Genomic DNA, 144,179 nt, shown 5'->3' with positions numbered 1-144,179 from the left:
ATAAATTCTTTCTGGGATTCTGCACGATTTTTTCAGGAAGTTTATCAGAAGCTCTTCCAGGAAAATTTTCAGGTATTCTTACTGGAATTTTTCAATAAATTTCTTCGAAAATTCTTTCGAGATATCTTCAGGAATTTTCCCATAATTGCCATTGATAAACGTCCCCAGGACATTTTTCAGAAATTTCCTCAGAAATTATTCCTAAAATTTTGCCAGAGAGTCTCAAGAATGTCTTTAGAGAATTTTCTCAGGATTCATAATTGAAGATGTACCCGAGGATTCTGTCAGAATTTTCCTCAAGAATTCCACCAGAAAATTTCCCATGGATTCTGTGAAGAATTTCTCCAAGATGTTTTTTCGACATTTTTTCAGTAATTCTGCTGGAAATTTCCATGAAAGTTTCTCCTGGATTTCTGTTAAGAATTCGAAAAAGACTTTTTTCAGAAATTTATCTAGGAATTTTCACAAAAGAAACCTCCATTAATTTTCCCAAGTATTATTCTGGGATTTTTTCTAGGATTTTTCCAGGAATTTCTTCGTATTTTTTTTTCAGGATTTTTTCGGATTTTTTATTATAAATTCTTTAAGGATATTTTTTAGGAATTCCTCCATGAATTTCCTCAAAAAATTCTGAAAAAATCTTCAGTGATTCCTTCAGGATCTTCTCAATACATAATTTGCATTGAGAAATGTTTTCTTTTATAAATTTTCCCAGAAATTCCCTCAGATATGTTTTGAGAAAATTCTTCAGAATATTCTCCAGGATTTCCATTTGAAAATGTCTCCAAAATTGTTTCAAGGAGTTACCCTAGGAACTCTTCCAGAGATTTACCTAAGATTTTTAATCCTTAATTTTTCATGGAAATTCTTCAAAAAAATCTGCTGTCAGGATTTCCATCAGGAATTTAAAAAAATCTTTTACAAATTTTGCAATTTCTTCCGAAATTTCCCCAGGAATTCCTCAAGAATTTCAATAGGATTTTTTATAGACATTTAGTCATAAATATCCCAGTAATTCCTTAAAGAATTTCATTAGAAATTTCAAAAGAAATTCTTTAAATATTTCCTGAGGAGTTTGTTTTCCGTTGAAAAGATTTTCCCAGAAATTCTTCTAGAAATTTCCTCTGCAATTGCTTTAGAAATTTCCCCAGGTAATTTTTGCAGCAATTTATCCAAGAACTTTCAGGAATTTTCCCAGGAATTCCTCTAGGAATTTCCCAAACAGCTCTCCATCGAATTGTTTCAGGAATTCCTCAAGAAAATACTTCAAAAATTTCCGCACGAATTCCACCAAGATTTCCATTAGAAGATGTCCCCAAAAGTTCTTTCGGAAAATTCCCTAGGAATTTCTCCGATAATTTCCCCGGAAACTGTTGCAGAACTTTCCCCAGAAATTGCTACAAGAATTTCCACATGAATTCCTCCAGGAATTTCCCCGAAACTGCTACAAAAATGTTCCAGTCATTCCTGTATAAATTTACCCATGGATCCGGGACTTCCCACAGTACAAAGGAAATTCTTTAATTTTCCTCTTAATTCCCCAATCCAAGGAATCTCAGAATCAATTGCTGGAGGGATTCCAAAAATAATTCGGTAGAAACCTTAAAAGGGATTTCTGGAGCATTTGTAAGGATTCTCAGAAGGAATTTGTGGGAAAATTTTGGAGATATTTTTAAAGGAAGTTCTGGATGAAACCATGTGAAAGTTTACGAAAGAATTTGAAAAAGATTTCGTGGTGGTATCTAAATGAAATCCTTGAAGAATCACGAAAGGAATTTTTAAAAAAGGATCCTGAGAAAGGAATCCCACAATTAATAATTGAAAGAATCAATCCAGAGAAAATCCTAGAAGTAAATCAGAAAAATCCTAGAAGTAAATCAGAAATGATTCCTGATGAAATTTAAGGAGGAATTCCTTGATGAATCCGTAAAACAAAGCAATTTAAGGGTTATCGCGGAAGGATATCCTAGAGGAATACCAGAGGGAATTTTTGGAGAAATCCCGGAAAGTATCCTCAAGAAGTCCCATAAAAACTGGAGAATTCGCAGCTGGATTTCCTAGACGAGTCCTACAAAAGTTACTGAAGGAATCCAGTAAGTAGTTCTTTGAGCAATTCTTAAAAGAATTTCAGAAGGATCCCAAAAGAAATTCGTGGAAAGATCTTGAAGAAATTTTGAAGATACTCCATAATAAATTCCAGAAGAATATCCTGGTAAAATTCAAGAAGAATTTCCTGCAGGAATCCCATAAGTAATTCCTGCATGAAGCATAGAAGAAGATGAACTCATAGAGGAGTACCGAACCAAATCTGCGAGGAGTTCCGGAAATAATTTGAGAAGGAATTCCTGGTAGAATCCCAGAGGAGAAATCACTGGAAGAATACTCGGAGAAAAATTCCTGGAAGAAGACCAGAGAATTCCTGCAGAAATGCCCGGAGAATTTGCTGGTGGAATTCTTGTAGTAATTCCTGGAGAGATCCCCGATGGAATTTCTGGAGCGATCCCCAATGGAATTCCTGAGAAATCCCTAGAGGAATTCCTGGAGAATTGCCTAAAGCAATCCCCTGAGGAATTCCTGGTGGATTCTCCGAAGGAAGTCATGGAGAAATCTCAGGAGGAAGTCCTGAAGGAATTCCCGGATGAATTCCTGTTGGAATTTCTAAACAAAAACCCAAAAAATTCCTGGAGAAACTCCTGGAAGAATGCTGGGGGAAATCCTCGATTTTCAGAGGAACCCCCGATAGGATTGGGATTGCAAAAAAACGTTGCGACTTTTCGAATACACAACAACGCTCAAATCATAATGTTTGACCATCCTACGTACCATAGTGTCACGTAGAAAGGTATGACGGAAATTGAATTGATACTGCGACCGAAATAGACATGGAGTAGACGGAAACAGAATTCAAGGGACAATTACATATTTAATCTTGTTATTTCAAGAAAATACTAATTCTTCAACAACAATTCTTTTCATAATATGAGAGGACATTTATGAATTAGGCGAGGTACTAGAATAAACTCATTCTGTATCAAACAGTGATGGGTATGACGGGAATTAGATAAAAACTTTAACACAATCTTTTACTCTAATTTGTATTGTTCTGAAGTCGGGGTATTCACAGATAGAAAATGGAAGATGCGAAATCAAAACAAAACATGCCAAGAACGGCATCAACACGGGGCTTGAGCAATTTATTCTCCGATAGTTTAATCTCGTTGTCGTCAATCTGTGGTACTCGAGCGACACATCCGTAACAGACTAACTAACGAACGAATGAGCGAACCATCGGACGAACGAGGGCGTCAACTAGCTCTCTGTTATACATAATTGCGGGAAAATGTGTCGGCCGTTGGTGGACGACCCGAGAATATTCCGGCTTTTGTTTGTTTCTCTCCCTCACCGCTGCACATGTCCGTCATTCTTCGGTATCGGAAAGCAATGCGAACAATTGTTTTTGCCTTTCTCGTACACTAAGTGTACTGGAAAGGCTATATGTTCACTCCAAAAATAACTTTTTGATAGAAGGCCCGGAGGGTCGAGTCATATATACCAATCGACTCAGCTCGACGAATTGAGGTGATGTCTGTGTGTATGTATGTGTGTATGTGTGTGTGTGTGTATGTGTGTATGTGTGTGGACAAAAAAACTCACATCACTTTTTGGCAGTAAACCTCAACCGATTTTAATGACCGACGGTTCATTCGACGCGTAATCTGGTCCTATTGTTTCCTATTGAAAATGGTTCGGATCGGTCCAGCCGTTCCGGAGTTTTGGCCATATAGGTGTTCCAGACCGGTACCCCTGGAAGGGGCCAGACATGAAAATGCAACAAACCCATGCATGCGACCCATCAAACCACGGCATTTTCGATAATCTGATGAACGGTAAGCAGAAAAAATAGTCTTAAACCATATCTGAACCAGTAGTGTTCCAGAACCGGTTCCGGAAGTCCCGCCGGAAGTGGCCAAATATAAAAGTAAACCAAACCCATTCATGCGACACATCAAACAGCGGCATTTTCGGTAACCTGATGAACGATTAGCAGGAAAATAGTATCAGACAATATCTGAACCGGTAGTGTTCCGGAACTGGTTCCGGATGTCCTGCCGGAAGTGGCCAAATATTATAGTGAATCAAACTCATGCATGCGACATATCAAACAGCGGCATTTTCGTTAACCTGATGAACGGTTAGCAGGAAAACAGTTTTAGACCATATCTGAACCGGTAGTGTTCCGTAACCGTTTCCGGATGTCCTGACGGAAGTGGCCAAATATAAAAGTGAGCCAAACCCATGCATATAACACATCAGAGTGCGGCTTTTTTGATAACATAATGAAAGGTTGTCAAGAAACTAGTATTTGATTATAGCTGAACCGGTTCCGGATGTTCCACCGGAAGTGGCCAAATATAAGAGTGAATCAAACTCATGCATGCGACACATCAAACGGCATCATTAAAGTGTGACAAGCACGGGTTTTAAAGTGTGACAAGCAATGTATTGAGTACGAAGGGGGTCCAAAATTCCCAATTTCAGCGTGACATACTTAATGGATGCACCCCATGCACATCAATTCGTGGCTTTTTAGGCAGTCTGATGAACAGTTGACAAAAAAAAGCCATAGACAATATCTGAGGGGCCCATATAGCCGAGGCGGTAAACGCACGGGTATTCAGCATGACCATGCTGAGGGTGACGGGTTCGATTCCCGGTTGGTCCAGGATCTTTTCGTAAAGGAAATTTCCTTGACTTCCTTGGGCATAGAGTATCTTTGTGCCTGCCACACGATATACACATGCAAAATGGTCATTGGCAGAGGAAGCTCTCAGTTAAAAACTGTGGAAGTGCTCATTGAACACTAAGCTGAGAAGCAGGCTTTGCCCCAGTGAGGACGTTACGCCAAGAAGAGGAGAGAAGAGGAGGAGGACAATATCTGAGACAACCAGTAGTATCATGGAATCGGTTCCAGGTGTCCACCGGAAGTGGTCAAACGTTAAATTGAACCAAACCCATGCGACACATCAAATAGCGGAATTATGAAAGTGAATAAAACCAATGTGAGTGATAAATCAAATCGCTTTTTCGATAACCTGGTAAATGTTGGGTACCGCCAGTCGGGGTGACATTCGCTCAAAATACTAACATTTATTAAAGTGATTATCAAAAAGTTGATAGTATTTGGTAAATTTAACTTGCGTTGACCATCCGCTGTAGAAAAAGTCACATTTTGTTGATTTTCCTTTAAGAAAACGTGATGTGAATATCATGGTTAAGCGTACTGTACAAAATCGTTTCTAGGTAGACGATAAGGAAATATTACTTTCGTGTTTTGAGAATGCTTGTTGGAGTTATATCTAAGGTATAGCGGATGTATTGAATTGGATCATTGATCGTTTCCAGTGAAGGTGGTCAAACTTTCACGTTTATTTGTCTGTGATGTTACTTTAAAGTGACTAGACACTAATAGCACAGAGAAACAGACGTCACACTCACATTGCTTCCCATCGATTACCTTTTTAACGGTTGTTTCAAATATTCAGTAGTAGGTCGATATACCACTCGCGGCGTTGGTAACGTTTTTGCTCCTGTTTGACGTTTGCTCACTACCGCCATCTAGTGGCGGCCCGGCTAAACACAGTATGATTAGCATTGGGCGATTTCGTTTTTGTGACGATCTTTTTTAATGAAATTTGTTCTAGGTGTTACGTCTGTTTCTCTGTGCTAATAGGTTGCGCGCAAGCATGTATATATTCAATAGTTCTGATTTGCAAGCGATATTTTCTCACATTGAACTATTTTGTTTGACTTTCATTATTTTTCAATTTCTTCGAACGAAGTCCGAACAAAATAACTGTTTTTCATACAATTTTACTATATACAAATCACCATGGTGCTAATATTTTGGCAGCTCTTCGTACTCGTTTATGTTCATTATCAAAAATGCAATATTTTTCCATCAGCAGCTGCTCAGTATCGTAACAAGATACAAAATCAATATTTTCAAATTCTTTAAAAGCTATTCAATGGTCATGACATTATTGATGAGTGCTCGATATACCCATTATATACATGTTCAAAAATTGAGTTTTTGAGATGTTAATATAAAGTAGGATAGATCAACTTATTATGGGAAAATTATAATTTGTCGCATCAATACTGAATAAAGTTTTTCCAATCTCCTTTTGCGTCTAAAATTACTGTGCACAATTTGGGTGCGGCTGGTTGAGCCCTCGCTCTTCTCATTGCGCTTTAATATTGAATGGAAAATTTCCCTTTTCTGCATTTTTTTTTCATAAGGTCAAATTTTACATGAATCGTATTAAGCGTATAAGTATTCTCAGGATCGGCAAACGTCGACGGAAAGATCATGAGTACATATTCGACGAGAAAGGCACTACCACCACTAGGTGGATTAATCTGGGTTTTTTTTTGTTGTTTTCTGTTTTGAAATCGATTGCGGCAGGTGAACAAGGGAATAAAGGTGCTATTAATTGGGCGCTATTTTTCCTCTCTGTTTTCGGCGAACGGAAGAAAGCAATTCGATCAAATTAGCGTCAGTTTGGGGATCTGATCGTGGCTGCGTTTTTGTATGAGATCATGGATTGGTATGTAGGAAGTGCCGAAGAAGACAGACAAAGTAACGACGCGTAACGAAATGTGTGCGCAGTCGCATAATTGCAGATGCTCTGGTTGTAGTCAGTACTGTTATGTAATGCATATAACAAAAAAAAAGGTAATTACCCCAGGTGGGACTCGAACCCACAATCCCCGGCTTAGGAGGCCGGTGCCTTCTCCATTAGGCCACTGGGGCGTTGAAGTCAAATGGTGAATAAAGGATGATTACACTTGTATTCTGGCTTATGACACGTGGACAGTGAAGAGCAATTTTCAGTTTTCGTTATTGTTGCGAGTTGATTAGAAATTATTTCAGTGGTTAAAAGTATATGGAATTTAAATAAAGCAGCAACATTATACTCCATGCTGAGAAGCAAAATTGCGAACTCCGTGCGGAAATTGAATTTCCGCGAGCACATTGTCCATAAATCAAACGACTCCGCTTCCGACAGTTCCAAGATCGACCGACCGGAGCGAAGTCAACGACACAATCAACAACCCGCGCTAGGTACCTACATTAATCTAATATGTAAGAAGCAAATTGCTTTATTCGCTGCATCCATGCAGCCGTGCTACACCCGGAGGCGGTTCGCGATAAAAATAAGATCACCATTATGGTCCAGACCGGCCCCCGATCCAGTTTCAGAGTGAGGTCCAGACTTTCGTATGTTCCCTTTATCACTACATTGCATTGGTGGGGTGGATACTGTTGCCTTCTGACAGGAAACCACAGCCCAAGACTTTTCCTTGGCGAGCGAACGTCTCCGCCGTGCAGCAGCAACCGGCAGAACCAGTCTCGAAGGAAATGAGAACATTGAGGTTAATGATACCGCTGCTGCTGGACTGCGTCCAGCGAGTACATCTACTGCCACCGCACTGTTGCTGCAACTGACAAGAGAGTAACGTTAATTATAACCCTATCGCCATATCGCCTTGGCCTGAGTAAGTGCACGTTCGGTAAGGCTCACTGGAACTGTCACATTCCCATCCTAGATCTCGACAACCGTCTATTTGCTTTTCTTGTGAGCATACAGAACAACAGAACTATGCGAGGAACATTCTTCAGTTTGTTGAGAACTATGGATTGGGTGGTTTCTCACAGTAACGTATGTTTGGTGATTAAACACATTCTTGGAAAAGCTAAAGAAATAATTTCAACCCAACATACATAGATCATTCCATCATGATTTGTCCACCAGATTTGATGATCGTTAATCAGTTGCTTTTGCCGTGCAAACAGATAAATTTGAAATAAAGTTTGTTTATAAGTAGAAATGACTTCGTCATAAGCGCTAATTCCCGTCACATCATATGGGAAATAGTCAATTATTTCAAATATTCCGACTTACCTTTGCCAATGCCTCAACAGATGGAAGCAAAAAGGCTATCAATAACCAGCTTCTTTAGCACTGGAAATCAAATAATTACGCAAAATTTCACGTTTCAATTTCACTGCACTTACGACTTCACAGTTTATTCATTTTGCATTTATTGAAGCAACAACTAGAGGAATTGTTCTTCATCTCCGTTCAATTTTCATTTCGTCGGTATTTCACAACCACAGAGAAATATTTCTTCGTTGTACTGTGATGCCATATGATCTGGTGGGCAAAAATATTTATTGAAATATTTTGGTCTATATTCTAAAGCTACATCCATCTCAATTTGAAAGTTTCTGCTCAATCATTAATTAGAACACAACATTTAATTTGGATTGTGACGAATATGAACGACTTTTTGAATAAACGCCTATGGTCAAAAGATAATTTTTAATTATCCTATGTACCATAGTGTCATGTAGGAGGTGTGCCGAGAATTGACGTAGACTAGACGGAAACAGAAATCGAGGGAAAATGATTCAATCTAATAATTTCAAGGAAATTAAAGTTCTTTCACAACATGTTTTTACATAGTGAGGAAGTAAATAAAAATGAATTTGTATCGGTCTGTCTGTCTAACCCTTATGCATTCGGAAACTGCTGAACCGATCGATGTGAAATTTTGTGTGTGAGTATTTTTGGGGCCGGAGAAGGTTTTTAGCTTGGTGCGAAATCTCTCCGGTCTCTGAAACAGAGGGCTCCCATACAAATGAAACAGAAATGAGCTGAGAGAAAAGCTCAAAACTCAAAAGTAACAAAACCAATCTAGCGTGCGGTGCTCCAGTGACCTCAACAATGGTCAAATTTGAATTGCCAATTGAATATTTGCCAGACATTTCTTTGGGGATTTGTCCTTAAGAAGGGATTAAAATATCTTAAGAGGTTCCTCCAGTGAGTGTTTTATTCAAGAATTGCACCGGAGATCCTTTAAGGTATTTCTGCAGGTATTCCTCCAGAGATGTCTTCCAGAATTTCACTAGAGATTGCTCCAATTATTCCATCTGGAATTCGCAGTATTTCTACAGGAATGTCTAGCAGAAATTCTTTCAGAAAGTTTTACTAGCGATTATTCAAAAATAATTCCAGAAATTCCTTAACCTTCCGTAACTCGCGCGGTTGACTACCTGCGTCAGCACCACGCTAATGTTGAGTACAAAAAGCGAGATTTTTTCATCGTGGTGTACAAAATACAACAGCGCGATCGCTTGAGGGTTAAACATTTTATTCAAAAAAAATCCTTTAGGAGTCCATCCAATTGTTCATCTAGAAATTATTACAGACATGGATTTCTTCAGATTTTTTTATCCAGCGATTCCTACAGGATTTCTTCCAGGAATTCGCTAAGAAATCTGTCCTGTGATTCCTTAAGGAATTCCTCATGGGGTTTTTTTTCAGAAATTCACCAGGGAATTCCTTCTGTGTTTTTTTCAGGAACATCTTTCGGGATTATTTAAAAAATGAAGCCAAGCACTCTTCTTGGGATTCTTCCAGAAATTCCTTCAGAAGTTGTTCCAGGATTCCTTTGTGAATTCCTTCAGGGAATCGTCTAAAAACTCCTACAGGGATTCGTCCAGGAATTCCTTTATAAAGTCCGTTAGAGATTCCTCTAGAAATTCTTCCAGGTATTCCTCTAGATATACCTCAAGCAATTCCTCTAGAGATTCCACCAGGGGTTCATCCAGGAACTCTTCCAGGAATTTCTTCAGGGATTTTTCCTGAAAGTTCTCCAGAAATCCTCCAGAAATTCCTCTAGGGATTTCTCTAGAGATTCCTCCAGAAGTACTCTCAGGTATGTCTACTGGAATTCCTTCAAGGCTCCTCCAGGCATTCCTCCACGAATTCTTTTAAGAATTCTGTAGGAAATTGATAATGTTATTTCAGAATAATGAGTAGATGATTTCCTTCGGTGTCCCGAGACATATGCTTGTTGTTAGGAGCAACGAGAAGAAACGGTCATAGTAGTTGGTCGTGCAAGGGATAGCTAGGAAGAGAATGAGTTACCCAAACGTGTTCCACATTCGGCGCACTTCTGGTTATCTCTTTCTGCCACACGTTGTCTCTTGGTCCGTTTCAGTTTGAGCTACGATCGGCCAGTATGTACCTACGGTTGCGATCGCTTCTCGATCGCCGGTCAGCTGGTTTGTTTATAATAGGTACATAAGAGCAAAAGCAGATCCAAATATACCGTCGCGAAGACAACACGTAGTTGTCCGTTCATTTACTCTGTTCGCGTAATAAATTAGTGTCGTTTTCCCAAATCCGTCGCGAGTTTCTGTTAGTGTCCGAAAACCATTTAGTGATACGCGCGAACATTTGGTCCTTCGAGCCGGATTCCGTACCCGGCGAAGGTTTTCGGACAGCGGCGCGAGTGATTTGGACATTTTGTGCCACGGACAGTGCCCTCGAATTGCACCATTGTGCAGTAACAGTGACAAAGCGGACAAAAGTGAATAGTGTCACCATTATCGGTGAAAGATTGCGCCATCGCGGAAGTAATTGCGCGCCACCGGTAGTACAGAAAGTGCAAAATCCAAGTGGAGACCACAGGAGCTGATAGTGGCCATCTCCTGCGAAGGCGAGATCCCCAGAGGCGGAATCGGGACACCGGATCGGACAGCGGACATTCCCCGGCGAGGAATTGCATCAACGAGGACGGTTGCAGGCCGGAAGGCAAAACAGGGAGTAGAGTGCATGACATTGTGGTGGCAAATTGCATGAATTGCCGAAAATTTCTGTGGCTGTGCAACAAATAAATGAATGATTGCATGTGATGTGAGTCCATCTTTATTTCAAGAGCAGTAGCCCTGGTGTCCGCCCCAAAAAGGTCTTGTTTGGTCTCGGTTTCGCTGGATTTTGTTGGCCTGTCGATTCTTCCATGGTTGATTCCCCTGCTGCTGTCGTTTTTGGGTTGTAAGTCTGTCAATCCGGGTCGCGTTGGGTGGTTCGTCGAGTCGATCAAAGTGCTAGGTGATTGTGCAAGTGCAGTGCAGTGCAGTGGTGTGAATTTTCGACTGTGCAGTGGAGTGACTTGGTACTTTATTTGATTGAGCTGCCCACCTCGATCGTTAGTGCGAGTGTTAGTGTAATTAGTGTCCAATAATGCCTGACCTTCGCACGCTTAACAAGCAGGAGCACCAGCTTCGGAAATCGCTGGAAGGAGTTCAGCAGTTCGTCAGTGGTTTCCAATCGAAGCGAGATGCGGGACAAGTGAGCGTTAGACTGGAAGCATTGGACAAGCTGTTTAGTCAGTTCCTCGAAACCCGATTGCAAATCGAGCTGCTTTTGGAGGATGCGGTTGAGGATGGCGACGAAGAAGCGCTCGTTGAGCAGAACGACAAGGTACGGCAGGACTTCGAAAACGTATACTACGCGCTGAAGTCCGAACTGCAGGCCTTCCAGTCGATTGGATGCAGTACGTTGAAGAACTCCACGTCGCAAGCACCGGATGCGCAACCAGGAACCCAGTTTGCGAAGGTAAAACTCCCCGAGATAAAGCTGCCGTCGTTCTCTGGAAAGATCCAAGAATGGGTGCCGTACCGTGACAGCTTCCGGAGTCTTATACATGATAGTACTCTCCTCACGGAAGTGGACAAGTTCACCTATTTGAGGTCTTCGTTGTCCGGTGATGCGCTGCAGGAAATAAACTGCATTGATTTGTCTGCAGCCAACTACGCGGTGGCCTGGAAGGCGTTGGAGAACCGATACGAAAACAAGAAGTTGATCGTCAAGGCGCACCTCGATGCACTTTTCGCCGTGGAGGCACTCAAGAAGGAAAGCTACGAGGAGCTCAACCGGTTGATCAGCGCGTTCGAGAAGAACCTGCAGATGCTGGAGAAGATCGGCGAAAAACCTTCGGACTGGAGCACGATTCTCGCCTATATGGTTTGTTCCCGATTGGACATGGCTACCCTACGCCACTGGGAAACCCACCACAACAGCAAGGAAGTTGCACAGTATCCCGCTGTGTTGGACTTTCTGAAGAGTCACTGCTCCGTTCTGCAGTCGATCGCTCCATCAAGGCCTACGGTTCCCATGCAGCAACGACAATCTCGCCCAGCGGTGTGCAACACATCTTTCAAGTCCGCTCTGAAGTGTCATTTCTGCAGCGAGCCACGACACTCTGTATTCCAGTGCGCAAGATTCCAGCGGATGAGCGTGCCGGAGAGGATTGAAGCTGCAAACAGGAACAAGCTCTGCCGGAATTGTTTGTATCCTGGACATTACGCCAGAACCTGCGAGAAGGGAACGTGTCATCAGTGCCATCAGAAGCATCACACACTACTGCACTCTGACGCACCCAGATCCTCCGTTCCACCCACGCAGTCAAGACCGTCGACAGTTAATCCACAACCTAGACAGCCACAATCCAAGCCGCCTACACCGAACCAACAAACACGGACTGCTAACACTGCAAACACACCAGACTCACACACTCAGCCAGCCACAGAACACGCCACCACAAGCCAAACACATGTAGCTCTCCCAATTACACCGACACAAACCATCATTCTCTCGACCGCACTAGTCAGCATTCAAGACCGCTACGGCAACCCCGTGGTAGCACGAGCTCTGCTCGACTCGTGTTCGCAGCATTGTCTCATGACAAGAGGTTTCGCTAGCAAGCTGAAGCTAGACGAAACGCCGGTCTATCTGTCGATTCAAGGCATTGGATCGTCGCAAGCAGTGTCGACAAAGCTGATTACCGCTGTAGTAGGTCCAAGGTCGCCGAACATATCGTCGTTCGTCGAAGAAATGTCATTTCACGTCTTGCCGAAGTTGACTGTGTCACTGCCGACAGCAAGCTTCTGCATCGCAACGTGGAATCTTCCGAATCCCTCGCTGCTAGCGGATCCCAAGTTCTTTGAGATGGGACCGATAGACATCATCATCGGAGCAGAATACTATATGGAGCTGCTCAAAAACGAACGGCGGAGGGCAACAGACGACGGCCCGACTCTACAAGACACCGTGTTCGGATGGATTGTTTCCGGTCCTGTTCCCGAGGGTCCGACTGCTGCAACGTACTCCCTAACCCACGTTTGTTCGACGGCGGAGATCCAGGATCAACTTTCCCGGTTCTGGGAAGTAGAGACTTGCCAGTCAACCAGCACGCTGTCGGTCGAAGAATCGGCCTGCGAGGAGTTTTTCGACAAAACGACATTTCGGGACGAAGAAGGGAGGTACGTAGTCACTCTGCCGAAGAAGGAGCGGATGATCCAGCAGCTAGGCGACTCCAGATCTACAGCAATCAAGCGCTTTTTGGGAGTAGAACGGCGGCTCGCGATGAATCCAGAACTGAAGACGCAGTACGCGGAGTTCATGCGCGAATATCTGGACATGGGCCACATGAGGGAGCTTTCCGACGATGATGCGAGCGCGTTGTCGTATTACTTGCCTCACCACGCTATTATGAAGCCAGACAGCACGACTACGAAGCTGCGTGTCGTTGTCGATGCCTCCTGCAAGACTTCCAGTGGGATTTCGCTGAACGATGCTCTAATGGTGGGACCCGTTGTGCAGGACATGATCGTGGACATCACACTCCGGTTCCGTACGCACCGATTCGCCCTCGTAGGAGACGTCGCTAAAATGTACCGCATGGTACTGATGAATGCAGCCGATCAGCAGCTGCAAAGGATCGTTTGGAGAGATAGCGCTTCAGAGACGATCCGTACTTTCGCTCTCACGACAGTCACCTACGGTACAGCGTCCGCTCCATACCTCGCAACGAAGTGTCTGCAGCGCCTGGCAGATGAAGGGGAAAAGTCGCATCCTGCAGCGGCAAAGGTTCTCAGAAAGGACTTCTACGTCGATGATATGCTGTCCGGCGTAGACGACATCGAAGAAGGGAAGACACTAGTTGGTCAGATGGTAGAACTCCTGCAGTCTGCCGGATTCTCCTTGCGAAAGTGGAATTCTAACAGCAAAGAGTTGCTGTCAGCGGTGCCGGAGGGTTTGAGAGATGAGCGCTCGATTCTGGAGCTTGATTCGTCTACCGCCGCCGTGAAAACGTTAGGCTTGACATGGGAGCCTAGAACGGACTGCTTCCGATTCAGTTCGCCAGCTTGGAATGAGGCCGCAGAGATTACGAAGCGTTGCGTCTTGTCTGATGCGTCTCGACTATTCGACCCGTTAGGATTGGTGGGTCCGGTAATCATCCAGGCAAAGATCTTCCTTCAAGATCTCTGGAAGCACGACTGCGAGTGGGATGAACCGCTTAGCTCGCAGCTTCAAGAGCAGTGGCGTGAGTACAGGCGAAATCTAGCAGGCCTAGACGGGATTGCAGTTCCCCGATGGGTTGGAACGCGCCGTAGCACCGAAACGGTTGAGCTGCACGGATTCTGCGACGCGTCGAACAAGGCATACGGCGCATGCGTGTACGTGCGTACCGTGACAGCAGATGGGAACGTGTCAGTTCACCTGCTGACCTCCAAATCTCGAATGGCTCCGCTCGAGAATTTGAAGAAAAATAAGAAGACGCTGTCAACACCCCGCCTAGAGTTGTCCTCGGCACTTCTCCTTGCCCACCTATACGAGAAAGTCGCCAAAAACATCAACGTTGTCACCAAGTGCCACTTCTGGACAGACTCGACTATCGTCGTCTGCTGGCTTTCGTCGTCACCTGCGAGATGGAAGCAGTTTGTGGCAAATCGTGTCTCCGAAATCCAGCACATTACGAAGGGAAGTGTTTGGAAGCACGTCGCCGGTGAGGATAACCCGGCGGACATTATTTCTCGAGGAATGAGTCCAGCGCAGCTTCAGTACGAGTCTCGATGGTTTCACGGACCGAAATGGTTGATGTTGGACAATCAGTACTGGCCCAATTCGGCACAGATCGACGAGGGCAGTCTCGACCAGGCAGACTTAGAGGAGAAAGCGATTGTCGCGGCCCTCCCCGCCGTTTCCCCTAGTGAGATCTTCGGACTTCGTTCGTCGCTGGTGGATCTAGTTCGGCTGACTGTTCACATTCGACGGTTCAAGTGGAATTCATCGCCGGCGAATCGGTCCTGTCGGATGGTAGGCTGCATTACTTCCCAGGAGTACGACGACGCAATCAAGGAGCTGGTGAAGCTATCGCAGCGGGAAAGCTTTCCACAGGAATTTGCAGACATCGCTGGACACGGGCAGGTGCAGGATTCCTCTAGAATATCGAACCTCAATCCCCAATTACTTGAAGGCGTATTGTGCGTTGGCGGCCGGCTGAAGAACGCGGATGTTCCGGATAGCAGGAAGCATCCGTACATACTCGACCATCGGCATCCCTTCACGAAAATCATCGTAGTGTATTACCACCGTAAACACTTCCACGCTGGTCAACAGCAAATAGTCACGGCAGTTCGAGAGCGATTCTGGCCAACGAGCGCCAGGAATCTCGCAAGGCAGGTTATCCACGAATGCGTGCAGTGCTTTCGTGCGAAACCGAAAATCCAGGAGCAGCTGATGGCCGATCTACCCCCCGAGCGAGTCAGGCCATGTTTCCCGTTCCAGAAAGTCGGCGTCGATTACTGCGGTCCGTTCCACGTGGTGTACCCGCAGCGTCGAGCCCGACCGATCAAATGCTTCGTAGCAGTGTACGTGTGCCTAGTTACCAAAGCGGTACATTTGGAGCTAGCGGCTGATCTGTCGACGCAGGCATTCATCGCAACGTTGCATCGGTTCACTGCGCGTCGTGGCAAACCATCGCTAATAATGTGTGACAACGGGACGAACTTCGTCGGCGCTCGACGGAAGCTGGATGAGCTAGCCCAGCTGTTTGCGAGTCAGCAGTTCACGGATGCAGTGCTACGACAGACGATAGAGGACAGGATCGAGTTCCGGTTCATTCCAGCCCGCTCACCGAACTTCGGAGGACTGTGGGAATCAGCGGTGAAGTCGTTCAAAACCCTGTTCAAGCGAACGATTGGCACCCGCAGCCTGGAATACGACAGGATGCAAACGGTGCTAGCGCAGACAGAGGCAATCCTGAATTCAAGACCGCTGACCCCGATCAGCAACGATCCGGACGACTTTGAGGCCCTCACCCCTGGACATTTTTTGATCCAGCGGCCGCTGACGGCCATTCCGGGACCCGATCTTGGTGGAGTTCCGGAGAACAGACTTTCGGCTTGGGAAAGAATGACGGAGTTCACCCAGAGGTTGTGGAAGAAATGGTCGGAGCAGTATTTGTCCAAGCTCCACAATCGGACGAAATGGACGAGGCAGAGAGACAACATAGCTGTTGGCACTATGGTTGTTTTGAAGAAGGAGAATTTGCCACCCTTGAAATGGCAGTTGGCACGGGTGACCGAGGTCCACCCTGGGTTTGACGGGAACATTAGAGTTGTGACCGTGCGGACCAAAGACGGCAGTTATCAGCGAGCGATCTCCAAGATCTGCGTGCTGCCAATCCGAGACAATTTTCCATCTGGCGAAGGGGAGAACTAGGACTCCTCCAACGGCGGAGGTCGAAAAGACCTCCGCAACCCCAGTTAAGTTATGTATTTGTTAAACTTTCGAAAAAGTAACCTCCTCATTTTTCTTCAGACATACCTCCCTGCCGTTTGGTGCAGCCAAACTTACGGCACTCAAGTCAAATTTGAGTTGTCTTCCGTCCATTGTCGTCAAATTTGAGGTAATATTTGTCGTGTACGTTGGTGGTTGTTGCATGTGCATCGTTGCATCCCGTCCAGTTTGTTTCGTCAGTCTAGCAAATGGCTAGAAGTGGTAGTATTCGTCATGTCCTGAAACTAAAATCCAAAAAACGTTTGATGTTCCGAGGTTCGAGTCTACCGTTGCAATTGGAGGAAGAAGTGCGCAATTCAACCTCCCGGGTTCCCGCCATGATTTCCCACGGGTATGGCCATCCGGTGAAGATCATTTGGCATCGAGGATCCGTCGCAACCGCCACTGATAGCAGCGAAACCGACAAACATCATCGTCATCGAGAACAGGACCTTTCGTAACTACCATCGTTCGTCAGAGGGACCGTCGGCGCCACACGGGCGTCCAACGGAGGCCTGAGGGCCTCCGTCCAGGCAAGTCATTCTTGTTTTCAGCATTACATGTGAAAAAGCACCCTTTCATATTATTCAGAGTCCACCAACGTCACCCGCGGCATAGATTGCCTCAACATCCGTCCAAGCCATCCACCAAGTCATCGCGTCAAGTATCTACGTCAACGGGTTTAAGGAAGCAATAGTCCGTCATCGTCGACACCGCTCGGGTGTCCACCGGAGGCCAAAGGGCCTCCATCCAGGGAAGTCTTTTTCGTATTCATAATTTCGTTTATAAAAGCACCCTCTCATCTCATTCAGAGTCACCATCGACCCAGTCGGCACGGAATGCCTCAGTCGCAGTAAACCAACTCCGAGATCAAGTCGCCAGCATCGAATCAAAACTCCAAGTTTTTCCCAGAAGTCGTCAAGTTGAAGTCCGTCAAGCCAAGCACGTCCTATCGTCATCGTTGAAGTAGCCAGATTCATCGTCACGCCACCAGTCGTCAAGGTCATGTCATCAGTCGTCCAAGGTCGAAGTCGCTGCAATGTACCGAAGCCTGTAACATCAATCAAAATCACGGTCAAGAAATATACAGTCCACGCATCTCCGTCCACCCACCTGAAGAACATCGGTAGTCAACAAGTCCTGGCAGACAGCTAATCACCGTAAGGAACGAATTCCAGTGCAGAAACTTGTCTGCCAGGTAAGTTGTTCCGATTTTACATGAAATTTCTACACGATACTACAGCATCACTTTCCCATCCAACCGAGGCACATCGATAACAACAACATCGTCGAGTATTCAATCCTATGAAGAGCAATTGGCAGCCGACAGCCCGTCGGTGCCAGGTATATAGGCCAAGGTCATCCCATTGCATTGGCTCATCATCGTCGTCGTCAGTAGCAGCAGCAGTATATAGTATATAAGGAAGAATTTTGTATCATTACCAATTTTGAAGTTTGTAAACATACGGTAGTTAGAGCAGGATATTGCAATCAAGTGATTTCAAGGCGGCCGGCTTATGGTCGTGCAAGGGATAGCTAGGAAGAGAATGAGTTACCCAAACGTGTTCCACATTCGGCGCACTTCTGGTTATCTCTTTCTGCCACACGTTGTCTCTTGGTCCGTTTCAGTTTGAGCTACGATCGGCCAGTATGTACCTACGGTTGCGATCGCTTCTCGATCGCCGGTCAGCTGGTTTGTTTATAATAGGTACATAAGAGCAAAAGCAGATCCAAATATACCGTCGCGAAGACAACACGTAGTTGTCCGTTCATTTACTCTGTTCGCGTAATAAATTAGTGTCGTTTTCCCAAATCCGTCGCGAGTTTCTGTTAGTGTCCGAAAACCATTTAGTGATACGCGCGAACAGTAGTCGAGAACCATCTTGGAAGGCAGAATTGACTGAGACTTGGTGATATAAAGACGCTGTTTCAGAGCGCAAGTAATTGAAGAATTAGATTTCCTGTTCATCATCTGATCGTGGTTTATTGAATCCAAGATTGAATCTTACTTTGGATTCGAGCAAGACCCTACAAATTCCTCCAGGAATTCTTTTAGCATACCTTCAGGAATTCCTCAAGGCATTTCTATAGTGATTCATCCAGGGATTAATACAGGAATTCCTTCAGGATTTCATTCTGGGACTCCTCCAGAAATACCTTTAAGAATTCCACCAGGAATTCCTGCAGAATTTACCTCAGGAATTCTTGATTTCATCCAGGATTGCTACTAAGAATACCTCTAGGAGTTACCGGGGATTCCTCCGGAAATTATTCCAGGGTTTCCTTGAGGAATTTTTCCAAAAATTTCTCCTCCAGGTATTCCTCCATGGATTCCTCTAGAGATTTCTCCAGGAATTGGTTCAAGGGATCCCTCCAGGAATCCCACCAGCATTTCCTCCAGGAATTCCTTCAGGAATTGATCCAGGTATTAACCAGAAATTCCTCCAGGCATTCCTCTGATGATTCCTCCAATAATTCATCCAGCTCCAAAAATTTTTTTTTCTTGAATTCCTCCAGCAATTCCTCTGGAAATTCCTAATGGAATTTCAGCAGGGAGTCCTCCAGGTTTTTCTCTAGAGATACCTCATGACATTCCTGTAAAAATGCCACTAGCAATTCTTCGAGGAGTTTCTTCAGAAATTCTTTAAAGGATTACTCCAGGGATTCTACCTGAAAGTTTTCTAGCGATTCTTCAGGAAAATACTCAACGAGTTCCTCTGAAGATTTCTCAAGGAATTTCTCTAAATATTCCTCCAGGAATTCGCACAGGCATGTATCCAGACATTCCTTCAGGAGATTCTCTAGGTAATCCTCTAGGGATCGCTCCAGGAATTCTTTTAGGAATACCTCCCGGCATTCCTCCAGGGATTTTCATAGGGATTCATCCAGGCATTTCTTCAGGATTTGATTCTGGGACTCCTCCAGGAATACCTTTAAGAATTCCACCAGGAATTACCCCAGGAACTCCTGCGGAAACTACCTCAGGAATTCTTGCAGAAATTAATCCAGTAAATCGTTCAGAAATTACAACGGCAATTTATCCAGGAATTTCTCCAGCAAAACATCCTCCCGGTGTTTATACACGCATTATACCAAGAATCCAGGAATTCCTCCAAGGATTCCTCCAGAGATTTCTCCATGTATTGCACACTGTTATGGAAGAGTGGAACTCCCTTAACAAAAAGTTGGTAAAATCAACTACATAATTTATTTAAAAAACTGTGACAACAACAACACAATAAAATTAATAATCAATGCGGTAGATCATTGTAAAAAAAAACTACACCGACACATTTAAAATGGGCAAAACAAGGTCTGCCGGGTCAGCCAGTAATTTATAAATAAGTTATAGGTATCAAATTGGCCACGAGTCATTAGGCGAAGTGCAAGAATGAACTCTATCATTATTGATTATGCAAGGCGGGTGGCCGAAAATTATTGTAACTTAATCATTGCTTCTTCCCCAATACCAATTCAAACTGTTTTATAGCATCACCGGAACAACCAGATGAAAATTCGAGGATTGTCAGAAAAAAAATTGGGAAAGAAAAAGTAAAAAAGAATTCTTTAAAAAAAACTCTAGAATACGCCAAGAAAAACAGTGTTGTTATGGTGAAATGGTGAAATCAAAGCTTCAAATTTTCAGTACGCCCTTGAAAGAATATATAGTTGTGCACCTTATTGGAGAAATCCTGGAGGATTTTTCTAAGGAATTTCAAAAAGTGTTCTTGCAGGAAATGTTAGAGAAAATACTTAGAGGAACACCCGGAGATAATCCTAAAGTAATCTCTACGCAAAATCTTGCACTATTTTCTGCTGGTATTACAGAAAGAAATAATGAGAGAAAAAAGGAGAAATTCCTGTAGGTATTTCTGGAGAAATTACTGAAGAATTTGTAAAACTATTGCTTTATCCTTTTGAAATTTTGGTGAATTTTCTCGAGAAATCTTTTAAGAATTCCTAAAGAATTCCTTGGATATGTCTCGGAAGAAATTTTAACAGAAATATCTATAGGACTCCTGGAAGAACTTCCAGGATGAACCGCTGTTATAATTCCTGGTGAAATCCAGGTAATATTTTGCGAAACAACATTTCGAAACAAGAGAATTTTCTGGATGAAACACTGAAGGAATTCAGATATTAAAACACATTTCTAAAGAAATTCATGAAGGAATTTCTGAAAAAAAACTAGAGATATAAAAAAAAAATATTTGGAAAAATTTCAGGAGGAATTCTGAATTTCTGATTTTCTGATGGAGTCGCTGCAGGCATTTTTGAAGGAATCCTGGGAAATTTTTTCCATTGATTCCCGGAGTTTTTTAACAGAAATTCTGCACGAGTTTATGAAGATAGTCGTAGAGAAATTTCTAAAGCAATCATGTGGAAATTTTTACAAAAAAAAGAACCTAGAGAAACTGATGTTAAAATCCATGAAAGATTTCCATGGTGTTGTGCCAAGGGTAGCTATAGAGCAAATTCGGAAGTGATTCATAGGAGATTTGCCAAAATAGTTGTAGGAAAGTTGTGGAGAAACCCATAGGGGAATTTCTTAAAGAGTCCCTACAAAATTTTCTAAAAGAGAGATTTTCGAGTTTTCTGAAACTATCCTGCAGGAGCTTTTAGAGTAATCGCTGGATAAGAATCCTGATTAGTTCCTGGAAGAGTTTCTGATGGAAGTTTGGAGATTTTATTCTTAGGAGAATTTCTTAACAAATCCCTGTAATAAAACTAGTTTACAAAATAAAACGAAAGTCGTGAGCTTCTGTCAGCGACCAACATTTTTTAAGCACATTTTTGCGCTGATTTCGAAACCATGCTTCAAAAATTTTGAAGTAGAACAGTTTTTGAGTTCTGGCTCATTATCGAGTTTTACAATTTTCTAAAATATGGAGTTTACTAAAACTCAAATATCTTGCATTTTGTTCTACTAATTTTAAAACTTTTTCCATAAATTTCTGAATTTATGTTAATACTTTCGATCTTTTGAAGTTTTGCGTCAGGTTGATGAAATACCTTATAAGAGATCTGATTCGCTGTGCCAGCCTTTATCGTGCCAATACCTTGATTATGCTTCTGATGAAATTCTAACAGAAATATCTATAGGACTTCCTGGAGGAATTTCCTGTAAGTGCTTGGAAGAATTTCTGATGAATCGCTGGATAATTCCTAGAGAAATCTGGGCAGTATTCTTAGAAACAATTCATGGAGCATTTTCTGAAGGAAACACTAGAAGACTTCAGGTACTTAAACATTTCTGAAGAACTTGCTGCAGTAATTTTTAAAGAAATTCTTGGAAATTTTTACAATAAATCCCTGGACATAATTCTGAAAGAATCCATGGTAGAATTGTATGTATGGTAGAATTAAATGTATGAATGGTTTGTTAAGAAAATAATAAGAGAAGTTTGAGTAGACATCTCTAGAAAAATTCTGAAGGTCACTATGGGATTTTTTTTTACCGGAATTCTACACAAGTTTATTGAGATAATCAAAGAGAAATTTCCGAAGTAATCAATGGATGACTTTTGGAAAAAACCCATAGACAAATTGTTAAAGGAATCTATGAAAGATTTTCTTAAATAAATCCCTAGCGGTGTGCTAAAGGCAGCTATGAAGAAATTTCGGAAGCGATTTATTAAAGATTTTCCGAAAGAGTTTTCGGAACATTGGGGAGAAATATATAGAGACAATTCTAAAAGAACCTTCATGAACTTTTTTAAAGGAGAGCTACTCGTGTTTCCTGAAAGAATTCCTGGAGGAAATTATTTTGAAACCCCTGGATGATTTTCTTGAGGAGCTCCTAAAAGAGTTTTTGAAGAAAACTTTGGGTTATTCATTCCCAGGGAAAATTTCTTAAAGAATACTCTTTAGAGATTTCAGAAAGAATCGATGAAGGGATCTGTGGAGGAAAAGTAAAGAAATCTTTGTAAGGTTTTCAAAGGAATCGTTGGAAAATGTATGTACAAATCCCTGAAGACATTTTTGAAAGAAGCAAATTTCCGAATGAATCGCTGAAGTTTTTAAAAGAGTTCCTGGTGAAATTAACGAAGGAATCTCGGAAGGAATCTCGGAAGTGAAGCGTTCAAAAAAATCCCTGGAAACTTTCATGACAGCAACTCTGCGGAAATTTATGGAGCAATCTTTGGAGGTTTTTTAAACGAAATGTTCAAGAACTTTCTGAAACAATTTCTAGAAAGAATCTGTCGAATATTTTGGAATGAATCCCTGGAGAAATTACTAAATCTCTGGTGGGTTTTCTATCGAAATCCCCAGGAGATTTTTTGAAGGATTCCCTGTAGGCATTCGTGGAGGACTTTTTTAATGAATCATTGGAACAAATTTCTGTAGAAACTTTTAGATAAAAATCCGAAAGACTCCCTGGAGAAGTTTCTTGAAGAATCTCTGGAAAAAGTTCTTGAGGAATCTTTGAAAGAGTTTATGAAGTTATTTCTAAAAAAATCCAGAGAAAACTTGCGAAATCCCTGAAGGAATCTATAAAACACCATTGGAAAAAATTCCGAAGAAAACTTTTAAGGAATTGTTTGTGCATGCCTGAAGAACTTTCTTGAGCCATTCTTGAGAAAACTTCTTGAAGAAACTGGAAGAATGTCATGGAAGTTTTCTAGAAATACCCTTGGATAAATTGTGGGAAAGAAACTCTGAAAGAGTTTCAATAGAAAACGAAGGAATGTCTGGCACAGTTTTGGTGACCAATTTCTAAAATAATCCCTAGTGAATGTCTCAGACCTACCACCGGTATTTATGAGAGACTTCGGAGAGAAATTTCTAAGAGCATACATGGAAGATTTCTTAATGGATTCCATGGCAAAATTTCCGGAGAAATCTTAGACTAATTTCTAAAAAAGTTCCTGAAAATTTTCCTAGTTTTCAGTTATGAAGAAATTCATTAAATATATTTTGAAGGAATTGTTCTGGAGGAATTTCTTAAAGAATTTATCAAGGAACCCGGGAAGAATGTCTAAAACATTCTGTGGAAGATTTTTTTAAAGAATTCTTTGAGAAATTTCTAATTGAGTCCCAAGTGTAACTTTAGGAAGACTTTCTGTAGGATGCAAAGTTCCAAATGAATCCTTGAAATAGTTTTATGGGAGAACCCGGGTAATAATTGCAGCAGTCATTTCTTGTGGAATCTTTGGAGAAATTTTTCGAATGCCCTGGAGGAATTTCTGAGCACCGAAGACATGTTTACTGTTGTGGGTACAAGTTGCATTTTCAAAGAGCATTAGGGTGGTGATAAGTGATTTGTGCCTCAAAGATCTGAAATAATCACATTTCAGGGTGATGCAATACTTTTTAGCGTGCTTCAATATTCAGTGTGAGTGTTGCATTATACGATTCCATATTTATGGCGGGTAGTATATACCACTGAATACACTGAATCTGGATTTTCTAAAAAAATCTAGATAATTTTAGATTACTATCTTGGAAGAAGCTTTTATATTAATATCCGAAGGAATCCCTTGAGAAGTTTCTTGGAGAATCTATGGAAAAATCGAAAAATCTTTGAAAGAATTTACCCGAACAGGAACGAATAACTGACACATAACTGCAACATAGCAAAGTCAGGTATGATACCAAGACAAGGTATTGGTCGGTTATCCTGGTATTGGAAACCGCTTATTTTGATATTGCATAGGTACAGGGGATAGACAAAATGATCGAAACAGGCAAAATTTTCTATACAGGGGAAAGACAAAATGATTATTGGGACATGCAAAGTTTTCACTTTTCAAAAAAACGGTTAACTAGCTATAACTTTTTATCAAAAATTCTCAGATTTTTACTGTAAGTTGGACAACTAGTTGTCTATCAATGGTCAAAATTTGAGAATAATTATCTGATTGCCAACTTTGAACTGGTATATCTTCGGATTCAATGAATCGAATGCAATGAAATTTTAATCATTCATGACTTATATAAAGAGATTTGAAAAACATTTGACACAACTTTAAATTATTTATGAGAAAAAACTTATAGCGATTTAAGAGCGAGGAAATATCCGGCATTGCTCTTTTGCTACTAAGACGGTAATCTCAGATTCTACTTCATACTACTTCATACATACTATACAACTTGTTTCAATTTATCATCGGATATTTACTTCCTTTCATAACATATTTATATTTAAGTTAATTTGATGGAATATAACTGAACTATAATGACCATCTTGAATTTTGAAGCGATGTTAAAGTTGTGGCTAATATGGCGTTTTATTAAAAACTAATCTTATCGTTATTATTTTCTCCCGTGTTAACAACTTTAAGTTAAGTCAAAAGTTTTTTAAGTCCATTTTATGAATCATAATCGCAAAAAAAATCATCATCTATTCTCTCCTGCTCGGGTGTGAAGGGATTTCTCGGGTTTATATTTTTGAAGAAATCCAGCGAAAATTGTCTAAATTCTTGAGAAAATTTCTTGTGGAAACTTTTCAGAAATTTTTAAGGAATCTTTGGAAGATTTTTTATACAAGTACTATGAGAATGATTACTAAATTTTTGATTTTTTGAAGTAATCGCTGGAGGAAATCTTGAAGTAACATGTTGATAATTTTCCTAAATAATTCCCGAATAGTTTTCTAAAGGATGAAGGTTTTTTTTTATGAATTTGTCATGGATTTTTTTGAGAAATCCTTGAAGAAATTTTGGGGAAGAAACTCTAAAAGAATGGCTATGGGAAAATCTAAAGCAATTTACGATGGAATTTGTGGAACTCAGAGACGAATGCCCCAGAGGTAAAGTCTCTCTAAACAAAAAAAAAATTGTGGAACAACTTTGTAAATCAATTCATTGAATATTTTCTGAAATATTCTCTGGATAATATCTCACGCCGATTTCTGAAAGAATACATGGAGAAAATTCTTTAGGCATCCATGGAAGATTTTCAAGTGGAGTCCATGGAGGAATATCTGGAGAAATGCTCCTCTATCCAGAGGAATCAATTGAAAAATCCGTAGACGGATTTCACGAGAAATCACCAGAGGTATTGCTAAAGGAATACCTGAATGAACTTCAGAAAATTCGGAACAAAAGTGCTGGGGTGGGGAGATTTCGAAATAAAAATCTTAAGAAAATATGGAGGAATCCCTGCATAAAACACGTTAGGTATGTATGATGGAATAACAGTAATAATTACTGTTACAATCCCGGGATACCCCATTTGGGTTTCTTGCTGTAATTCTGGTAGGAAGGGTACCAGGGCGGTACCAGGGCGACCAAAAAAAAAAGTTTCCTAGGAAAATTTTCAAAAAAAAATTGGAAGAATACAAAAAAAATGAAGATTCGGTTGCTGGAGAAATCCATTAAAAGTTTCCTGAAACAATCCCTGGATAAAATCTATGGAGAAATTTATGAAGGAATTCTTAGTGAAGTTCATTGGAATCACTGTAGGAACTTTTGGAGCGGTTCTCGAGATCTCTTAAGAAAATCTTAGATTGAAGTCCGAAGATATTCCTAGAATAATCCATAGAATCTTCGGAATGAACTCGATGATTAATTTTCGGCTTGAAATCTCAAGAGGAAATCCTAATGAACGCCTTGGAGAAATCAAAGAAGAAATTTTATTAGAAGTTTTGGAAATAAGATGTAATTAAATCAATATTGTTTTAAAAAGCAAAATAACTAAACTAGATTAATCTTGTCACTTACGAATCTACAAAGTACACAACAACATCACTAACGCTGAAAATGAGTTACTAAAAACGAGAAAAATTACAAAGACGCTCCATAGGAAAATAAATTTAGTAACAACAAAATTCTCAAAAATTTGAGAGTTTAATCTAAGCACAATCTTTAACTTTGTGGTAGAATTTAATATTCTTTTAGAAATTCCGGATCCCTTCGTGAATCTGTCAATAGATACTTTGGAGTAACTTTTGAATTTATTTACGTTTAATTAGATTTTTATAAGAGTTTCAGAATGTTGCTTACAATTTCAGTCCTTGAGTGTACTTTGAAAGGATTTACTATATTTTTTTCCTACTAAATGTGTAGTGGCAAACCTGGATGAATATCCAATGACTACTTAAAAAAAAATCCAAATAGGTGTGGGTTCTAGTTTTATACGAACAGTGTTACTAACGAAAAATTATGGATTTCCTAACAACAATCGTTGATAAGTTCATGGTATGACATGTACAAAGCACGATTTCAATTTATCTGCAAGCTAGAATTTTTAGCAATTGATTTATGATTGATTTGAGATTTTACTAACACTGTTTGTGATATATTTTACAATCTCTTTTACTGGTGGCAGAAGATTCTCAAACGCTTTGATTCTAAACTATTATTTTTATAATCATATAGAATAAATTAAAATTTTAATCGAACCTTAAAATGGTAGTCGAAGGTGAATGTCAAATAACGATTTTGCACATACATACCTTGTTCCGCTCAATAAATCCGTTCAGCTAATCCGATTGGCCTCGCACAACATCCTGTCCCCTTTCGAAACTCAGACAGTCACCAGTTCTGGTCACTTAACTCGATTTTCTTACTTGAACCGATGTTTCCGTTTCTTCGAAAAGCCACCACAGAAGCTCACTTGATTAACTTGTTCAGTTGATCGTTCTCCGATCGACACACACTTCATTCTCAGAATTTTTCTTCATCAAGGAGAAAATCATGAATGAAAGCCATCCGTTCTGCCTGTGTCGCCACCGCCCACTCACTTTTGACCCACAAACTTGGGACTCAAACTCCGTCAAAGCACAATCCCTCTCTTGCAGCCACGATTACAACAACAATCGAGAATGCACTTGACTCGATGATCCTTTCCTCGCTCACTACCCCACCACCACTCACGAACTCGAATTCTTGACCCAATCCAAACAAATTGTTTACAACGGCCCACGACCACCATTCGCCAGTTCAAAAACTCCGAAACTCCACTAGCGATCGAACACACCAAACCGAAGCCACCCGCGAACGACCGAGGTCGTCACACATCTGAGCTCAGAGCAGCGGGGCGCACCTTTCGAAGCCCAGTCAACCCAGGCTGCACTGCGCACCACTGAGCCTGTCGTCGGTCGCTTGGTCGGTCGAAGAGAAACCGCACAACCCCGTCACTACTCTTTGCCCACCGACCGTCGAGCGTTCGTTGATCGTTGTCGTCGTTGTTGCTGCGTGTGAGGGTATGCGATAAGAAGCATTCCAAACTCTATATAGGGTATCGGGATGCTTCGTTGGCATAGTCCCCTCATTCGGCCTATCTTAACGTTAACCAAAAACTCAAACAAACACGCATAACTGGAGATCGAAAAAGCTATGCGCCACACAACTGTAACATTTCGTTTCAATTTTAGCATTTTGGAGCATTAAAATTGAATGAAAATGCCACTTTGTTTAGCTTTTGTAGACGCCATGATTCTTCGGCTTAGTGGGTAGTCTATATACATGATCTTAAATGGCCTGATTCTGGAACATTTCGAATTGACTTTTCGATAACTGAACATTTTATGCGACGGTCAAAGACGCTATTATGATCTTGTATATTTGTTTTCAAAGAAAAATAACTATTTTACAAATTAAATGTGGGCCGAATATTGAGGACATTTTTTTCACTATGTACCCAAATCTTGGCCCATCAGTAAAGTGACGTCAACAACACCGAAAAAATGACGTCAACCACATTGCTTGCGATTGAACCAGAAAGAAGGAACGGGAAGAGAGGTTTTTTGTGCGGTGACTGTTAAAATATAACACAAAAATGGAGTTGCATTGTTTTCGTTACTAAATTAAGAAAGAAATTTAGTTTAAGTTATTTCTTTATAGTTATATGAAAATTTGGCTCCGAAAATGTAATTTGAAAGCAAGATTGGTGAACAAACAGTGATAATACTTCAGCAGAAATATTAAAAATATATAGAATAAGTGGTTCTAGCGTTTGGAAAGCAATAGGCCAACGTTGTATCCACTAATAGGCCAATTTTTGTACCGTAGACCAACGTTGCATACCATCGCATCGAATCTTTTCAACGTAATTAACTAAGTTCTTGAATATTTATGCTAGTTTACTTCCAATTGCAGAAACATGCACTGCCTAGAGTGCGTGATAGAGTGAAGACATCATTTATACTGCTATTAATTCACGAGTTATGGTCAAAATTGTCAAGGCGGCTGGCATATTAGGCCAAGGAACGGTACACATACCCTACATGAGCATGAGCATAGATGATCGTGCATTTCGTAGTTATGCTGACTGCACCCCAAATTGGGCTGACACAATAGTGTGCACACACTTTCAAAGTGTGATTACAGTGCAGGGCCACGTCGGATCGAGTTGAGGTCTTCGGAGCACTTATTCCTTGTAAACGTAGGAATAAGTGCACCGAAGAAGTCGAGACGATCCGAGGCAAATGTGCACTTTTATCACACTTTCTAGGCGTACCAAAAAAAAGTGTGATAGTCCAATTTTGGATGTAGTCTGCAATACTACTCCGTGATTGACCAGAATAATTGAAGTTGCATAAGGAACAAACTGCCGAGATTCTTCGAATGATTCCACACATTATTCCAGAGATTCTTCCATGGATTCTCTTGGGATGCTTGCACTGATTTCTCCCGGAATACCTTCAGGTATATTCTTCAGCAATCCCGGATTCTTTCAAGTATTCTTCCAGGATTTTTCCGGGATATTTCTCCCAGAATTCCCATGGGGTTTTCTTCCGGGACTCTTTTTGGCAATCTTTCAGAAGTTTCTTTCGGGATTCATTGAAATATTCCATTAGGGATACCTCTCTGGAATCCATCAGAGATTGCTCCCGGAATTTCTTGATTTATTCCTCTCCAAATTATTTTATGGATTTCTTATTGCATTTTTTTGGGATTCCTACAGTGATTTCCATCGGGATTCTCCTTTACATTATTTCCAGAATTCCTTGATTGATATTTCTTGAGTTTTCTACTGATATTTATTGTTGAATTCTTATCGGAATGAGTATTCTCTCGGGATTCCTTCATTGATTCCTCTCGAGATCCTTTTGTGAATTGCTCTAGGGATTTCTACCGGGATTCATTCACGGATAATTCCCAATATTACATCAGGGATTCTTCCAAGATTATTCCTAAGTTCCTTCAAGGACTCATTCTTCTTCGGATTTGTTGTTTATGATATCGAGAAAGCATTCGCTCAATAGCAAACTTGTTTGGGTGTTTTCTTAGATATCGAAGGTGTCTTTAACAACGTGCCTTTCGATGCCGTATTGGAAGCCACACGGAGTCATGGTATATCTCCAATGATTTCCGATTGGATGCACCAAATGCTCAAAACCGGTATCTCATTTCGGCATTCATCTAGCAGAGAGTAGGAAATTGAGTTTATGTAGTCTTATCCCCGCTTTTGGAATCTCGTAGCAGATACGCTATTGAGGCTGCCCAATATTAGCGGGTTTCTTACTTATGGTTTTGCCAACGACTATCTAACATTGTTAGTTGGTTTGAAGGAATTTCTGAACGAACCCCAAATGGAATAGTGTTAGAATCCTGTGACAAATTGCTGGAGGAATTCCCAAAAAAAAAATCTCAGAAAGATTTCTCGCAGAAATCTCAGGAGAGGTTTCTGATGGAATGCCTGGAAGAATCGGAAGGAGTCTCTGAAGAACTGCCTGGAGAAATCCCAGAGGGATTTTTTAAAGGGGCCTTGAAGTCATCATGGAAAAATCTCTAAAAGAAATCCTTAAGATATACCGGGTTAATTCCTTGAAAAAGCGTGAAGAGACAGTTACTGAAGGAATCCAGGAGAAACCTCCAATGAAAACCCTGAAGGAATCTCTGGATAAATCAATGAAGGAATCTCAGAAAGAATCCTGGGAAAAATCCACAAAGGAACCTGAAGAATCCGTGAAATAATCACTAAGAAAACCTAGGAAAAATCAATAAATCAATCCCGGAAGGAATCCTGAAAATCCAGATATAATCCTTAAGAAATAGCTGATGCAATCTCGGGAATAATCCGTGAAAAAATCTCGGAAGTAAACATGGGATGAATCATTTAAGAAATCCCGGAAGGAGTCGAAAAGCATCGATTGATGAATTCTGGAAAATATTCATAAACTAAAATTAAAATTTTCCTGCAAAATGAATTCCGGAAGGAACTCATAATGTTATTCCAGAACGAATTCCAGGACGAATATTTGACAGAATCCTGGAGAAATCCATGAAGGAATATCAAAAAACACTCAGATAGATCCATGAAGGAGTCTCGGAAAAAAAATCTCGAAAGAATTTCTGAGGGACCCGGAAAAATGAAACATAGATACGCGATGATGAATGCGTTGTTTCCAAACGAACTGTCAAAATGTGTATCCAAACGAGCATGACGTCACGATTCCAACAACAACAATGGAGCGCGTGACGTCATATTCAACAGTCACACTCTTGAAAAATATTATTCACACGCTCGAAACATGGTATGGCACGGTAAAGACTGGGTATGCTGCGCAATTTAGATCCCATTGTGAACCACTAGCCTCTGCCCAGCAACTCCTATCCCTACCTCCACGCGGTACCGGTCGGAAACTATGAGCAACCTTAGGGAAGATCGGGTAGCCAACCCCGGTGGGAACTCGGTGGGAAGGGTCGTAGGCTGACAGGGAAGGGGGGATTTGCTTCGGTAAATCTGAGTGTCTGTTCTCCAGGAGGAGCGGCTCACAATAGCGTCTGATCCCCATGTTAGGGGCGGCTGATCTACGTCCGAGTGCCAGGGAATGACTCTAAGCTCAACTGCGCACTATGGTCCTCCGGAAAGTGGGGGGTTAGTGTCAGGCCCTAAGAGGCAGCCGTAAAAAAACATTGTAGCAGAAAATCAGCAACAGAATAATACGAACCGAGACCAACGGCAACGACCCCAGCGAACAAAACGGACTTGCGATTGGAAACTCGGTATGTGGAACTGCCGATCTCTCAACTTCATTGGGAGCACCCGCATACTCGCCGATCTACTGAAGGACCGCGGGTTCGGCATCGTAGCGCTGCAGAAGGTGTGTTGGACAGGATCCATGGTGCGAACGTTTAGAGGTAATCATACCATCTACCAGAGCTGCGGCAACACACGCGAGCTGGGAACAGCTTTCATAGTGATGGGTGATATGCAGAGGCGCGTGACCGGTTGGTGGCCGATCGACGAAAGAATGTGCAGGTTGAGGATCAAGGGCCGATTCTTCACCTTCAGCATATTAAACGTGCACAGCCCACACTCCGGAAGTACTGATGATGACAAGGACGCATTTTACGCGCAGCTCGAACGTGAGTACGATCGCTGCCCAAGCCACGACGCCATCATAGGAGATTTGAACGCTCAGGTGGGCCAGGAGGAGGAATTCAGACCGACGATTGGTAAGTTCAGCGCCCACCAGTTGACGAACGAAAACGACCTACGACTCATTGATTTCGCCGCCTCTAAAAATATGGCCATACGTAGCACTTTTTTCCAACACAGCCTCCCTTATCATTACACCTAGAGATCACCACAGCAGACGGAATCTCAAATCGACCACGTTCTGATTGACGGACGGCACTTCTCCGACATTATCGACGTCAGGACCTATCGTGGCGCCAACATCGACTCCGACCACTATCTGGTGATGGTCAAACTGCGCCCAAAACTCTCCGTCATCAACATTGTACGGTACCGGCGACCGCCACGGTACAACCTACAGTGACTGAAGCAATCGGTTGTCGCCTCAGCATACGCGCAGAATCTCGAAGCCGCGTTGCCAGACGAGGGCGAGCTCGATGAGGCCCCTCTAGAGGACTGCTGGAGTAAAAGTGAAGTGAAAGCAGTAATCAACGTCGCAGCCGAGAGCACCATCGGGTACGTGGAACGGAATCGACGGAACGAATGGTTCGACGAAGAGTGCAGAACGGTTTTGGAGGAGAAGAATGCAGCGAGGGCGGTAATGTTGCAGAAAGGGACTCGACAGAACGTGGAACGTTATAAACAGAAGCGGAAACAGCAGACCCGCCTCTTTCAGGAGAAAAAGTGCCGCCTGGAAGAAGCGGAGTGTGAAGAAATGGAACTGCTGTGCCGTTCCCAAGAAACACGGAAGTTCTATCAGAAGCTCAACGCATCCCGCAACAGCTTCGTGCCGCGAGCCGATCTATGCAGGAATAAAGACGGCGGCCTCTTGACGGACGGACGTGAGGTGATCCAAAGGTGGAAGCAGCACTTCGATCAGCACCTGAACGGCACCGGAACGTAGGCACAGGAGCCCACGGCAACGGAGGAAACGATGACGCCAGTGCAGCGGAGGACGGAAATGAACCAACTCCCACGCTGAGGGAAGTTAAGGATGCCATTCACCAGCTCAAAACCAACAAAGCAGCTCGTAAGGATGGTATCGCAGCTGAACTCATCAAGATTGCCCCAGAGAAGTTGGCCACCTGTCTGCATCGGCTGATAGTCAAAATCTGGGAAACCGAACAGCTACCGGAGGAGTGGAAGGAAGGGGTAATCTGCCCCATTCACAAGAAAGGCGATCATTTGGAATGTGAGAACTTCAGGGCGATCACTATTTTGAATGCTGCCTACAAAATGCTATCCCAGATCATCTTCCGTCGTCTGTCACCTAAAACGAATGAGTTCGTGGGAAGTTATCAAGCCGGCTTCATCGACGGCCGGTCGACAACGGACCAGATCTTTACCGTACGGCAAATCCTCCAGAAATGCCGTGAATACCAGGTCCCAACGTATCACCTGTTCATTAACTTCAAAGCGGCATACGACAGTATCGACCGCGTAGAGCTATGGAGAATCATGGACGAAAACGGTTTTCCTGGGAAGCTGACTAGACTGATTAAAGCAACTATGGACGGTGTGCAAAACTGCGTAAGGGTTTCGGGTGAACTATCCAGTTCATTCGAATCTCGCCGGGGACTGCGACAAGGTGACGGACTCTCATGCATACTCTTCAACATCGCTCTGGAAGGTGTGATGCGACGAGCCGGACTCAACAGCCGGGAAACGATTTTCACAAAATCCGGTCAATTTGTGTGGTTTGCGGACGACATGGACATTATCGCTAGGACATTTGGAACGGTGGCAGAGCTGTACACCCGCCTGAAACGCGAAGCAGCAAAGGTCGGACTGGTGGTGAATGCCTCAAAAACAAAGTACATGCTGGTCGGCGGAACCGAAAACGACCGGATCCGTCTGGGTAGTAATGTTACGATAGACGGGGATACTTTCGAGGTGGTGGAGGAATTCGTCTACTTTGATAACGATTGCTGGCGTATTTTCGGTCCTCGGGTTGCTTATAAAACAACTGTTTTAATTAAAGCCGACGTTTCGAGCGTTTATTCACTCATCTTCAGGGCAAACTACAATTTACATACAAAGTTTGAGTAGTCAAGTCATTTGTTATACCAAAAATACTCACAATTCGTCTACCTCGGAATCTTACTGACGGCTGACAACAACGTGAGCCGTGAAATTCGGAGGCGCATCATCAGCGGAAGTCGGGCCTACTACGGGCTCCAGAAGAAACTGCGGTTGAAAAAGATTCACCCACGCACCAAATGCACCATGTACAAAACGCTAATAAGACCGGTGGTCCTCTACGGGCACGAGACATGGACCATGCTCGAGGAGGACCTACAAGCACTCGGAGTTTTCGAGCGACGCGTGCTAAGAACGATCTTCGGTGGGAGATGATTACCCATGGAAGTGCATTTGGAAAATATGCGGCAAGTGATATTTTGACTTGTTTTGCTGTGAGGTGCCGGGAATTGACGCGGGTGCCCAAGTAGTTCGAAACCCTATATTTGAACGATTTACTTTAATGTTATCAGTTAAGAAATAATCAAACTTCATTTCATTTTCCCAACAAAGAAAATCGAATGCCGCATACCCTCACTATGCTGCTATGCTACCTAGAGAGCAAGACCAAGCCACCACCGGGCCAGGCCAAGCGTCGACGACGACGAAGCCAAACGAACCACCGCGCACCGAAAAGAGAGATGCAGTCAAACCACTTCTGGCTGGCTGGCGCGTTCGTCATTTGTCGGCGGTCGATCGCGCATCGGTTAGATTTCTCCTGATGCCCTGCGCCTATTGCTCCCTGCCTGCATGCAGCCTGGAGCAATAACTTGCGCACTGTCTCCACAGGTTCTCGTCTATCCCCATTGGAAGGTAGATTATGTTGGAAGCGTTGGAAGAGACCTGCGCACGGGGCGGGTGCGGGTCCTCCGCGATCGTGCCTACGAAGCGCGAACCAGCAGTCGAGGGGAGAGAAAGATTGCAACTCTCACCTCGCACTTACCTCGATACGTCTGCGTGGTCTGCGTCTACTACAACTGGAGAGATTGAAGTGCGGTGCCGCGACCGCCGCCTCAGCATCGCGATCGCGCGGTGAACTGATGCTGGAGGAGGTTGAACTAGGATCTGAGAGGCGAGCGAGCATAAGTCTCTCTTGGAATTTGCCAAAGTGGCGCACTTTGAGGAACGGTTTATGGGTAGGTACCGACCGACGACCGGACTTGGACCTCTCCTATACAGATGTTGAGCGCTTGGGAGGATTGGTATATTGTTTTGCAATTTGTTCGGGACACGTGTCAAATTGGTTGGATTGAATGTTGGTGGCGTCAGGTTCCCACCTTTTGGGACCGTGTCGTCGTCGTCAGCGGTTAGTAAGAACGGAGCTGAAGAAGAATTGAAGCAGAACTTCTGCGCTATATGCCAGGTGCTTTGGCTTAATTGCCGTCGCGTAGCCGTCGGTTGTCGTGAATTGAACGATGTAGGCAGGGGTTGCAATGGACATGCATGCAATAATGGTGCTTGGTGGTTCGCTTATTGTAGGTTATGCTGTGGCACCAATCAAGCGAAGGAATGAATGAAGAAAACATATGTCTCGATGGAATTCGCTATGTAGCATGTAGCGCCAAATTGAATTGTGTTAGTTGAGCATAATTTATGGTAGGTAGAAGTGAAGTACCGCTGCAGAAAAAAGGTGCAATTTTTATCGCTTCACAGCGTTTCATCGAAACATAATAATAATTCTTACTCTGTCGACGCTCTTCCAGACAGATTCATAACACTTTTAACTAATAAAATTAACTTATATGTATATTACATATGTATGAGAAAATTCAATTTATTAGATACAGAGATTAGATACCTTTCGTTTAATTTTGTGAAATAAGTTTTACTGAAATAACTACAGTCAAAGCTCTATATTTCTCATGATAAGTCGATAGCTTGGAAATTGCATCTCATATTTTAATCCCGGCAATTCCTAGGTCAGTCTAAGACTATAGTGTTTAACTGATAGAGTGTATCTTGTACCGAATTTTTCGAACCCTCTAAGCAGAATACCCTCTTCGAATGAGTGTAATCGAAAAAGGTACGAAACTGATTACACTCATTCGATGATTGAGTGTAGCCAGGGCTTCCTTCGACTCCCGCTGGATTGTGGAGGTTCGAGCCGTTCACAACTAATATGCTTCGCTGTAGCTTTTTGGATAACCATTAGTAGTACTAACCATGCATGTAAAGAATTCGAAAGCATACAAGTGACCGCGGGATGGCTGGTACTTCTAGAACGTCATTGATGTGAGGACCCTCATATAGCCAAACATCGAGTTCTGATCGCTATTTCGATGTTATAAGGTTTCGATCATGATTATCAAACGTAGCGACATCCAGGATTTGGCGACCGATGTGATTCAATATTCAATGCATTCAGAGGAAGGATTGTCGGATGAGCCGAATGCTTTCTGATGATTGGATAAGAGGAATAATTTAGTTTGTGAGGCTCCCTTGAAACTCATGAATCCCCACCTGTAACGCACCTGACACCCTCCGAATCCTCCCGAAAACTCCCCTGAAGCCACCTGTTGTGCATCCAAACTCCCTCTTCCTCCAGAGACTCCATAGATAGCCTTTGCATCTTCTAGCTGGTGGCCTTTCTTAAAATTATTGGCAACCTTCATGGGCGAAACTACCGGGGTTGCCGAGGGTGCCAGACACCCCCTAGAATTTGAATGCTTTGCTGTGAGATATAGGAGGATATATGATGAATCGATGAACTAATGAATATTTGTATGTAGTGCACCCCCTGGACAACATCCGTAGTTTCGCTCATGGCAACCTTTGAATCCATTTAGGTTAAAATGGTATATTCTTAATAAATCGATTGGTCCTCACAAGTTCCTACCTCATGCTTCCACGGGTCAAGCGATGACAAAGACCGCCAGCTAAGAGCTGTGTGCTTAGCTGGTAGTGCAGCCTGGACACTGTTGTCCTTTTGACTTCAGCTAGATTGAGGAGGTAAGACCCGAGGGTCTGTTCGCCAAGGAGGTGCGGCTCAAGCAGCATCTGTTCTGGCTTCCAACGGATGAGTACGAAACGCTGCATCACGCCCAGCTAGATTCAAGGTGGTAGCCCCATCAGCGTGGTCGTCCCAGTGTTGGTTGAGACGTTCAACAGAACTGGCACGATGGCCCTCCGGCGAGACAGGAGTGTTGGCATAGGCCACCCGTAAAAATCCCCATTGCGAATAACATAGGAGAAAATACGACTCGATACAATCGGCAAAGATCCACGCGACGAAATAAGGACCACGATTGGAAACTTGGAACATGGAATTGCAAGTCACTTTGTTTCGCAGGATGTGACAGGATAATCTATGACGAATTACATCCCCACAACTTCGACATCGTCGCGTTGCAGAAACTTTGTTGGGCTGGACAGAAAGCGGGCATCGAGCGGCTACCTTCTACCGAAGCTGTGACACGACCAATGAACTAGGAAACGGAATTAATGTGTTGGGCAAGATGCTACAACGTGTGATCAGGTGGCAGCCGATCAACGCAAGGATGTGCATGTTGAGAGTTAAGGGCCGTTTCTTCAACTACAGCATCATCGACGTCCACTGCCCACACGAATGGAGACCTAATGACGAGAAAGAAGCGTTCTACGCACAGTTAGAGCAAACATACGATGGTTACTCGCCGCTCAGATAGGAAGGGCGAAACAGCCTGCACGCTGTATCGAAAGATAACGGCCGTAAACTTTGCAGCCTCCCGTGGTATGGTAGTCCGAAGCACCTTCTTCCCCCGCAAAGATATCCACAAAGCCACCTGGAGATCACCCAACCATCAAACAGAAAACCAAATCGACCACGTTCTAATCGACGGTAAATTCTTCTCGGATATAACCAATGTCCGCACATACCGCAGTGCGAATATAGATTCGGATCACTACTTAGTCGCTGAAATCTTTCGACGGTTATTACCACGCGTCGAAGTCGAACGCCGCGGCTCAACATTGGGCAGCTGCGTAACGTAGAAGTGGCTCAAGACTACGCGCAGCAGTTAGCAGTGGCCCTACCAACGGCAGAGCATCTCGGCGCAAATACGCTTGAAGATGGCTGGAGGGACATCCGAACATCCGATCCGCCATAGGTAGTACCTCGGCTACAGCACTAGGCTTCGCGACTCCGAATCACAGAAACGACTGGTACGACGGCGAATGTAAGCAGTTGAAAAACCAGAAGAATGCGGCATGGGCGAGAGTGCTGCAACACCGTACGAGAGCGAATGAGGACGTAAAGACAGGTGCGAAACAGGCAGAACTCAGTCTTCCGGACGAAGAAGCGCCAGCAGAAAGAACGAGATCGCGAAGCGATGGAAGAGCTGTACCGCGCTAAGGACACACGAAAGTTCTACGAGAAGCTGAACCGCTCGCGCAGAGGCTTTGTGCCACAAGCCGACATGTGCCGAGATAATCACGGGAATATTCTCACGAGCGAGCGTGAGGTGGTCGAGAGGTGGCGGCATCATTACGATGAGCATCTCAATGGAGACGTTGAAAGTTCCGAGGGTGGCGTGGTAACAGGTCTAGGAGTATATGCACAGGACGAAAGACTTCTGGCCCCGAACCTCCAAGAGATTGAGGAGGAGGTTAGCCGGTTGAAAAACAACAAAGCCGCTGGAGCAGATCTACTACCAAGTGAGCTTCAGAAATACGGTGGAGAAGCACTGACGAGAGCACTACACTGGGTCATTACCAAGACTTAAAAGGAGGAGGAATTATTACCTGAGGGATGGATGGAAGGTATCGTGTGTCCCATCTGCAACAAGGGCGACAAGTTGGATTGTGGGAACTATCGCGCGATCACACTACTGAGCGCTGCCTACAAGATACTCTCTCAAATTTAGTGCCGTCGTCTATCACCGATTGCAAGAGAGTTCGTGGGGCAATATCAGGCTGAATTCATAGGTGAACGCGCTACAACGAATCAGATGTTCACCATCTGCCAGGTGTTGCCGAAATGCCGCGAATACAACGTGCCCACGTATCACTTTTTCATCGATTTCATATCGGCGTATGATACAATCGATCGAGAATAGCTATGTCAGATTCTGGGATAATGGCGGATTCCCGGATAAACTGATACGATTAATCAAGGCGACGATGGATCGAGTAATGTGCGTAGTTCGAGTATCAGGGACACACTCGAGTCCCTTCGAATCTCACAGAGGGTTACGGCAAGAGGACGAAAGACCTTTCGTGCTTGCTGTTCAACATTGCGTTAGAGGGTGTAATTAGGAGAACAGGGATAAACACGAATGGGATGATTTTCACGAAGTCCTTTCAGCTGCTTGGTTTCGCTGATGATATTGATATTATAGCTCGTAAATTTTAAACGATGGCGGAAACGTACATCCGACTAAAGAGTGAAGCCAGGCGAATTGGATTAGTCATTATTGTTTTGAAGACATAGCACATGATGAAATCACCGCGCCCGCCACCTCAAATTTCTATCGACGGTGATGAAATCGAGGCGGTTGAAGAATTCGTGTACTTGGGCTCACTGGTGACCGCCGACAACAACACCAGCAGAGAAATTCAGAGATGCATTGTGGCAGGAAATCGTGCTTACTTTGGACTCCGCAGAACTCTACGATCGAATGAAGTTCGCCGTAACACGAAGTTAACCATCTACAAAACGCTGATTAGACCGGTCGTCCTCTATGGGCACGAAACATGGACCCTACGTGCAGAGGACCTACGCGCCCTTGGAGTTTTCGAACGGAAGGTGTTGCGTACCATCTACGGCGGAGTGCAGATGGAAGACGGGACTTGGAGAAGGCGAATGAACCACGAGCTGCATCAGCTGCTGAGAAAACCAACCATCGTCCATACCGCGAAAATCGGAAGGCTACGGTGGGCGGGTCACGTCATCAGGATGTCGGATAGCAACCCGACTAAAATGGTTCTCGAGAGTCATCCGACCGGTACAAGAAGACGTGGTGCGCAGCGAGCGAGGAGGGTCGACAAAGTGGAGGACGATCTGCGGACCCTACGCAGAGTGCGGAACTGGAGACAAACAGCCATGGACCGAGTGGAATGGAGACGGCTACTATGTACCGCAGAGGCCACCCCGGCCTTAGCCTGGTCGGTAAGGTAAGTATTTGAACTGAGTTGATTTGTACACATGACGCAACCCTCCGAATAACATAATTATTATAGCACTTTAGTGCACAAGAAGGATAGGCGCTTGACCCCATAAATGGATTCCTTGTGCAGTTTAGATCATTACTGTCAATCATGAATTGCACTAACACCTTATTTCTCATGGTTACTGCTACTTTTCATTGGATGCGTTTCCGAATCAGGGAAATGTGAAGTGCTGTCATAGTAACATCACAGCTGGTTACTCAAGATTACAACATTTCAGCGTCACTTGTACGGACTTCAACGGATTATTATTTCACGATTTATTTCTGTAATTTCCGCAGAAGGGTCATTCTTTTAGAATGAATTCCTTCCCATGTACTTTCAGCAATGATTCCTCCATGGATTCCCCAGGTATTCATTAAGAATGTATTGCGAAAGTTTCTTCAGAGATCCCTCCAGAGATTCTTTCAGAAAGTCCTTCACGAATTTTCCCTGAGTATTCTTCAGGTGTTTCTCAAGAATTATCAAGAATTATCTCAAATAGTTAAATAAACCTTCTTCAAGTTTGGTAAAAGCCTTCACAAGTTTTCTTCGTCACGCAATAAAGTTTGTTTTTTGAATTTTAGATTGATTCTTACTTAGTTATAAGCGGCTCATTTCCCCAATTTGATTGGTTATCGGGAGTAAGTATTTTATTTTTAGTTTTGTTTGATGAAAGTTGGTTGGTGAGTACTAATCTGGTTGATTGGCTAAAGACGTTTGCGGGTGTTGAAGTGCGACTTCGGTTCTGATCGAAAATTGACCTGCCCTGAGTCTGGCGGTCTCATCCGGGTAATTCTAGCAGAGCTAACGGTCCTCCTTTGACGGAGGTGGCGCTTAAGCCGTTAGTTTAAGGATCAGGATGGAACGTTACAATTCCGTGGATGATTTTCTGAAGGGATCGCTGGAGAAATTTCTGAAGTTATCAATAAAAGATTTATAATGAACACTTCGATAAATTTCTGGATAAATCTCTCAACTAATTGCCAAATAACTTAAGGGTTTCGGAAGAAATTTATAGAGAATATCTGATTTAATCGCTGTAAGAAACTGAAGAAATCTTCGGAGACAACATTTGAATGGATTCTTTAAAGAGTCTGTAGAGGACTTTGTGAAATCCTTGAACAAATTCCTGAAGAAACTCCGAAACGAATTCCTGAAAGAATCTGAAACGTCAGGTGTTTACGTAAAGGTGTTTTTTCAACTTTACATGTACGGAAGCGCTAAGAGTGGAAAAAAATACATAGAATATTTTTGTATATTTGCAAGGGCGCTCAAGGGCGCCGCTCATTGGCGTATCCAGGATTTTTTTTCTAGGGGGTGCCAGTTTCAGTGGTTTCTAGGTTATTTTGCTTTTTTTGTAAAAGGAAATACCGATCCACCCTCAATTTCTAAGTATAATGATATACTGCGTCCCGGGGGAAAAAATAGAACGAATATTAACACGCGCTATATTTTAAAGAACACCTTTTTTTGGAAAATCCAAACCGTTGTACTGATTTACAAATTTCTCCACCATGTGAGGCTTGGAAGCTTGATAACTTGATTGCGTATAATACATGGAATTTGTATTTTGGAAATTGTTTTGCAATTTATTTCAATTAGGAGTTCTTTTGCAAATCTCTCAGTAATTCCTTTGGATGTGGAAAATTTCTGCGGAAATATCTTTGGATCCCCTTCGGCAATTTCTTTAAGAATTTATTTGATTTAGACTTTGATACTAAACAAACACCTTTCACACATTTATCGGCAAATACTTTGAAAATTTCTTCGGCAATTCCATTACGAGTTTAGTTGGCTTTTATTTCATTGGCAAATTCTTTGGAATGTTTTCTCGGGAGTATTTTCGCCAATTTTTAAGTAGTCTTTCAAGCATTGCTTTGTTAATGTCAGCAATTCTATTGATATTTGCTTTTCAAAATTCTCCAATTACTCTTCAGGTTATTCTTTTGAGAATTCTTTTAGTACAGCCTTTGGTAATTCATTCAACAATGACTCTGGGAACTTCCTCACAATTTATTTTGGAAATGTCTTCGGCAAATCATTCTACTTTTTATCGTCGATTTTTTGGACTTTCATTATCTATGCTATTCGGTATTCCTTCGCCAATTCCTTCGAAAACTTCTTCAGATATTCTTTTATAAATCGCTTCTATAATTTTAATGTAAATTCTTCAGACAATTTCATCCAGATTTCTTCAGTAATTATGTAAGGAATTTCTGCAGCAGATAATATTGGAATACTTTCGGTTACTCCGATGTTACTTGCATTGAAAATTTCCAAGGGAATTTTATCAGCAATTCCCTTGGAAATTTTAGAAACTTCGGAAATTTGGCGATAGTATACGGCAATTACTTTTGAATTCTTTCAAAATTTTATTCAGGAATTCCTTTGATGGTTTCAGAAAATTCTTTGAGAATTTCTTCGAATTTTTTTCTGTAAACATTTTTATACAATACATTTCAGCAATTTATTTTGAGAATAGATTTGACCAATCTAAAAAAAGCCCTAATATTTTCTTCAGGAATTCCACTGGAAATTCTTTGTTTTCCTTCGCAACTAAGTCGAAAGTTCTTAGGTAATTTTGATGGAATTTTTACTGTATTTTATTGGGAATTTATCAAAAAGTTTTTCGTGAATTTCATAGGATTTTCGTAAAGCAAGTCCAGTGCAGAATTACTGAATTCCCAATTCACCAATTTCGTAAGCAACAGATATAAATACCATTAAAACATAAAGAGTGGCAAAAGTAATCACGATAAAATTGCCTGAGAAATTTGCAAAACAACTGAAAAAATAATTGCTTAAATCATTTCAGAAGAATAGTCATTGAAATTATAAAAAAAATCCGAAGAAATTATATTAATTAAATTCAAATGAAACTACCGCAGATATTAAAACAAAAAAAAACATGCTGAAGGAACTCGCAAAGAAATGGCCATACCACGGTCTAGCAAATACGGAGTCGTGGGTTCGAATCCCACCCATCTCACATTTTGTCAATTAGCAATATTATCTTCTTCTTCTTCTTCTTCTATATGGCTCTATGTTCTCACTGGAACTTGGCCTGCCTCTCTCCAACTTAGTGTTCTTTGAGCACTTCCATAGTTATTATTTGGAGGGCTTTCTTTGCCTGCCATTACATGAATTTGTACCTTGTGAGGCAAGCACAATGATACGCTATGCCCATGGAGTCGAGAAAATTTTCCCAACCGGAACGGGAATCGAACCCGCCGTCTCCGGATTGGCGATCCATAGCCTTAACTACTTCTTAACCACTAGGCTAACTGGAGACCCTTAGCAATAAACTGTGCCTTCTAATTAATTACAAGTTTTTCCCGTACATTCCTATAGAATTTCACTAGTGATTTCTCTAGTAATACCTCCTAAGATTTCTCTGAAAATTACAACTATTCCCGAAATTCGTTTAGGGATTCCTCTAGAGATTTCTATTGGGACTCTTTCAGCTGAAAATCCTTGAGGAAGGCCAAGAGAACCAGCAGTAATATCATGATTGATTTCTAGAGTAATCCATGAATAAAAACTGTAGAGGATCTCCTGGATGAGTCTTAACAAAAATCCCTGGCATTTCTGAAAGCACCCTAGGAAAATTGCCTAGAAGAATCCCAGCAAGAATGCCAGAAGAAATCCCTAGAGAGATTCCTGCAGGTATCTCAGTAAGAATTTCTGTAGGAGACCTAGTAGGCATTGCTGAAACATTAGAGGCAGAGGAATCTCTGGAGAAATTCTTAGAAGAATCCCTAGAGGAGTTCTGGGAGGTATTTCAGTAAGAATTTCGGAGGAGTCCTAGGAGCAAGTTCTGGAATAACTACAGCAGGAATAGCTTGAGAAATCCAGCTGAAATTCCTGGAGGAAGACCATGAGAAGCTTACGAGAGTATCCTTGGATAAAATATCTAGGATAAAAATTCCTGGAGGAATCACCGGAGAGCTTCTGAAGAAATCACACGAAGAACCAGGAGGGTTCTGGGATGTATCATTGTAGAAATCTCAGCATAAAGCCTAGGAGGAATTGCTGGAGGAAACTATACAGGAAATGCCTGGGAGAATCCAAAGAATTTTTTTTGAATACCTAGTCCCTGTAAGAACCGGTAAAGGTATTTTGGAAGAATTTATAGCGAAGGCCCTGAATGAATTGTAGGAGGAATTTCTGAAGGAATCTCAGGAAGAATTTCCGGAAGAATTCCATCCACAATGCTAGGATAAATTCGTATAGGAATCACTAGAAGAATTTCTGGACGTACCATAGTAAGAATTTTTGGAGGAATTGCTGGAAGAACCGCAGGAAAAGTTGTTTGAGGTATCCTTGGAGGAAGGCCAAAAGGAGTTTATGCAGGAATTTCTGGAGGAATCTTTAGACAAAATCTCTGCAGAAATTTCTGGATGAGTCTTTGGAGAAATCCGTGGGGGACCATTAAAAAAATTGCAAGAATTCCAGAAAATTTGCCTGGAAAGATCCCAGCAAAAAAGCCAGGAGATAGCTATAGAAGAATCCGTAGCATAATTTCTTCAGTTCCATATTTAGAATTTCTGGAGGAAGAATAGCTGGAATAACCGCAGGAATTGCTTGAGGAATCCCGGCTGGAATATCTGAAGGAATTTTTTGAATTCCAGGAGGTTTCATAGAAGAAATATCTAGAGATATCCTAGAATCAGGAACGCCGGGGGTATCCTCTAACATACGCCTGGAGGAATACCTACAGTTCTCCTTGAAAGTATACTGGAGTTATCCCTGATAGAATCGCAGGAGGAATGTCAGGAGGATTTCCCGAAAGTATTACAGCAAGTAGGTATGTCATGAGAATTTCCTTAGAAGTATTTCTGAAGGAGTCCTAATATGAATTGCATGAAGAATTCCAGCTGGAGTTCACGGAGGAAGATCAATAAAAGTTCTTGGAGAAATCCCCTGGAAATCCTCTGGAAGAATCACCGAAGGGATTTTTAGAAAAAAAACCCAGGGAGATTTTCCGGAAGAATTTCTGGAACTTCCCTAGTAGAATACCTAAAGGGACCCCAGTCGCAGTAGAAGTTGCTTGAGGAATCCTAGTCCCAATTACCGGAGGAAGGCCAAAATAAGCTCCTGGAGGAATTCCATGAGAAATTTCTGGAAGAATCTATGAATAAAATCTCTGAAGGAATTCCTGAAAGAATCATTGGAGAAACTTCTGAAAGGATCCTTGGAAGATTGTCTTGAATAATCCCGCCAGGAATTCCTGAAGTATTCCTAATAGAAATTTTTAAAGGAATCTCCAGAATAATTCCGAGAAGTATTAACATAAGAATTTCCAAATAAATCCTAGGAGAAATTGCTAGACCAATCTCTGCAGAAATATCTAGTATGTAAAACCCCATCTTGCCGGGGCCCGTGGCGCAGTGGCTACACGTTCGCTTCATAAGCGGATGGGCATGGGTACGATCACAGCCCCGGCACTTCGTCAGTTGATCTTCCCCCGAAAGCGGTTGGCACTTGACCCTCTTCTGAGCTCTTAGGCAGAGGTATTTCTGAAGAAATCAATAGGGAAGTCTGTTGATTGTTTTCTTACCAATATCCAAAACGCCAAAACGTACAATAAGTATACAAGTAATTCCGGGTGTGCTTAAGGACAAAAAAATCTAGGGGGTGCCAAATTTGTTCTAGGGGGTGCCAGGCACCCCTGGAACCCCCTCCTAGCAACGCCAATGGCGCCGCTCATACTGAGAGTTATTTTTTATCTCAAGAGCTGGTTACACAGTGCGTAGCTTGGAATAACCTAGATGACACTACTGAAATGTATTTCAAAATGCAGTTTATTAAAATATTCAATATTTAAAATAATAAACGCAATTATTCAAACATAATTTGAAGCATCAACACTGTCAACAGCTACTAAATCATACCCTGGTAAAACATTTTAACCCTAGTCGTGCAATGGATAATGACCCCACGTGTACTAGGTCAGCGGGGTGAGCGTCAGCTAATAGAACTTCACTGTTTTAGGCGTTTCTGAAAGTTGCTTCTAACAAAAACAAAACAAATGGGTATGCTAAGAACCTAACAAGCAAGCATCAACAACCAAGCGTCTCCATTTCCCACTCATACAAAATCTCTATCAAACATTTCAGGCGAGTAATAATACGGAAAATTATCTCCCAATGTGATGACACCATTCGCCAGTGACCATGATTAGGATACTTTTGTATGTATGTGTAGTGTATGTTTGTTTATATGTATGTATGTAAGTATGTATGACAACAATGAATATTTATACATGCTAACTCTGCGAATATTTATGCTTTACGAAGATCTTGACTACCCTAAATGTTCAAATAAAAAAAATCCTAATCCTACATTATTCGCAACTACTCCGCCTACCAACAAAGCAAAAAAGATCTTTGGCAGCGGTGGGATTCGAACCCACGCCACCGAAGTGACTGGTGCCTTAAACCAGCGCCTTAGACCGCTCGGCCACGCTACCGTTGTGTTTTACCAGCGCTCTCCTAACTCGCCAAATGCCCCACACTGGTCGGCGTGAAATAAAGCGATTATCAGTATTCCCTGTATTCCTTTGCTTATCCCCAACCCAGTGAAATGCGGCCTGTCCGTTCGTCTATCGTTGTTGGAGCGAGCGCCTCACATTGCGAGAGAGTGTGAAGCAGCAGGTTGTATAGCTGGCTAGCAGCTAAACATTCAAAGTGGTTGTTCGTAGCACGCATGCGTGGATCTATCAACAACTGATTTCGTGTTTTTCGGTATTCTGAGGTAGCGCTTGTCGGTTGGACGAGAAGGCGCGAAATTTGAAATTAACAGCTGTGTGATGAATGCGATTATCAGGTTGTGATCGACTTATGGTAATTGATTTGAACGAAATTACAAGAAGACAAACTGTAATCAACCGTTGACGGATTGCATCCGGCCACACGCGTGGCGCAGGCTCCGCTCGCCGGTAACTCACTCTCGATCGGGTTTCCCATATGGTGCACCTGCGCAGCATCCTCCGCGTCCATAGCGGGTGGACCAAGTGAGCACCAACAGCGCCGCCTGACCCGAACCGAAGCTCAGTTCTCGACCGGTCGCGACTCTGCTCGGACATCCGAAAGCGGTGAAACCTCGAAAAGAACCACTTGAACCCGCGAAAACGCACGCGTCTCGCGTTCCGAACCCCGTCGCGGCAGCCCTTCTCATCTAGGAACGTGACCGACGACGGTTCCTCGAAAAATTCCTCTGTGTATAGTGTAGTGACACGAGCGAGCAGCAATTGCAGAAAGCGAAAAATGGCGCCCCTAGAGAAGTGCTAGCTATAGTGATTAGCGCGGGTTGATCGATTTAACGCGACTTCGATCTGATTGTTTTGACCGGGGTACCAGGTGATCAGTGCTGCGTGTGGGATGGGTAATCAACCGACCAAACAGTCCGGGAAGCCGAAGAAGGCCGTCCACTGGAAGTCAGCAGGTGAGGATTTTCATCTTACTTGGGCGAATGGGAAATTTTCCGTCCCGAAATATGGACGGCGAAGATGACGACGACGTAAGGCGCGAGAGAACCGAGCAGCCAGGCTTATTTTTAGACCCGAGTCGAATATTTACAGTTGAAATACAATTTCACTGGTGACTGGTTTTCTCGTCGGAAAATAATCACGATTGGGGTCGGGAATGGCAGCGCAAGATTGATTATATTGGACAGTAGTTATTGAGTGATTGATTTCTCGTTTCGTTCCAGAGCCGCCGTCGCCTCCGGGCAAGCCGATGTTGGTTCCTGGATCACCGAGCAATTCAGCACCGGATGTCGTGACGCTTCGTTGGAAACGACCGACGAGCGATGGCGGGTCGCCAATTCTTGGATACATCATAGAACACCGGCGGACGGGTTCACCGCACTGGGTTCGTGCCTCAGCTGTGTTGATCCAGGCCACAGAACTGTCCTTTAGTGGACTCGAGCCTGGATGGCGCTACCAGTTCCGGGTAACGGCACAGAACATTGTCGGGCAGTCCGACTGTAGTGAACTGTCTGACCCGTTGACAGTGACTCTACAGCGAGCGGCCATCGCACCGCCACGGTTTGTTCAAGAACTTTACGATACCACTGCCATCGAGAACGAGAAAATTGAATTCCGAGTGTCCGTCGCGGGAAGTCCTGCACCACAGATCAGCTGGTTCAAGGATGGGTTCGAGATATTCAGCAGTCGTCGAACGAAGATCATTACCGAAGCAGACTTGAGCATACTTGTCATCCACCAAGCGGCGTTAACGGACGAAGGAGAGTTCAAATGCACGGCTACCAATCGGGCAGGTCATGCCACAACCATCTGCAGTTTGTCCATCGATGCTTATCCCAAGATACGTCTCCCTAGACAGTACGAAGAAGGCCTGATCGTTGAAGCTGACGAAGTGATACGTCTTAAAGTAGGTGTTGCCGGACAACCAACGCCAATAGTCGAGTGGAGCCACAACGGTGAACTCATAACGAACGGTGGCCGTTACGAAATCGAAACAAACGACAAGAACTCATCTCTCCGAATCGCCAATGCTCAGAGAAGTGATCGTGGCGAGTATAACCTGCGCGCGATCAATAAACTAGGCGAAGACTACGCGTTCTTCTTGGTTACTGTTACAGCCAAACCAGAACCTCCAGGCAAAGTTCAGATCAGTGTAGGTCTCGGGAAAGCTATCACCCTCAGCTGGTCCGCTCCTGAAGACGACGGTGGTTGCAAAATCGGCAACTACATAGTAGAATACTATCGTGTCGGTTGGGATGTCTGGCTCAAGGCAACCACCTGTCGACAACTCACTACGACCCTCAGCGGACTCTTCGAAGGCTCCCAATACCGTTTCCGAGTAAAGGCAGAGAACCCGTACGGCCTCAGCGACCCCTCCGAAGAATCAGACACACTATTCATCCCGGATCCCAAGCGCGGAATCAACAGTGCCACCCAAATCCCAGAACCAGAGCCCGAAGAACCCGAACCCATCCCGCAAGCAGTTCCTCGCAAACGTCGGGACCCCTCACCACCCCGGGAACCCGAGCAGATCAAAAAAGTCAAAGCCTTCACCCCGGAAACCTACAGCCGGGACGAAATCGTCCGCGAAATGTCCTACGGAGCTCGGGACGAAGACTTCTTCCAACCGAAGCAATCCACCGAACCACCCAAACCCCCCGCCGTCGTCATCACCGAGCCGAAGAAAGAACCCACCCCTCCTCCATCCCCGAAACCCCAACGCCCGCAATCCTTCACCTCGCCCCTCAAAGCGATGGAGAAATTCTCCAAGGAACCCAGCCCGCTTTTCAACCGCCCATCTCCATCCCCATCCCCATCCCCCTCGGACAACCAGCTGTCCGCCCAGTCGCAGATGCAGCAGCAGCCAACGTCCCCCACCGACGCCCAGTCGCCGACCATGCACAACAGCAGCGAGTTCATGCTGGTCCTGTACAACGAACCGGAAGCGAAAAATAATACACGTAAGTAGGACGGAATTTGACGCGTCCCGGCGGCGTCGTCGTCGCAACGTTACTCAGCTCTCTTTTCCTGATTCAATGACGTCGCGGATTGTGTCCCGAATGCGAATGACGACGTCGTCGTTTGCTCCGTTGCGTTGTCTGTCGGTCGCGTAAAAATAGAACGCACGCTAATCACACTGCTACTGCTCCCGAGTTACATTGCGTTTTCTCATGCGCGTTCTGTTTATGTTGCCGTCTCGTTTTGGTCTGAGCGGCTTTTTTTTTTTTTTTGCGCGGGTGCAGTTTTCGCAGGTTTCCATTCCATCCGGGCCTGGTAATGGCGAGATTGGTGAACTGTTTGAGAAAAGACATCTGTTCGTGTGATGCTGGGTAGATTGAGGAATTTGAATTTTAGCAGGGGAGCAACTTGTACATGAAAAGCACTTACTTCAGTATCAGTGTGTTTTAAACCGTGAAATTTAGAAAATTTGGAGTCGAAAACAAATGTTTGTATTCAAATGATCCCCCAAACCAAACCTATTTTTTTCGAACCGTAGAACTCGAATCATTTCTTCAGCCTTTTCTGTGGATAGAATAGAGATCTAAAATATGTATGCATAGGAGCCTAGCAAGTGAACCGATTAAATATCATTTGATTTCTCCACTAGCTTCTACTTTCAATCCAGAGTACCCATGGTGGTGCAGAGGACAAATTGAAAGATCCCCATCCTGGGATCCTCGTGATTAACCGCCCTCGCCTTTATATCTGGCCGGGCCAGGTCAAATTTATATCCACTTACTTTATTTCCTTGTAGAGGCTGCATCGCCATGAACCTCTGGGTAGCCTCTGCTGCAATGTCCTACGGGTTCCAATCTAACCTTGCTAGCAGATTTCGTTTCCGCCACCTCTGCATAGAGTGTGGCCAACCCACCTCCACTTTCGCTCCCGAATTTCTGTCGCTATTGGCTCTTGATGACATCGACAATGGAGCTCTACGTTGGAGATGTAATTGTGAGGCCACAAAGCACGAATTATATACCGCAGGCATCTATTGATGGAGACCTGCAGCCGTTGAGTGTTCTCCACTGATACACACCAGGTATCACTGGCATAGATTTCACGTTCGAGTTGATAATTCGAATTTTGGTGCGTCGACGTCGACTAATGTGATTGTTTTTCCATACTTACCTTACCGATCAGGCTAAGGCCGGGGTGGCCTCTGCTGTACATAGTAGCCGCCTCCATTCCACTCGGTCCATGGCTGTTTGTCTCCAGTTCCGCACTCTGCGTAGGGTCCGCAGATCGTCCTCCACTTGGTCGACCCACCTAGCTCGCTGCGCTCCACGTCTTCTTGTATCGGTCGGATGACTCTCGAGAACCATTTTAGTCGGGTTGCTATCCGACATCCTGATGACGTGACCCGCCCACCGTAGCCTCCCGATTTTTGTAGTGTGGACGATGGTTGGTTCTCTCAGCAGCTGATGCAGCTCGTGGTTCATTCGCCTTCTCCAAGTCCCGTCTTCCAACTGCACTCCGCCGTAGATGGTACGCAACACCTTCCGTTCGAAAACTCCAAGGGCGTGTTGGTCCTCTGCACGTAGGGTCCATGTTTCGTTCCCATAGAGGACGGACCGGTCTAATCAGCGTTTTGTAGATGGTTAACTTCGTGTTACGGCGAATTTTATTCGATCGTAGAGTTCTGCGGAGTCCAAAGTAAGAACGATTTCCTGCCACAATGCGCCTCTGAATTTCTCTGCTGGTGTCGTTGTCGTCGGTCACCAGTGAGCCCAAGTACACGAATTCTTCAACCGCCTCGATTTCATCACCGTCGATATGAATTCGGGGTGGCGGGCGCGGTGATTCCTCCCTGGAGCCCTGTACTTTGTCTTCGACGCATTAATGACTAATCCGATTCGCCTGGCTTCACTCTTTAGTCGGATGTACGTTTCCGTCATCGTCTCAAATTTACGAGCAATAATATCAATATCATCGGTGAAACCAAGCAGCTGAACGGACTTCGTGACAATCGTCCCACTCGTGTTTATCCCCGCTCTCCTTATTACACCCTCTAAAGCAATGTTGAACAGCAAGCACGAAAAACCATCGCCTTGCCGTAGCCCTCTGCGAGATTCGAAGGGACTCGAGAGTGTCCCTGATACTCGAACTACGCATATCACTCGATCCATCGTCGCCTTGATCAACCGTGTCAGTTTATCCGGGAATCCGTATTCGTGCATAATCTGCCATAGCTGTTCTCGATCGATTGTATCATACGCCGATTTGAAATCGATGAACAAGTGATGTGTGGGCACGTTATATTCGCGGCATTTCTGCAACACCTGGCGGATGGCGAACTTCTGGCCCGTTGTAGCGCGTTCACCCATAAATCCAGCCTGATATTGCCCCACGAACTCTCTCAATCGGTGATAGACGGCGGAATAAAATTTGAGAGAGTATCTTGTAGGCAGCGCTCAGTAGTGTGATCACGCGGTAGTTCCCGCAATCCGACTTGTCGCCCTTTTTGTAGATGGGACACACGATACCTTCCATCCACTCCTTCGGTAATACTTCCTCCTCCCAAATCTTGGTAAGTGCTCTCACCAGTGTTTCTCCACCGTATTTTAGAAGCTCGCTTGGTAGTTGATCTGCTCCAGCGGCTTTGTTGTTTTTCAATCGGCCAACCTCCTCCTCAATCTCTTGGAGGTCAGGGACCGGAAGTCTTTCGTCCTGTGCACATTCTCCAAGATCTGTTACCACGCCACCTTCGGTACTTGCAACGTCGCCATTGAGGTGCTCATCGTAATGCTGCCGCCATCTCTCGACCACCTCACGCTCGCTCGTGAGAATATTCCTGTGATTATCTCGGCACATGTCGGCTTGTGGCACAAAGCCTCTGCGCGAGCGGTTCAGCTTCTCGTAGAACTTTCGTGTGTCCTTAGCGCGGTACAGCTGTTCCATCGCTTCGCGATCTCGTTCTTCCTGCTGGCGCTTCTTCATCCGGAAGACTGAGTTCTGCCTGATCCGCGCCTGTTTGTAACGTGCCTCATTCGCTCTCGTACGGTGTTGCAGCATTCTCGCCCATGCTGCATTCTTCTCGTTTTTCAACTGTTCACATTCGCCGTCGTACCAGTCGTTTCTGTGATTCGGAGTCGCGAAACCTAGTGCTGTAGCCGAGGTACTACCTATGGCCAAGCTGCTCTTCCGTTGGTAGGGCCACTGCTAACTGCTGCGCGTAGTCTTGAGCCACTTCTACGTTACGCAGCTGCTCGATGTTGACTCGCGGCGATCGACTTCGACGAGTGGTGATAACTGTCGAAAGTTTTGAGCGCATGCATACAGCGACTAAGTAGTGATCCGAATCTATATTCGCACTGCGGTATGTGCGGACATTGGTTGTATCCGAGAAGAATTTACCGTCGATTAGAACGTGGTCGATTTGATTTTCTGCTTGTTGGTCGGGTGATCTCCAGGTGGCTTTGTGGATATCTTTGCGGGGGAAGAAGGTGCTTCGGACTACCATACCACGGGAGGCTGCAAAGTTTACGCATCGCTGGCCGTTATCATTCGATACGGCGTGCAGGCTGTTTCTCCCGATTACCGGTCTGTACATTTCCTCCCTTCCTACCTGCGCGTTCATGTCGCCGACAACGATTTTCACGTCACGTGGGAGCAACCATCGTATATTTGCTCTAACTGCGCGTAGAACGCTTCTTTCTCGTCATCAGGTCTCCCTTCGTGTGGGCAGTGGACGTTAATGATGCTGTAGTTGAAGAAACGGCCCTTAACTTTTAGCATGCACATCCTTGCGTTGATCGGCTGCCACCCGACCACACGTTGTCGCATCTTGCCCAACACTATAACTCCTGTTCCCAGTTCATTGGTGGTGCCACAGCTTTGGTAGAAGGTAGCCGCTCGATGCCCGCTTTTCCACACTTTCTGTCCAGTCCAACAAAGTTCCTGCAACGCCACGATGTCGAAGTTGCGGGGATGTAGTTCGTCGTAGATTATCCTGTCACATCCTGCGAAACCTAGTGACTTGCAATTCCATGTTCCAAGTTTCCAATCGTAGTCCTTATTTCGTCGCGTGGGTCTTTGCCGATTGTATCGAGTCGTATTTTCTCCTATGTTATTCGCAATGGGGATTTTTACGGGTGGCTTATTGGGCCTACGCCAACACTCCTGTCTCGCCGGAGGGCCATCGTGCCAGTTCTGTTTAACGTCCCAACCAACACTGGGACGACCACGCTGATGGGGCTACCACCTTGGATCTAGCTGGGCGTGGTGCAGCGTTTCTTACTCAGCCGCTGGATGCCAGAACAGACGCTGTTTGAGCCGCACCTCCTTGGTGAACAGACACTCGGATCGTACCTCCTCAATCTAGCTGAAGTCAGAAGGACAACAGTGCCCAGGCTGCACTACCAGCTAAGCACACAACTCTTAGCTGGCGGTCTTTGTCATCGCTTGACCCGTGGAAGCATGAGGTAGGAACTTGTGAGGACCAGAGCTATATTGGATGCTCTCCTTATCGACTCACCGTTTTGCTGCCCTATTGTTCTTCCATACATTTCTTAAACTCGTAAAGGCAGCTTTCGCCTTCTTGATCCGTGCACCTATGTCGATGTTGGTGCCGCTATCGGCCGACATTTGGTTACCAAGATATTGGAAGCTTTCAACATTCTCCACTGCTTGCCCAGCTACCGTAAAGCTGGAAGGGTTGAACGTGTTTACATCGAACGATTTGGTCTTGTTGAAGTTGATGGTAAGACATGCCGCCGAGGAGCGATCGGTAAGATCATCGAGCTTACCCTGCATATCAGAGAGCTGTTGAGCGTCATCATCCAGTTCAAAGTCATTCAGGTGTCCCATGGTAATGGGCGGCCACAGCAACCCACGATTTGGTTCAGGATCAATCTAACTTACCAGGATCTCGATGGTTACGATGAGTAACAGTAGCAGTGATAGGATACATCCTCGCCTCACTCCAGAACGACCCGTTTGGGATCGGACAAGAAATCGATGTGCAGTACTCTGCACGAAAATGCCCTGTACTGTGCTTCAATAAAGACGATGATTTTCTCAGGGATACCCTTGCGCCTGAGGGCTCCCCACATGTTTTAGTGATTGAGGCGGTCGAAAGCTTCATCGTAATCAATGAGCACCAGGTAGACAAATTCTTGGAATCAATTGATTTGCTCCAGAATGCTACTGAGCGTAATAATTTGATCCACACAGGATGGTTCGGCGCAGAACCCAGCTTGCTGCCGTCGGAGAGTTGCGTCAATCTGCTCCTGTACTCGTTTAAGGATCACTTTTCAGAGAACTTTGATAACGATCTACAGTAATATGATGCCTCGCGAATTATCGCATGCAGTCTGATTACACAAGTTTACAAAATAAAACGAAAGTCGTGAACTTCTGTCAACGACCAAAATTTTTGAAGCACAATTTAGTGCTGATTTCGAAACCGACCTTCAAAAATTTTTAAGTAGAACAGTTTTTGAGTTTTAGCTCAATTTCGAGCTTTACAACTTTCCAAAATATTCAATTTACTTAAATTCAAATATACTGCGTTTTGTTCAATCAATTTTAAATCTTTTTCCATGAATTTAAAGCTGAATACAATACCATTCGATCATCTGAATACAGGTTTTGCGTCAGATTGATGAAATTCAAGATATTGGCGAGTTTTAGGGACGACCTCCTTAAATTTTAGCAAAATTCTCAAAATTTTTTGAAGAAATGTATTTTTTTCAATAAGAAAAAAACAATTTAAAAATTCTTTCTCAACGTTTATTTGACATATCATATGTAGGCGAGTTACAGTAAAATTTCAGCTCAATCGGAGCAATGATTACTGAGAATTTGATGTTTGAAGTGAGCGACTTTGCTTAAAAATAGAACAAAAATCGATTTCAAATCATCAACCTTGTATGGAAAGTCGAAAAAAATTCCGCTCTACTGTAATTTTTTTCTTTCGCGTTTTCGAACTCAGGGCATGATTCTACACTAAAAATGATCATCAGCTTACCGAGTTCAAAAATACTGTAAACTAGTGTTACTCTTTTAACCCTCAGAGCCCCAGGACAAACTTTTTATTTTTAATCGGCTGATACTCAGGATCTGTAAAATATAAAAATAAGCGGTTTTCACTATGATCGATGGGAAGAGTTGTACTTCATGCAAGGGTAGTTGTCAAACCGGAAGTCCATGCTTGAACCTGATTTTGCACCGGAAATATGTGTTCCCTGGTGCTATGTTTGGCGATATGTTCTACAGCTGCCTTTTGGCTACTTTTTCAATAATTAGCTGTTAATTCTCGGTAGATCAATCAAGGTGGAATCTAAATCTGTCCTTTAATTTCTTAGCGAAGCGTGCTTTTACAAATTGGAATCAATTTTGTAAATTGGGACAAAATCCGATAAACGCCTAAAAGTATGCAATGATCTAGTAATAATTCGTTGGATAAAAGTGTGACCAGTGTTTGAATTTTAGGTGGATTAATCACACGAGTGATGCTTTTAAAAGAAGGGCTCAAATATACGAAACAAATTCTTCATAAACACCAAACCCCTAAAATCATCTTTTCAGGTGCAAAATTATTATGATCACGAAATTGGGTCTTAGGGAGTCCTACCGGATGTACACTTCTGGGACCAAGTTTCAGATGCATCTCATGCCAGAAAGCAGCCTCAGCATTGTGTTCTTGCGTTGGCTTACCATTTCAAGTTGTTAAAAATTTCAGAATTATTATAAAATTCCAGATTCATAGACGACTCGCCAAAACATTGCACCAGAGAACACTTATTTCCGGTGCAAAAACAGGTTCAAACATGGACTTCCGGTTTGACAACTACTCTTACATGAAGTACAACTCTTCCCATCGATCATAGTGAAAACCGCTTATTTTTATATTTTACGGATCCTGAGTATCAGACGATTAAAAAAAAGAAGTTTGTCCTGGGGCTTTGAGGGTTAAGGTACCTTTACTAAGACGCCTTGCATCCAGCTGGTTGGAAATGTCACGGTTTCCCACATTTTGCAGAATAATTGATGCAGTAGTTGTGCGGATACTACGGGATCAGCTTTGAGCATCTCAGCTGATATGAGATCGATCCCTGGGGCCCTGTTCGATTTCAAGCTACGGATGACTGTTTCTCTCTTCTGCAATGATGGAGCTTCGGTGTTGACATGGCACGGGTAATGGCATCGAACCCTTGGTGTCAGGGACGTGCAATTTCGAAAGGAAAACATGACGCACGAAAGCTGTAGCAAATCGTTTCCCATGCGACGGTACTGCTGCAATGCTTCATAACTCACGCTGCAACACGCTCGTTCATCATTGCTACTGAAACAAGTGTGTTTGAAAATTGTAGTGAAACATTTTGGATTTTCGTTTCAATTGTGGGTCATTGAAAAATTTCAATGTGCAAAAAAACTATTTAAAACAATTTTTCAAATAGTGGTGCACGCCAATAGAATGATCATTATGTTATATGAAAAAGGAACACAAGTTCGACCGCTTGAATCTAATTAACCGGCGCCCGTAACCATTGAGAGACTAACGCGCAAGAGTGAGACACTACTGCTCTACCGAGTGAAGCACAAGCAACGCCACCCCAAAGAGAGACTACCGAGTGCTACGATGAATGAGAACGTTTTCCGAATCGAAAAGAAAGACTCGAATAGTGTGTCAAACAGATAAAGTGACTCATTCAAATGTTGCATGAAAGTGTATCATTGAAACGAAATTAAACGTGTTGGTGGCGTGGCCGACACTTGAAAAAGGTTTCCAAAGTGTTCGAACCAGCGTTTCAACTGGTCAGCCGGGTCGGTCAGTAACTGTCCAGACGTGTCTTTCACGGGCATCGTAGCATTCATCTTAGTCCTACTAAGACGACGTGAAATATCGTAGAGGAGACGGATGTCGCCGGTATTAGCGGCTTTATCGCCTTTGTCGGCTACGGAGTCCGCCCACGCTCTTTTGTCCCGTCTACATGAGCGTTTCACTCTCTTCTCGAGAGCCGAATAACGCTGATGGGCTACGGCTTTGTCTCCTCGTGTTTTCGCTCGCTCTATCGCGGCTTTGGCGTTCCTTTGCTCTTCAATCTTCCTGCAGGTATCATCTGTGATCCACTGCTTTCTTCGGGTGCGTAGCTCACTCAAATTTTTCTCGCCGGTGGCGATGAAGGCGTTCTTGATGGCGCTCCATTGATCTTCCACGCTTCCACCTTCGGGAATATCCGCAGCACGGTTCTCTAGCTCATTGATGAAGGACCTTTTCACCGCAGCGTCTTCCAGACGGCGTATGTCGAACCGGCGCCCGATTTTCTCCTCCACGCAATGCGCAGCCTTGAAAGGGGCTCCTGAAAGTTCCCTGAAGAGAGTTCCTGAAGGAATCAACTGTTGATGGAGTTACTCTACCCTAAACCCTAGGAGAACGGAAAATTTTTTGAAGGCATTCTGCAATAAGTATTTGATTGAATGATAGGAGATACATCTCAAAGGATCCATGGAGGTATACTTATGAAGATAGCCCTGAAAATTGTTCGCGAATTTACCAGGAGGAATCCTCGGAAGAATTCTTGAGAATATCCTTGAAGAATTTTTAGGTGGATTTTTTGGAGAAATTTAATAATAATTCCTTAAAAAAGGAAATGAAGGAATGGGAAGTTTCTGTTAAACTCCTTTCAGAAATCCTTTGACACAAGGAAGGAATTATTGAACGAATTCTTCGAAGAAATTTTGTAGGTGTTTCTGAATATTTTCTCATAAAAGTTTCTGATAGAATTTAGAGACGAATTCGTAATTAAAACTTGAAGGAATACCTGAAGGACTCCTTGGAAAATAATCTGAAAGAATTGTTGGAGGAATTCTTCAAAGAAACCTTGAAAGAATTACCAATAAGAAATTCCAGTAGGAATCATCGGGGACCATCCTGAAGGAATTCTTGGAAGAATGCAGCCATACAGCGGAAACGTCGTGCACCAAACACTACCCAAAAATGTTCATTTAGTAAACATAGCATTTGTTTAATGTCGCTTCGAAAATGATGATTGAAATGTGTTAAACTGACCTTGGTAGAATTTTAATACAATAAAAACACGTTTCCGGACCGAATATTCGTTTATCGTAATATTGCTGCTAAATCTTGTCCTGTCTCGCTCAGTTCCATTTGCCACAATGAAATTTGTTCTAGCCGCATTCACCAGCTGTCGCTACTTCGCGTTTCAGACGGGTGTTCGAGTCTGCCACCGCCAGGGGACTGTTATGGTCTTCTTGTTTTCTTACCCAGCATTAAAACTATGCTGCTGTGTTAAAAGATAGGTTGTCAGCCTGACAGGGATGCCAGATGATTTTTTGAAAAATCTGTATCACTGTTTTCAAAAATCTGTATCCCATACAAAATTTTGGTGAAAAATCTGTATCACATACAAAAATAAAATAGCCCCTCTAGCTCAAAAAGCTGTATTTCATATTAAACGAAATCTGTATGGATGCTCAAAAATCTGTATAATACAGATAAATCTGTATATATGGCATCCCTGAGCCTGAGCCTCACTCTTGAGCCGCAGTTATGTTGGCTACGAAAACATTGCATTGGTGGGATAGGGATGCCAACTCCTTGGGCACCGCGCACTCCACTATTGTCTATGTCATCCTCAAAATAGATAGATTTGTCGGATTTTGTGAAGGTCGTAACCCTACTATTAAGCCCAGTTCGTCGCATTACACCATCCAGGGTGATGTTGAACAGTAAGCAGGAAAGTCCTTCACCTTGTTGCAGTCCCCGTTGAGAATCTGATGAACTGCATAGAAACACTAACGGAATTTAGCATACCGTCTATCGTTGCTTTTAGGGAGCATCCATTTAGTACGTCACGCTAAAACTGGGAATTTTCAATCCCAATTCGTACGGGTTTTTCCTATACTTAATACATTGCTTGTCACACTTTCACAAACCCCCCCTAGGACCGTGACGTACTTAATGGATGACCTCTTATCCGTCTGTACCATGAAAGCTGTTGCTTCTGTGTCCGACACTGTCAAATGCTACCGGCCGTCGATGAAACCGGCTTGATAACGTCCCACGAACTCATTCGTTTTAGGTGACAGACGTCGGAAAATGATCTGGGATAGCATTTTGTAGGCAGCATTCAAAACGGTGATCGCTCTGAAGATCTCTCAACCCAAATGATCGCCTTTCATGTAAATGGGGCAGATTACTCCTTCCTTCCGGTAACTATTTGAACTGTGACCAACTTTTCTAGGCCCATCTTGATAAGTTCAGCTCCGATACCAAGCGTACCAGCTACTTTGTTGATTTTGAGCTGATGTACATCCCCCAACATGGGACTTGGTTCAGTTTTGTCCTCTGCTTCACTGACGTTGTATCTTCCTCCGCTTTCTTTATATCCAGTTCTTGAAATCTGCTCGCCATTCAGGTGCACATTGAAGTTGTGTTTCCACCTTTCGGTTACCGCACGTCCGTTTGTTAACAGGTTTCCGTACCTTATCCTGCATGTTTCGTCTCGCGCCACGAAGCCGTTGCTGAGCTTCTAGTAGAACTTTCGTGTTTCTTGTGAACGGCACACTATGTAGTTCCATTTCCGCGCACTTCACTTCCTTTAGGTGGCGTTTTTTTCTCCCTAAAGATACAGCTAACCTAGGTCTGTTTTATCTGCGTCCAATTCGCTAGCAGTTTCCAGAGAAGCCCCATCGACCTTGCCTTCGCTGCTTCGAGATTCTGCGCGTATGCTGATGCTACATCCGGTTACATCAGTCGTTCAAGGTTGCACTGTGCTGGTAGCGGGTATCATCGTAAATTATTGATGGTCGAAAGATTTGGGTACCTTCAGTTTTAAAACCGTCAGGTTGCAAGTCAGGTAGCGCACAGAGTGTCGTCCATCAATCAATTTATGATTCCGTTTGCCGTGTTTATCTTCCGGTGTAACGACAAGGTTGTGGTAGATGAAGGTGCTACTTATAGCCGTATTTTTGAAGACGACGAAATTAATGGGTCGTAGGCCGTTTTACTCGTCTGCTGGAGAGCACTGCACGTTCCTCTGAAAGTTTAAGTCTACCATGATGATCTTGATGTCGCTCTAGCTGCACGTAGAATACATTGTTACGTCTTCGACCTAACGCACTGGTCAATCGCGACCGAGACAACCGTTTCTCAGACGATCTATTTCCAAGTCGCGCCTCTGGGGCCCAGAGTGATTAGCACCAGAGAAGAGAAGGGCATCTCAGAACAAACCAAACACACGAAAACTGATAAATTTTAGGCGTGAAAAATCGACTCGATTTATTTTGTTTCTACCCATTTCGTTTCCATCGTGTACAAACGTCAAAACAACTGCATGGCTCAAAGTGCATTGATTATTTCAGGTGTAATAAAAATTAATGAACAGATGACGTCATATCGATGATTAATTATCTTATTCTTCGAAATTTTGTTTCATTGAGAGCATATCATTTGTTGTTTCGACCACTATTGCAATAATATGGTGCACGTACCAAAGATTTTTTTTGCAATTGCAGGCTGTTATAAAGCATAATATTGAATTTTTTATGAATAATCAGACTTTGGCGACGAAATTGAACTCGCCCTAATACGGTACTAACCTAACATTTATGACACATTTTCGCCTTCTTTCTCCGATTCAGGCGAAACCAGCTGATTTTGTTATGAAAACAGCTGCAAGCCGAGAACAATAAGGTTGAACGTAAACATCGGTGAACCAGCTCACTCATTTTTCGGTCACGACGGAGTGTGATATGGTTGTAAACTTGGCCTTTACTGCAAATTAATTGATTTTGTTACTGTTCAAACCCGTTAAATCGTGAAGATAAGCCCACTTCATCTATTAAATACAATGACTGGCTTAAATTTGCTTGTACCAGGTGAAAATTTTAATCTCAACACATTATGGAAATTTCCGTCACTACGCTTGATCATTGCAAAATGACATGAGGAAGCGCTTGTATGCTCGTTTCGTCTTGCGACGATGACAAGGCCAACTTGGTCACCGTCATGGGATGGTCACGCACGACCAATAGCAGCACTGATCCTGTCTAGACACATTCTACCTTGACGTTACAACGTTTTGACGCCTTTTCGGTCCGATTTCCCACTATAACTTGTAAATTCGACCGTAAACCCTCAAATATTATTGCATTTAATATGCAAAAATATTTGAGGGTTTACGTTTGAATTTACGAGTTATAGTGGGAAATCAGACCTAAAAGTCGTCAAAACGTTGTAACGTCACGGTAGAATGTGTCTCTAACATATCTCCTGCAGTGCTATAATTTCGAACCCGTGGCCCTTCAGCATGCCGGTGATTATGCGGGTGCTCCCGATGAAATAGAACAGTTCAACGTATTGAGCTTCCAACCGCAAGTCCCTTTTCGTCGCTTTGGTCGGCGCAATTGGTATCGGTTCGCATTCTTGTCCTGTTGAATTTTCGCTACCTGTCGTTTTACGGCTGGCTCGTAGGACCTGACACAAACTAACTAACACAGGGAACTGACTTTACCTTACCAGGTTCTGCACTGGCATCTCTGTCAAGTACAGTGCTAAATAGCTAGGCTCAAACATCAGGTGACGAACACCTACTCAATGGTACGAGGGCCACTTTAGTAAAAGAAGAGGCGACACCTCGTTTATTCGCGTGGTTGGGACAAATGTGAGAAATCATAGTAACTTTTTTGTATTAATTCTGAAGCTACATAAAGTTTTCCCAATTCACTATTAAAAAAATAGACTCTGGTCTTCTTCTTAACAACTATCCTAGAGATGATAACTTTTGAACATATTCTATAAAATTTAAATTAGTTTCAAGCTCCATAGGAAATCCTTGAGCAGAATTCTTTTAGAATGAATAAATAACTATTATTCTGCTGTACTATATTGAACTGGTTGCTTTTGTGCTGCTTTCACCATTCTACAATGTCCTTCATGGCTGTTGTTTCTTTGCCAGTCCGATTGGGGGTTATCCATTATAAGTTAATCCTTACAGCGCTGTGTTAAGTTCAGTTAAGGATTGAGCTTATAGAGCTGTGAATGTCAGTTGGGTTTCTGTACGCCGACATCAGAGCTATAGGTTTAGAAGAGGGTCAGGTGTCAGCCACTTTTGGGGGGAAGAGCAACTGACGATAAATGGCAGGTGCCGGGGCTGTAATCGATCCCTTGACCATCCGCTTATGAAGCGAACATGTGACCACGCCACCTGCAGGCTCCGTGGAATATGTGTTATAGATGTGATGCAAAAACGTTCAGAGTGACGTTATTGCCACTTCATTGATGTTGTTCTTCCTGGGATGGGGCATAGGTATTCTCCCTTTAGATCCTGGCCCAAAAGACAGGATAATAGTGTAATTAAAAGTTCCAAAACTTATTCTTCCAAATACCCCACAAACATTTTTTCTTAAAACTTTAAATTCGTCAGATCCGTCTGAAATTACTGCAATTTTTTTCCAAAATACCTTCTATTGCCGCTGGGAACACTGGTTGTATTACGTGGCAGATATATTCAATACACAGTTACAGCTAATACGGACCAACAGGTGACAGCTAACACAGATGGTAGTGCAGAATCAAGGAACGAGAAAAGATTGTAAATTTGATACTTCTAAGCTTGTTCAATTTGTTGTTCTACTTAAATCTAATTGTCAGATACTCAAAATGTCAGTGATAATGTTGAACTAATCTAATCTGTATCTAATCTGATCTATATTAATTTAGATCATGCAAGCTTAACTAAAGTGAATATAATTTTTTGCTGGGGGAAAATGAAATATGCAATATGTAAGGCCCTGAATTCACTAATATGCAGTTTAAAGGTGCACGCAATCGCATATCCAACTGCGTCTTTGATGTGTTGCTGACAACCCGGTATTTATTTGCCCGATTTTCCCACTAACACCTTCGAAAAATCCACCAAAAACTGCTTCTTGTACGAATATCTCCTGGAATTGTACCACGAATGTTTTTTTATTCTTAATCACTTAACCTAATTTACAGCTCATTTGTCCACTAGGGCACTACGTGAGCGATTCCAATTGGACGCTGCACTTACCATTGTACAGCGCCTAAATGTATACTATTCTAATTCAACTATATCGAACTGGCGCCTTGTGCTGCTTTCACTTTTCTACCCTGTCCACAGTAGAATGATGAGCACGATGATGCTGATGTGTGGCTGTTGTTCCTTTTCCAGTCCAATTGGGGGGTCGTCCATTATGAGTTGCGGTTCGCCGATATCCAAGTTTCCGGGTCCATTAGAGCATATGCTCCGAAGAGGGTCAGGTGTCAGCTGCTCTCGGGGGGAAGAGCAACTGACGAAAAATTGCAAGTGCCGGGGCTGGGTTCGAACCCATGACCATCCGCTTATGAAGCGAACGTGTGAACCACTACGCCACGGGCCCCGACTAATACCACGAATGTATCTAATACTTTTTTTTAAATCATCTACAATGTATTAAGAGATTCTAACAACATTACTGTTGTTATAGCTATTTCTTTTGAGCTTTGAGCGGCTGTTCGAGTCCGTATGAAGTTGATCATCAATATTAACTTCTTTTCTCGATCAGCCTAGATAGCTGTGTAGTGTCGGTAGCGATTGTCTCAATTGGCTAAGAATAACACTACGGACCGCCTGTTCCGGTGGTAAGAATCCACCAACAGGTGACCCCTAATTCATGGTGTGATGCGGCTTTATGCTTACCGTGCCTAGGAATGAATGGCTAGGGGGGGTCTAATAAAAACCTAACCGCTAACGGAGCCTGTGGAGTACCAGGGCGCCCTCCACAGTATGTAGCCCTTACTGCGCTAACCGGAGCAATGGTGCAGTGGACCTTGTGTTTCTCCGAGACAATCAGCTGCCCTTCTTTAGTTTCACTTGAGGCTAAATAAGGGCGGGATTATGAAGATGTTGTTAATTAGTTTAAATTTTCACCTATATGGTTTCGCATTATGCGATTTACACAGTGTATTCTGTGTATCCTCGCCTTTGGCGTTTTCCAATCGATACCGATTTGGTTTTATTGTTGCTGTTCTTTGTTGTGCTGTTGTTGCGAAGAGTTTAATCTTACCTAGTTTGGGTAGTGGCTACGGTTAAGATAGCTCAGATCAATCTTCAGCATAAAAGAACAGCAACAATCAATCTTTGCAGACTTATGCAAAATGGTACAGCCCAAGTGGCCTTGGTACAAGAACCTTACTTTCGTAAGGGAAATTTCTATCTAGGAAACCTTGTGAACCCGGTGTTTGCCACTTTCAGTAAACATGAAATGGCAAACTCGCGTGTCATGCCTCGAGCCTGTGTGCTTGTCAACAACGCAATAGTTGCTACACTCATCTCTGAACTAACCACCAGAGATGTATGTGCTATCACAATTGATGTATCTGTCTGAAACCTCAACAGGAAATACGTCTATTGTTCTGTGTATTTACCGCATGATGAACCATCCCCTACGGATGCTTTCAAACAAGTCATCGCATACTGCACTTCAAAAGGCCTTCCGCTAATTGTTGGCAGTGATGCTAATGCTCACCATATCATCTGGGGCAGCTCAGACATTAACTTGAGAGGCTCCAGTTTGATGGAGTACTTAAGTAGTACAGATCTTGCATTACTTAACATAGGCATCCGCCCAACCTTCATGGTATCTGCTAGAGAGGAAGTGTTAGATATAACGCTTTGCTCTAGCAGAATTAGTCACGAGTTGACCAATTGGCATGTGTCAGATGAAGAATCTTTATCTGACCATCGCTACATCTTTTTTGAACATTTAAATGTTACTTCGCAAACATTGCGTTTCAGGAATCCTCGGTCAACAAACTGGGATCTCTATACTGATTTGGTTGCAGTCAAATTTCATGGATATTCGCCATCCATTGACACTCCAAGTGATTTAGATGATGCCGTTGATACTACAACGACCTTCATCATGGAAGCTTTTGAAGAAGCATGCCCTCTACGGTCTGTGAAGATCACAAGAGGAACCCCTTGGTGGAACTCTGATCTGGCGAAACTCAGGAAACAATGTAGAAAGAGTTGGAACAGACGACGTTCGGCTGGTTCGGAGGCTTTCAGGTCGGCTCGCAATGCCTACAGGAAAGCTCTCCGGTCTGCTGAACGATCCGGCTGGAAAAACCTTTGTACAAATGTTTCCAGCTTGAGTGAAGTCAGTCGGTTTAACAAAATCCTTGCGAAATCTAAGGATTTCCGGGTGAACAAACTTCGTTTGCCAAATGGCGATCTGACTTCTTCTGATGAGGAAGTTCTGGAATGCTTATTCAGCACACACTTCCCTGGATGTGTGGATATTACATCTTCGGATGAACCTGATGTCTTTTCTTGTAGTTATGATTCTTTAGCTTCGGCTCGGAGTATTGTAACTATAGAATCGATTGAGTGGGCTCTTAATAGCTTTGCTCCTTTCAAATCTCCTGGGGCAGATGGGATTTATCCTATTTTGCTTCAGAAGGGATTTGATTATTTCAAACATGTTTTGAAAAAACTACTTGTTTGCAGTTTTGCTACAGGGTATATTCCCAAATCCTGGAGGGATATTACTGTAAAGTTTATTCCGAAAGTGGGTCGTGCGTCGTATGAAGAAGCAAAGAGTTTCAGACCTATCAGTTTGACCTCTTTTCTTCTGAAATGCTTAGAACGCATTGTGGATCATCACATCCGTGATGTTCATCTGGCCAACGTGCCTCTTCATGTGAACCAACATGCCTACCAATCTGGTAAGTCCACTGTGACTCTTTTACACAAGGTTGTTTACGATATCGAGAAAGCATTCGCTCAAAAACAAACTTGTTTGGGTGTTTTCTTAGATATCGAGGGTGCCTTTGACAACGTGCCTTTCGATGCCATATTGGAAGCCGCACGGAGTCATGGTATATCTCCAATGATTTCCAATTGGATTCACCAAATGCTCAAAAACCGATATCTCTTCTCGACATTGCGTCTAGCAGGGATTAGGAAATTGAGTGTTTGTGGATGCCCTCAAGGGGGAGTCTTATCACCGCTTTTGTGGAATCTCGTAGCAGATACGCTATTGAGGCAACTCAATAATAGCGGTTTTCCTACTTATGGTTTTGCCGACGACTACCTAACATTGTTAGTTGGTATGTACATCAGCACCCTTTTCGACCTGATGCAAAACGCCCTTCAGGTAGTTGAGGGTTGGTGTCGCCAATATGGACTTTCGGTTAATCCGAGTAAAACATCTATTGTTCTTTTCCCGGAAAGGCGAAACCGTAATGGCGTTCGACCTTTGCGTCTCTTTGATTCTGAAATTGATGTGACTGAACAGGTAAAGTACGTTGGAGTCATTCTTGATTCCAAGCTTTCCTGGACACCTCACATTGAGTTCAGAATCAAGAAAGCTTGTATGGCCTTCGGGCAATGCCGGCGTACTTTTGGTACAACTTGGGGTCTAAAACCCAAGTATATCAAATGGATTTACACAACTGTGGTTCGGCCAATATTGGCTTATGGGTGTCTTGTGTGGTGGCAAAAGGGTGAAGTGAGAACGGTCCAATCAAAATTAGGTCATCTCCAAAGGATGTGCTTAATGGCGATGTCTGGAGCGTTCTCTTCAACTCCTACGGCAGCGCTAGAAGTTCTCTTTGACGTTGCCCCATTTCACATTCATCTCAAACAAGAAGCCCTTTCTTGCACTTACCGGTTACGGGTACTCGGTCTACTAGAGGAAACTCCTGTGAACCGCACATCAACACACACCTCGTTGTTTCCACTTTTAGTGAATTGGGACAAAATTGTCCTTGCTCCAAGTGATCTTACAATTGCTTGTAATTTTCCATATAGGACATTTTCCACGAAATTCCCTTCCCGGGAAGAGTGGACATCTGGTTATCTGGAAAGAAGTATTTCAGACGGCATCGTATGTTACACTGATGGCTCCCTTCTCGAAGGTCGAGGAGGTGCTGGTGTTTATTCTCATGAGCTACGGCTGTATCAGTCTTACTCACTTGGTAGACACTGTACCGTTTTTCAGGCCGAAATCTTTGCTCTTATGTGCGGAGTGCAATCAGCACTTCAGCAGCACGTAATGGGTAAAGTAATATACTGCTGTTCAGATAGCCAGGCTGCTATTAAAGCACTTGCTTCGGCCAACTCCAGGTCGAAGATAGTTATCGCTTGTCGAACTCAAATCGAGGAGCTGAATTCAGCAAACGCTGTTCACCTTCTATGGGTACCTGGTCATTCTTCCATCGCTGGAAATGAATTGGCTGATGAGTTAGCTCGCTCTGGAGCATCACATGACTTCATTGGCCCTGAGCCAGCTATTCCGATATCGAAGTGTTGGATTAAGCTTCAGATTCACACCTGGGCTGTCATTCAACACAGACAATATTGGAATAGTTTGGAGTCATGTCGTCAAACCAAATTGTATAGTGCTGAGCCATCTCTACGGGTGGCGAAGTATCTAACTAATCTGTCTAAGCAGAATTGCAGCATGTTGGTCAAAGCATTGACTGGCCACTGCCGACTCAGCTATCACATGGCGAATATTCAGCAAGCTGATTCATTTGCCTGTGATAGCTGTGAATCCGATTATGGAACTTCGTATCATTTGATATGTAACTGTCCAGTTTTCGCGCAACTGCGTTTCCGAGTATTCGGTAAACACTTATTAAGTGAAACTGACTTCAGAAACCTGAATCTTCAGGATATTCTGTTGTTCTTAACCCGCTGTGGTAAAGAGCTATTGGCTCTCTTTCGCTTTATGCGTTATTACAGTGCTCTTTTCAGGGCGCTGTTTGAACCCATTGTGGTACGCTTGTGCGTTAGTACCCTCTTCCAGGGTATTTTTCCTATTTCCCTACCTGTCCCTATCCCCATCCAAATCCTTTTTCCTTCCTTTTCCCTCAGGTAGATGATGAAATAGGCTGTTATTTTGGCGATGGCACAAATGTCCCAAATGTAGGATAACGTGCCTCTGGAGCCGGCCTTCTGATACCTGATACCTGATAAGGCCCTGAATTCACTAATTTGCAGTTTAAAGGTGCACGCAATCGCATATCCAACTGCGTCTTTGATGTGTTGCTGACAACCCGGTATTTATTTTCCCGATTTTCCCACTAACACCTTCGAAAAATCCACCAAAAACTGCTTCTTGTACGAATATCTCCTGGAATTGTACCACGAATGTATCTAATACTTTTTTTTAATCATCTACAATGTATTAAGAGATTCTAACATCATTACTGTTGTTATAGCTATTTCTTTTTGTGAACGGTTTCCAACATTTTTATGTAGGGTTTACTATTATAAAATCTGCTGGGCCGAAAAGTCTCTGATGTGGAAGTTGGTGCTTAACCACGTTTCTTAATCAAGTTCACCAGATCATTCGAAACAGATGTCGATTCCCTAGCATGTACTGCGAACATCTGCACGCGTGCCCACGTTGTTGTGTTGATGGAATTAGATTTACAACCACATTAGCCGCGTAATTAACACGACGACGGGAGCAAACAAAATAAATATGCGCGAAAATGGAGAACACATTTCCACAACCGGCGCGGCGGTCATGGAATTTCTGGTTCATCGGGTGTCTGCTTTTTCCATGCTTCGAAATTTTGATCAAACGTGACCTTGACGATGATTTTGCATTTTGTGTCATTAGAATCGTTTTTCGTTATGTTTTGTTCTAGATCACTAATGATCATTGCTTACCTATCAAACATAACCTATACTTTCTTCTTATAGCCAACGGTAGTAACAAACCGATACAGACCGCTACAAACAAGCTTCCCATTCGGTCATTACTGTACTCCCAGCTTTATCGGGAAAAGTATTGCACTCGACGCCTTCTGCTGTCTGCTTACAATCGCCCAGCAAACATGCGTCCACCGGTTCGTTCCCTATCGATCGCATCCGGTAAGGGTCATATCGCTTGCATGCCGCATGGTTCCCTGTTCCTCAAACGTAGATTGTCAGGTTCCTCAGACGTCACTCCGTATAGTTTCCATGCTCGTTTCCCACCAACAACGATCAGCACTCCTTTTGGGTTGTTTTGTCACATTACAGCGAAGCTTCTCTCATTAATCGATTACTAATACGGATTCGTTCTCTCACCCACAGGAAACTCAACCTTCGATTTTGAGCTGGAAGACTTGGCAGCTCCGCCACCTCCGCTGTCCCTGTCGGCTCCGGAGCTGAATGTGGAACCACCACCGGCACCAAGAATGCGTCCGGCGGTGAGTTCGACGGAGCTGCTCTACGAACGGGCGATGGCACGATTCTACCAAGCCGTGGCCATGGAGGAAACCGAAAACCAACGCAAGGAAGCCGAGCGGAGGAGAAGCGTAAGCGTGGTCGAGGCACAGCATCATCAGCAACAGCAGCAACAACAAGCGCAACAGCAACAACTGGATGGAACGGCTGTGGTGACTCGGCAATCGGACCGCCGTAGCAGCCTTCGTCGGCGTCTGTCCGGGGATAAGGAAGCGATCGTGAAGCAGTCTAGTTTCGAATCGCAACATTCCAGTGCCGTGGACGATGTGATAGTTGAGGAGAAAGAGGAAGTGGTGAAAGAAATGGAACTAAGGGAGGAGGAGGCTGAAGGTGCTGTGGGTAAGGTGCCGGATTTGGACGAGGAGTTCTCGATATCTTCGTCTATGGATTCGATGCTGGAAGAGCTGAAGCGAAGGGAGTCGGCGCGATCGAGCAGGTCGAGGATAATGAGCGACGACGAGGAGATGGAGACGTATCATCCGGGACCGAGGGTAATGTCCCCGTACAGAAATCCCGATCCAAGTCAGGCCATAGAGGTGTTGACGAAGCCATTGCCGATGCCAGATCCAAATTTTGTACCGAAGCCAATTTTGAAACGGCCATCAACGGAGATTTTGACAAAGGATGAGAAAGAGAAGAAAGTTGCTCCGAGTAAACCGGAGCGAAGAAGTTTGTCGAATATTTTTGATCGCAAGTCTCCGGCAAAGGAAGAGCAGAAGTCTCCGAAGCCTAGTCCAACACCAACTCCAACGCCACCTCAGATAGAAAGGGAAAAGACACCTGAAGTGGAAGTGAAGAAATCAGAGCCTCCAGAGCCGGTGAGTGAAAAGCAAGCACCTACGGGGCAGGAGATCAATACAGCGATCAAATCGGAAGCTGCTCGACAGAGACGTCTGGAGTCCAGGCAAAGCTCCATCGAAGAATCCAGGGCCGTTGCTGATTTCTACAGTGAAATCGTTCAACAAGTAGAAATCGCCAAGAAACCTCGTCAGTTACCACTCTACATGAACCCCGACGAAGCTCGTAAGCTGAATGAGCGGGCACGCTCTCGAGAAACTTCCTACGATCGGCTTCCTGGATCTCGTTCTGGTTCGAGGTCTCCCATGCCGCCGGAAGAAATCTACCGACCTCCAAAGTCTCGTTCGCCTTCGCTAAGCTCAGAGCAAATTGTAACGAAAGGAAAGCCTGCTCGAGAAAGTCGTATTCTTCGGCAGCGATCGGCTTCGATCGAGAACGATACCAGTCGGCCACCATCGGCAATTAAAGAGAATCCACCAGTGCCACTGAATCGACCGGAAACTGCATTTAATCCTAGTGAAGCTAGTGAAGAATCGCCGAGACGTAGTCGTCCCATGCGGGAGTCCACAGCAATTGCCAAGAAGCGAAATGTTTCTCAGACACGTTCTCGTAGTAGTTCAGGAGTTCGTGACGGATCAGCAGCTCCGGAGAAGACCCCGATGGACGTTGCTAGACGTGCACGACTACGTGCTGCCTCCAAGTCTCCTGTTGCACTACAGCGAACTCCAGTTGTTGAACCAGCTCCGGAACCACCAAAGCCACCGCCTGCTCCTTCAGTACCATCTACCCCTTCGGTTCCTTCAACTCCCTCAACTCCTGTCGAACACTCACCACCTCAGGAGCAGCGATCCCGTTCACAGTCCCAAGCACCCGAAGCAACTCCCGAAGAAACCTCCTACCAATCTACGGTGTCCTACCTGACAGACGTGGCTCTGTTTGCCCTAGCCTGTTGGCTGTATCTGTTCAAGAACCCAAAGCTAGCGATCCCGATTATCGTACTGATCATGTACCGTCACATTAGGGATGCCCTCCGGCATCGGATGCCACCATGGATGAAACGATCGCTGAGCTAATCTCATCTGACGAGCAATCTGATGAAAGACATAATCTCAATAACAGCAGGCAGAGACAGAAACTGAAGCAGAAGGATATTTTTAGCAGGTCTGAATAATCTTATTCTCTTGTTTGGATACTGGTTCTATCTATCTATACATTTGTCTTATTCTAAAGAGGCACGAAACGATATTTTCCTGCACTCGCACTTTGTTTACCGAAGAAGAATATTTACCGTTTTTGTATCTCTCTTTATCTATCTCTAAGAATTTAGGGAAGGGATGAAACAAGATCCCTCGTGATCGCGACCAAAGATTTTGTGAGAGAACGATCAGCTGTCGTATGTTTGACAGCTGCCGATTTCTTCCGCGTAAGAAATCAATCGAAATTTTTTATCTAGCACAATATAAAATTTACACAAAAAAATCGAAAAATACTTGCACATTCACACATAACAAATGAATCGCACTCTTCGTTCACGTTTACCGGAGTTCACCCCGCCATATTTGTTTTAGGATGTCATAACCGTTCAAACGTCACTCTCTACCCGAAAGCGTATAATCACTTACAGTTCGATGTAATTTTACGTGTTAGTCCCTAAATAAGCGAAACCTATTTTTAATCAATTTGTTTATGTTGAAGCTTTTCATTGTTAAATGTGTTATAAAAATACAAAAAAAACTACACAAACACCGACCAAACAACGAAAATTCTTCAATGAATTCTATATTACACACACGCACACACCCACAATCACTCATTCGAATGTTGACCATTTACCAAAATTGAAGCATAATTCAAGCGTCCGCGCGCGTATTTTTGGCACATCAATCCGACAGTCGTCATTCAGACAAAAAGTACACCCGAAAATAATCACTCCGTCGCCGCCACAATTACGTACCATTATTGTACACACATTTTGGCAATACAGGCCATATAGGTGAGAGCAAAAAGGAGAAAAACTTTTGTTGAAAAGAAAACTCGACCAGAAGCCAAAGCGAGAGGTAGTAAATTTGTTCTTAAAATAAACATTAAACACAAACACCAAAGTTGTTAATTTTGTTAGTGTTATTCTTTTGAAAGAAATTCAATCCTACTAGGGGTGAATCCAACGCAATTAATACATCTTGCGAATAAATGATTATTCAATAAAAGTTATGAAGATCACTTGCTTGATTCTCTTCTTTCGCGTTCCAATTGCTATATTGCACTTGATCGCTTTGCAAGACAATGAAAAAAATTTCCCATACCGGGAATCGAACCCGGGCCTTCTGGGTGAAAGCCAGATATCCTAGCCACTAGACCATATGGGATACTTGCGAATTAATCTAACAAATAGCTATCAGGTCGTTTGATCGATCTGATGGTAGTTTATTACATTCTCGTCAACAAAGTATAATTCAAATTCGTAAATCAATAGTTAAACAGTAATTAAGTCAAAACGTTCCCATAAATTAGTATTTCTAAAAATAGAACGATCAGTATCTTCTTCATACCTGCTATAAAATAATACGCATGGATACGACCCAAAGTCGAAGCGGAGAGCTTTCCTAGCACTTGACTTAATAGCAAACTACACGAAAAGCAAACGAATGGTGTGCTTTTGGCTATCGTATTGCGAGCTTTACAAATAATGTGCAGCTTCCGAAACTGTGGTAGCTTCAATCAATTTCAACACATGTGGGGAATTAATACAACCGGGAAGTCTATCTCGATGATTAAAGCAACGTCAATAAGGGGCTGTCCATAAACCACGTGGTCATGGGGGGTGGGGGTTCGGCCAATGACCATTTTGTAGACAAATAATTTTTTTTGTATGGACTAATGACCACGGGGGGGGGGGGGGGTTGGGTTGAAAAGTCCCAAAAAATGACCACGTGGTTTATGGACAGCCCCTAACATATATGTATTTAAATACATTTTGCTTGGATCTTGCTCTTTTAGTTTAGACTGGCTTAACCCTTTGAAGCCGGAATTTTTCCAAGCGTTCTTCTGGAGTTTTTTCTACGTTTTTCTGTAGTTTTGGTATTCAATAGTATAAAAACGGTAGAATATTATGCGGAATATTTTTTTCTGGATATCCTTGGTCATCCAAACTGTTCATGAGTTTAGATCCTAAAGTCTATGGGTGTAACGGTAACTGATTTCTTTATACAAAGCTGCGATTTGTAATCTATCATGTCCAGCAAGTCTTCTGAAAGGTAAATAGACAATATCACATCAGTCGGAATATCTTAGGTCATCCAAACTGTTTTTAAGTTTAGATCTTAAAGTCTGCGGGTGTAACGGTAACTTTTTTCATTATGCAAATCTACGATTTGTAATCTATCATGTCCAGTAAGTCTTCTGAAAATTCAATAGATACTATCAGATCATTCGGGATATCCTAGGTTATCCAAACTGTTCTTGAGTTTAGATCCTAATATCTACGGGTGTAACGGTAACTGCTTTCATTATACCAAGTTGCGATTTGTTATCTATCATGTCCAGTAACTCTTCTGAAAGGTAAATAGACAATATCAGATCAGTAGTGAAATCCTAGGTCATCCAAACTGTTCTTGAGTTTAGATCCTAAAGTTTACGAGTGTAACGGTAACTTCTTACATTAAAAGCTATGATTTGTAATCTATCATGTCCAACAAGTCTTCTGAAAGTTACAGTTGTTGTTTTCATCAACTAAGCTTCATAACAGTAAGGAGCCCATAATATCCCAAAAAATATAGCAACGCGTATTGTTCCTCTAACTGCTTCGGTAAGTACAGTGGATTATGTAACACCTTAACGTAGTGACAGAAGCTTTTATCACAAGTGTAGACCTGAAGCTATGGTCTCCGGAGTAGTGATGTTGATCTGGAATATCTCAAAACTATCATTATAGATTACAGTCTAAAGTTCATTGTGAGACTAACTACTGTTACTATCAAGAGCTAAACTTCAGGATAGTTTGGATGACCCTCAATGTCCCAAAGGTTCATTAAAATATATAGTAGACTTTAAGTTGGTCCAGTCATCGCTGTTGATTATGAAATGTTACTCAGTATCTCAGATGTAGCTGATGTTACGAGTGTAGACCTGAAATTCTGAACTCATGGATAGTTTGGCTGACCTGGAACATTCCCATAGTGTCTCTAAATGACATTTCAGGTATCAAGAGCTTCATGGATCTCAGCAGATTATGCTATGCTATTATTTATGGTGAAAATACAAAGTTTTTCTTGTAGATTTGAATGGCTTCATTATAGAACAGTTTGGACGACCGTGAATGTTCCAAACGGTTATAATAAAAAAGTAAACTTCAGATTGCTCCAGTAACTGCGGTTGATTGTGCAGCGTTACTCAGTATAACAGATTTGGATACTGTTTCGAGTGTAGACCTGAAGTCCTGAACTCCAAGAAAGTTTGGCTGACCTGGAATATAAATGTCATTTCAGATTTCAAGAGCTTCGCGAATCACAGCAGGTTATGCAATACTATTATTTATGGCGAAAACGCATAAAGTTACTCTTGTAGATTTGAAGGGCTTCATTATATGTAGAACAGTTTGGACGATCGTGAATGTCCCAAATGGTTTACCTGTCCCAAAAACTCTTGGGGCTCGATTCGAGGTTGTTTTATAGGCGGTCTATGTGAGCATTTTAGATTGATTGATTTGCCTTTATTATAGAGACTTTCGGCCCTTGGCTGGTTCGTCCCTGAGCATTTTAAAGGCGATCATTAACCCTTTATAAGGCAGTGGCAACTATATTGCCACCTTGTACACATATTTTTTTCTGTTCGTTTAGAAAATTTTTACAACTTCTGTTTTAACTGATGGACACATTAGGCCATTGTGAGCACTCATAATTTTTTTGAGCCATAACAAATATGAATGGGCTTTTTTAGAACAAAATGTCTCCAAAAACCGCCATTTTTGAGTGCATAAAGGTTTATAAGCTCGAACTTCTGTTGTGGTGAGCGAATTGAAAATCGAATGAAAGGCCTATGTTCCTTTTACTTGTGGACAAAATTTCAACTTGATTACTTCATTACTTTTAGAGTGGAGCGGATCTGGTGTGATGGTTAAAACACGTGACTATCACGCCGAGGACCTGGGATCGAATCCCACTCCCGACAAACTCACAAAATGTGAGTTCTTCCTTCGGAAGAGAAGTAAAGCGTGGGTCCCGAGATGAACTAGCCTAGGGCTAAAAATCTCGTTAATACAGATAAAACAAACAATCATTACTTTTAGAAACTCGGCCTTTTGAAAAAATATACTATAATAAATGGGCATGTACTAAAATTGCCATATCGTCCAAAATAATTGACCAGTCGAGTTCAAATTCACACAAATAACTTATGAATATTAGGGCAATAACCTGTCAAAAAATCAGCATGATTGATAAACACATCACAAAATAACAACATTTTAAACTTTGTTGACAAAAAGTTGAAATTTAGACCAATTTTTTTCATACAAAATCGACCATCGAATTTTTTGAAAATAAAAACGTTTTTGTTCATTACACCACATGTACTTTATATTCCAATGTAGAACGAGTGGATTCCGTGCCTGGTTCTCTCGGCCTTATGAAGGGTTAAGTTGCCAAGTTGGTAGTGTTGCAGAACCAGCATTTGATGCTTGCCGGAATTACGAAAGTGAACAGAATCAATGCAAGTCATAAACTAAAATGTCCTCGTCATTTTAGATTCCTGAGGTGTAAATATACAGTAGGTTGGGCCACAGACAAACAGACGTAACAGCTTGAACGATTTTCATGGAAATCCTTTTGGAAATAAAAACACAGGCGAGGCTTTGTTCTCCAAACCCAGGCACTGACTGATATCGCTACCAGCTCAGTGCCTCTCCTTTATTCAATCTAGGTAAAACATATTTACAATTTATTTCCATTTACCTACCAGTTGATACCTAGCTCTCCACTGAGGTGTGTGATGCACTTCCAAGGATGTACCTACCATTCAACAAATCCATCGCTCAGTCTACACTACCATCACCTGGTGGAAAAGTTGCACGAATCACTGTGTTGTGCAATATGGTCAACAGAAGGCGCTAGTGTGAAACGTCAAACGCATAGAAAAACTATGCGCGCGCCTCTGGTTGTGAAAGTCACAACTATGAAAATTTAAAAGGATCGTTTAAAGCGTGGTCGATGGAAATTTCGCAAGTGTTACGTCTGTTTGTCTGTGGTTGGGTCAACTTTTGTATGGGAAAATTAATACTTAAGCGCGTATCAACCCCGAACGAAGTTTTTTTTTCAATCCCCGTTTGCGTCTAAAATTGCTCCTTATAATTTTGATGCGAAGGGTGCGCCCTCGCGCTTTGTTATTTGGTTGAAATGGTAATGGAGTTCTGTTAGTAAAATCTCACTTGCTTGGATTTTTTTAAAACAATTTTACATGAATCTCATACTCTATAGTAATAAAATACACCCAAAAGTGTGCAGAAAAAACTTTGTCAAAGAAAGCAAAGGGATCTTTGTTTTTGAATAATTTATATCCTAGCTTGTAATTATCGTTTCGATTTTGATCGGCCTCCAGTGATAGTGAGGGTGGTCAAGCAGTCAACTGAGGGGTCACAGTTCTATGATGGCTTTGATAAAATTTTTGCTTTTCTTAATAAAGTCTTTTCGGGAGACAGGAACACTTCAACTTACGTCAGCAGTTTCGTCAGATATTCTTCCAGAACGATTCAGTGATGCCTAAAGAAGACCCGTCAGGGATGTCTTCAGAAAACAGGGATTCCTATAAAAAATTCTTCATGGATTAGTCCAGAAGTTTCTTCGAAGATTTTTTTTTTTGAAATCTCTTCAGGAGTTCCTTCAAAGATTCGTCCAGGAGGTTTCAGGGCTATCTCTAGGGATTTCATCATTGATTTTTCAGAAATCTCTCAGGAATTCTGACAGAAGTTCTTTCAGGGATTACCCCAGGAGTGTCATTAGAGATTCAGGAGTGCTTCAAGAAGATTCTTCAGGGACTCCCATTGGAGGTGCTTCAGAGATTAGTCCAGGAGTTTATTAAGGGATTCCTTTCGAGGAATTCCTTCAGGAGTTTCTTTTTTAGGAATTAGTTCAGACGTTCTTTCTCCAGGGGTTCCTTCAGGAAATCCTCTCGAATTTCTTCTAGAATTCCATATAAGGAATTCCAATACCTTTCTTCTAGCGTTCCCTTTTAAAATTTCTTTAGGGATAACCTCATCAATTTCTTTATAATAATTATCAATTCTTCATATCTTCAGAAATTCCCTTAGCGATTCCTTCAGAAAAATTTCCAGGGATTTTTTTTAGAAAATTCTCATTTGAACGCCTTTGAAGATTTCTCTGATAAATCAGGAGTTTTTGCAATGATTTCTTAGGGTATTTTTTTAGTTTTTAGAGAATTTTCTCAAAATTCAGAATTTTCCCGATCCAAGATCGAGGGAGTCGATAAAACACAGGTAGCGCGATTAGCTTCAAAAGCAACTAAAACGAGCTTTCAAATAACTGATGCTATAAAAGCACCAGCAAACTACAGTGTCGCTTGAGCTACTCGACACCTATGCAGCATAGCAAAAGTGGACGCCATGATATTTACAGGACAAACAAATGCAGAGCTTCACACCACCTAACATAAAAAAGCTAACTCCTATTCCCTCAAGAAGGTTGAATAAATATAACCGAAACGTCGGATGTAGAAGCAAAACAGCCTTTTGCTACTCACTCTGACTGCCAGAGCCGAGAAATTCTTATCAAGTGTAGAATCCACAGTCGTAAAACCACACGTTCCGAGATTTCGAAATCTGGAATTGTTTCCGGCGGGGATGGCGTTCCACACTGAAAATGTGCACAGTGCAGCTCATTTTCTTATTAAAACAGCGCACACTTGCACACACACTGATCCCAAGCAGCACCTGAAACATCATCCAAAATGTGGCTTTCTATGCATTATTGGCTAAATGACTTGCACTGAAAGCACACGCAACTTGCATCATGTCAATTGAGTTGTATTTATACTCCGAATTTCGTAAAGTTTCAGCTTTGTTTCTTAGAAATCACCAAATACCTCGTGTTTGACATCGGATTCGTGGAGGCGGAGCTTACATACCCCTCACAAGTGATAACACAGTCAACTTGCATTAAAATTGCTATATTATAGTCATGCTCATGCAACATCTAACTCTGCAGTTTGTTTGTTCAGAATATGTTCCAAATGTGTTGCGAAAATCTGCGCTTTTTTTCATTTTGACAGTTCTCTAACTTGTGCCAAAGTCAAATAATGGCAGTGGGGTGACACGGCTGTCAAACTCGGTACATCGCCGCTCCACCCAACATCATTTTTGGTACGGCGCGTTTTGGTACCCACTTTCTGGTCGGTTTACCCTAACTTGCTCCTGATTTTCGGGTGTGTGGCTCGTGTGTTGCTAGTGCTTATTTCAGAAATTACACATTTCAAACGAAATCGTTGTTTTTGATGATTGTTTCTCTTTCCTTATCACTTTGCACGATATTATATGTAGCAGCGAAGCAGTGTCGATGTTTCCAGCGCATGTTTTCCATGAATTAAGCAATCAAAACAAAAACATTGGACGCCATGTTGAATTGAATGCTGGGTAGATGATTCGGGCCCTTCGTCATCCCCCTGAATAATGGAGCAATGAAGTAACAAGTAACTTCAGTAGCTTTTATAATGTGTTGAGTAGCAATTCTCTCACAGAGGTGAAAAGTTAATACTCCTGATGTCCATGTTTCGATTCTGGACAATTTTTTTTCATTTTCTTTATCAATTCCAAATCTGCGCTTTTTGGGTTTCAAACAGGGATGCCAGATGATTTTTTGAAAAATCTGTATCGCTATTTTCAAAAATCTGTATCCCATACAAAATTTGGGTGAAAAATCTGTATCCCATACAAAAATAAAATAATAGAGATAGATCTGTATATATGGCATCCCTGGTTTCAAAGAAGAAGCAATTGTGCTCTATCGTCTATAATACGGACAGTGAATAAATTGCTTAAAGATTGCTGTTACTGGCTTTAAGACAAGTCGTGTTACTTGGAGAAATGAATGCCATCCCTGCTTTCCAGGAAGTCTTCCACGGATTTCTATTGCAAGTTGTTTAGATCATCTTCCTTGCAATGCTTCAGAATTTCATCCAAAATTTCCACCAAAGCTTTCGTTATAGGATCCAACAGAAATTTCTCAAAAAAATCTCCTTAAAAGTTTCATGAATCCGTACAAGAATTCATTTAAGAAATCATTCACGGATTTCTTAAGAAATATATTTAGCGATTCTTTTTTGTCGTTTTCGTTTTTACGGTGGCGCTACACCGGTGCAGCACTTTTGCACCAAAAACGTTCGTTTTTGATTTTCGTGCTGCACCGGTGTAGCACTTTTTCTGCACCGCTCATGATAGTGAAGCACTCAGAAAATTGGGAGTGTAGCAGGTGTACACCGCGTCCACCAATCAGCGTTTGCAAAGTTGTCAATATTTTGGTTTTTATACACGCACACCAATGCAACTACACCAAAAATGTTCGTTTTTTCAGCGAAAAGTGTAGCACGAAGCGGTGTAGCACCGCCGCAAAAACGAAAACGACATTAGAAAATCAAAGGGCCAACCAGGGATTTCTTTCTTCTTTCCTCCAGGAATGCTTTCAAAAATTTCTCTTGGCGTTCCTTCTGAGTTCCCTCCTGGAATTTCTCCGGGGATTGCTTTTAGAATTTCTTCGAGATGCCTCATGGACGTTTATCAAAGATTTTTTTTTCAGGAGTTCTTTCAGGGATTGTTCTAGAAGTTCCTTCAGGTATTTCTACTGAAGTTCCTCCAAGGATTAATGTATACGTTTCATCAAGGATTCGCGCAGTATAGTATTTTTTTTCAGGAATTGCTCTAAAAGCTCCTTCAGTGGTTTCTCCCGGAGCTCCATCAGGGATTTTCGCAGTAGTTACATGAGGATTCGGGGATACCTCTCAGGGATTCCTGCAGAAGTTCTCTCAGCCATTCCAACAGGAGTTTACTCTGATATTGTTTCAGAGATTCTTTCAGAAGAACTACTTCCGAAGGTCCTTTAAACATTAGTCTATCAGCTCCTCCAGTGATTCATTCTAAAGTTTTTTTTTCGAAAATTCCTACAGGAGTACCTACAGAGATTAGTGCAAGAGTTCTTTCAGAGATTCCAGAAATTCGGGCATATGTTTTTTTTTCAGGAATTCTTCCTTAACTCCGTAAAGGATGTCTACAGAAGTTCCTTCAAAGATCTTCAGGGATCTATCCAGGATTTCCTGGAGATATGTCCATGGATATGCCGAGGAGAATTCAGGGATTCCTCCAGAAGTTCATTTAGGGATTAGGCCAGATCATCCCTGTAAGAACACGTTTTGTAAGAATAAAAAGTGTTATGTCCTGTGCCGCATCGTGCCGTGTAATTGCCCTAGAAGATTCCTCGAGAATTTCCTTTAGGGTTTCCCAGGGATCACTTCTAGAATTCTTTCGAAGATTTTTACAAGAGGATTCATGGATGCCTCCAGAAGTTTCCAGAGATTTCTCCAGTAGTACCTTCAGGAATTTCTGCAGTAGTGCCTTCAGGGATTCTTCTAGGAGTTCCATCAAAAATTTCTTTAGGAATATAAATGGGTAATCTCTTATGGAGTTTCTACAAGAATTCCTCCAGAATTTCTTTCAGCGAATCCTTCAGATTTTTTTTTTAATTTCTCCAGGACTTTTTTCGTTGTTGAAAATCCTTTCTTTTTCCTGAAAAGGTTACCCCAGGAAACTTTCCTCCTGGAATTCTTTTAAATATTCCTCTTAAAGATCTCTCGGGGATTCCTCCTAGAATTCCTTCAGAGATCTCTTCCTGTACACGGACAGAAATGCTGTCTGATTCATATAACTTTTTTCGTGTTTATTCCAAGCGACAAAGGCATGCTTAGCATAATTGCTTCAGATGGTTGTTTCACAATGATTTGATGTTTATACCAAGCATATATTTCGTTGGAATGAGTGTTATTAAACACCAACCATCAAATGCTCAAACCAAGCATATATGCAATTACTTGAATCTGCGTTTATCGTTCAATCATTCTTACTGGAAGGTCAAATAGGGCATACAGCCGCTCTACCGGGTCTCTTAGCCGACACAAAGAAGTTAAAAGAAAATATAATCATGGCGGCAGCAGGCCAAAGCGAAGACGACGATCTTGTCGAGGAATATATTGTGGATGAAGAATTGGTTAAGTTATTGAAATCTTTTGAGTTATCTGCCACGGGAATCGAAGAGTTCGTAGGTATGCATAAAACTAGAACTTTCCTTTTAAAAGTATTATTGAAAGTTATTGAACTTCTTTTTCAGCCAACGGATACGATATTTCGGCGCTGAAAATCATCGAACGCGAAGAGATTGAAGCTCTTCTGCCTCCACCACATCTAGCGGACCGAACCAAGTGCATTGCCGGATTGAACGAGTGGCGTCGGTCTTTGGTAATTGTTATTGTGGATCGTGCCTTGGATCTGGCATCGATTTGGTTTCCAAAGTATACTATCACTGACTTCCGCTACCGTTTCAGTGCGTTAAACATTAGGTCAGCAGTAGAAGTACACTACATCTGACGCAATGTTTAACTTATAAAAATAGCAGAAGTCAATTATGCTACTTCAAAAACCAATTTGGTTCAAAATCCATAATGAACCTTTTCCCTATATGAAAATAGAAAATAATGCTCAATATATTCCACAGGGATTGCCGTCAGTGTCCACGCCGCTGAAAACCAGCAACCTACAAGGAACCCAAAACTCAGATCCACCGAAAGTTGCGCTCGGTAATCTGTCACGGCAACAATGGAATGCAAAAGCTCTGATAAATAGGTCCAAAAAAGGAAGACTTATTTGGGAAGCCTATCAAATAACGAGCATCTTGTCAAGGAAAGATCGCATTTTCATCACCCATCTGATTGTCGACGAATTTGTTGACGAGTTTGGCAGATTGACGCGTGAAGAATTAGCCTGCCGAGCCACGGAATTGAAAAACATTTTTCCGACAGTGGAACAGGTAATTTTTATTGGAACAATATCGTTATATTTTTTTGTAAACCTCAATCCAATAGCGATCTTTTGAAATGTTATTCTCGATTTAGCAGCACCCATTTATTACGTAACGCTAAAATCGAAATTTGATGCTTTTTTTTGTATGAAACACCCTTCTCCCTCCTATAGCGTTACGTAATTTGTGGACGGCGGCTTTCAACCTTTCGCTGCGCTCGCTCCGTGCACGTCATTCTTGTTGTTATCCATTTGTTTTTGTTTTGTTTTCTTAACAGCACGTCTGGTACAAACCAGCATCGTATCACGACGAAAAAGGGAAGAAAATCAAACTCGGTCGCATAGCCAAGGGTTGTTTGTTCGACCGGAACCACAACTACCGCTGCGCCACGTCTGTCCCGCCAAGGATTCCTGGGTCCGACGTGCAGCCATCCACAAGTTCAGCTCAGCCGATAGTCGACGTCATCACAGCAGATGCAGGTAAGATAAACATGATCGATTGTAGGATGACTTTTTGTAAACAAGGTTGTTTTTTTTTTAATGTTGTAGTGACCGCGTACCAGGAGACTAAGAACTGGTTCCGACACCATCACGGCGAGTTCGACGACATCAAGAAACGGTGGGAAGCAAGTTGTGCCGTTCGTTTACACGAAACTGCCAAATTGGAACGAGTGACCTACCAACACTTGCTGGACGAATACCCGGTGCTGCGGAACACGGCCGGCTATCAGCTCGTAAATCTCGACTTTAGCTTCAAGCACCCAACGAAAACAGATCTTCTTTTCGCGAAATTCGCTGATTTTCGCATACGCGCTAAATTAGTGTTTCCCAATGAGGTGCCTGAGCTAGGAAAACCTCTGTTGGCATTGCTGAACAAAGATATTAGTGAAGGTAAGCTTCTTATTATTTTTCCGTTGTGATTGTTTTGATGTGAGCCCAACTCTATGGACTAATCCACCGGTAAACTCAATTCATTCATTCCGAGAATGTTGTCACGAGAGTAGGGCTGTTTCTAATCAGAATAAGGAGAATCTGATTGGAAATGGCCCCACTATAGTATCAAAATTCTCGGACGTAGTGAATTCAGTTCACCGGTGGATCAGTCCATAGCAACTTAATAATTAGTTAAGGCAAGTCTCTTTATATTGAGCTAATTCCAACTCGTTTACTCGCCATTAAATTGCAATTACTTCATTGCCGTCCAACAGTTAAGTTTGCATTTGTAGCTTTTTGTCATTTGTTACCTCTATGCTTTTAATTCTTCGAATTTTCTGAATTCCGAATCCGCTTCAACGATTTTTACTCAATCTGTTTTTTTTTTGTATTTTTGCGAATTTTTTATGCGATTTAACAACTTTTGAATTTATATGAGTTTTACTAGCTTAGATTCAACCAGCACAACACTAACGCTTTGTATTTTTAACAGATTCGCGTGATTGCATCACAACGTTGCTCCTGTTTTTCATCTGGCCCAGCACAGTTATGCGTCTACCCAATGGAAGGAAATGGAAGCCATCCTTGGTGGAAAGCAGTGAAAGCACAATACTGCACTTGAAAACACTGGCGGATTATGAGACGGAGCTCTCGCGGCTTATCCGGCAAAACCTGCTGAGAGGTTTGCCCGACTACCCAGTGATCGTAGTAGTTGGTCCATCAATCGAGCACGTCAACCAATTTTTCGTAAGCTACAAAGACATAGCTTACAAAGCAGAAACGTTCATCAAAGCACTTGACATCACGTTCAAGGTCTACAAAGCGTACGGCATTAGTTTCCCAAGTGAAGCCAACAGACCTTGGAGCTTCATGGCGTATGTGTTCTATGACTTCGAACCACCAGAGAACGGAAATAAAGCTAGGATTTTGACACTTGCTACACATCTTCGCAACCAGGTGCCGGCACAATGATTCTATGCTGCGTTCCCGGATGTTCATGGAAAACCTCCTGTCCATCGCTTCTCGTGACCCATCTTCGCAGAGTTCATGAGCCCATCGATGTGTATAGCTGCAAGGAGCCAAACTGTGGAAGACGATTCAGTGTACGCTATTCTTATGTTTCCCACATCCAGAAACATATTCGGAATGGCACATTCACAAAAATATCCGGCGATGAAAATATTACAGAATCAGAAGAAAACGATCATATGCTACCATGCGCCTCAGGCAGCATCGTAACGGAGATAAACAGTGTAGGCGAAGAAAGAGAGCAAATGACAACTAAAAATAAAGAGAAGAAATCAGAACCTGGACAGTTAGTTAATGTAGAGAAAATTGAGCAGGAAATTAGCCGACTTAGAATAGGATTCAACTTGAAGTGGTTAAACAAAGATACAGTACCTAGAAAGCAAGTATTTGAGTTTCAAAACGACGTGCAATCAAATGTTATCAATCCGATAATTGATGTTGTAGGAGTTATGACAGATGCAGGCTTAATTTCACTTGATAATAGTTCCATGCTTAAATCTGTATTTTCAATGTTTCAATGCTCCCAGACGGAGTATAAATTTGTACGCGAATTAAAGCAATCAGACTTATACGAGGACCCTGTATTTTTTAATATAAGCAATGAACTAAAACCTGCTGTGGTACAACAAAATCTGGACATGATCGAAGATGATGTTAAGGGTGTACTAATGCCGATCAAGTTTCAGCTTCGCAAATATTTACAATCAGAAGGGATGATGGACATATTGTTGAATAGCTTGAAACCTTCACAGGATGGCGTGATAAGATCCTTAGTAGATGGCACAATTTGGCAAGATAAAATACGCGGTTTGGACGATAAACTAATAGCACCATTGAATATTTTCTTCGACGACTTTACAACTAGTGACACAGTATCACCGCACGCTAGTAGTACAAAAATCTGCGGTGTGTACTACTACATACCCAGTTTACCACCGTATATACTTTCACATCTCGTCAATATATTAACGGCCGGGTATATTTTTGCTGCAGACAGAAAACATTTCGGAAATGAACGAACATTGTACGCACTAGTTGAAGAGTTGGAGGATTTAGAAACAAATGGCGTTACTATCACGTGTAATGGAGACGAAAAAACTGTTTATTTCAAAATTGGATTTGTAACTGGTGATAATCTTGGGATGAGTGAAATTTTGAATCTAGTTGAATCACCAACCGCTAATTATTACTGCCGAGTTTGTACCAGAGCTAGGAATGAGAGAGAAAATGACTGCAAGGAATATGTAGAATCGTTGAGGTCCGAAGCGCTCTACAATGAACACATTCAAGTAAACGACGTTTCTAAGACAGGTGTGAAAGAATATTGCATTTTAAATCGCATTCCTTCATTTCACGTAGCGTCCAATGTATATTTCGATGTTATGCATGATGTCCCTGAAGGTATATGTCTTTACGGCCTTTCACATTGTCTGAATTATCTATATATATAAAAATGAGTTTGAAGTTCCTTTGAGGCAACAAAACTCACGAACGGCTGAACAGATCAGGATGGCTCTTGCATGGTTTGATTCGTATTCATGGTGGCTGTGTTTATATGCAGAAAAAGTTAGGAAAATCATTCAAGAAGTATGAAGAATGTAAAAATACTGATTTTTCATGAACCGGGAAGAAATTTGGCGTAATTGAAATGAAATCAATCTAGAGTGCGTTGCTGCGATGTCCTCAACAGCTGTCAAAACACACCAGCTTGGCAAGACAAAGTTTGCCGGGACAGCTAGTTTTGTATATAAACAAAAATACTTCACGTTAGATGATTTAAATTGCAGAAAAAATCTGTTTGTGTATGGTTCCTTAAATTCTTCTAACATTCCTGACGATATAAAAGACACCAATCTAGTAAAATCAAAAATTAAAATGACCGCACACGAGATAATGACATTCACACGTTTTTTGCCTTTAATAATAGGAAAATTAGTACCTGTCAAAGACCCTGTGTGGAAATATTTCTGCAATATGCTTAAAATTTTTGATCTTGTGATGTTGAACGATATTCCATTGGAACTAATTACTCAGTTAAAAGAAATCGTCGTGGAGCACCATAGACAATATGTTAGCTTGTTCGAAGACACTCTGAAACCAAAACACCATAATTTGGTGCACTATGCATCGGCAATAATGAGCTCAGGTAGTTTACGTCGACAATGGGGAATGAGATGCGAGGCCAAGCATAAACAAGCTAAGCAGTACACTAGAGCAAATTACAACAAACGAAATATTTGTTCATCATTGATAACTAAGGCTAGTTTTAAGTTCGCTTATGATATTTTTCAAAATACGTTCGTTGTGCCCTTATATGAAATCAACAAGGAACATATTTCAACGGCAACACTGTCAGAAGAATTAACAACAATTCTAGAATATAATGACCAAAGGACTGCAAGATTGCTGTCTCAGTTTATTAAACAAGGATCAATTTACCAAAAGGGCACTGGTTTTTGCATCAATCATAAGCTTTTGAGGAATATTTTTCAAATAGAAACAATTATTATTGAAGATGATAATGAATTAGTTTTGCTATGCTTTGCCTACAATTCTCTTCAATTCGATGAACACTTACAGTCATATGAACTAAAACGATCTGATAATATGAGCATTATTCACAACATTTTTAAACTAGACACGAAACCAATCAACATCCATTTTGTAAACGATACACCATATGTCAGAATGTGTAACTTTGTAGAACTGAACAGTATTATTATAGGAGCAATGAAGATGTAATTTGACCCGTTTAATAAAATTGTTATTTGTTACTAATTTAGTAGTATCTCCCAATAAGTTTTTTTTTATTAAATAAACGTTCCTATAATGGTGGTATTTTAGTGCAATATGTTTGAATTAGAGCATATTGCATTAAAATACTATCATTATAGAAACGTTTATTCTGAATTTGAAGCTTTTAAATTCAAAAAATAAAGCATAACATCATTTGATCGAATCCCTGTTTATGCTTAAACTAATCATCCTATAGGGTTACTTCAACCTTCAAGTTCAGGATAAAGTAAAGCATAAACATGCTTGAATCAATCATGAAAATTAGTGAGCTGTCAAACGATCAAGAATGGATATTGTTGATGTAAGCATAATATGGGTTGAATGAACCATATTCCATGTTCTAATCAGATCATAAACCTTGCTTAGTTCAAGCTTCAAATATTCTTCAACCGATTGTTTTATGCGTAATACAATCTCAAAAAGGGATTATATAAAAGTCAGTGCATAAATATGCTTGTTCGGGACCGAAATATGATTGACATGACTTTATATTTTTCTCCGTGTACTTCCACCGGTCATTCTTCCTCGACTTTCTTCGGGTTGTTTCGGGATTTGCTCCTGAACTTCCACCAAGGATTTCTCCTGTAATTCCATCGGGGATTTATACTGGAGTTACTTAAGAAATTCCTCCTGGAAATAATTCGGAGATTCGTCCTGGATAGTTTTCCTCCTTCTTGGTAAGATTCCCCCAGAAAGGATACCTCCTGAAATAGTTCGAGGATTCCTCTTGGATATCTTTCTATGATTCGGGGTTTAAGTCTAGGAGTTTATTCAGGGATTCCTTCACAGAGATACCTCCAGGAGTTTGTTCTGGGAAATATCCAGCAGTTCTTTCAAGGTTGCACCAAGAAATCTTTCGGGGATTCCCAATCAAAATAGTGTGACCTATGGTCACATTTAATAAAGCCTGTATCCGCAATAATCGGGACACAGAAATACAGCTGTAGCTCTGCAATAGATACATTAAAATTGCTCAAATTTGGCCTAATAACATCTTTAGATGTGTTCATTTCACCTACAAAATTTCATGTGAATCGAAGCAGTACTTTTTGTTGTAGCAATGAAATAGCAGAATGTGCGCCATTAAATTTTGTACAGATCCTAGTTTTGCTTGTCAGCGCTGTAACTTTTGAATTTGACAAAAAAAGGCTGAAATTTTGAACATAAACCGGGCAATCTACATTTGTTGCATAGGCAAAATTTAAAAAAAAAATCGACGCACTATATACAATTCTATAGTCGAAACATGCATTGGGACTGAACGTGATTTTAGCCCCTCGGACAGCAATTAGTCAGCACCCTTTATTGTTTTGATTTACTTTTGAAAATACTATTCCAATAATCATCAAATTTTGCAGGCATAATATACACATAATCAACTACCATCTGTGAAAATTTCATGAAAATTGGCAGGGAAATTCAAAAGTTATGAATAGGCAAACATCGTACATGAAAAATTTTCACTAACACTCACCCCTATCAGCCTCAGTAGCTTCCAAACCAATTGATCAAAGTAAATGAAATTTTGCAAGAAAGTTAGTCTATGAGTATCATAGCTAGCGGAATTTCATAATTATCATCACAGAACTCTGTACTGTGGCGTAAAGGAATCATCTGTTATGCGAATGAAAATTGGCCATGATTGTACAGAATGCTTAAAACCACGTTTGTTTGTCTTTCATCCACAGTTAAAAGTAATGCTTCGATTCTTATGGAATTTGGCACAAATAATAAACATACACCAAAGAGTTCTCAGTCAATTAGTTGGCCAATTTTACTGATTCATTACAGAGGTACAGCTGTGCTTCTGTGTCCCGATTTTTGCGGATACAGGCTTTAGCTTCTGAAGCTTCTAAGAAAACAAAACAAAAAAATGCAATGGAGTAATGCGACATGCGTTACACAAACTCTAGAGTGAACTATTAACTTTTTTCCATCGGAAAAGGTCATGCTGGATATCCACAGCATTTACAGCTGTGGCTACAGGGACTTCTCATATTATGATTCTTCTAGTTCTCTCAGAACAACACAGTGCATTTCTCACTTACGGAGTTTTTCTTTCGAATATAAGTAAGGCTCAACAATTTATAGAATTAAATATTGGTTTTATTTTCGCTTAATATTCTCATGCTTCTCATTTTCTAAATACTATTATCACTTGATAACATACAATATGTATAAAATTATTTGCGAACCATATTCGTTCAATATCACCTTTAACCGTTCCCGTCCTGGAAGAATGATAGCGAAATACACACTCAGTAACCCTTCAAAATATAAAATTGAGTTTAGGTACTTAAGAATACTCCCAATATCTTTCTTTCGCTCTTTCCGTGTCTTACCTATCACGATAATAAAACAACATTTTTGAAATCAACTACTCACTACTATAGTACACATAACAACGTACGTTACTTTCTAAACACAAAACCAGATTTGTTTTGGTAAACTTGTCATTCAGTACTATTACTACCATCAGGTATGTGCTGTGCATCCAAAAGTGCCTCGAACCCATAACGATCGCATTTTGTTTACACGGGATGGGGAAAATCAACTCATCACCCCCAGTCTGGCGCGTGCAACAAGATTAGCACCCGGCTTAACTCTCCGCAGAAAAACCATTTTGCCGAAATTATCCCTCATAATGACCGACCATCACATCGCGCGTCCAGACTCAGATGCCTTACTACGCGTTGATTTTCTGCATCCCCTTCTCCTCTGACAAGACAGAGAATAGCGCGTTACGACGGCCCGGGTTGAAGACGTTTGTTGTGGGTGGTTATTTTGGTACGCCCGAAAAAAAAACAAGCCCCCTCTGGCAAAACAAATCAGCGGAGTTGCTTTCTCTTAATGGTTTCCGTAAACGACTCGTCCGTGGACCCAGACAAATTACTTTCGTTGCATTTTTCCCACGGTATTCGTTCTGAAAGAGGGGGGTGTGCATCGGTGCACAGTGGGCAAAAAGATGGTCACTAAAGTTCATCAAATAATGAAAGTTAATCTACTCTGCCCCACTGAAGCAAATTCCTACCATTACTATTTGAAAAGTCTCAACAAAACATCATGCTAGATGCTTGTGGTGTAGACCTGTGCAGGTTTCAGATATAATTTCCATATAAATGATGTAAATTTTTAAGCCCAATCCTGGGTGTTGATTGCTTCAGTCGATCATCTAAAAAAACTTCTATGCTACTGCTGAAGATTGACCTGTCCATGTTCTGAAGACATCGCTGTAGAAACCTGCGCAGGTCTATCCTAGTAATAATTGATTTTGTTTTAACTGTTTAGTATTTATTTATTTATAAATTGAGCAAGCTTGTAAGGTTCTCCACTGATAAACTTTAACTTGTCTGGACTTTTTCATCAGCTATATGTCATGAAGAACCGCAATGAGACCGCTTTTGACACCACTTTTACCCACTGTGCGACACCTTGTTTTCGTTTGTTCCCATATGTTTATATGATGAGAAAAATTCCTCTAAAAATACACATGAAAGCACGAGTACGGTTTGCTTATTTATCTTGATTCTTGGTAAGTTGTGAGTTTTCCTAACATTCGAGTTTGATACATCCTCTAAGAAAAAGGCAACTGGTGACTCCTTAATACGGTAAAACTGAAAATTTCCTCCGATTCCTAGTAAATATATATACATCATCATCAATTCGTATAAAATTTCCGCCGAAAGCACTTCTTCCCTAAAATAGAACTCTTATCCATTGTAAAAACTAGAAATATCGCTTCTCAGCTGAAGAAGCCAGCTCCTAACCTCACTTTTTGACGAAGGTACACGTGTGCTTCTGGTGTAAATATCTCGGTAACAAAAAAGTGGAAATCGTTGCATTCCTAAGGAATCTATGACAAGACAGGGTCGAAAGACAAACGTTCGAATGAAGACGCTTCAATCTTTCGCCCTTTCGTTCCTACTCCATATCCCTAAGCTAACACGTGAGTATGTGAGTGTGTTTGTGTGTGTGCGTGCTCGATCGATCACTGATGATCGCTCATGAACCTAATCAATCTACTCATGAATATCTCGTATGCCCCACCAAGTGGGCCCGTTCCCGACTGACCCCCATTCTACGCGGACCCTATCAGGAACCAGGGTAGCACAACCGTGACGGCAATTGCCGCCACACAGGTCGCACACACCACTAGCATATTGGACAGCTGGTGGTGGTCGGTTTTGTCCTTCATTTCGCTGTCCGTGATGAGCAGCTGGTCCTCGCAGGGGTCCTTGGTGAACTCGAGCACTTCGACGTCGTAGCGAAATTTGACCTTAGACGATTCCCGTCGCCAGAAGAGGTGGCCGGAATCGCGGCGCTCCAGGCACCAGATCGGCTCTTGCGGTGGGATGGCTGGAAGTGAGGGAAGAGAGAAAGAGAGGAGAGGTCGTTAGTATTTATCATCTGAAGACAATGGACAATAACGTGGGGGTGGAATTTCAAAGTCATTCTCAATTTGGAGTGAATTTTGGATAACGATAATGGCCACCATATTTGAACAGCAGAGCTGGGTTGTTTGTTTTGTAGATATGCTGATATAATAACAAATGACGAAGCAAATTAAACTGTTCAAACTAGGGCAAGACATTGTAATTAAAGTAATACACTGGAGCCTCTTTTTATGGCACAGGATAAGGTGCATTAATTGAAAAAGGCATACATAGAGGGTATATTGTACATAAATTGAGTCAGGAGTTCAATGTGGAAATCTAGCTTCTCGCGAGAACTTGTGTTAACATATTGCCAAGAGAATTTTCAGGGAATTTCCAGGAAGCACAAGCAAGAGGTTTCAAGAAGATTCATATGCGTTTTTAGGAGATTTTAGGAGCCTTTACAGGGTGTTACAAAGGGGTTCAGAGATATTTCAGAGTTTCAGGAGGTTTCAAGAACGTTTAAAGGGCGTTCCTAGAGGTTTGAGAAGCTAAACGCTTTGCATTTCAGAGGCGTTCCAAGAGTTTTTCTGGCGAGTTTCAAGGGGTTTCTGGGGCATTTCGGATTGATTCTGATGATTTCAAGGACGTTTTAATAGGATTGAAGAGGTTTCTGGGACGTGAAATACTCCAAAATGTCCCAAAAATTCCCTTGTGTAACGCATTTGAATACACCTAAAATCTCCACAGTCCCCATTCCACGCACCTGAAACCACCAGAAATCACCAAAAACGCACCTTTAGCGCCACTAACACACGCCACAAATCCTTTGAAACTTTCTGAAATGCCTTTCGAAGCCATTCGAAACATCTTCGGACACCATGTAACGTACCGGAGACCCTCAGAAACCCTCGAAAACGTCTCCGTAATGACTCCAAAACCCGTCTAAAATTATCAGCATCACCCGGCCTCTGAAACCCGCCAAAAAGACTCTGAAACTCCGAAATGTTTCCAAAGTTCCCTTAATTCTCCTCGGACCTCATGTAACGAACCTGAGACACTCCGAAACCCCTGGAAATGCCTTGAATGAATTACGGGGATGCGTTGGACATTTCATTGGGATTACGGAGGTTTCAGGAACACTTCAGGAGCACCCGTTTCAAGGAATTTCAAGTTTTTTTTGGGCAGACGAATATGAAAATGAAAAAAAAATTGAAAAAAAAAAATAGACATGGACACATTCAATGCTTCCAGTGAGCTTTTCCGCTCTTTGAAGAAAGTACGACACTAGACATGAGACCCCCTGAGAGGACCCTGAAACCCCCATGTGACATCCTGGTACCCCTGAAATCCTGTGGGATCCCCTTGAAATGCTCCTGAGATTTCCGGGTATCCCACTAAAACCCTGGGATCCCCTGAAATGCCTCTGCCACCTCCTTTTGCTCTCACCAATAAACGCGCTCTAGTCGGCGTTACACTAGTTTACAGCCTTTTTGAACTCGGTGAACTAATGATCGTTTTTGGTATAGAATCATGTCCTGAATTCGAAAACACGAAGGAAAAAAAATTACAGTAGAGCGGAAAATCTTTCTACTTTTCATACAAGGTTGATGATTTGAAATCGATTTTTGTTCTATTTTTAAGCAATGTCGCTCACTTCAAACATCTCATTCTCCGTAATCAATGCTCCGATTGAGCTTATTGTTTTACTGTAACTCGCCTACATATCATATGTCAAATAAACGTTGAGAAAGAATTTTTAAATTGTTTCTTTTTCTCATTGAAAAAAATACATTTCTTCATATATTTTTGGAAATTTCGCTAAAATTTGAGGAGATCGTCCCCAAGACTAGCAAATATCATGAATTTCATCAATCTGACGCAAAACCTGTATTCAGATGATCGAATGGTTTTATATTCAGCTTTTAATTTATGGAAAAAGATTTATAATTGGTTGAACAAATCGCAAGATATTTGAATTTTATTTAATTCCACATTTTAAAAAGTGGTAAAACTCGATATTGAGCTAAAACTCTAAAACTGTTCTACTTTAAATTTTTGAAGCAAGGTATCGAAATCAGCGCTAAATTATGCTTCAAAAATTTTGATCGTTGACAGAAGTTCACGACTTTCGTTTAATTTTGTAAACTAGTGCTACCATAGTTGCCGTCATTATTTCATTTTCTCTTGCAAGGTTCTATTCTCTTGCAGGACGCCAAGAATAAGTTTGTTTTTCCTTAGAAATATTTTAAGCACTCCTTCAGAAGTTTCCCATGTAATTCTTTTAGGAATTTCTTCAACAATATCACAGGGAACTCCTTCGAACATTCCCCCAGAATTTTTCCAGGAAGTCCTCCAGCAGGAGGACTAAGATTGCTGAAGCAGTTTCTGAAGTAATCTTTAGAGATTACTTCAGAAACTGCTTCAGCAATCTTAGTCCAGGAATCCTTCTGTACATTTTTCAAGAATTTCTTCTAGGATATTTTTTTTTTGACGAAATCGCAGAAGTATTTTCAAAAAAGATTCTTCATAGGAATTTCTGCAAGAATCTCTGAAGGAATTTCTCTAGGAATTCCTGGAGGAACTCTTGGAGGAGATTCGGCAGGATTCACTAAAGGTAAAAATCCATGAAAGAACTTTTGAAGAAATGTCTTGTAGAAATTCTTGAAATACTAAAAGAGTCCCTGGTGATGTTTCTAAAGAAACTTCAAAAGAAATCCATGGGGAAATTGCTAAAAGAAGCCATGAAGGAATTTTCGGGAGATATCTCCATTATAAATCCTATAAATAACCTGAAGGTATTTAAGAAGGAATCCCAGGAAAATTCTTGATGGAATCTTAAAAGGAACTTCTGAAGAAATTCCTAAATGAATGCGATGAAAACTTCTAGGGAAACGCTTGGTTGATCTACAAGGGAATTTGTTGAGAACCTTTCCTGCAAAATTCCTCCAATGGAGTGCCAATAGTTTTCCTTAACTAAATCCTGGAGGAAGCCAAATAATCTCTTGAGAAATTTTAAATGAAAGTAGAAACAATCCATGGAAGAACATATGAAAAAATCCCTTTTTGAAATTCCTAAATAAATCCCTCAAATACTGAAGGAGTCATTGGAGATATTTCTGAAAAATTCCTGAGGAATCTCAGGAGTAGCTCCTAAAGAAATTCCTGCAGGAATACGAGAGGGACCTTCTTTGGAAAAACTTGGTGGAACTCCAAGAGAATTTATTGAGAAACGCAGGACTAAAGGTAAATTTTATAAAACAAAATCCATGGAAGATCTTTTGAAGAATTCGTTAGCTGAAATTCCTAAATAAGTCTTTGAAATACTAAAAGAGTTCATATTTCTTAAGAAACTTCTAAAGAAATCTATAAAGGAATTGCTAAACGAATTTTTGGATGAACTTTGAAGAAATCTCCAGTCTTATTTCTGTACAAATTCCTGAAGGTATTTTTGAAGGAATCCCAGGGTAATTGTTGAAGGAATCTTAGGAGGAACTTCTGAAGAAATTCCTGAAGAAATATGAGGGGAAGCTTCTTGGGAAACGCTTGGTGGAACCCCAAAAGAATTTATTGAGAAACTTTGGGGCAATTTCTGAAGAATTCCTTGAATAGAGTGCAAGAAGGATTATCTCAACAAAATCCTAGAGGAATGTAAAAAAAAACTCTGGCGAATCTCAAAATATATATTTGTGACGGAATCGCAGAAGCAATTTCAAAAAGATCTTAAAAAATGTGTATGTGCATGTAGAGATTTCTGAACGACTTTCTCAAGGCATTCCTGAAGGAACTCTTGGAGAAACTTCCGCAGGATTATTGCTATTGATATACGACTGTGTAGTTGACTCTTTTGATTAACGGCTACGCAACTCGTTTTTTTATTTAATCTCAAGAATTTAAAAAAAGGAATTTTATTAAAAAAATCATGGAAGAACTTTTGAAAAATCCTTTACTGAAATTTGTAAAGAAATTCTTGAAATACTTAGAGAGTGTCTGAAGATATTCCTGAAGAAATCCCTGAATACATTCCGTAGAAATTCTTGGAGGAATTGCTAAAATAATTCTCAAAGGTAATGGTGAGGGAATCTCAGGGAAATTCTTGAGGGAATCTTAGGAGTAACTTGTTGAACTCCAAGAGAATTTGTTGAGAAGCTTTAGAAAAATTTCTGAAAAATTCTTGAGAACTTTGCAATGCAATTGCTGTAAAAAATCGCCGGAAGGATCTTTTATGGAATCATAGAATGTGTTGCCAACAATCCTCAAAATACTAAAAGAGGCCGTGGAAATACTTCTGATGAAGTTTCAGATTGAATCCATGGTGAAAAAACTGAAAGAAAAACTGAAAATTTCCTGGAGGTGTTTTTGAAGGAATACCAGAGAAATTCCTGAAGGATTCTGTGTTAGGAGCACTTCTGAAGAAATTCCTGGAGATTACCAAGGAAAACTATGTAGTTCCACCAAGCAAATTCCAAGAGATTTTTTTTCTGAAACTTTAGGAGAATTCTTTCAATATAGTCCCAGAAAGGTTTAAAAAAAATCCTGTAAAATCCAAACAATTTCTTTAGAAATTTCCAATACAATTGCTGTAGAATTTCCTAGGAAATATTTCTGGTGAAATTTCTGAATTTGTTGAAATAAAATCCAATAATTATCCTAGAACGTAATGTTGGATGAATTTCTGGGAAAATATAATGAGAAATACGACTGAAACTCCTGTAAGAATCGCTGCATGAATGTCAGCAGGAATCTCTGATGGAAATCCTTGTAAGTAAGAATGCAAGAATCCCTGGAAGAGTTCTTGCTAAACTTTCTGGATAAATCCCAGAAGTTAACTCAGAAGACGTTCCTGGCGATATTTTGGATATAAGGGATATAATGTAATTCCTGGATAAATTCCCGAGGAAAACCCTGTACGATTAAGTGAAGAAATCCCTGTACGTATGCCTAAAGAAGCCACCGGTATATTTTCCAAAACAATCTTTAAAGAACCAGTCTAGGGCTTAAATTCTCAAATATAAAGAAACATAAAACATCTGGATCTCTGGAAAAACTTCTGATGACTCCTTCAGAAGAAAATAGAAAACTGCATTTTCAGTCTTGACAAAATTCAAAAACTGCTGTTCGATCTTGTCCGACGTTTCGATCACACTTGGGACCTTTCTCAGGGACTCAATTATCAGAGGTTATTCGTCCAGTGTGTTCTGTTGAGCGAAGGTTTTTCAGCTGGGGCAATTTTCCCTCGCAGGAGTTTTTTTTCGAATTTCACTGTTGAAATCTAAAACAATTGTACCAAACCATGGCACATTTTTCGAAAGGGCAATACAGAAGAAATCTTAGGAGTCACCATTAACCTTGTAGATTAGGTTTTGGACCACCAATCACCGGAGTTGGCGGATTTGATTCCCATTCCGATCGGAAGCTTTTCTCGACTTCCCTGATCATTGTGTATCTTTGTACTTGCATCACAATGTACAAATTCATGTAATGGCAGTGAAAAAAAAACCTTCAATTAATAACTGTGATAGTGCTCAGAAACACTAGATTGAAATGAAGCAGGACAAGTTCCCGTGGTGTTACACTGAAATAGAAAAAAGAAGAAGAATTTTTGAAGCAATCCTAGGGCAAGTTTCAGAAGGAATCCATTAGTAACTTCTTTAACGAATTTTGGTGGAATTTTTGAAGAATAGGGCATATCTGAAGAAAGCCCAGGGGACATTTGTCAAAGATTCCCTGGAATAAATTTGAAAGAATCCTTGAAAGATTTTATGAATGATTTCTTGCAGTTATTTCTGAAAATATCCATAGTGCAATTTCGGAATTCCTAGAATAGAATGGCACTATTTAGAAAAGACTTTTTAACTATTTTAGTATTTGGTGTTTAATATTGGATGAATCTTTAGTGAGCATCAGAGGGATTGAAGAATGATTCTATGACGTTTTTTAAAGAAATCATTGGAAAAATTCTTAAAGGAATTCACAGAGAAATATCAGAAAGAATCCCTGGCAGAAATCCTTAAAAATTTCATCGAAGGCTTTCTAAAAGAATCACCAGAGGCATTTTCTGAAGAAGTCTCTGGAGAATTTTCTCAAGAAATCAAGAGGATTTTTCGCAGACATCTGTGAATGGGTTTCCTAATGAATACTTCGAGAAATTTATGGAGGAATCTTTAGAACAACTTCGGCAGGAATTCCTTGAATATTTCTGATAAAGTTTAAGGAAAGATTTCTGAAGCAATCCGGTAAGATTTCCTAAAATGAACTTAGTCATTTTTTTTGAGGAATTTATAAATGAATTTCCGAAAAAAAATTCTTCGATTTTGTGTTGGATTGTCTTTGAATAGGCTCCTAAAGACCTATCTCAATTTTTGCATAATTCGATCAAGCATTGATTAAAACGACTTGTTTACTCGTTTTTTAGTATTCCTATTAGGTAAAGCCCATAAAATACACTCAAAATTAAAAGTTTGGGGTCACCCCCTCAAAAACGTGTCATTTTTTTAGGCCCATATCTTCGCCAATATCCGTCTGATTTAAAAACCCTAGGTCTCATACAAAAGATAATAAGTCAAAGAAACTTTGAACATGAATTAAAAGAATTTTTTTCAAAAAATATTGTATGTATACTTAACGCAAAGTTGCCAAATTTTCTTAAAAAATGATTATAAACTTACGGCAGTGTCGCTGGAAATTGGATCGACCAAATTTTAAAATGAGAGCGGTAATATAACCCATTTTCTATTAGCTTTCAACTGATTTTTACAGAATTTAGCTAAAAAATCTAGAAAAAAAGTGATTAAGTAAATTAATCCTTGATGTCATCGACCAAAAGTTTGGGGTCACTATAGGAAAGCATGGAAAATTGATTTGTTGATAAAAGTTCTGTTAAAAGCAGTTGAAAGCTAATAGAAAATGGGTTATATTACCGCTCTCATCTTTAAAATTTGGTCACCCCTATTTCCAGCGACACTGCCGTAAGTTTATATTCATTTTTTAGAAAATTTGACAACTTTGGGTTAAGTTTACATACAATTTTTTTTTTGAAAAAGTTTCTTTTAAATCATGTTCAAAGTTTCTTTGTCTTATTATCTTTTGAATGAAACCTAGGGTTTTGAAATCTGACACAAATTGGCGGAGATATGGGCCTAAAAAATGACACGTTTTTTGAGGGGGTGACCCCAAACTTTTGATCGGGAGTGTATATTCTCAAAAAATTTAATAATTTTTGCAACACTCCTTGTTTAGCACTCAATATTGGGTAAATTGTGTTTACCGTGTATGTCACACAGGAACATTATTTGTTGTCAAAAGTGAGCCAATGGTATGTCTTTTGCAACCCGCTGTTTCACTTTCATTACGCCAAGGTTGACCTCGAATGTCAAACAAGACCTGCTCATCATTATTTTATTTTCGAGCTTATTAAATATGTTGTCATTGTTTAAGTTCGGAAAAAAATACCATTGAGATCAGAACAGCATGCTCCTTCGTGTAATGCAGCAAAACCGGGAAAATATTTTTTATTTTAGCACTCTATTGGGGCCTTAAAGTTTAAAGCCAAGCTTGACCTAATGGAATTCTATACATCCAAACTTCCAGAGGTTTCAGATGGGTTTCAAGGTGTTTCAGGGGAGGTTCAGAGGGGTTTCAAGCTTTTTCACAGGGTATTCAGGAGTTTTTAGGAAAGTTTCAAGAGTTTTAAGGCGTTACAGAGGGGTTTCAGCGTGTATCAGATGGCTTTGGAGGATGTGTAAGTAAAATATTTGAGAATTCATGGAGTTTTCTAGGGGATTTCATGGGGATAGAAGTGGTTTCAATAGAGATTCCAGGCGGTTTATAGGAGCTCCGGGGGTTTCAGAATGGTTTCACAGGTGTTTCTTCGCTTCACGTTTCAGGATACTTGAAGGGTCTTCACACCTTTTTGTTTCCATTTAATGAGGCATTGCCAAAGTAAGTCGAAATATCTGTAAAAATTCACTATTTTCCGTCTGATGTGACGGACATTAGCACGTATGACGAAATATTTCTTTACCTTATAGCTTTTGGTTCCAACGATCAAACATTCCTTCTCCGAAATTGTCTAAACTTAGCCCCAAGTCAAACAATGCTGTTTAATTTCTCTTATCTTACCTGAAATCGTCATTGTGTCCATGCAACGTTGCAATCACGATAACAGAAGCGTCAGTGTCTTCCGATTCGTGGGTTTTCCCCAAAAAAGGAACACAAGCTTCTGAGCTTGTCTATCACTTTCGTTTGTCGTTTGTGATGTCGCTTCCGCGACGGCTGATTCTACAGTTTTTTCGTTTCACTAACTACACTGCTATGCTAGACTGTGAACTCGTTTTCCTACGCCTGGAAAAGCAGAACAATCCAGAGCCGCCTGTCGTCGGCGTCGTTGATGTTGTTGTTTGTTGACAGACAATAATGGCGCGCGTGGGGTGGTTGACGGTTTGAAGTGTCCTCCTTCCTCGTCGCGTCGTTGAGTCCGACCTAAACCTGGAAGGATAACTGCTGAATGGGTTGGGTGGTGGGTTCCTGGTATCGATGATAGTCGCCGAATCTGCCGAAGAGAAATCAGGAAAAACGAGGAATATTAATATCAAATTTCAACATCGTTTTGATAGGCGAGTCAATTTGGTGAATTGGCATTATGTTTTATTCAAAATTTACAAATGAATGCTAAATGGATTCAGCCTTCCCAGCAGTAGTGTGGTATCGTACTCGGTCGACGCGCTGCTGAGTTGTTTGACCTCGAATCAAAATAGTGTGGTTTGCAAAATGTTGTGACCGGTTCGAAACATACTGTTGCCGAAAAATTTCACATTCAAAACAGCCTTGTATTTTGAAACTTTATCTCTTTCACCAGTCTTTCAACTTATTTGATCTCGTGGTCGAAGATACTACATATATGCCTAACGAAACCAAGGAAATTCCCATAACGAAAAACTCCTGATTCGACCGGGAATCGAACCCTTAGCATGGTCTTGCTGAATACCTGCGCGTTTTTCATTTCAGCTATATGGCACCTGAATAAAAAAAAACTCTTGTATTTATCGACTAACTGTTGCAAAATGTTTTTCATCAAAAAATAGAGGAAGATCTCCAACACCAAAGCAATTTATGTTAAACAGTTTTTTTCTTTGTTTTTCTGGTGGATTTCTCAGTCTTTAAGTCGAGAACGATTGTTTTCCACTTTCCTGACGTTTCGGCCGATGGGTTTTGGCCTTTCTGAAGGATCGCTAAATTTTTTTTTTTGGGTCAACAAAAAGAGTAAGGATATACATAAAAATTCTTCCGTAACTTTTACCAGACATATCTGTCAGAATTTTTCCATAATTTATCCCAAAAACTTCCAATGCTTTTCTCCAGGTGGTCGGTAGATATAGTTCAAATAAAAAATCATCATGACCACACACTTTCGAAGCGCAGTATATCATATTGCCATCGATGCCAATCCAGAATACGTCGCAATTTGTTCCACGTTATTCGGCAAAAACAGAACCTCAACTGTTCGCCGCCACTACGTAGCAATTTCAACAAGTTTGACTGAATTGGGTTAGAGAGGATAACAAATGTGGGCCACACCGCGTAGTGTTCGACCCGGTTCAATTGCGGTTCACTCCCCGTCCCACTCGAAAATGAAACAATTGCGGTGAACTTTAGCCCCCCTTCTCTACATACAGGTGGACGAGTTCAAAATCCAAATTTCAACCCCCCCTTATCGGTGGATTACGGCTGAACGCAAATCCTTTGTTCGATTAAAATTTCCATTCAGAAATCTTATCTTCACGCTAATTGGTCTCTTCGATCGGATTCGGATTACCGCTGTAGCTTGCACAGTTGGTGAACAGGGTGAATCCAAACATTGGAGCGTGGTTATCAGTCGACGACGAGGGGACAATCACCCTGCGCGGTGCGTTCGACGAAGACGCCGACAACCTGCGAGAATAAGTGACTGAATCATTTCGGGACTCTTATCACATGCACCACCGATGATAACCTACTGGATGGCAAGTGTCTACGGGTAATGGGAATTTGGCAAACCTCTTTCCACGACTTTTCGTACTAATTGATAAGGTCTTTCTTAGTCTTGTGGTAATGCTATGTTATATACGGCAGGTTTAGAATCTCACCAACTTTGTCCGAACTGGGACAAAGCCTGCTTCTCAGCTTAGTGTTTCATGACTTTTTCCACAGTTATTGACTTGAGTTTTACTTGCCTTCTTTGCTTTTGTACATCGATCCTAGACATCCTCAGAATGTTTTTTTAAGGTTTATCGATAGAAGTTTTTTTTTAAAGAATTGAAATTGGCGAATGATACCAATGAGAGTACCCAGTTAAACTGAGGAGCAGACTTGATCTCAGAGAGGATGTAATGCCAACACGAAAAGAAGAAAAAACAGATGCGTACCAAGGCAAATAGATTAAAGACTAAACGCAAATACCGGAAACCAAATATGGCTTGGGAGTTCAGTTCGATTGCCAGACGCTCCTCACAGCACAGGTCAAATGTTTATCAATTTGTATATATGCGACTACTGCCGCCATAGGGGAGGGGCGAATGTTTTCTTGGGAGGTCGTTAAGCGAATGTTGGCAAAGATTTATTTTTTATTTGGAGCAGCATCGGATGGTGTTTATTTGATTTTTGTTGTTGTTGTTAGATTCAGCAGTATCTTTTTTCCTAGAAGATTTTCGGGAAACTTCGATTAATCTACTTTTTCAATCGGCTCACAATTTGGCGAGCAGCAGAGCAGAAAGCAACAATTGTAACGTTTATATCAATAGTTTGAAAGTATTTCAAGAAAAAAAAACATAATTTTTCAAAACTCAAAAAAAAACCAATCTTCCATTCTATTTTTTTTGCAATTGAAAGGCTAGAGTAATTTTAAAAGGAATCCCATTCCTTGAAGGAACATCTATAGAATTCTCAGAAGGAATTCCACAAAGCTACCACAAAAATAACTTCTAGAGGATTCCTGGTACTCCTGGATGCATGCCAGATGAAACCTCTTGGGGAATGTCTAAAAAAATCCGGGAAGAATCACCGAGGGAGCTTCCGAAAGAATCCTGGATAGGTCCCTGGGAAAATATCAATTGAATGACTTATATAAAGTAACGTTGGAGTTATCCAGAGCCACTCCGGGATTTCCCCAGAATCTCCAAAAACTCCTTGAAAAAGCTCAGAAGGCTTTTGTATGTATGTATGTATGTAGGTAGCCACCATCCTAGCTTGAGTCTTGCTCTGCATGCAGTTCCACTTAACAGTAAAGATCAATTTCATTACCACACTGACTTCAGCATACCGCTGTATGAAGGGCCAAAAGGGGATGTGGCGGACCCGTAAGTAGAGACACTTACGCGAAATCCGAGGGCTTAAGAGAATCTCCTTCCAACAGTATGATCCAACAGGGTGAATAATGAAATTTACATTACTTGTCAAGCTTTCTACGGGATGGTTTGTCACAAGAAGAGCGCGTCACATCCATTGCAACTATTGGGATAGAAGAACCCATCTACAAGGATGTTATAGTTACTTCTCACCACACTCCGGCTGGCAATCCACTCCGTCGTACAGTTACAACTTCAATGATGCCCTGATGCTCCCACCCGGCCCAATATAGTCATATAGTTACATAGTTATATAGTTATACAGTTTTAAAATTATATATGTAGTTATATAGTTATATATTCATATAGTAATATAGTTATGTAGTATAATTCAATAAGATGAAATATAATGATGAAATGTTAAGCAATCATTACAAATAACAACGAAACATAATGTATTGATATGTAGATAATTTGAATGGGTATTACATATTCACTGACGATTCTTTTCATGACCTGGATGACAGAATAGAGCGTTATTATGATAATAAAATGTTACTGAGGTAGATGTATAAAATCAATAAAATAATATAATATAGTGGAATATAGTTTAACGCATTAAAAGGCACTATAAATATGCATAATGGAATAAAATATAGTGTAGTAAAATGTACAGGTATATTATTAAAAGAAATAATATTTGCCGACGAATAGTATTACTGCGTTTGGCCTTCAAGTTATGTAGTAGTCGCCCTTAGGAATGCAAAATAAAATAGATATCAAATGACAGCCATCTATCTAACTACAAGGATATTATAGTGTCTTCTCTCCTTCCTCTGGTTTACAACCCCTTCATCGTCCAAATTGAAAAAGCTCAGAAGGCTTTTGAAGAAATAATAAAAGAAAGGAGTGAATTCCAGAAGGAACTTCTGGAGATATACCGCCGAAAAATTTTCCAGAAAGGGGAATCATTGAAGGAACTTTTAGATTAATCCCAGAAGCAACTTCTGGTCAGTCTTGGAAAATCTTGGAGGATTCCCAGATAGAACCACAGGAGGTATCCGTAAAGGAACTTCTACCCGAGCAGAAGAAAATAACAAGTGAATTACATATCAAGGTATTTGTCTTAAATACTACCAAACCATGATATGTCCTTCATTAGGTGGTAATAAGAGGCAAAATAACAAAAACGAATACCAACATTTTGTATAAATAGCACCTAGAAAATAACAAGTCTTGTTATTTCGATAATGAATGCATACCTAAAATTTCAAGTGCTGTATTTGTTATTCCAAAGTTATTGAATAACAAACTAATAACATTTCTTGTTATCAAATGTTTCATTTGTTCGATGGCTTCATGATGTAATAGTAAATCTTGTTCTTCGGTTATTTTCACTGCTGAACCAACAAATACTGCATCAACACCAAATTCTGCTCAAATACCTCAAACTGTTATTGTGATGTTCTCATAACATTTCGTAGAATAACGCAGTAATAACAATTTAAGGTATTAGAGCACATGTTGCTCTTCGCATGGTATTTGTAAGGTATGACCTTCTGCTCGGGTAAGGGAATCCTCGAAGGAGCTCGTGGAGGAATTTAAGAGAGACTCCAAGAAACTCTTTGAGGAGTTCAGAAAGAACTTCTTGAAAATTCACAGAAGAAGCTTTAGAGGAATAACCAGAAGGAGCTGCTGGAGGAATTCTCAGAAATCGTAAGGCACTTCTTGACGAATCCAAGAAGAAACTTCTCGTGGATTCCCAGAATTTATTCCTGAAGGAACACCACAAAAAACTGCCGGAGTAATTTCAGCAGGAACTTCCAGGAGTCTCTCGAAGGAACTTGTGGAGAAATCTTGGAAAGAACTCTTAGATCAATCTCTGAAGGCACTCCAGGAGGAATTTCAGAAGGGGCTCCTAAATGAATCTTAGAAAGAACTCTAGGAGGAATCTGAAAAAGAAAACTTCCATAGGAAAATCAGAAGGGATTTATGAAGAAATTAAGAAGGAAGGAATGCCTGCCTGAAGCAATTCTTGGAGGATTTTCACTCTACAGCAGGCAAATTCACTGACTTTTTTTTGACTAACTGAAGTTCACCCAGTAGCCCAAGGATGTACATACATAAAAATAAAAAAAATAATAAAGTGATGGAGACGCATAGTCATTCCATGCATATATGAGCACAAAACTTGATTTTTAAAATTCACAACTCAAAAACGACTTGAACAACATTCATATTAGTTTTATATCTGTTATGTTAAAAACAGTTAAACTATTGATTAAAAATTAAAAAAAATGTCGTTGTGGTCTAACATTGTAAAATTAATAAAAAAAATGATGTTTTGACTATTTTTGCATTTCGCGATAGTTTTTCTTAACACTAGAACTAATAATACTAGTTTACAAAATAAAACGATAATCTTTTCTTTCAACGACCAAAATTTTTGAAGCACAATTTAGCGCGAAACCGTGCTTAAAAAAATTTTAAGTAGAACAGTTTTTGAGTTTTAGCTCAATAATCGAGTCTTACAACTTTTTTAAACATAGAGTTTACTAAAATTCAAATATCATGCGCTTTGGTAAACCAATTTTGAATCTTTTTCCATAAATCAAAAGCTGAATATAATACCATTCGATCATATGAAGGCAGGTTTTGTGTCAAATTGATGAAATTGTAGATATTGGAGAGTTTTAGGGACGATCTCCTTAAATTTTAGCACAATTTCCAAAAATGTATGAAGAAATGAATTTTTTTTAATAAGGAAAAAAAACCAACCTAAAATTTTTTTCTCAATGTTTATTTGACATATCATAATATGTAGGCGAGATACATTAAAAAATTCAGCTCAATCGGAGCATTAATAATTCTTTCTTCATTGATTGATTTGTGTGCGTATTTCTGTTATTTTGTGAACATGTAATATTTTCTATATCTTTTTTTCGTTTTTACCCACAGTGCCAAAACTGAATCTTTACGAAAAAACTCCTTCATGACTTGAAAAACATTTGAAAGCATCCAAAAGTTATTCGAATAAGCGTAATCAGTTTCGTACCTTTCAATTCCGCCCAAATTGCTCTTATCCTGTCTAACACTGAGGAAGATTACAAGTGGTAGTCGAAATATGCGTATCTGTCAAGGGATAAGCAATAAGAGCGGAATTAAAAGATACGTAACTGATTACACTCATTCGAAGAGGATATTCTGCTTAGAGGGTTCGAAAAGTCGGTACAAGATCCGAAAGTTAAATATTTTTAATAATTTTTAAAATAAATCGCTGTATCTCAGAAAGGGTAACATTGTGTTGTTTACCTTTTTGTTGCTAATTTTGCGTAAATTGATAAAAACGGATCAAAACATTTTCTTATAGCTTATTTCAACGATTTTCAAAAACCAAACTAAAACTAAAACTGATTTTGTCCATTATTTTTATATCTTGACTCACAGTGCAATAAACTGCAATGAAAATCCACAAGAACATATAAAAAATATAAATAAAAATTAAAAAAAAAAAAACTGTTTTGAGATGTAGGATACGTTCTCCGGAGTGATTCGCGAGGGATAACAGAATCATCCCGTGTGGCTTAACATTTATGTTTTGTGGGAGCTAAAGTGACGTGTGTTCAAATGATGACTGACTGCAAGCACAACGATGGCCAGACGAGGAGGAAGCCTGACTGCACAACGAAGACGTTCCCATGGTGATGGCAGCGCTACCTTGGATTGGATGGATTCCGGTGAGAATGTTCTGATTACTTTTACTATAACAAAATGAACTAAATACGCGCCAGTTTCAAAGATTTCCTTTGAATCAGGAAGTGTGTTTGCATTATCATTGTCCAAATGACAACGGTAATGTACACATGCGGGGCTTATTGTAAGTGAAAGTGACTTCTGAATGGACGTGTCACTCCAGCCATTCTGAAATGGGTCTCTGAATCTGCAATAGAGCTATCACCTTCTAACTCCCGGACCGAAGCTTTTTGCAATAGTATCAAAATGATATTGCAGAAACCTTTCTTCCATAATACCACTGCCGGACAGTGGGGGTTAGTTGGATCACACACACACACACACACACACACACACACACACACACACACACACACACACACACACACACACACACACACACACACACACACACACACACACACACACACACACACACACACACACACACACACACACACACACACACACACACACACACACACACACACACACACACACACACACACACACACACACACACACACACACACACACACACACACACACACACACACATTTACCCTATACGTTCTCCGACATAGTCCGATAGTATCCTTATATATTGCCGAAGACAACACATCAATCGGTCTAACGCTAGAGCCAAGATGACGAACTGAAAATGCAACTTACTACTGACTTGTACTTTTTGGCCACGAAAAATGTTTTTAAGAGACAATAAAAAAAACAATTCAATAAATTCATATTTAAATTAAATAACCCCTTTAAGAAAAACGTTATTTTCGGTGGAAATGCTCTCTATGCATTTATGACACAATTGTCGAACACTGGCATAACATAAACTGCTTGCATGACTACCAGATTCGTTCAACTTTACCTAATCGTGCATTTCAAGAGGTTCCAGGGGTGTTCCAGGGGAGTTACCTAGAGTTTTAGTTCACCTGAAACGCTGAAGCAGCTGAAAATCTTCTGAACATTCCCTGAAACTTTCTTCAAATTCCCTCTAAATCTCCCTGAATTTTGTTGAACAATGTTGCAAAAATTCATCGTTCAACAATTAGCGCGAACCGTCCAACATTATGATGAGCTAGCGTTCAACATCTGGGTTCCAGACTTCCGATACAAATGTTGTATTTTCTTTTAGAAAATAAAATTTAAGGGAATAGGGTTTCGAACTACTTGGGCACCCACGGCAGTTCCCGGCACTTCACAGTAAAAAAAAATCAAAATATCACTTGTCGCATATTTTCCAAACGCACTTCCGTGGGTAATCATCTCCCGCAATATTTTTGCAAAGGGATCCACAGTCAAAAAGCTGCACGTTTACTAGTGGCGCACCCTAGGTTGCACCCCATTGAATTCTTATGGGACACACCACAATAGGAACACTACCACCACGATAGGTGCGAAGGAGTAAAAAAGTGAAGGAAAATAATTGCTAAAAATAGGTTTTCCGACAAACGCTGCACACAAAACTGAATTAATGTCAGTAATTCAGTTGTTTAGTGAAGAAAATATTGCTATTTTCTGTAGCCTAATCGATAGGGCTCATTTTTCTAAGTATTACGTGATTTTTTTGGTTTCCAATAGCTTTGTTTTGATGATTAAAATAACAAAACAGTTATAAAAAATATTCATATCAACAAAATATAATTTTCATCCAAATCAGTGCTTGTTTCTTACACTATTTTTACCATAATTATTTGAGCGTGTTTCAAAGGCCTGTAGTACACAGGGTCAAATATTTGACAAGGAAAAAACTCAAGAAACAACATCAGTTTGACACTAATAAAAATTCCATCGAGTCAAACAAGATGTTTGAGCATTGGTTTCGTTTTGTACAAATATTTGACCCTGTGTACTAACAGCTAAAGATTGTATTAAAAGTTTGAAGACAACAAAACAAAGGTTTCGTTTGAAATTTGATAGTTTGTTATTAAAAACATAGAAACAATATGCTGTTATGTAACTTTTTACGACTTGTTCATTTTACCCCCACCGATTTTTTTCAAGCTATTTTGATGCACGTTTTGGCGAAGAAAATAATCAAAGAAAACAATATTTTTAAAAGCAATCCCTTACAAGATTTCTAGAGTTTATCATTACCTTCCATGTCACTCGGAAAAGCAGATGGGTTTTGCCGCATTTCCACTGGAAACGATCCAACTGCTTAGGTTGTCCACTTTATCCCCACAATCCCTAAGAATAATCCGGATACCCCTAAACAACCCAATTAAATATAATGCATCTATAAAAAATTCCATTTGCGAGCTTTTTGGTCGAAATAGTGCTAAATTGACACTATCACCACTATTGGTATTACCTCCACTAAGGGAGCGTTTACCCAATGCAGTAGAATACTGAAAACAAGATTTAAAAGTGTGGCCGTCCATTTATTCTGGGATTAATCTATAAATACGTTGAATTTCTTCGTCGTTCAAACTCTTCCATTGTTCGACAGATAAGCAGGCCATAACATAAGTATTAGACTGGGTCAAAAAAGTCAATTTTTTGAAAAAAAAAGCTTTTTAGATTCCATTTATCGTCCAAAACAACTGTGCAAAATTTGGGAGCGATTGGTTGCATCCCTGTATTCCGCATTGCCATTGAAATTTAGTATGGGAAAACGTGCTTTTTTGCATTTCTCTCACAAATTGAAATGTTTAGTCTAAAACGATCTAACTAACGACGTAAAAGTATAGCTTAAGATATGCAGAAAAACTTTGTCGATGACCGCAAAGTGATACGACAGTTGTGAAAAAAGTTACAACGTACCGGGCAGGTGCTTAACATTTAACGTGTAAAGGAATAACATCAATAGTGGGCATCGTGGCCGTGCGGTTAGCGGCGTCAGTCGTCTAGGCGTTTCGTAAGCCTCGGAGTGCGGGTTCAATTCCCGCTCCAGTCGGGGATAACTTTTCGTCACAGACAAACAGACGTAACACTTGCGAAATTTCCATCGACCACGCTTTTAACGATCATTTAAAATTTTCATAGTTGTGGCTTTCACAACCAGAGGCGCGCGCATCATTTTTCTATGCGTTTGACGTTTCGCACTAGCGCCTTCTGTTGACGATATTGCACAACACAGTGGTTCGTGCAACTTTTCCACCAGGTGATGGTAGTGTGAACTGGGCGATGAATTTCCATGAAAATCGTTCAAGGTGTTACGTCTGTTTGTCTGTGTTTTCGTCATACGGAAAATTCTCTATTGGGCCACTGGGTGTTATATGTGTTGTCCGTTGTCTCGTATTAGTGTAATGTCCAATCTGTGCAGTAGTATGGGACACGCTTGTATGGAAAAAATAAATCCCCGCTCCAGTCAACTTTTTAGATCCCATTTAGGTCCCATATGAACTGTGCAAAATTTCAGCGCAATCGGTGAAACTATAATTTAGCGCAAGCGGTTCAAAGTTTTCATAGGATTTACTATGGGAAAAGTTACACTTTCAAACAAAAAATCCCAGAGGTCGCCCTTTGTCTCCTCAATTTAAATCGATCAACGCTTCTTGTAGAAAAATCATTTATGAAACTTTCCTTTGAAGACCGCAAAACGACTGGATGCTTGTGGAAAAAGTTATTGATTTATTACTGATAAGTGATCCAACGAACGGCTTTTGGTTTTGTTTTATTAGCAGCACTGTAGCTGCTGCCTTGGCTGCTGCTGTTTCTGGGGGTGGTGATGACTCCCGCTATCCCATGCTGCATGATGCAGCAACGGCAGCAGCAGTGCTGCTGATAAAGCAAAACGAAAAGCCGTTCGTTGGATCACAAATCGGTAATAAATCAATAACTTTTTCCACAAGCATTTAATCGTTTTGCGGTCTTCGAAGGAAAGTTTCATAAATGTTTTTTCCACAAGAAGCGTTAATCGATTTGAATTATGGAGACAAAGGGCGACCTCTGGGATTTTTTGTTTGAAAGTGTAACTTTTCCCATAGTAAATCCTATGAAAACTTTGAACCGCTTGCGCTAAATTATAATTTCACCGATTGCGCTGAAATTTTGCACAGTTAATATGGGACCTTAATGGAATCAAAAAATTCGACTGGAGCGAGAATTAGATGTTTGTCCCATACTACTGTGCAGCCTCTGGCTGAAGACGGTGTAGTGTCTTAAAAAAAATCTCAATTTTTGGCCTGTGTTACTAAGCAAATAACTTTTTTCACGAACGTCGGATCACTTTGCGGTCTTCGGCAAAGTTTTTTGGCAAATCCTTCGATATAGTTACACGTCATTAGTTTCATGGTTTTAGACGAAAGAAATTAACTTATGAATAAAATGCAAAAAAGAAAGTTTTTCCATTCTAAATTTCATACAAATTTCAATAGCAATGCGGCGGAATACGGGGATGCAACCAATCGCTCCCAAATTTTGCACAGATGTTTTGGACGCTAATAAAGATTGAATAAGCTTTGTTCCGGGTAGATGCGATCAAATTTAAATTTTCTCCATACAACGTTGACCCACTCTAATAAGTATATTACATTACATCAGTACTTCCCAAACTGTGCGCCGTGGCGCCCTGGTGCGCCGTGAACATTTCTCAGTTGCGCCGCAGGCTCTTAAGCCATAATGAAAAGAACAAACTCTTAAACTAGTATGACACTCTTTGACCAATGCCAAATATTTAACCACTTTTGACAGTTAAATTTTGACCAAGGTGTCCCTGGCAAACAAAAATATTTGTCACTCTCGAAAAACGAACGAATAGGGACAAACAAAGCCAAACAACCTGCCAAAATTTATCTGTCATATGTGGTCAAATATTTGGCGTCTGGGCAAAGAGTGTAATAGCACCCTTACTATTCAAAACGCGAAATCTCTGTTTTGCTGTTTTTGTTTTGTTTAGTAAAACTAGAGTCGCTTCACAGACTTTTTTTACATTCCAAAGTCTTGCTTTTTTAAGAAGTCTTCAAAAGAAAGTCGCTCAAAAAGGTTTTTCCTCTTTCCAAATTTTCAGTTAAAAATAAATATTGCGAAATCATCGGATGTTCTACGAATGTTATTTCTGATATCCTCGTGGAACTTTAAGATTCTTCTTCTTCTTCTTGGCGTAACGTCCTCATTGGGACAAAGCCTGCTTCACAGCTTAGTGTTCTATGAGCACTTCCACAGTTATTAACTGAGAGCCTCCTCTGCCAATGACCATTTTGCATGCGTATATCGTGTGGCAGGCACGAAGATACTCTATGCCCAAGGAAGTCAAGGAAATTTCCTTTACGAAAAGATCCTGGACCGACCGGGAATCGAACCCGTCACCCTCAGCATGGTCATGCTGAATACTCGTGCGTTTACCGCCTCGGCTATATGGGCCCAACTTTAAGATTAAGAAGACCAAATTTTTGAATTTCCGAAGTTCTGACAAATTAAGTTAAACTTTTGAAATGGTTATTTATACTTTTTATGATTAAGCTTGGTTTTTGATTTCATCAATAGCTTGTAATTCAAAGTAAATATTTCAAGGACCTACTTGAAGTTCTGTTCAAAATTATTGCTGTCAATGTTCTGGTCTACATGCTATCTTAAACGTTTCGGAACGACATTTTTACTAACATCAGTGTTGCATAATAATTCAGCTACAATTTGTATGTCGATTTCGTACATTACTCTGGAAACCCTCTCTTTTGAGTTGTGTCACTTTACAATCTATTTTTTATCTATGTTTCTTGAAATTTGACAAATCACTTTGTTTTACAAGTTTGAAAATTTTGCATTGCAATCGCAAAGAAAATTAAAATTTTTGGTAAGTTCTGTGAATCGTCAAGCCATTTTTCTTTCGAAAGATATACATTTTAAGAACCCATTTGTTTAAATTCTAAAAAAACATTATATAAAAGATTTTTTCGCGATTTGTATTTGAATGTTTTGACTGAAAGTGGCCGCTGTTTAATCAGAGAAGACTAGTCGAATTTTTGGACAGGCAAATATAAGCAATGAAATTCGACAGACTTGAACTTTTCAGCGTTATTTTGATGCAGATATTTCATTATAGAAAAAATAAAGTATCTTAGAAAATAACGTTCCTGACGTGATATCCCAAGTGCTTGCAGGACATTTTCCCCAAGATTTTCCCAAAATCATTGAAAAACGCATGGTCCGGTTTTACTCAACGTCGACCATCTCTGTAAAAAGTTGTTGGTGCGCCGCGACATTTTTGAAAATTTTGAAAGGCGCCGCGGTAGCAAAAAGTTTGGGAACCTCTGCATTACATTATATAGTAAAAGCAGCCTTTATCACTATTGTGGAGTGTGTCCGCTTGTGTATACAACATTACCCACAAATACACGACAGAACTCTCATAAAACACTTGCCGATTGTTGATTACGACGCGGCAAAACAAACTCCGATGACGCACGGACCATCACACTCGCGGAGGAGAGCAACACGATGCGAAGTCCAACGGACCCCGACGGCCGGCCGGCGACGAATGGTCGCGAACGGAGGCTGGACGTTGGCAGAACCACCAGTGCGATGCGGCGATGTGTCAAAACAAAATTGCGCTGAATGGCGGCCGACTCCACGCGTTGTCCCTTCTACCTGCTCATCCCGTCATCATGTGCGGTCACATGCCGGCCGCCGCACACACGAATGACAACGAATGCTTCCACTTGAACGCCGCGCCGCCACCCCAGTTTCACTGATAATGGAAAATGGGCCAAAAATAATGCGCGGAATTTGTCGGCGCTCGGCGGACTATCACCGGCGATGACTGAAACCGTTGCACCGCTTGATCCATGTGATGATCGGTTCGGACATGACAGCTGACCTACGAATACCCAGTTGTAGGTATTATTTTTACCCACAGACAAACTCCACAGCATCCCGCACTGCACAGTTTGTTTTGAGTCATCATAATTTGCCAATTTGGAATATGCCAATCGGTGTGGCGGAACGATGCCGTGGTTTAACATTTTCACTCTCGCGATCATCAATCAGCTGCGAAATGCACTTCGAGAGATCTCCAAGGGAATCTTCCAACCGAGGAGTGAAAAGGGTACCCGTGCAAAGATGAACAGTAAACTAGAAACATAATAAGAACATGCTTTCTTATCATTCAAAATAGAGCAAAAGAACCTAACACACGAAAAAATTGCCATTTTAAACTCAATATTTTTCAATATGAATGAGATTTTGTTCATGCACAAGGTCATGCAGATGTCGGTGTGTTGGTGAGATATGGGGCTGTCCATAAACCACGTGGTCATGAGGGGGGGTTCCGCCAATGACTATTTTGTATGGAAGGAAAAAAAATTGTATGGACTAATGACCACGGGGGGGGGGGGGCGGTTCAGAAGTCCCAAAAAATGACCACGTGGTTTATGGACAGCCCCTATGCTCATTTTTGGCATAGGGTTCATGCATTGGTGCATGGATGCCAAGCGAAAGATTGCGTAAAGTTTTTTTTGTGAAGCGGCATAGTTTCCTTGGTTGCATAACTTTTGGGCATGATGGATTGGCACTGTGCTGTGATGAAAGTTGGAACGTAGGGAAAGGGATTTGTTTTCAATCCGTTATCGGTTCTAGTGATCGCTACGAACTTACGAATACACATGATATGTATATGTAAGAGAAAGAGAAAGTAGATAGAAAGATGCAAAGTTAAAAGAAAGGAACGTTAAAAAAAAGGAAGTTAAAAGAAAGGAACAGGATTTTCTGCATATGAATGAGAAGCGCTAGCCACAAGACCACCAGAAAATCATCACTGTCTATGCAATCATTTGGAACCCCCTTAGGGGGTTGCAATCCCTTGAAATTGGATTTCTTCAGGATTTCTTCAGGATTTCTTCAGGAGTTCCTACTCGGATTAATTCAGATCATTTTTTAAATTTCTTCTGCAGTTTTTTTCCGGGACTCTTTCAGGAATTCCACCAGGAATCGAAATTCATTAAGAAAATCATTCAGGGCTTTAACCATGACATCCTCTTGAAATTCATGCAAGCGTTGCTTTTAACCCTTATGTGGCCGACAAGGAACCCGGGTATCCAGCGCCCATTTAAAAAGCACGGTGTAGAAAAAAGCAAAAAGTTTGTCGGACACATAACGGTTAAGATTCACCAAGACTTTCCTTCCACATTTTTACAAGAGTTACTCCGAATCTTAAGCATTTCTCCTTTCAGGGTTCCCCCAGAATTTCTTTCTGAGATTCCGGCAGGAGTTGCTTCTGGGATTCTTTAAAGAGTTTCTTTTGGTATTTTTCCAGGATATCTTTCTGGGATTCTTTCCAATTATAATAATCTTTCTGATAATTTCTTCACGAGTTCATTGTAGGAAGAAACTCTTTTTGGTATTTGTACGCAGCAGCAATTCCTTCTGGAGCTTTGATTTTTACTACCTTCAAGAGATTGTAGTACTTCATTTATTTATTCATCTTTGAAATATCTCTTGCTGTCCTTATTCCGTTTCTCTAAAATTTCCTTCAGGGCAACCTTCAGAAGTTTATTCTAGAAATCTTTCAGAAGTTGCAACTGGGAGTACCACGTAAGTTGCTGATAGGAATCTTCCTGGGATTCGTTCTGTAAAATATCCAGAAGTTCCTTCTAAGAGCCCTCCTGGCGTTCCATATAGAAATATTCGGGCAGTTGCTTCCGAGAATCTTTCAGAAGTTCTTTCCGAAAATCATCAAGAAGTTCCTTGCAGCAATCCTTCAAAAGTTTCATTTTCTAATCCTGTAGAAGTTCTTTCAAGAAATCCTCCAGTAGTTCCTTGTTGGAAATCTTCAGGATTGATGGGATTTGATTAGGAGTTCTTCTGGATCCCAGACTAAACTATTGTTCCCTGACTGAACTACCAAATACCCTAAAAGAATTTCTAAAGTATTTCCTGGAGAAATTCTCAGACAAAATCCCTTAAGGGATCTGGAAGAATCCATAGAAGACATACAAGGTGAAATCCGGAACAGGAATTACTGAAGGAATCTATGATTGCATTTTGGAGTAATTGATCCCGATGAAATCCTGGATGTTTAAACTTCCTTCAGATACACCCTGATAAATTTCTTCATCTCTACCAGAAAGTAATTTAAAAAATCTTCTAGAGTTTCATTTAAAAATTAATCGGAAATATCGCCGTTGAATCCTTTCTTTTCATCAGGGATTTCTTTGTAAATTCTTGCAAAGATTCCACAACTAATTTTTCCAGTGGTTTCTTTAAAAAATTTCCCGGATATTCTTTCAGATATTCATTCAGGTATTTTTTAGTCCACCAGAGATTCGTGCAGGAAATTCTTCAAGAGTTCCATTGAAAACCCTACACGATTGTGTTTATAAACTTCTTCAGGAATTCATCCAGAAAATCCCACGGAAATTCCTCCAGATATTGTTGCTTCACTACTTTTAGTGATTCAGGGAGAAATTACTTCAGAGATTCCTGCAGGAGTTCATACAGAGATTCCTTCAACATTTCCACCATGTACTACACCAGAAGTTTATCCTGCATTTACTCTGAGGATAACTAAAATGATTCCTCCATGAATTCTTTATCAATTTCCTACAAGGAAATTTCTTCCATAATATTTCTAAGAAATTTCGTCAGAAATTTCTTTGAAAAAATCTACATTTTTTCCAGGGATCTTTGCAGACGCTTGTCTATGCGTTTCTCCAGGTACCCCTACGGAAATTCTTCCTCAGATTTCTCCAGGAATATTCTCAGAAAATCCTCCAAGGGTTTTATTATTGGATTTCTTCAGAAATTTTCCTATAAATCCCTCAATATCTTTTATCAAAGAATTCCATCAAGGGGTTCCCAAAAAGTTTCTCCAGGAAGTTCTGAAGAAATTCCTCCTAGGATTCCATCAAGATTTTCCTTGGGATTTCTTCTGATATTTTCCAGAGATTCAGTCAAAAGTTCTGCCTAAGATTTCTTCAGAAATTCTGCTTCATTTTTTTTTGGGATTTCTACAGGTACTTCAGCAATAGATTTCTTGGCAAGTTTTTCAGGAATTATTCAAAAATTTCTTTACAAATGTTACAGCGATGGTTCCGGAAATTCTTTCTAAGGTTTCTCCAACTATTGTTCACAAATTCCAGCAACCATTTTTTTTTTGGAATTGCTCTTGCAGTTTCATCAGAAATATCTCCTGAGATATGTTAGAGATTCCTGCAGAATTTGTTCAGATAATTCTCCTGGGATTTCTTAGAAGTTCTTGTAGAAAATTACTGGAATAGTAGTTTACGCAACAAGGTGCAGAATGAAGATTTTTACAGCACGAGTCGTACATTTATCCAACGAGGCTTGCCGAGTTGGATAATTACGACGAGTGCTGCAAAAATCGAGTTCTGCACCGAGGTTCGTACAACGTTTTTTGCAATTTCATAAATTACCGCTTGATGATAGTTTTTAACAAAACTTTTCCATCAAACTGCTCACTGATGTTCATAGCCTTGTTAAAGAATATCTGATCATAGCAGGTTATACTGTGTAGTTGTCACAATTTTTCAAAACTGCGTCCAGAAAGCATCAAGAAGTTGATCAAAACAGAAAACAGTGCTGTAATGGTTCATTACGCAACGCAAATCAGTGCTGTAATGAACCATTACAGCACTGTTTACTTAGTGTGGGAAAGTAGGCCTTTTCCTGTCAGATTTGCGTGAGGTAAAACAGCCTATTACGATGAGAAATTGCAAAAAATTCTTTAAGGAATCCCTGAAGGAATTTCTAAGAAATCCCCGGAGGATTGTTTCGAGCAACCCTTAAAGAAATTGCTGGAGATACATATTGAAACACCGAAGAAGAAATTCTTGTATTTTCGGAGGAATTCCTGAATAAAAATATGTGAAGCTATTTCTAAAGTTTTTTCTTGATCAATTCCTGGCAGCGTTTGGAATGCTCACTCATTCTCAAGGAAATCGAATTCTCCCTCACGCCAGTTTCCAGCGAAAATCTGGTTTGAGAAAACTCTCTTACGAAGAGGTGTAAAAAAAACATCTTCACTCACTCCCAGAGCTAAGAGATCTTCGATTGCTTCGATTGCTCGATCATGTTGTCTTTTGCTTACTCCTATGACGACAACGATGGCATTTTTTATGGAGCAAATTTATTCCCTCTTCTGTGTAGTTAGCGTGGTAGTGTGGTTAGAGTGCGCCTGTCGCGTTTGATTTTAGTCATGTCCCAGGTTCGAATCCCGTGGCGACCACATTTTTGTTAATTTGCTTTAAAAATCTTCTCGTGAGAATTTGGTGAGTGAAAATTTGACTGAACGAAAAAGAATTATCCTCCAGGTGTCAAACACTTCAAAAGTGATTTTCAGTGTTTGAAAGAGGTGATTTTTATTGATCATTTGTCGTTACTCTTCAGAAAAGTAAAGGGAGCGACAAGTGTTCCTCATGCAAAGAAGTGAAAATAAACTCTCCCGCTGGCGTGAGAATAACGTATTTCGTATCACTGAAACGAAAATAACGAACCCCTTCTGCATGAATCCCTAGAATATTGCCTAGGAGAAAACCTGAAGAAAAACCTTAACATACCTTTTTACTACTCTGGAAAACAAAATGTTAAGAGACTTCACGATGAATTATGAAAAAAAAATCCAAGGAAAACATGCTTGGGACGTTTTTGAAAGAATTACTGGAAAATCCTTTGAATTTCTGAACGAATATTAAAAAGAATGTCTGCAAAAATCACTGCTGGAGTTTTTGAAGCAGTTCCTAAATATATTTCTGATGAATCTCTGAAGGATATTCTAAAGGAATTCTTGGAAGACTGTTGAAAAAACCTCTGAAGAAATTTTTCGGCATTATTGTCAAAGAAATCTTGCGTTGATTCTTCGCCAACGTTTCGACTCTTGTTGGGACTTTCTTCAGAGCTCGATCTAAATCAACATTTTTTTTAATTTATTTATTTATTATTTTTATTTATTTATTTATTTTTAAACATCGGGTGCGAAAGGGTCGTAAGTGCGACAGCTATGAAAAGTGTATTAGGTACTGTGAATAATTGCACTCCTATTTAGCGATACCAAAGTGGAAAACAATTGACTCTTTCGCACCCGACGTTTTATGTTTGAAGAAAAAAAAATAAAATAAAAATGTTGATTTGAATCGAGCCCTGAAGAAGGTCCTAACAAGGGCCGAAACGTTGGCGAAGATTCAAAATAATCAACGCAAGGTTTCTTTGACAGTAATGCCGAAAAATGTCTACGAACAACAATTCAATTTTCGAAAGGATTTACTGGAGAAATTATTTAGAAAACCACTGAAGAATATGAAAAAAAATTAAAACTTATACATCTTTGGAATAATTTCTGGAAAAACTGGGGAGCCCTCTGCAGATATTTAAAAAAAAGTTTCTCGAGAAATCTTTGAAAATGCTAATGAATTTTGAAGTAATTGCAATTGTTGAGAAAATCTTTGAAAAAAATCTAAAAAAAAACTGGCTTGGAGGAGTACCTGAAGGAACCATCGGAGAAACCCGTGAACTTCCAGAAGAATCTCTTGAGAATTTCTAATGGGATTTACGAATAATAGCCCGAGAAAATCCTTGAACAAATTGCATAATACCTGAAGAAATCTCCAGATAAATTCAAGCAATAATATCTGAAAAGTTTATTGAAAAAACTTCCGAATTTCTTCAGAATTTTTGAAAAAATCTCTGAATCTTTATGAAAAAATTCTCCTGGAAGTGAATTTTTCAAATGTTTCTCAAGAATCGTTTGGAGGAATTCCTGGTGATATCCCTGGAAAAATTCTTGGAAAAAAACTCAGAAATCCTATATAAAAACACTTGGAAAAAAATCTGACAATATTTCTGAAGAAATTCCTTCAGAAATGTGTGAAGAAATACATGAAGGAATACAGAACTTATGTACAATCGTTGAAGGTATTGTAAGGTATGTTTGTACTCAACATTAGCGTGGTGCTGACGGCGATGGCCAACCGCGCGAGTTACGGAAGGTTAAGGCATCCCAGGAGACATTTCTGAGGAAAGCTGTGGACCAGTTTCAAGATGAAGCTTTTGTGAAATTCCTTGAGAAACTCCTGAAAAGGTCCCTTGGAAAATTCCTGGGAGAATTCCTGAAAGAATCTCTGATATTTTTAAAGATACCCATGGACAGGGACGCATTCTTTAGGAAATCTTTAGACGAATTCTTGACTAAATCATTTCGTTCCTTTTTTTGTTAATACCTAAATATATCTTCTGGTGGTAACCCTGGAGATAATCCTGAAGAAATTTCTAGAAATTTAAAGAACAATTCTTGCTTAACTTATAATTCCAGCAAAAATGGCAATTGTAGCTTCCATGACATGTAAACAAAATATTGTAAAAGAACTACAACTTCCTTAAAATAATGAGATTGAATACTTGTCCCTCGAATTCTGTTTCCCTCAAATACACGTCTATTTCGGGCTCAGCCTGAAATCAATTCTCAGCACACCTTCTACGTGACACTATGGCACATAGGATGATCAAAAATTATGATTTGACCTTTAGTGCGGTTGCCTTCAGCAAAACGTTATTTAAACTTTTCATCGAATACGGAATACTCGAATCTAGCTCCAGAACCATAACTTGATAATAACATTTGACATTCTCATCTATTCGGCTACTGCTCCTAGTTCCTGGTGTTAGTGGTGTTGTGTTTTTGCACTGACTGTCCGCATCGCTGAATGACACGGCGGAGATGGCCGACTTTTACACACCCCCTCAGCTGATGCTGACCTCTACTTGGACAGGACTGCTGGCGCGCCGATCACATACCGAAGCCGAATAGGTTTTGGATTTATTTTCGGAAAATGTCGAACGAATAAACTGACGGGTCTGAATTTACTGGCGCTGGCTGGTGAAATGTGAAAAATTTTCACCCGTAAACTATTGGGTAGGCTTGTTTGTTGGTATAGACAGACATAGACGGGTGTCCTGGACGCCGGTTTGGCACAGTTTGGAACTAACCTCGATGTATTTATTTTCGACTAAAATATGAATTGTAAATAAATAAATCACCTATTGACAAACACGTGAGAGAAACATTGTAATTAAAATGTAATCGCAGTGAAGAATAATCCAAATTATTTAGATGACCTAGATTAATCGGCAAAGGAGGCATTTTTCATCGTGTTCCAATAGTTTACAGTTCAACAGTGAGTGGGACATTTTAGAGTCTTGTTCGTGTACTGGTGACGCAGGTATGGATAATTTATTCCCGCACAGTTGCTTTGCTGTTGGCACTTTGGGTAGAACTTGTGCTGAAATCTAACAAAAAGCGCATCTGTAATTAGCATGACTTGAGTTAATTTATAAATAGCGTAGGGGTTTTGTGATGTAATTGCAGAAAAGTGGCAGTTGAATGTTGTTCCATAATTACTGGATGTATTTTCAAAAAAAATATTGTTGTATAGGGGGACTCATGTTATTTTATGCAGCTTTGTTTTTTTTTCAAGTGATATTTTCTTCGACCTGTTGAACTAAAAGTAGACGCCTAAACTGTTCCTACCAAACCTTATTTTACGACCAAGTTTCAGCAATTTAGAAAATACTAGAATTTCAGAAAATAAAAATCATAGAACCATAACTTGTTTTTCGAAAAAGAGAATCGGTTGCTGGATTTCTCATTGATTCCAATAAATTAAAGTTAGTCAGAGAATCGCACTGACCATTTGGTCCCACCATGTCTACTATCAGCTTAGTAATTTTCCCATCAATCCCTTTCGAACCAGTAGAAATTAAAATTCCATCGCCCCACTAATCGCACCACGTTTCAATAACACATCAGCCGCAAGCATCAAACCAATCAATGTATGTGAGGCATCGATCACCCTCGAAACGATCGTCCGCGTGATCTAGATTATCTGGCTTGCTTTGCGGCGGTGGCGGTGTAACCTTTGCCTAACCGATCAAATGCATTCAGAGTAATTAATTCAGTAGCGTGGAGTCACCAGCACCACCAGAGGCACAAACAATGCAAGCGTAATTGCGCTCCGCGATGAGCAACCACGCACCAATTGCGTTTCACTTTCCATCCGCGATGATGATCATCATGAACAAACGGAATCATTGTCCAGTGAGAGCTTGAGCCGAGACGCAAAAGTTTCCGAACTCTCCAAAAAGTTGCACCATTCGTCGTCGCGCCGCTCATCATTCAGACAGTCAACCAGCCAGTTTGCGCCAAGGTCAACCGCCTCTCGCCCTCCTGCCTTTCCGAAAACCAGGCGATCAATCCGCGGCGTGGCGTACGGCAACGACGAACAGACGATAGTTGAACTCCTTCAAAATCGCGCCCCGCCACTATCACATATCGGATCGTATCTAGTACCTAGTATGTGACGCGCGTTTGCTCGCGCGTAAGGCCGAACGGGCCTCTCAATTGTACAGCTGTTATCACGGTCACTGTTCGTTATCTGCTACACGCAATTAGGGAACTATGACGCTTCGTATCTTGTTATCTACATTCTCTAGAATGAGTGATGAACCGTGTCAAGTAGGAGTGGCTGGACCAATTTCATGGTCAAAATATTATGAAAAAAAGGTGTAGGTGGGGATTTTTTAATTATCGTACAAATTGGGCCGTAGGGTCTCAGATTTTTATGAAACTTTTTCCACAGATAAGGCTCATGGATATATGGATGAAAAAAATAAGAAAAAGTCAGGGACGCCTATTTTCCCAGATTTTTTTGTTTTCCCCTGACACTACTTACTTTGAAAAAATAGCTCAAGAACGAAGAACCGCAGAAACATTTTTTTTAAGAAAAGGAATGCAAACTTTCTCAGGAATCCAAAAAAAAAAACTGAAAAAAGTTTTCCACAAACTTTTCCACCATTGAGAAAATTCACAAAGCAAAGCCGGAAAAACTATGCCCGAAATCATGGGAAATTTTCAAACAAAATATTTTTGAGAAGGTAATTTCATAAGCTTTAATCGCTGAAATTTTCGGAATGCACTTTTTTTCGTTCCCGAGTTATGGCCAATTTTGTGAAAAATAACCATGTAAGCCTATATTTGTGGACAACTTTTTCCAGTTATTTTTTTTATATTTCTGAGAAAATTTGCTTTCATTTTCTTAAAAAAACTGTTTCCATGATGCTTCGTTCTTGAGTTATAATTTTTCAAAGTAAGTAGTGTCAGGGGAAAACAAAAAAATCCACCTGAGTTTTCCGAAAAAAATAAACGGCCCTGGATTTTTCTCAATTTTTTTTTATTCATATATCTATGAACCCTGCCTATGGAAAAAGTTTCATGAAAATCTGCTGTTTGCATGGTAGTCAGAGAGGCAAATATAAATCCTAAGTTTTTCCGGTAATTTTTTTTTAAATTTTTTTCCGAATCCAGAACTTTGGATCTTGTTAAACGAATCTGTGAAATATTCCCTGAGAAAGCAATTGTTGGGTTACTGAGTAAAATCTCTGTAGTCTTTCTTAAAATATTCTATGAAAATTTGTTTGTAAAATTAATAAAGCAATAGCAAAAATAATTCTAGAAGGGTTTCTGGCGGAATGTCTAAAAATTTACTCGTGAAGGAATTTTGGAAATATTTTTTTGAGAAATCTTTGAGAATGTCTAGAAAAAGTTTCTTAGGCTCCCAAGAGCAATTTCTGGAATCAAAGAAAACCTATATTCGTCCTGGTTCCAGCATTCTGTTATTTCATTAGTGATTGCGACTTTATAATCTCGAAGGTGTTGAGCATTCTCAGAAATGATTTCAGATATTTCACCTGCAATGCACTATTATCACTCTCATCTTGGGGCTGGTTCATCGCCAAGCAATGCACTAAGCATTTGTTTTTGTTTTTAGAGAAATTAGTTCTTCTGACATTTCTTAAGAGGCAGATAGATGTTTTTGGAAATACTTCACCAGTTCACCAAAAAAATCCTTCAGAAACTCCAAAAAATAACATAGCGAAACAAAATTTAACTTTTGGTCTGTCTCAAAAGCTAACTTATGTGTTTCTGACAGATTTTAGGTCGCTGATTCCGAATCCGGGCTCAGATTTGCTCCAGCACGTCACATTTTTTAGCTATACCTCAATTTATAGGACAAAATGTGTGATTTTTTTTTTCGACTACAAGCCATTAAGCATGGAAATTATGTTTTGAGGCAATCAAAGTATTAATTGGCCAATAACCCCCGAAAATAACGGTTAATGCCAAATATTTCATTTTACCAAATCAAATTCCAAAGTTTTAAGTATTTTAAGTTGGGTACACTGAAACCTCCATTTAGGTAAAATCTTTTTAGGTCCCTCCATTTAGGTAACGTTACCTAAATGGAATTTGATTGTGTTCAAATCAGTTGGAGTACTTAAGATTAGGTATAAGACTGGTTTTTTGGAAAGAAGTAGTGAGTGGTGTAAGGCGGTGGGTATGGGGGGAGGGGGTGCAATGTTTCCCCCTAGACACCCCCCCCCCCCACCATGCAGTGTTGAAAAGTGCCAGTATCCAGCGGAATTTTGCAGGGTTTTCCGCAAGGTTTTTAGTGTTTCGTGCCCAGCTAGTCATTTGAATGACAATTCTGATCTAAGACCCTCCAAAACCCCCGAAAACTCCCCTGAAGTCCCTCCCCTCCTGAAACCCACCCCCTCCTGAAAACTTATTGAAAGCCATCTGAAATTCCGCATGATCTCCTTTAAATCTCCTAGTAACTCTCCCTTGTTGAACTTCTTTGCAACCTCGTAATCCATTTAGGTAATAAGCTGAATCCATTTAGGTAAAAAATCTATTTAGGCAGTCCCGACTCATTACCTAAATGGAGGTTTTAGTGTACTCAAGATTACGGATAAAGTTGGTTTACGAAAAAATATGGAATAATGAGTTAAGGAGAAACTTCAGAGAGTACAAACATGGCTGCCACAATGGCCGACTTGGTCCCCTACTCACGTTTTTAACAGCACCAATCTTGAAAATTCGTAAACAAATGCTCTTGATTTGGAAAAGCTGCCTCTCTTTGCAAGTGAGCAAAGCCGGGCTAAACAAGTGCAGCTTTGTTCGATGCTTCGTTCGTCAGATTTGTGCCTTTAAAGTTTGTATGCAAAATTGCAATGGGATTTCTTGATGTTTCACCTTAAGGGACGTTTACGGAGTGTTTAAGGGTTAAAAGGTTAAAAGTATTCGAGAACTCCCTGGAGTTTCGCGTAATCAGTAATGTACTGCAGCATAATAGATGGAATTTTTGCTTACATAGCCACATGTTGCTATTTGTTGTCAAGTGGTGAGTTCGTTGTCTGTTTGAGGATGTCTAAGAACTTCCTTGAATATAGGTCATCGGATCTACTAACATATTTGGTTGTCTATTAGAGATATGCGCAATAGGAGAAAAGTTAAATAGGCTTCTATATTCCCTCAAACCGCTCTGAAGACCATTGATGCTTGGAAACGCTTTGAAACGCCTCTTAAACCGCTATGAAACCTGTGATAAATGCACCTGTGAGCCTTTGAAGCCTCCTAAAACCCCTGTGAAATCTCTTGAACGGTCTGAAACGTCCTGAAATGCATTGAAACGCCTTGAAACGCTTCGAACGCCTCTAAAATCTCTATATAACATCCGTAAAATTTACATGAAAACCTCTGAATCCCCCTTAAAACCCCTGTGAAACTTCATGAAATGCATTGAAACGCTTTAAAACGCCTCTGAAAACCCTATAAAACCTACGAGAAATTCACCTGCGAGCCTCTGAAGCCCCTAAAACCCTCTTGAAACCTCATGGGACGCCCTGCAACGCATTGAAAGCCCATGAAATGTCTTGGAACGCTTTGAAACGATTCTAAAACCCCTATGAAACCTCCCTAAAATTTACCTTTTACCAAGGATGGCATACCAGAAACTGTGCCCATTTACGCTCATCTTTCACTAAATTTCTCAGTTCCATTTACCTAACAAGAGAGAAAGATAAAAAAACGCACAATAAAGTGTACATAATTGCTCTTACGCAGAGTTTTCGTGCGGGTGACTAGAGTGCTGCGTGAGAGCTTGAGAGATCCTTCTCAAGAAACCGCTTTTATTTGATCGCATTTTACCGTTGAAGAATACATACTGTCATTTCAAGTTGCATTTTCTGTGAAAAAAATACGCAAAAAACTGATCAAAACTGGACGAAGTGTAGAGTTAGCAAAAGTTAAAATACACAGAAATATAAATAAAAAAAAAATATAAAAAACCAAACTGGACCTGAGATAACTAACAGAATATAGGAACAATTTCTCCAGAGTTTTTCAATCGATCCCCCCAGATTATGGCTAGTAATTATTCCTTGAACAACTCCAGCAAAAATACTTCCAGAAATAAGAACTCCTAATGAAAACACACATCGTCCTTTCCACCTATTTGTTTTATGAACTCCGCATGGAACTATCCTAAATGAATTCATAAATATAAAATGTTAGCACAAGGAAATTCCACTGAGTATTCAAAAATTTTCTTCAGTATCAAAGTTGTTTCCATGTTGAATAAAATTCCCTAAGGATCCCCGATTTTTTTTGCTTCTAGATGGTAGACATCCTATTAACTGTCTAATGAACTGTTGTGTTTCACACAATAATGGCAAAAATCAGAGCCCGTAGCTCATGGTTTCTTGACGCAAATTCTTAAAAAAAAACTCTGAAGAAATTTGGGAAGAAATATCTGGCAAAACTACTGTAAAAATTTCTGGAGGAATTCTTGAAAAACTTCCTCTAGAAATGGTTAGGCAATCTAAGGAATATTTTGGAAGAAATCAACGGAGCCATTTAGCATAGCATAGCATAGCATGAATACTTGCACAAATCTTGGATGGAGTTGCAAAGTTGAATATTTCCATTAACAGTGCTGATGTCGCTACTATCTACAATGTCATAGATTCACTCAGCTCCACACACCTGGCCAAGTCCTTGCAAGCATTTATAAATCCCTTCATCAACTTAGAAAGAGCCCAGAACTTCCAATAGATGAAAGGATGTTGAAAATAGCGAATTTTCAACTTATATGCAGTTATATAGCAAATATATACTGAAGTATAATTATTTACAAATAAATAATATTGAAAAACGATCACACCAATTGTTGTGTGGTATTTGTAGTTCAATGCCGATCATCTAATTATCTTGATTAATGTTCTTCTTTACAAAGAACAACACAATACTGAACACCAAACACCCGCGCATCTATTGTTTTGATTTTCACGCGAGACAATAGCGAACGCGATCGACTATGCTGCCATACACACCCCTTACAGGAGCGATGCATGCACAGCATAGAACAACACAATACTGAACACTAAACACCCGCGCATCTATTGTTTTAATTTTCACGCGAGACAATAGCGAACGCGATCGATTATGATGAGATACTCACCCCTTACAAGAGCGATGCATGCACAGCAAAGAACAACACAATACTGAACACTAAACACCTGCGCATCTATTGTTTTAATTTTCACGCGAGACAATAGCGAACACGATCGATTATGCTGCCATACACACCCCTTACAGGAGCGATGCATGCACAGCAAAGAACAACACAATACTCGGAAGAAATCAACGGAGCCATTTCTGAAGATATTCATTAAGAAATGTCCGAAGAATTTGCAAGAGTAACCCCTGTTGGTAGAATCCCTAGACAGGATATCTATAAAAAAAATTGAATTAATTCCTGACGAAATCCCCTAAGTAATGCCTGGAGGAACCTTTGCAGCATCACATGGATGAATATCTGTAAATATACCTAGAAAATCTCCGAAATACTTTATAACGGAGTTCAAGTACAAATTCCTAGGGAATGTTTCCGTAAAAATAATTTCAATGTTTTCCCAAAAAATCTAAGAAGTTATTCCTAAAGATATCCTTAGAAGAAATCCTGGAAAAGCTTATAGGAAAATAAGTAAAGAAATAACCAAGAGAAATCATGGACTACACCCCTGTTTTTTTAACAGAAATTCCTGAACGAATACCTACTTGATCCACCGAAAGATACCATGCAAGAATCTGTGGAGAAAATCCTGGGGCATTAATTTATGAATTTACGATTGAGTCCACGTTGGAATACCTAGTGATTTTCTTTGTGAAATACCTGTTTGAAATATATGTATGAGTTCCTATAAATGTCCAAATAAACACCTACAGGAATGCTTGAAAAAAGATTAAAAATTAAAAAAAAACTCTGGTGACTTTTTTGCAGAAATCCCTGAAAAATGTTGTACACCAATCCTTTGGAGATATTCTGAATAAAATCCTGAATTTATTTCTGAAAACCATTGAATACTTAAAAGTAAGTTTTTGGAGGAATTCTTTCTTGTAGAGGTTTCTGGAAATATTACGGAAGTTTTCGGAAGTAATCGCTGGAAGAACTTTGGAGGAACTCCTTCATAAATCTAAGATTACACAAAAGAAACTATAAATCAACCTTAGGAAAATTTATTATTGAATCTCGTGAAGATTTTTATTAATAATCCTAGAAGATTTTTAAAGAGAGAAATTTTTGAAGAAATCCTTTTAATATTTTCAAATAAATCAGTGGACTGATTTCTGAAAAAGTCGCTCAAGGATTTTCTGAAAGAATGAAGGAATTACTAAGCAAATCATTGGATGGTTTTCTCAAGGAATCCTTGGAGATTTATTTTGGAGAAATTTCTAGGAGAATTTCTGAAAAAGAAACACTGATGAAACTCTTGGAGAAACTTCTATAAAAAATTGAGGACATTACAAACGAATGTGTAGAGTGATTTCTGAATTAATCCATGGAACAATTCCTCGAGAAACTTTGGAGAAAACTTGAAAGATTTTTCAGAAGAAGCTCTGGGAAAATTTCCAAAGGGATCCCTAAAAGATTTTCTGTAAGAATCCGTGGAGGAAATTCTCTGAAAACCATGGAAGATTTTGAAATGAAAAACTTAAACAAATTTCTGGAGGATGTTCATAGATTTCAGAAAAAAAAAACCTGGAAAACTTGATGAAATCCAGTAGATTTTTCCAAAGGAACCTATGAAGATTTTTTTGGAAAAAAAATCACGAGAGATTTTCTTAAGATATTTTCTGAGAAAATTTTGGAGAAATTTCGTTCACAATTTCTAAAGAATGCCCTGCAAGAATTCATGTAAGGTTAAATTTTTGAGCAGTCCATTGAAGATTTTTCAAAAGAATTCTGTATGACATTTCTGAAAGATTCTTCTCTAGACATTTTTTTTTAAAGAATATCTGGAGAAATTTTCAAAAATAATTACGAAAATGTCTGAATGGATTCTTAGAAGATTGTTTGGAAGAACCTGCGAAAGAATTCCAGCGAGAATTTAAGGAGAAATCCGTGCAGAAAATTTCTAAGGAATCAACGAAGGAACTTCTGATGGAATTTGTGGAAGATTTTCTGAAAAAAAAAACTCTGGAAAATTTCTAAAGCAATCCATGCAAGATTTTTTTCTAAAGATTTACTTCTGAAATTTTTGGATGAATCCTCTCTTGTTGAATTTCTAAGAAACCCTTGGAGAAGTTTGTGAAGCAAAGCCCGAAGAGCCAATGTTTTTTTGCAAAGAAACGTATTCACATATTGGAAGTTGAAATTGTTCATCTAAATCTTGGGTTCATCCGAAGCTCTGGATACTCTACTCAGTAAGTTACTTGGAGTAACCTCGATTACACATCTGATACTGCACAGGTCGCTTCGAAAGAACAGCCCTTTGCAGCTAAATTGCCATCGAACGGCTTATCGCTATGATGAACACTTGACAGCGATAATCCGAATATTCTCTTCAATGGGGTTTGTTTTTGAGATGGGCGAATCTTCCAACACGTATCGTAATAGAATAAGCAGAAGTTTGTGATGTTTACTATTTTATTTTATAATTTCAATGTATAGCTGTTGAGGTGTATTTTTTTGTAAATTAAACATCAATCATGTACAGACTATTTGTCAGGTTAGTGATAATAAATAATAATTTAAATTTTTGTTTCAAATTTACATGTAACATTTATAAATCTTAAAGGGCTCTGTCAGCTCGTCGAATTCGACCTCAAATGTAAAACCAGAACTTTTGCCAATTTGTATTTAAATTTGGGGACGCATCTCTTCCATAAACTCAGCAGGACTCAGGAATCAAAAGCAGGAACGGAAAATGTCATAAAATGTCATAAAAAAAGAAAATCGCGACCTATTTTATTTCCATTATTCTCTTTGCGTAATTCCGTCCGTGAGCATCAACCATCAATAATGATGGTTGGTTATGGAAAATTAATTATGTCGGCGATAAACATTCCTTACTAGCAGCAGTAAAATAATCAAATATCTAAATTGCATTTTTATGACAAATTTCATCCCTGCAGAAATCTTTTAGACATTCCTCGAGGGATGATTTCAATGATACCTTGAAAAAATATGTGATTTTTTTTTCAGGTTTTCGTCAAATGAGACGATTTAAAATATTCCTCCTTTAAAACTACCAAAACCAAATTAAAAGTACATTAACTTTATGACCAGAAATTGCATCTAACTACTCCTATCTGTGCCGCGACGTCACCCAACCGCGGCTTACCTTTTTCTCGCGCTATCCAACGATAATCCCTCGACGCTAGGCAACAACAGTTTCAGTTACGCGCGGTAGATATATCCCGTGCGTTGACGACGCACTTTGACTGTGATGTGCTGCGTAGATAACTCGAGCCCCTTATTTCGCTGCGGACAAAAAACACACCTCCAAATTGACGACCGCGCTTTGGTCATTCACCGCACACAAAACAGCCTGAATTCGACTGAATTGAATTCTTGCACAATTTGGAAAACGTTAAGTCACTGACTGACTGCACTAAACTTCGCCGATGGCCTTAAAAAGCTACACTGAACCGCGCTGCAGCAGGTCGTCCGACGACTTCGTAGATTTCTGTTTTTTTTTTCTTCTCTCCGGCTAAAACCGATTATTACATCGATGCACTGCAGCTCCAGCTGATTGCGTAGATGATTGCAGATTGCAGGTTAAACGAAGCCAACACGACACAATTTTCTTCTGGATTGTAAGCACTTGAAGCGATTGGCTGGCACACAAAGACGGACGACACACTAAAGGCTTGACTCGCGACTCGCCAATTGCACTTTTTCTTCGTTTAGCTTTCTTCCACGGAATTGCAATCTAGCAGCGGCAGCAGGTCACCCGATGCACTCTACGCTATATGCTTCCACTTCGATTGCGGTGCAGGTTCATTCATCAACCGCCCCGGAGCTCCTCTAGACGACCTACCTAATTAGCATATCACAAACACTCTGGTTGACCCGTTTTTGTCTTGGTCGCCCAGCAGGTCACTACTGTTGTTGATTGACGGCGATGGCGGTGGCGACTTCAGTCTGACCTCCCCTTCTTGTAAGGGATCTACAGGTAGCTAGGCAAACAACCCCCTTTCCGAAACCTCGGACGGTTGAGTTTCGCGGGTTCCTAACAAGACTTGATTCGAGCGAAATCTGGTTTTTCAACACTCGGAAGGCGCGGGTACTTCAGCTATTGGGCTATATGGCTATATGGTATGGTAGGATGAATGGAACTGAACGTCCGAGCAGATTGCTGGCGTGATACCAACTGGTGGTGGCGATGCTATGCGATGACGGACGGACGGCGCGACCAACGACGACGACGACGACTACCACGGTATACGGTATGGTAGGTGTGTTGTTTACTTTTTGCGCCGTGTGTAGCGATTTTTTTGTCCAGTCGACACACCACAGAGCTCGGCAATATTATTGCAATGCACGTTGAACATCATGTGACTGGTGGTAGTAGTGCTCTGGCTGTGATTTTTGTTCGTCGCTTTGTTTATTTGGTGCTAGTGGATGCCAATACAAACAGCCCAGGGTTGCGAATTCCATGTGCGCAAGTGTTGGAAGTGTGGTGAGGGTGGTTCATGAAATTCAAATTAGAAATTAATAATCATCCAATTGATCCTACAGGTTCAAATCTTATTGTAAAACCTGAATATCCTTTTCAACTCAGGAACTTAATTGCGCAAAACATAATATTACGTAATTATCTTATTAGAAAACACACGTGACTGACGTTTAAAAATCCAAATGGAAAATTACAGTTCGATAACCATGCATTGGAATGATACTTGAAAACACAGGATTAGTATGAGTTGGAATTTTTTTCTGGAGAAATGCCATGTTGATAAGATAAAGTTAGGAAAATTTCTGAGAATAGAGCTTACCCAAGCGACACGCATGCCATATAAGAGTTACGGCAGCGCAAGATTTGGTTGTATAGAAGTTAATTTTACGTAATTTTAACAAAATGTTGGAATTACGTCAAATTTACTTCTATACAACTAAAACTTGCGCTGCTGTAACTCTTATATGACATGAGTGTTGCTTGGGTACCGAGCTCAAAAGATAAAAAGTAACTTTCCTTGAAGAACTCGTCAATCGTAAATCAGCAACTTTATGATAACATAGAAAAACTAAAACCTTATGTCTATGGGTAGTGCAAAAATTCCAACCACAGACTTAAAATAAGCTACTTGGAGTGACCAATCATCAGGCATTTTCTGTACTTCTAAGAAAACCTACCTTAGGAATACACTACACTATATAATTACAGCACTGACATGCCTGTTAGCTTGAAGGTGAATTTGTCTCTATTTTCGGACCAGTCATTATGAAGTCCTTATTTTCAAGGCGTTTCAACTAAAAGCACTTTCTCTGATAAAAGTTCTGCTAAACTGATGGGTCTCGCATAAATGGATCCACTGGTTTCGGTATCTTCAATGAAAATTTCACCGCCTTCCGCAAACTTCAGGAACCTTGTTCGGTTTATGTTGCTGAGCTGGCAGCAATCAACTTCGCTTTGGGGATGATTTCCAACATGCCCGTAGACCATTTCTTCATCTTCTCGGATAGCCTTAGTTCGATTGAGGCACTCCGGTCGATGAAACCTGTAAAACATCCATCTTACTTTCTTACAAAAATAAGGGAGCAGATGGGTGCACTGGTCGAAAGATCATACAAGATTACCTTTGTATGGGTCCCCTCGCATTGCTTAATTTATGGCAATGAGAAGGCGGACTCTCTCGCAAAGGTGGGCGCACAGGAAGGTGATGAATTTTTCCATTTTGTTTGTTCGAGCCAAGGGCTGAAAGTCTCTTTAATAAAGACAAATCAATCAATCGAATCCATTTTGTTCACCAGAGTTCTCTTCAAAGTTGGCAACATGATTGGCGAGATGGCCAGCTGGGACGGTGGTTACATTCCATTATTCCCAATGTTTCCTTGCGAGCGTGGTGGCATCTCTCTCTCGTTTGTCGGGTGAAGATCACTGCGTCCAGATTTTAGAACTATTGTGATATACCCTTTTGCTGTGAGGTACGCAAGTTATCTCAGTAACATATTTGTCACTGAGATACCTTGGTATCGACTGAACTCAAGACCATCTATTATTGATGAATAGAGATCCTGAGTTACAGTATGTGACTCCCCCATTCTGGCGAGACTAGCGTGAGAAAATTTACAAATAAATCCTGGGAGGGTTTTATTTTGAATACATGCAGGAAATTCTGTAGTATTTTCTGCAGAAATTCCCGTTGAAATTTCTGATAGTTTTTTGAAAGATATATTGAAAACCCACAGAAGAATTTCTAAATGAATCCCTGGATTTTCTGTTATATTTCCTGGAGAAATTACCGGATAAAAAACTAGACTATTAACTAGTTATTGGAGGAATGCCAGAAGGAATTATAAGAAGATTTTCTGAAAACTTATCGTAAATGAAATAAATTAATAGGGAATCGCGCCACTTGGGCGGTGGCTTCTATATTCGTCTGTTTTCCACTATAACTCAGTCAAATTTGAACCAATTGACACAACTTTTGGAATGTGGTGAGATAGGTATAGTATCTACCCGTGAACAACATTTCAAGTCAATTGGTTCAAAATTGACTGAGTTATAGTGGAAAACAGACGAATATAGAAGCCACCGCCCAAGTGGCGCGATACCCTACTTTTAGATTTTCGAAGAATTTCATTGAAGAATTTCTGAAGATTGATTTCTTGAAGTGATTTTTTGTACATTTACGAAGACACTTTTCAAGAAATCGTAGAGGCGGTTTCCTCAAAGGCTATTTATAAACCAAGTAGAACAAGTTTGGCAATGGCAGATCATCCTGCCCCTCATAGACTTTTGTCCTAACAAAAAAATAATAAAATGAGTATGGAGCGTAAACTTTGTGCAAATACCCTCAGTATATTTTCATCTTTATTTCATCATTATTATTAATCATTATTACAGATCGATATGAGATAATTTTTCCGGGAATTTCATGTACAGTTCAGCCAAAGTATTGAAAATTTCTAATTCTAATATTCTGTAAAAAGAATCACAAAACAACTTACATATTACTCTCTAGATATAATCATAAAAAATCTACATTTCTTTTTTCAGAAATGTTTTAACGATTAGTGCTCATTAGAAAAAAAATGTAAGAATTGCTGAAAAAAACTATTACATTAAAAACCGGAAGATTCAGTAATTTGCTTGTCGAAAGTTGGTTAGCCGACGCAAAAAGTAAATAGCGTGCGTGAACAATTCGGAAGATCGCTCACCGGGAGTTTTTTTTTTATGTTTAGAACATGCTTTCGGCAATTTTATCGGTTTTTTTAGTTTATCCTTCGTTTGACGACTGCAAACTCAGCGGGTGGTGTGAGTGAGTGAACATTCGATATGGTATGGATGTCATTTTTAACTTGTTGGATGCTGCACCCAAGGCAAACATAGAAAACCAGCTGAATAGGATTATGCTGTGAGCTCGTTCCGTATTATTTCATTTTTATTTGAACATGACATTACTTAGGGATTTCCTTAGGTAAATGTTCGTAGGGTGGCCAGGCTTTTGTCACGAGAAAACAACCATCATGTTTTTTTTGTTTTTTTTTGTGTATTTGAGCTAATTGCTGATTCTACACTTAACCATCATGTTGTTTTTCGAGGGTCTCCAGTGAATTTAGCTTTCCCCACTACAACAAGCTATCAAGTAGATCATTTCGTTCCGGTCCGACTCTGCAGTCATAGGTAATCCTTGTACTGATGGTGGGTTCACAATAACCATCATCATCATAAAAAAATAAGAAGGGCTTGTCAGAAAGTTATCTTGATTTTAGAAATATACCCAGATAATCTTTAAAAAACCTTAAAGCATTTCTTTCGTGAGAAAGAAATTCATGTATGAGTTCTAAAGCCTGCGCACTTTAGAATCGGTACACTTTCAAACGGCTGCAGATCAAAAACGGTTTAACCTAGAAAAAAATGTTGTAAGAAGCAAATGAAGCTTATTTATTGTATTTTGTTGGAAAAATTTGAAAAATTCAGTTTTTATTTCTTCAAGAAAAAATTTTGACCTGATTGTGAAATTCATGCCTTTTTCTTCTGCACAAACCAATGATCGTCAACATTTGCAAATTTCACAGCATACTGTGGCTGATATTTCCACAAGAAACAAAATTGTATTCATCAAAGATATGCTCAAAACAAGTTACGACATTAAACTCTTGACAAATATGGTTCACAAGACCACAATAAACTTATAGCCTTATTGTCCATCCACGCTATATTCAAAGCAATATTTTACACAAAGTAATTTTTTATGAAAAAATATTTCCTGGGATCGTTTTTTGGATCTACAATTCCCCAATTCAAGTGGCCCAACTTAATTCATATAGAAACCTGGATTATTTTTGGAATTATTAGCAGTTTTCCCGTACAGTAGGCGGAAATTAACAGTCATAAGGCAAACTCCTCATAATAAGCCTAAAATAAGATAGTTTTCATGGATAAATCACTAAAAACCATGTAGATTATGGAACTATAGATGTGATTCTATGATCACAAATAAAAAACTTTTGAGTAGATTCAATTTTATTTAAAAAATCGTTAGATATTTCACGCCATCAAAACACATCCAATGAATTTCGTCAGCAAAAGTCCATACAGCTTTCGAGCCACGATTATTTTTATTGTTCTGCATCAAATCATTTGGTTTCTTGTATACCAATACTATTCGTATAGTATCCTTCCCGTATGCGTATTTGCCGAACTTAAGTTTATGCGAAAACAACTTTTTTGACCGTAAATATCTATGCAAGCCTTTGATTTTCCATGAAACCCTTCAAAGGCTTACCATAGCTATATTGGAAATTTTAATACATTCATGGAATATTTTACCTCCCTTAATCAACAATCATAATACCAACAACTATTCTATACTGCGTAATTTGTGGGTTTGGTAATTATATATTCCTACACAAATCTTGAATCTGACAATGATTGGTTTTTGCTCAATGTGTGTAGAAAAAACTGGCACTTTTTACGAATTCAGATCAATAGTTCATCTAAAAATATAAAAACAGCAAATTTTATATTTTACCTACAAACTACAATAGATAAGCTTCAATTGGGTTTTTAAATTAAGAAAAATGTATCGATTTTTTGATTTTATACGAAAGAGCACCTTTTTCTGAGCACCTCTGATTTTTTTTTCAGATTTTTAGAACTTCATTTTGGTACCTAAAATCAATTTTAAAGAGATTTTTTGAAATCACCTTTTGACAGCTGGGCAACTGCTTGACAGCTCCACCCAGTACAAAATGCGACAAGGGGTGATTCGACAAATCGCTCCCATACAAACTTCAAATTGATTTTTAAATAGGTTCCCGGGCACCAAAATTCATGAAAATTTGGATTTCGGCTCAGTTTCGCATGCAGATTCAGAATATGGAATTATCTCAACACCGCTAAAGAAGCCAATTGCTTCTAACAACACTTTTTTCCAAGTGACACCGTTTCTGAGTGGCAGCCGGTTGAAAGTGTACCGATTCTAAAGTGCGCAGGCTTTATTTGAAGTTCTAAATTCCAACAATTATTTCAAAATATCTGCTGTTATTTCCTCCGGTATTGCCTCCTTACCTTAATTTTTCTCTCTGAAATTTGGCTAAAAATTTTTCCTAATATGGATATTTTGAGCTATTTTCTAGAATATCAGACAAGAGTTCTCTCAGACATTCCACCAGATTTTTTGCTGAATTTGTTTTTAAAATTCTTCAAAGCTGTTTAACAGAAAATACCCGAAATTCCTCCAAGAGCTGCCATCCATCAGAAATTGCGTACCAGTTTTGCCAAAAAAATCTTTTAGAAAAGGCTGAATTATGATCGCATTTGTGGATTGTCAATCTGTTTCACGGCATTTTCAATACATGACGTTCTATTTTAGGGGGTATGAAGGAGCCTTTGATTTTGATTCGCGTAATTTATTCAGTATAATGTGAAATTTTAAAATTGAGAAAAGGGGTATCAACAAAAACAGATTTATGGTAGATTCTAGGAGTATTGGAGATATTTCCGCAAACATTTCTATAAGAAATCGTAAATTATTTTGTTATTTAGAAATATCCTTGTTATTTAGAAAATCTTTGAAAGAACTATCATATAATGCTCTTCTCTTGGAGGACATTCAAAGTAAATGTATGGCGAAATAATAAAAACAAAGAATAAACCTCCGAAAACAATTTCTGCGTATTCTTAGAAAAACTTCTGTCAAAAATACTGAAAATATTTCAGATTCCTAGAAGAAATTTCGAAAGCAATAAGGGGAAGATCAAAGGCAGAAATTTAATTACAATTATTTTTTAAAGGAAAAATTAAACGTTTCTGAGTATTAAAAATATGTTTCCATAAAAGAATTCTGAGAAACAGTTTTGTAAAAAAATAAATGAAAGTCATTTTAAGAAATGAAGTTGATGACAAATTGTCTGAAAGCTATTCTTTAGTACATTTACACTGTTGAATTTTTTTGATCTTGTTCTTGGTTTTCTGGTGTAGTGATTATTATTATTTTTGGCTGAACTGATAGGAACGTCCAAAGAAAAATTAAAATTTATTAAGTTCATGCTTGTAATCACTGCCAATTAGCTATAAGTTCGAAGTTTGGCGAAATTTTTGGGGAATTTCTCGAGTTTGCACAAAATATTGAAGAAAGTCTGACTGGGAAATTCGAATAAGTATGTATGTACCGTTTCCCTAGAAGTTTTATTATTAATTTATACTTAAAAAAGCGGTTGATACGGTTGTCTCTGTTTCTTCCTTCAATCAATTCAAAAATGTTTGTCAATCATGTCATTCATAACTGGATAACCTGATTGCCTTATATTTTTGAATTATCTTTAAATCCTACAGACTGCACATTTTAATATTTGTATCACATCTATGATATGCTGCAAATATGCCGACCAGAAAATATCAGAAGAAATTTTGCTACTTCCAGGATGCTTTTCAATACTGGCTGTGCAAGCACTAAAATAGAATAGAATAGAATTAATACTCAAATTGTTGGTGGAATTTCTTTACAAACTTTTGGAATCCTTTCAGGAGTTCTTGTTTGAATTTATAAGAGATGATTATTGACTAAATTCTTAAAGGTAGCTCGCATGTGGTGAGATACTAAACGATGTTTCTTGATAATTGCTTGAAAATTCAATAGGACACAATCGGTGAAGTACTAGAATTGAAGTAATGAGCTGAATTTTTGTATGGTGAGAAGGTAAATTCTCCGTTTCTGCAATGAACTGGTTCAAAAAGCGTGGGTATTATGTTTCCTTGCCTAATTTAATGCTGTTTGAGCAAAACTTTGAGTAACCGTGTTGTTATTTTCTCAATTTCTTGCAACTTAAACAACACAGTTACTCGAAGTTTTGCTCAAACAGCATTAAATTAGGCAAGGAAACATAATACTCACGCTTTTTGAACCATTCCATTGCAAAAACGGAGAACTGACCTTCTCACCATACAAACATTCAGCTCATTACAGCAATTCTAGTACTTCACCGATTTTGTCTTATTATTGACAAATGCGTGATTTATTGCACCATACAAAATTAGTTGGTAAAACACTAGAAACTGGCAATCTTGTCAAAAATACTTACGTTATTTATCAGAACATTCAGAGAACCTGGTGAAATCGCAGATGCAATAATCCGTTTGTGCACAATAGCTCGTCAATTGATGTCGATGTTTTTCCGATGCTCTCAATGGTAATACCATGCAAACACTAACTCCGTCAATTCTCCGCTTCTTTACGGTACCATGCTATGGTATCCTATTCGTGCGCGCGCGCTCCTGCCTACATGCTTAAATACGTTTGGATGGCGTTGCATCCAGCACGTACCTACCGTAGAAAGACCGAGAGGCAAAGCTCATGTGATAGGGAGCTAGAAATTTCTAGGTCATTCGACATTCTTCGGGAAAAACAATGTTATTCTGTGATGGTGGGACTGATAGACGAATTAGTCATTTAATGTTTTTAATGTTTTTCTCCTGATGTATCATGTATGACATAACTGATCTACCTACTTATTTGCAGAATGTAAGCATGTAAGCTTCTTCTCCTTCTTATTGGCGTAACGTCCTCACCGAGACAAAGCCTGCTTCTCAGCTTAGTGTTCTATGAACACTTCCACAGTTATTAACTGAGAACTTCTTCTGCCAATGACCATATCGCATGTGTATGTCGTGTGGCAGGCACGTAGATATTCTATGCTCAAGGAGACAAAAAAAAACTACAATGAAAATTTCCTGGACTGACTGGGAATCGAACCCGTCAATCTCAGCACATATTGAATACCCTTTGCAGCTGTGGGGGCATCACATTTTGCTAAAATTGCTAAAATTACTATTACTATTCATGTAGTTTTTTATTGTCATACAATGTTTCTCTAGTCTTACAATAATTACCTAAGGTGTTTTGTTTTTAATTTTTGAATTTATCCTAAAAATCTTGAATATGGAATTATACTTTTCCATATTTGGAATTATATTACTATATATTTGAGCATAAACGTGTCAACTAGAGGATCCCATTAGCCTACCATATGCGCTTTTTCTCATATTTATTCATAAATGAATCCAACGAGTTTCTGAAACTATTGTCTCAAGGGTTATAAACAAATTTTCCTTTTATTGCAAGCGAGACAACTAGTTTCATTGGTTTCAAATTTAACCCTAGTAAGCTGTTGGGGTCAATATGACCCAGACAGGAACGCTGAATGTGTTCTATGCCAGCGTGGTGCACCAAACCTAACATCCTAGGAGGGTTAATTGGGCCAATTCGCCAAATATTGAAGCACAGACAAACAGACGTAACTCTTAGAGGAAACACATCAAATACTTTTGCCCGGTGTCTTTTTCATAAGCACACTGCCATCTGTTGGTAGAACCGCGCGAGACACTGTCGGCCATAATGGATTTCGATTTGACGTTTATCTAACACGCACACTACTACACAAGTCGCCTGTAATTTTCGTTTGCATCATTCAGCAACGTGTACACTAGCAAACGTCAAATCGAATTGATCGTTAGCTGCATGTGTCAAACCGTTTTGAAGAGTGTTACGTTTGTTTGTCTGTGGTTGAAGATTAGTACTCAAGTTCTTGGGTTCATTTCAAGGTTGTAGAAAAATGTTGAGTGAATGTCTAGATGCGGTCATTACCTCATTTTCCGTTAAATTTTCTTTAAGTTTAATTTTCTTAGAGAAAATAGAACATTTCTATTGGAAGTCTGGAAATTAAATATTGAACATATCCTTAACCCTCCTTAAACCTCATTTTTTTTATTTTGATCCCAACATCATTTTCCTCATCTAAAATCGATTGAAACACGTTTTAGAAAGTGATTATTTTATTTTATCTGTTTTTACGACATGTTCAGCCCTTAGCTAGAGCATCTCAGCATCCACGCTGTACTTCCCTTTCGAATGAAGAATTCACTTTTCGTGATTTTGTCGGGAATGGGATTCGGTTCCAGGTCCTCGGCGCGATATTCATGTCGCATGACTCATGTGTTTTTATCTTCACACCAGGTCCGAATTAATCCATCTAGCGGTGATGGCACCTTTCTCGTGCCTTCGAAAACCCATTTCAACAAAACTCAATTGACATGTTGATGAACACTTTCGTACGTTTAACAAGAATCCATTTCATGGCACCAACAATCTTTGTTTTTTTGATTCTTGATTATTGTGTTTTTTTAACTTTCAACGTTAGTTCAACACACAACAATCATATCGTTTATCTGGATTTTGATGTTTGAGCCTCAAAATCTTAAGAAAAAGTCGCTATTTCAAATTTTGAGCATCCATTTTGGATTTAAGTTCGCCATCTTGAATATTCTGGTCGTTATTTTTAGACTCCGGACCGGACATCTTCTACATATCGAATATACCCATATTTCATGATTTTAGTGTCTAAACCTTCGTTTTCCAATCGCCATCTTGACTTTGGAGCCGCCATCTTGGATATCCTGGTCATTATTTTTAACTCCCGTCATCTTCTCCATACCAAATATACCCATATTACATGGTTTTATAGCATAAAACTCCATTAAATAGCCGCAATCTTGAATTTTGAGCCACCATCTTGGATTTTAGACCGCCATCTAGGATATTCTGGTCGTCATTTTTGAAGTTCAGACATTTTTTCTATGCCAAATATACCCATATTGTATGGTTTTAGGGCCTAAAACTCCATTAAGCGGCCGCCATCTTGAATTTGGAGCCGCCATCTTGGATATTCTGGCCGCCAGTTTTGGAGTCCAGGTTTCTTCCTCATTTCAAATATACCCAGCCAACAAATTGATTCACATAACTCTGCTACAACTGTACTAAGTGAACTCTTATCCATCCGAAACGCATTGTATAAGATGCACCAAATATGCTCTATTCGCACAAATTTGGAGGCCATATACGTACATTTTCAGAAAACCACTTCGAGTTATACAATTTGAGATGAATTCATTTGGCATGTTATATAACTTCATGTTATAACTTTGCTTGGTATAATATACGATTTCATTTTCACATGTTGAAATATAAAATAAAGTAGTTAACAAATCTAGATTTTAGGACCTTTAGCTCATTAATCAGATATCCTACCACTGTGTCAATCTCTGACTGTTGTAGAACGTGAAATTTGAGCAAATATAAATAATTAGAAGGCTGTTTTGAATAGCAACAAGTACCAGTATTGGGTGATAAAATTTTGCACTCAAACCTTGCCAACAAATTGGTTGACATTTCTCTGTCGCGACTGAGTTACATGAATATTTTTTCGTTCAAAATGGATTGTTATAAATGCTCAGATTTGCTCTATCCGTACACACTTTGGAGGCCGTCAAAGTACATATTGGAAATATAACTTTGTCTATACAATTCGTGACGAATTCATTGGGCGGTTTATATAATTTCATATATAACTTAGTTTGACCCTTTATGATTTCTTATTCACAAACAATAAAATAATAACAAGCCTTGTCAGTCTCTAAGTTAAAAGTGTGAATGTTATCAATAATGTTTGTGAAAATACAAGTAAAGTGTGTTAAAGATTTCATGTATGGTAAAATTATTGCATTATGCTAAAATCAGGCTGTGCTGCAGAAGCTGAATGGTTTATGCTCGGGAAACAACAGAAACATCTACGTAGAACAGTGCAGCTACTGATCCGCGATACAGCTAGGCTGGTACTTCCACAGAGCTGTCCTTGGAGCTGCCAGTAGGACATTCAGGTAGGTGAATGTAATAAAGCTCTCCTGCATCTGAGTTGAGCGATGTGCCAAGCGAAATATTTCCGAATACATCTTAGTTTTCATCATCCACTGGCTCTTCAACTGGATCCCCTCATCGTATAATTTTATTTTTACAAATGTGACCTCATATATGATCTCGCATTTAAGATTACAATGGAGTCGCAACAAGTGCATTTGAAGTTGTTGAATAATGTCATCTTCAAGTTGTATAATTGTTAACGAAAAGTTGAAATTATTAATACTGCCAAAAGAAATCGGATGAAATTGTCGAATTCGTATACGATTAAACCTAATCTGTTATTACATCTTATGTAATTCTAACTAAATATGTTTATTAATATAACTTTAGACTAACATCCTTATATGACTTCTGGTCTGCTGGGTACCCATATTGCGTGGCTTTAGAGCCCAAAACTATATTAAACAGCTGCGATCTTGAATCAGGAACCGCCATCTTGAATATTGGGCTGCCACCTTGAATTTTGGGCCGAAAGCATGGAATTTCTAGTCTCCAATGTTGATTTCCGCACAAAATTCGTCTACCATGCTAAAGGTTACAAAAATAGCCGTAGTTTGATGTGTCGCATGATGGGGCTTGGTTCAGTTTTATATACGGCCAGTTCTACCGGTGGTGGTCCGGATCACTGAAATGGCCATATCTCCGGAACACCTTGACCACTCCGGACCATTTTCAATAGCAAATAATGCGGTAAAATTCCAGTTCGATTCGAGCTATAATCCGAAAAATCGGCCAATGGGAAGTGCTTTAAAAATAAGTAGACTTTTATTGTGCACAGACATACAACATACATGCACACATACAGACATCATCTCAATTCGTCGAACTGAGTTTATTGGTATATGTGAGTTGACCCTCCGAGTCTTCTATCGAAAATCCGCTTTTGAATGAACATAAAGCCTTTCAGTACACTTTGGTGTACGAGAAAAGCAATGCACTTTGGTGAACAAGAAAGGCAAAATATGCAAACCTATTATTGCTCAACAACAGAATTGTGCTGATTCGTCACGAAAGGGATATATGTGTATTTTAACTTGGAGCCAATTCTGCACTCACCTGGAACACCCCTGAAACCCAATGGAACGCTCCTGAAACACCTCTGGAACGCCCATGGGCCCCCTAAAATTTCCTGAAACACTCATGAAAGTGCCTCTGAAACCCTTGAAAACTCCTGTAAGGCTTTTAATACCACATAAAACCCGCTGGAATATTCCTGAAACTTTCTCAAACCCCATAGAACGCTCCGGAAACCACTTGGAACACTCCTGGAACGTGGAGTGTAGAATTAGCATAAGTTAAAATACACAGTAATAAAAATTAAAAATAAAACAAAATTTCCTGAAATTATTTATTTTTGGTTTGATTTATGTGTATTTTAACTTAGGCCAATTCTACACTTACAACTGAAATCTTTTCAAAATTTCTGGAACGTCACTGAGACCGCATGGAACGCCCCCAAAACCTCCTGAAATCTCCCCGACCAACCCTGGAACGCCACTGAAACTCCCAGGACAGCTCCTGTAACCCCATGAAACCAGCTGGAACACCTCTGAATATCTGAAACACGCCTGAAACTCCCTGGAACGCCCCTGAAACCTCATTGAACGCTTCTGAAAACTCCTGGAACACCCTTGTAACTCCCTGGAACCCCCTGGGACACTCTGGAACGCCCTTGAAACCCTTTGACAATTTCTGGAAACCCTTGACATTATGGAATGCCAAGGAAGCTCTCTGGAACGCTTCTTAAACATCATGAAATACCACTGGAATGTCCCGTACACTATGTCAGCGAGCTGCTGCCAACCAACGTGATGCAAAAGGAAGGTTACCCTCCGTAATTACCCCTAGTGAGCCCGTGCATAATTGATATCGAAAACAAGTCTGGCAGTCATGCTAACAGTTTTGATCAGAGCTTCTCAAACTTTTTCAGCTTGCGACCTACTTTCGATTGTTATTGAATTCGGCGATCCACTAGTACAAAATTTC

General features: G+C 40.6%; 5 protein-coding genes and 3 non-coding genes across 18 annotated transcripts in view; 3 read left to right on the top strand and 5 right to left on the bottom strand.

Annotated features, from left to right (window-relative positions):
- The window catches only part of LOC109419679 (titin), a 556,752-nt gene extending 529,355 nt beyond the window's left edge, over positions 1-27,397 (bottom strand). For 2 of the 9 annotated variants that reach the window (XM_062853857.1, XM_062853858.1), the window contains exon 1: positions 26,878-27,386. The gene's annotated coding sequence lies outside the window, so the exon portion shown is untranslated. Of the gene's footprint in view, positions 1-26,877 lie in introns of all 9 variants that reach the window. The other 7 variants (XM_062853862.1, XM_062853867.1, XM_062853868.1 and 4 more) reach the window with 7 other exon arrangements.
- Positions 6,742-6,814, bottom strand: Trnar-ccu (transfer RNA arginine (anticodon CCU)). The gene has a single exon. It is a non-coding gene; the product is annotated as a tRNA-Arg (tRNA).
- On the top strand, positions 11,097-16,421 carry LOC134286922 (uncharacterized). The gene has a single exon (XM_062848620.1). It carries the CDS (start codon positions 11,097-11,099, stop codon positions 16,419-16,421), a length of 5,325 nt encoding a protein of 1,774 aa, XP_062704604.1.
- Positions 27,398-46,325: 18,928 nt separating the features above from the next.
- Trnal-aag (transfer RNA leucine (anticodon AAG)) lies at positions 46,326-46,407 on the bottom strand. Its single transcript has one exon. It is a non-coding gene; the product is annotated as a tRNA-Leu (tRNA).
- A 384-nt stretch (positions 46,408-46,791) lies between these two features.
- Positions 46,792-72,544, top strand: LOC115265357 (serine/arginine repetitive matrix protein 1). 2 transcript variants are annotated; one of them, XM_062853850.1, is made up of 4 exons: positions 46,792-47,381; positions 47,649-49,385; positions 69,117-69,287; positions 69,492-72,544. In XM_062853850.1, the coding sequence occupies exons 1-4, from the start codon at positions 47,318-47,320 to the stop codon at positions 71,513-71,515; spliced, it is 3,996 nt and encodes a 1,331-aa protein (XP_062709834.1). In that variant the 5' UTR covers positions 46,792-47,317; the 3' UTR covers positions 71,516-72,544. The 2 variants fall into 2 exon arrangements, with proteins under 2 accessions (XP_062709834.1, XP_029725931.2); XM_029870071.2 differs by lacking the exon at positions 69,117-69,287 and having other exon boundaries at positions 46,801-47,381.
- Positions 72,545-72,736: 192 nt separating this feature from the next.
- On the bottom strand, positions 72,737-72,808 carry Trnae-uuc (transfer RNA glutamic acid (anticodon UUC)). Its single transcript has one exon. It is a non-coding gene; the product is annotated as a tRNA-Glu (tRNA).
- Positions 72,809-81,327: 8,519 nt separating this feature from the next.
- On the top strand, positions 81,328-85,884 carry LOC115265348 (uncharacterized). Of its 2 annotated transcripts, XM_029870037.2 has the most exons (6): positions 81,328-81,755; positions 81,821-81,948; positions 82,205-82,516; positions 82,785-82,986; positions 83,056-83,397; positions 83,933-85,883. In XM_029870037.2, exons 1-6 carry the CDS (start codon positions 81,515-81,517, stop codon positions 84,409-84,411), a joined length of 1,704 nt encoding a protein of 567 aa, XP_029725897.2. In that variant the 5' UTR covers positions 81,328-81,514; the 3' UTR covers positions 84,412-85,883. The 2 variants fall into 2 exon arrangements, with proteins under 2 accessions (XP_029725897.2, XP_062705174.1); XM_062849190.1 differs by having other exon boundaries at positions 82,785-83,397; positions 83,933-85,884.
- Positions 85,885-89,348: 3,464 nt separating this feature from the next.
- LOC109419676 (uncharacterized) lies at positions 89,349-131,159 on the bottom strand. The gene is made up of 3 exons (XM_029870036.2): positions 130,112-131,159; positions 99,759-100,188; positions 89,349-91,620 (listed from the first exon to the last, which is right to left on the bottom strand). The coding sequence occupies exons 2-3, from the start codon at positions 99,778-99,780 to the stop codon at positions 91,343-91,345; spliced, it is 300 nt and encodes a 99-aa protein (XP_029725896.1). The 5' UTR covers positions 99,781-100,188; positions 130,112-131,159; the 3' UTR covers positions 89,349-91,342.
- Between the last annotated feature and the right edge of the window lie 13,020 nt (positions 131,160-144,179).

Source organism: Aedes albopictus, chromosome 2 (assembly GCF_035046485.1).
Source record: "Aedes albopictus strain Foshan chromosome 2, AalbF5, whole genome shotgun sequence".
In the NCBI taxonomy this organism is placed as follows: Eukaryota; Metazoa; Arthropoda; class Insecta; order Diptera; family Culicidae; genus Aedes; species Aedes albopictus.
This window is presented reverse-complemented; position numbering and strand designations above follow the sequence as displayed.

What these genes read in the sequence shown, in the direction of transcription:
- LOC134286922 (XM_062848620.1), top strand. Translation starts at nt 11,097, where the DNA reads ATGCCTGACCTTCGCACGCTTAACAAGCAGGAGCACCAGCTTCGGAAA.
- LOC115265357 (XM_062853850.1), top strand. Translation starts at nt 47,318, where the DNA reads ATGGGTAATCAACCGACCAAACAGTCCGGGAAGCCGAAGAAGGCCGTC. An exon ending in CGTCCACTGGAAGTCAGCAG is followed by an intron (nt 47,382 to 47,648) that starts GTGAGGATTTTC and finishes GTTTCGTTCCAG; the next exon opens with AGCCGCCGTCGCCTCCGGGC. An exon ending in TTCCCTATCGATCGCATCCG is followed by an intron (nt 69,288 to 69,491) that starts GTAAGGGTCATA and finishes TCTCACCCACAG; the next exon opens with GAAACTCAACCTTCGATTTT.
- LOC115265348 (XM_062849190.1), top strand. Translation starts at nt 81,515, where the DNA reads ATGCAATTACTTGAATCTGCGTTTATCGTTCAATCATTCTTACTGGAA. An exon ending in GGGAATCGAAGAGTTCGTAG is followed by an intron (nt 81,756 to 81,820) that starts GTATGCATAAAA and finishes CTTCTTTTTCAG; the next exon opens with CCAACGGATACGATATTTCG. An exon ending in TTTTTCCGACAGTGGAACAG is followed by an intron (nt 82,517 to 82,784) that starts GTAATTTTTATT and finishes TTTTCTTAACAG; the next exon opens with CACGTCTGGTACAAACCAGC.
- LOC109419676 (XM_029870036.2), bottom strand. Translation starts at nt 99,780, where the DNA reads ATGGACACAATGACGATTTCAG. An exon ending in GGACACAATGACGATTTCAG is followed by an intron (nt 91,621 to 99,758) that starts GTAAGATAAGAG and finishes CCTCACTTCCAG; the next exon opens with CCATCCCACCGCAAGAGCCG.